We start from the raw sequence: 107,627 nt of genomic DNA on the forward strand, positions 1-107,627 counted from the left end.
CTAGGTTTGTCATAGCTTTTCTTCCAAGGAGCAAGCGTCTTTTAACTTCATGGCTGCAGTCACCATCTGCAATGATTTTTGGAGCCCAAGGAAATAAAGTCTCTCACTGATTCATTTTTTCCCCATCTATTTGCCATGAAGTGATGGGACTGGATGCCATGATCTTCGTTTTTTGAATGTTGAGTTTTAAGCCAGCTTTTTCACTCTCCTCTTTCACTTTCATCAAGAGGCTCTTTAGTTCTTCGCTTTCTTCCATAAGGGTGGTGTCACTTGCATATCTGATGTTATTGATATTTCTCCCGGCAATTTTCATTCCAGCTTGTGCTTCATCCAGCCTGGTATTTCCCATGATGTACTCTGCATATAAGATAAACAAGCAGGGTGATAATATAGGCAATATAGACGTACTCCTCTCCCAATTTTGATAGACTTCAAACAATATATTTAGTATGAAATAAAGGAGAAGGAATTCCTATTTCTTAAATTAGGATTCATTTTCTTTTTACAACTACAATTGTAATCTGATTTGATTGTAATGCTTTTCTAGCCTTTCTCACTATAAACCCAAAAGACTGAATTAAATTTCCAAAACTGAACAACAAATAATGATGAGAGGAAACAAAACTATGAGAGCAATGTCATTTGCTGTGAATGTGCACAAATGTTAACACGGAGAAGTCAAATGAAGGCTGAAAAATAGCATTCAGCTCCAAAAATTCAAACTGGGGGTTTCACAGCTGTCTTTTGTAATTAAAGACAATGCTATTCAAGTAATTTTTATCCATGCATGTAGGTGTGATTGCAAAGAGGAAGTGGGGAGTCTCTTCCAGGTGGCTCTGATTAAAAAAAAAAAAAAATGCATCCTGTGCTTTGTGGTTGGAGCTCTCACTGGGATTTTATAAAGTATCTCTTCCTGATTGTAACAGTTTAAAATCAGCCCATCCACTTCCTTTTGAACTAGCAGACCATATCAATGCCTCAGTGTTTTACATTCTGTTGGTTTTTCTAACCACTTCCCCAAGTGGGGGTGTACAAAAATAGATCCCTAAATCTCGCAGCCACCCCAGGCTGTTGCCACGAACGCAATTTGGCCAAGTTGTTCTGCTGTTGACTTGACCCATCAGTCTTCTGGACCATTTGCTTGCATTGGGTTTTCATTATGGACACACACTAAAGATCTCCAGTGCAAATTTCATTTTGGGAGGACTGACGAAATGCAACCTCACGGACAGGATGACAATGTATCACAGGAGCACTAAATCTCAAAATAATGAACAGACGCATTACTTTGAAAACAGAAACCAAGTGGACATTTCCTTTACACAACACTTAGAGACAAACTAAGGGGGCCTCTTCCTTCCCTTATCCACCATGAGCTCCGTGGGTGCAGGGACCTTAGCTGCTTTGCTTAAGACTGATTGAGTTAAGCCATATGAAGCGCTTTCGATTGGTGTTGGGATACAGGCGCTGAATAAACTGAATTCTCAGCACCTGGCATATATACATACACGCACACACACTATATATATAAATACATGCATTAATATATATTGGCTAGAGGAATGAAGAAGGAACCAACTTCAGCAGAATTCCTATTATCCCACCATTAGAAAACAATGATTATGACCCCAAAGTTGAGGATCGTAATTATCATGACACGTATCCACAAACCCACTATGGGGCGCAATAATTACCAGCGTGTTGCATGGGGAAGGGGTAGAGAGTCTGGAGAAAAGAGGCAACTCTTGGTGAGTTCCCCCAAAGCTTTAGGACAATACAGTCCTGTCCTCCAAGGAATCAAAAAAAAAAACCAACAACAACAACACAGCCCGGCTCTCTGATCGCCTTCCAGCCCTGCAGAGGGACCTCTTCCTAAACTTCCACCCCCAGGAATTTTCCCTTATCCCGGTTTCAAGGGGCAGGGAACAACCGGAATCTTTGTCAGGTCCTCCGCGCCCCGCCCCCTCCCCCAGAGCCCCACCCAGCCTGACGTCCCCCTCCCCCACAAGCGGCCCCTGCTGCACCCCGCCGCTCCCCTTCCTTCTCCCCCGACTGCCCAGGCCGTCGGCGCGCACCAGGCCGGGGGGGAAGGGAAACCAGAAGGGAAACCACCAACCCCGCGGCAGCGGCGGTCTCCGGGGGCTAGCGGGCCGGCGAGGGGGGGGCGGAGCCTGGCGGAAGGGGGCGGGGCAGGCAGCTGCTAGCGGCGCGCCGGGACTGTTGGGCTAGCGGGCCCCCGACCCCCAACCGCCAGCTGGCCCCCTCCAGCGCTGCCTGACGAGTTTCTCGCCCCCTGGCCTCGCACCGCCTGACGGAGGAGGAGTGGCCCGCCCCGGGCCGGCCGGCGGCGGGCGTGAGGCCACCGGGAAGGGGTTGGGGGCGCCCGAGGGGCCGAGCATCCTCCTCCTCGGCCCGCCGGCCCCCGCCTCCTGCTTTCCCTCCGCCCGCCTGGCCGCCCCGCCCCGCCGTGACCCCCGGCCGCCTCCGGAGCCCGACGCGGTAAGTGCGACTTCCTCCTCGGCGCCGGGGAGGGGGCCGCGGCGGGTCGGCCGCGCACCGAGGCCCGCTCCCCGCCCCCACGCGACCCTCCTGCCCGGCCCTCGGAGAGGCGGCCCCGGGCGTCTCGCTCCGGAGGGTGGGCCAGGCGGGGACCTCCCGGGGCTCGAACCGGGGTCCGGCCTCCCGCCGCTCAGTCGCCAGCCCGGAGCGGCGTTTGGGCCGCTCTCGAGTTATGCAAAGTTCTAGACGCGGCGTTTGTGGCCGGCGGGCTGCGGCGTGGGCTGCTGTCCAGAATCAGTGCTTCCTCCCCTTACTCTTCTACCAATAAAACTTAACTGGAAACCATTCTGGATTTTTTTTTCCCCTCGTTACCCTCAGGCTACCATAAGCTAAGTTTCTGAGTAATTGCCTCACCCTGGGAGTGTGGAAAATAAGAAAGAGACTTTTATTTCAAGAAAAACCAGCGTGTCTGGTTGAAACTTTCTCAGAGATTTAGGCATTTCAGTTCTGGTTGAAACTTTTTCATTTAGGCATTTCACAGTCGTACCCAGAGATCAAAACATGACGAAGAAAGTTTGGTGTATTAAAGAGTAAAGCATTTCTGCCGTCTTTATTATCGATTCATTAAAAAAATTTTTTTAATGATACATTTACAAAATTCACAGTACAGAAGAGATACGCTGTCTCGCCCCACCCAGCAGTATTACCAGTTTCTTGCGCATTTTTCCAGAGATAATGTATATGCCAATGTCTTTGCTTTTTAAAAAAAAAAAAATACGAAAGTGTTGTGTATTAAGTGCCTAGCAGTTACTGGTACCCAATAAATGGCAATTGTCCTTCCGTTTAAAAACAGTTTAATAAGTCTTTTTGGTTATTAGACCGCTGAAAAACCAATAATGACCTCCTTTGGTTTTAAGCATAGTGAATATGACTGTATTGTAAATGTGTATGTTCTGTTGGCTTCTCAAAGCTATATGAATACTTTTACACAAAGGTGACACTGATATTTCGGGGTACTGGGACAGGTAGGGAGAAATCAGTATGAAATTGTAAGAAAATAGAACTTGATGTGTATAATAGTTCCAAAAATGATTTAAAGCAACTTAATGTCCATATGGTACTGTGGGGTGAAACAAAATTAAATGAAAAGTTGAAGCAGAGCAGGGAAAAAAGTCAAGGGTAAGATAACACCAAGTGCATGAGATCCTGTACTAGAGGCGAGTCACAGTTTTGGCTCTGAACATCGCTAGCAGCCAGGGGGAGGAGAGAGAGAGAGGAATAAAGTAAGTTTCAGTGTATTTCAAATTCTGAGATAAAAACAGACCAATTCTTCTGCCTAAGCCCAGCATTTTCCAATAATTAGGCCCGAGAGGAATGGTTTCTCATGGGGCCTAATTAAAAGAGATTGTTGTGATGCAGTTGACAACATTTTTAAGGTATCTACAGAAACTGATGAATTTTGGATAACAATGTACTTCAGTATAGAGCAATAGTAAGACTCTAAAGGTAAGTTCTGTAAAGGTGTTAAGCCTTTCATAATGATCCATTCATAACGTGTAGAGTTACCTAGAATAGTATTTCCCAAACTGTATTCTGAGGCATGAGAAATCAGTAGTTTATTTCTTGAAATAAGATTTTAGCTTAAATAAGTTTGAGATAACTGGCTTAAACAAATTTCAGGGTTTTTTTTCCCCCTCAGTTTCTTGGCTAATGTTAGTTTACTTTCGTAAAGGGGGCTGTATTGTGTGACCTTCTCCAAATTTATTTGATATGGACCACGAATTGAAAACCACTGAACCTGTAGAAGTGGGTGGATTGCTTATCCTTCAAGCAGTCTTTGTGAATATTTCTTACAGCTGAGATTTGATAAGAAGGAGAGAGCAAAGGGCCTGAGGTTTACCAATTTATTAAGAGCCAAAGTAAAGATAAAAGTCAGGATTTTAAAATGTGTGTATGTGCTCAGTTGTGTCAGACGCTTTGCGACCCCTTGAACTGTGATCTGCCAGGCTTCTCTGTCCGTGGAATTTCCCAGGCAAGAATATTGGAGCGGGTTGCCATATCCTCCTCCAGGGGATCTTCCCGAGCCAGGGATTGAACCAATATTTCTTTGTGTCTTCTGCATTGGCAGGTGGGTTCTTTACCACTGCGGCACCTAGGTAGCCCAGAATTTTAAAATATTTTACATCAAGGAAAAGGCTAGTTTCCCCCAGAGTTCTTTTACAGTTGTTCTGCAAATTGCCTGTTGGACCAAATGATCTCTAGAACTTCTTCCTGTTGTTCTGTGCTTCAGGGAACTTGGGATCTTGAATTAAACTAGGTTTAGGCAAGTAGAACCCCTTAAAGGATGATTTTAATTATTCTTGGATATAGATACATTATTAATATTTGCTTTTTATTCCAAACACTACTGGCACTATTACTGTCAAACCTGGAATTCTGTAGCTATAAGACATCTTGGAAAGCATGATACATAATGGAAAGGGATTTGGAGCCAGAAAATCTGGGATTGTGCCATTAATGCGCAGGGTTGTTTTCCAGTAAGTTTATGAACCTCTCTGAATCTGTTTCCTTATTTGTAAGATTAGAATGATGACAGTATGCAGTTCATTAAATGAATGTTGAGAGTCTAATAGGTACTGAGTAGTGGAAAAACAGCTTTAAGAGTCCAAATGAAACAATGTATCAAGAATCCTTTATTATAAATTATTTCCATTCCTGAGTATAGATGGCAAGAGTTTGAACAGCAAGAAATATCCTATCCAAATATATTTGGCCTGTGAGTTTCAGATAGCAAGTAGTGAGAGTTGAGAGAATGAGGGATTAGTCCAAAATTTTGACTCCGCTCAGTTCTTGTGTTTGAATTTGGAGACTTAGGATAATAACTTAGGAGACTTAGATAATACTTTCTATAAGAAAGTATTCTATAAATCAGTTGTCCCCATCCTTTTTGGCACAGGGATGGGTTTCATGAAAGGCAGTTTTTCCACAGATGGGGCAGCGTGCGGGGGGGCGGGGTGGGGGGTGTTGTCTTAGGATAAGTCAGGCACATTACATTTATTGTGCACTTTATTTCTATTATCACTATATCAACCCTGCCTCAGATCGTCAGGCGTTAGATCCCAGAGGTTGGGGACACTCGGCTAGAAATGATTCAATACTATATAAAATGTTACCATCCTGAAGATAAATTGAGGGCCAAAGGTATTCATTGTCTTCATTTATTTGGTAAAAAAAAAAAAAAAGACCCTCATATCTTAGTGGTTTAAAACAACAAAAGATTGTTTCTCAGTCATGCTAAGTGTCCAGTTAGGGTCAGCAGGAGCGCTCTGTTCCAGTAGTCATTTAGCACCCCAGATCGTCAGAGGCTCATCTTAACACCTGCTTCCACATTTATTAGGCAGGGAGAAGGATGTGATAAATTGCACATTGGCTTTTAAAGACTTTTAATGACACACATAACTTCCACTGCCATTTCATTGGCCAAACAAGTCATATGACTGCAACCCAGCTTCAAGGAGGAGGGGAAATGTAATTCTATCTTGTACCCAAAAAGAGGAGAAGGAGAATAATCTTGGGATGGTCTTTTGGACTACAACTAAGCAGACTTTATAGTTCCATGAGTTAACATAGTCTGAATAAATCAAATCCAAACCATGTTTTTCAGTATTCTATTTAGGGAATAGAAAACAGTGTTTCTTTGTGTATATGTAATCATAGAATTATGCTAATGAGAATTATAAAGAACATTTTTTATTAATTGGAACTGAAATGCTTTTGGAAACTCCCAATTAGACAAAATGTTTGGCCAAGTGAATTTCATTATTTTTTAATTATATGTCCATTCAGTAAACATTTGTTAAATGTGGTATTGTATGAGGCCCTGTGTGAGATCCTATGAGGGTAAAAAGCTGAATGGGAAGTTTATACCAACAGAAAACAGCTACAATTGAATTCTCTCCTTTTTTTCTCTTTAAAATAACATAAATAGAATCTTCTAATATGATAAAACTTGGTTATGTATATCTACATCATTACACTTTGCTTCTAATCATTTTTTTTGGTCATAGGGATTATTTGGTGACGTTATAGAAAATTAATTAAAGCAGAAAGAGTGTTTTGTTAGAAAAGTGATACAGCTGTCTGTCAAAGAATCCAAGGGCAGGACGTGAGTTGCTCAGAGGCAACTGGCATCTATAGCAGAAAGTTAGGAGCTGGAGCTGCTTTTCCTCTCCATATCTATAATTTCTTGCCAGTGTCTCTTTCCACACATACACTTCATTCCTCTTTGTTGGCTGGCTTTCTCTGTTCTGCTCTTAAATGGGTGCGTTTAACCTAAGAGTTCACACACTTGAAACGAATTAGAGCCTTTGGCCATTTCAGAAGAACTACTTTTTTCCTAAGTGCCACATCTTGATTAGTTCTTAAGGTAATTTACTATCAGAGTCTGGAAATGATCGAGTTGGCCCTAAAGTATAACAAGTTAGGATAATTGACAATTTTGTAATAGAGAGAGAAGCAGTTCAAATAGCTTAGGATGAAAGAAACCTGTGATGTCCATGAAAGTGCTACTACATAATTAACATCAGCTGGCAAATCTGGTGGGACAGGAGAATAATCAGGATAAGAAGTTAGAACTGGAGCTGACTTGTAGCAACAATATCCCCTCCCAGAACACTGGCAGATGCCATCTCCATTGTAATACTGTCAGCCATCTCTCTTCCCTCTCCCAAGGTACAGATTACTGAATTGTCTAATGCTTATAAATCACCTACTTCTGATGCTAATACAGGGCTCCCTTGTTTCTTCCCATGACTAATAATGCAGGAAGACTGCTTTTCTATTCTTTTCTATCCTTCAAATTGGTCTAGACAGTCTCCTTGGACATTTTACCCTTTAACATGCTATTGCTGTATTTCTCCACCAACGTAACCTATTTTTATTGTCAATAAATTTCCATTCTTTTTCTTTAAACTGTGTACTTAGCTTTTCTAGCAGAGTTTCCTTGCCATTCTTTACCTATGCAATGTCTCTGTTCATTTGAGTTGAAAAACATCCATAGCTTCACCTCAGCAGATGGCTGAAGGGATGGACTGTGGAGAGGTATATGTTACCTGGAAGAGGGCATCCCCAGGAGAAAAGAGTAACAACAGAGGAAGGTGAGTAAAAGCTGTGTATGAGATTAGGTGGGATTTATCAGGGCTGTATGTTAGGCTAAAAAAGGCAAAAAGAGGAATGAGTTTAGGTTCAGATTGTAGAACATCTGCAACCTCATTTAAGACATTCTTAACAGTCTTGTTGCTGTGGAAATGATTGGGTTTTCTTGGGTTCAGACTTATAAAACTGCTGTAGGCTTGTTTACTCAGAAGATATCAGACAGGAACCACAGCTGGCTGGCAAGGCAGCATCACATGTTCCTCATCAGTGCTTGTGATCCTCACAGCAGGCCATGTAAGCAGTTTATGGAGCCACCTGGGAGACATCTCCCTACGTGAAAGCTTAGGTGCTAGGAAACAAAGCTCACATCAGGTAGGTCCCAGAGCCGGCTTGGCTTAAAACACCTCATGCCCCACAGGAGACATTGTCTCTTATATGACTCCATAGATTTAACTTCAGGGTCCCCTCAAGGGATGTGCCAATTTCAAGAGCTATCACACCTAGGAAAGTCAAAGCCATGGCTTCTTGTGAGGTATTTATAGTTCATTATAATTCCTCTGAGTCCAGATGCAAATTCACTAATCAGGGGGATCATTTTTACTTGAGGAATGTTGCCAGGTAACATAGTTAACATACCTACTTCATTAGATTGCCAAGGAAGTAGAACCAAGAGAGTTAACTGAAGGTTGGTAGTAGAAGAGAAAAAGATTTTACCCACACTTGTCATTATCCACAGTGTCTTCCATAATCCTTTTCATTTGGGAAGTATTCAGTAATACTCATTTTGTTAACTTTAATGTTGTATGTTTTAACTCTTTTCATGACAGGAAGTATGAGATAGAGGGAAATAGAGAAGAGAAAGGTAAGGCTGGAAGGTAGGCCGGGACCATTAGATTGTCAAAAACACTAAATTCCATACTAAAGAGCTTGCCTTTTATTTTTGGGGGGGGCAAGGGGTGAGGAAAGTTTTAACTAAGAGTGATGGGATCAAGAATTAAACACTTTGAAAGGTTAACTTTGGCTCTAGTATGGAGAGCAAATTAGAGATTTAGATTTGAGGACAGTTGGCTCATTTCTACTAAACCTGCCCTTTGGGCAGAGAGTTCTCTGATAAGCAGAAAGAAGGGATACTCAGTTCTGTGCTCTGCAGAGTTTAGAATTACTGGACAGATTCTGCATGGTACATTGGATGGAGGGGCCAAACCACTGATTTTTCTAAGTTTATTTGCCATCCCCTCTCCCAACTTGGAGACTGGGAGTTTGAGAGAAGGGCTCTGAACTGCCTGAGAACATTGGGTTAACACTAAGAAATAACCCTTGCTTCCACTGGTTTCCACTGATCACCATGTGACTCACTTAGATTGCCTTATTTTGCTTTTTACTGGAATTAAATTATAAAAGTCATTTGTTGGCTTTTTCTCTTCTTTCCTTTTTGTTTTGTTTTTTAGTTCTTGGTTATAGGTCAAGCCAGGGAGTTTCTTTAATGGCTAACTGGTTTGACATTTGTAGTGATTAACCATTTCTAATTATAAGCTGTTGAGAAACATAGTGCTTTACATTTTTCTCCTATTGTTTACACTGACCTTTTTACCCCTTCTTTGCAGAGCTTAACACTGTTCTATCTAATATAAAATGCAGTTTGTAAAATCTGATTGGGGCTACAACAGAGTCAAGTTAATCTGTGATTGACACATTGTGTTCCAAGAACTCAGGCAGTGTTGCTTGATTATATTAGTGTCTCAAGAGTACTGATTGCTCACTTTTTTCCATCACTGTAAAGCTACAAACAAGACAAACACTTACTGAATTTTGTTCAAGTCAGTAAAAAACAAAATTATAGCTATCCGGATAATTACTTTTTATGGCACATAAGATAGCTATGTGCATACCAAAAATACAGTATCTGGCAGGAAGTTAGCAGTGGTTTGTCATCATATTTATGGTATTAAGACGTTCATGCTTATGTCATAACATATTCACAAAATCAGGAGTGGGCAGCAAGGAAATCTTTTTTACCTGTCACAAGTCAAAGGGCTATTTAAAAGTAAATATTTTGTTACAATTGGGCTTCCCTTTTAGCTTGGTTGATAAGGAATCTGTCTGCAATGCAGGAGACCCTGGTTTGATTCCTGGGCCGGGAAGATCATCTGGAGAAGGAAATGGCAACCCACTCTGGTATTCTTGCCTGGAGAATCCCATGGACAGAGGAGCCTGGCAAGCTGCAGTCCCTGGGGTTGCAAGAGTTGAACACTACTTAGCGACTAAACCACCACCTCTGTTTTGTTATAATTATGCCATAATCTTCAGAATATCAGTTGTGATAACTTGTATAGATAAATTGGGGATACAAAGTCCATAAAATATTAATTTAGCTGATTTTTTAAATGTTACTTGCTCTTCTACTGTCTTTAAGTACTGATACAGTTGAGAGATGAAAAGGTATTTTTGATATTAATGTGGGTCAGCACTTCATCCTATGAGAATTAGTGACAGGTTGGCAGGGAGCTTAAGTGGGGCAGACTCTGTGAGGCATTTGTACTTGGTGAATAAATGCCCCATTGGCACTTAATAAAGTTGAACTTAATAGTATATTGTTAAATTAGGAGTGATATGTTAAGTCTGTTCTCTGGCTGTCTTTTAATAGCTAACCTTGATAACCTAGATATCAAATCAACTATACTCTGAATCTGCTTCCCAGTTTGGACAATGGTGGTAATTACCTACTCTACTTCTCACAAGGTAGTCATGAGCTGCAAATGAGAATACCTAAAAAACAAGAAGCAGTGGGGTATCCTTGACTGTACAGTCTTTACAATCAGTCCTGGATTCAAATTGAGCCCTGCTACTCACCATTTATTAATATATGTAATCTCACTTCATTTTGTGGCCTCATCAGTTCAGTTGCTTAGTTGTGTCCGACTCTGCAACCCCATGGACTACAGCACACCAGGCTTCCCTGTCCATCACCAACTCCCAGAGCTTACTCAAATTCATGTTCATTGAGTCAGTGTGCCATCCAGCCATCTCATCCTCTGTCGTCCCCTTCTCCTCTTGCCTTCAGTCTTTCCCAGCATCAGGTCTTTTCCAGTGAGTCAGTTCTTCACATGAGGTGGCCAAAGTATTGGAGTTTCAGCTTCAGCATCAGTCCTTCCAATGAATTTTCAGGACTGATTTCCTTTATGACGGACTGGTTGGATCTCCTTGCAGCCCAAGGGACTCTCAAGAGTCTTCTCCAACATGCAGTTCAAGAGCATAAATTCTTCGGCGCTCAGCTTTCTTCACAGTCCAACTCTCACATCCATACATGACCACTGAAAAAACCATACCTTTGACTAGATGGATCTTTGTTGGCAAAGTAATATCTCTGCTTTTTAATATGCTTTCTAGATTGATCATTGCTTTTCTTCCAAGGAGCAAGCAGATACGCAGATGACACCACCCTTATGGTAGAAAGCAAAGAAGAACTAAAGAGCCTCTTGATGAAAGTGAAAGAGGAGAGTGAAAAAGTTGACTTAAAACTCAACATTCAGAAAACTAAGATCCATGGCATCCGGTCCCATCACTTCATGGCAAATAGATGGGGAAACAGTGACAGACTTTATTTTTGAGGGCTCCAAAATGACTGCAGTCTCCTCATATATAAGGGTAAAAGGGATGAACCCTGTTTCCCAAGTGACTGTAACAACCAAATGCCACATTCAGTATAAAGTGTACACGTTACCTTGCACATTTACACATTCACAAAATGGTAGCTGCTGTTACAAATTAAAATTCTTTCTCGATACTTGTACATGCTACTTCCTGAATCCCATTTAACTGAAGAGAAAACCAAAGATGGAGGAGATGAAGTGATTTGTCCAAATTGTGTGCTAGCTGGTGAGAGGCTTGGTTATTGGCTCAAGTTTTTTCTGCTGTGTCACTTAGGGTACCATTAATAAGTGATTATGTGGGGCAGTGAGAGCAGAAAAATCCACACCAGCTACCTCTGCACTGGCTCATGGCTTTAACCTAATGCACTTTCTTCCCTCTGTAAAATGTACCTACTGATCCTGAAGACTGAGAGATCACTCATGGCTGAGTAGGTTGCTCCAGGGCAGACCTACACGATTTTGTGCTTACCCACTGAGTTGGGTACTTACCGAAAGTTGGTTGTGTTTATTCACAAACCTGTTTTTACTATAAAACATTAATAAACATGTAAATTAATGGGAGTGTAAGGAAAAGACTTTTTTTATTCTTGAAAATTAAGTTGACTGCTTTCGTATATCATCTCAATATAAAGGAAACAACAAATTTGCTATCAAATTTGATGAAGCCTGGAAAACTGTAAAAGAGTAGGGGGAAAATCCTCAAAGTCCAAAGCAAAGCCTGTCAAAGTGTTCAAATCCATGGTCCAGCTAACTGGTTCTTTAGGCTATTAGAGATTCTCAAGGAATCTCCAAACCAGACTTCAACAGTATGTGAACTGTGAACCTCCAGATGTTCAAGCTTGTTTTAGAAAAGGTAGAGGAACCATAGATCAAATTGCCAACATCCGTTGGATCTTAGAAAAAGCAAGAGAATTCCAGAAAAATAACTACTTTACTGATTATGGCAAAACGTTTGTGTAGATCACAACAAACTGTAGAAAATACTTAGAGAGTTGGGATTACCAGACCACCTTACGTGCCTCCTGAGAAATCTGTATGTAGGTCAAGAAGCAACAGTTTGAACCGGACATGGAAGAACAGTCTGGTTCCAAATTCAGAAAGGAGAACATCAAGGTTGTATATTGTCACCCTGCTTATTTAACTTATATGCAGAGTACATGAGAAATGCTGGGCTGGATGAATCACAAGCTGGAATGAAGATTGCTGGGAGAAATATCAATAACCTCAGATATGCAGATGATACCACCTTATGGCAGAAGGTGAAGAACTAAAGAGCCTCTTGATGAAGTGAAAGAGGTGAAAAAGCTGGCTTAAAACAACATTCAGAAAACTAAGATCATGACATCCAGTCCCATCACTCCGTGGCATCTAGAAGGAGAAACAATGGAAACAGTGACAGACTTTATTTTCTCGGGCTCCAAAATCACTGCAGGTGGTGACTGCAGCCATGAAGTTAAAAGACGCTTGCTCTTTGGAAGAAAAGCTATGGCTAACAGCATATTAAAAAGCAGAGTCATTACTTTGCCACAAAGGTCTGTCTAGTCAAGGCTATGGTTTTTCCAGTAGTCGTGTATGGATGTGAGAGTTGGACCATAAAGAAAGCATCAACTCTTTGGCGCTTTTGAGAGTCCTTTGGACTGCAAGGAGATGAACCAGTCCATCCTAAAGGAGATCAGTCCTGAATGTTCATTGGAAGGACTGATGCTGAAGCTGAAACTCTAATACTTTGACCACCTGATGTGAAGAACTGACTCATTGGAAAAAACCCTGATGCTGGAAATGATTGAAGGCAGGAGGAGAAGAGGACGACAGGATGAGATGGCTGGATGGCATCACCGACTAGATGAACATGAGTTTGAGTAAGCCCCGGGAGTTGGTGATGGACAGGGAAGCCTGGCGTGCAGTCCATGGGGTCACCAAGAGTTGGACGCGACTGAGCGACTGAACTGAAGGAAGTAAGGAGCCCACACTGGAATGTAAATTAACTACATCACTAAGCATAGTGTTTGGAGAAGGCAATGGCACCCCACTCCAGTACTCTTGCCGGGAAAATCCCATGGACGGAGGACCCTGGAAGGCTGCAGTCCATGAGGTCACTAAGAGTCAGACACGACTGAGCAACTTCACTTTGACTTTTCACTTTCATGCATTGGAGAAGGAAATGGCAACCCACTCCAGTATTCTTGCCTGGAGAATCCCAGGGATGGGGGAGCCTGGTGGGCTGCTGTGTATGGGGTCGCACAGAGTTGGACATGACTGAAGTGACTTAGCAGCAGCAGCAGCAAGCACAGGGTTTGGATCCACTGACATTTTTTTCATGGTAACACTTTCTCCTTGAAGGAAGCAGTGCATTAATTTATGTTCTGGCACATGTCTTGTGGTGTATCTTCTTGTGTATCTAGTGGTGGATACACCACTGGTCTAATGGATTCGATATTCATACTCTTTCAGAAATGCTTTTAAGTTCTCTCTCCATTTCTGGAAGCCATAAGTGGAAATCACAGATGGTGGGTCGTGGTGGGCATGGCTTATGCAAGAAAGAGGACCCAAATTCAGTAGGAGACCCATAGCAAATATGTGGCATTAACCCTATATGAAAAGATTTGTAAATGAATGTGCATTTATGTGTTTTAACTTGAAATAAAATCTTTAAGAATATGCAAATACAATTTTTATGCTTACTAACTTTTTCATTTAATGGAGCAGCTATTGATTTCATCCAACAATGGGGCTTTTATTATACTCAAGAGTTCCAGCTAACTAGAAATGTATCTTTGACCTCTGCAGCTGTCAGGATCCTGTGCTTGCCCCTGTATATTTTTACCATGCTGTATTGCAACTTTAAAATTGAAGGTGAATTCCTGTGTTGCAATTCATTACAAAACTGTAGTCCTTTTTGCAGCCTTCATAGAGTTTCCAGTCCAGGGAAGAAAGTAAACATTAAGTAAATAATTTCAATGAAATTATTAAGTTATCTGAGCAAGTAGTTGGGATGCTATGTCATCACATAGCAAGGAGGCATAATTTAGTTTAAAGGTTAAAATTTACCCCACTTAATCTTTTTTACCTTGCTGTTAAGTAAGTAAGATCACAATGCTTTTAGGGTACAGCAGGAAATAAAATCCTTGTGTTAAATGGCTATAACTATGAAACTAGTCTTCATTTTCTGTGTATATAAGAGTTTCCAACTTTGAGTTTTCAATCTACCATGTAACTTAAAAAGTTAAACTAAATCTCTTAGTTTGTTATAGCTGAATTTAAGTTAAATACGTATTTTTAATTTTACTGATTAATTGGAAATATTTCCCAAGTATTTTTAACAGAGTGAAAAACTTAACATTGTGCTAGAAATTTAATTTTGTATTTCAGACTGTATTTCTAAGCTTATTTTCGTTAAAAGAGAAATTTTGATGTCATGTGTTTTTGGTAACTATTGGAAAGAATGCAAAGATAATCAGTGTTAACAGCCCAGGATATATCTATCCAGGCTTTAAATTTCTGGTTTCTTAAATAGATTGCAGATTAATTTTAAACTATAAGCTAAACATGGGCTTACCAGGTGGCTCAGTGATTAAGAATACACCTGCTGATGGAGGAAATGCAGATTCAAACCCTGGGTTAGGAAGATCCCCTGGAGTAGGAAATGACAACCTGCTCCAGTATTCTTGCCTAGAAAATTCCATGGACAGAGGAGCCTGGCAGGCTACTGTCCATGGGGTCACAAAAAGTCTGACATGACTGAGAGACTGAGCATACATGCAGGAAAATAGGATTCTAGACTCCATATTCCTAGCTATTGGGTTGCTAAATACATAATTAAAGACAAATTTGTCTAAAGTCACTCAATCTTACTGAAACTGTATCCTTCTTATATATATCAGTTCAGTACAGTTCAGTTGCTCAGTCGTACTCTTTGCGACCCCATGGACTTGCAGCATGCCAGGCCTCCCTGTCCATCACCAACTCCCGGAGTTGACCCAAACTCATGTCCATTGCTCCAGTACTCCTGCCTGTAAAATCCCATGGATGGAGGAGCCTGGTAGGCTGCAGTCCATGGGGTCGCGAAGAGTCGGACATGACTGAACGACTTCACTTTCACTTTTCACTTTCATGCATTGGAGAAGGAAATGGCAACCCGCTCCAGTGTTCTTGCCTGGAGGATCCCAGGGACAAAGGAGCCAGGTAGGCTTCCGTCTGTGGGGTGGCACAGAGTCGGACACCACTGAAGCAACTTAGCAGCAGCAGCAGCATCTCCATTGAGTTGGTGTTGCCATCCAACCATCTCATCCTCTGTCGTCCTCTTCTCCTCTCGCCTTCAATCTTTCCCAGCATCAGGGTTTTTTCAAATAAGTCAGCTCTTCGTATCAGGTGGCCAAAGTATTGGAGTTTCAGCTTCCACATCAGTCCTTCCAATGAACACCCAGGACTGATCTCCTTTGGAACGGACTGGTTGGATCTCCTTGCCGTCCAAGGGACTCTCAAGAGTCTTCTCCAACACCACAGTTCAAAAGCATCGATTCTTCGGAGCTCAGCTTTCTTTATAGTCCAACTCTCACATCTATACATGACTACTGGAAAAACTATACCCTTGACTAGATGGGCCTTTGTTGGCAAAGTAATGTCTCTGCTTTTTAATATGCTGTTTAGATTGGTCATAAAATTTCTTCCAAGGAGTAAGCATCTTTTAACTTCATGACTGCAGTCACCATTTGCAATGATTTTGGAGCCCCCCCAAAAAATAAAATTCAGCCACTGTTTCCACTGTTTCTCCCATCTATTTGCCATGAAGTGATGGGACTGGATGCTATGATCTTAGCTTTCTGAATGTTGAGCTTTAAGCCAACTTTTTCACTCTCCTCTTTCACTTTCATCAAGAGGCTCTTTAGTAGTTCTTCACTTTCTGCCATAAGGGTGGTGTCATCTGCCCTTATATCTGAGGCTATAGATATTTCTTCTGGCAATCTTGATTCTAGCTTGTGCTTCATCCAGCCCAGCATTTCTCATGATGTACTTTGCATATAAGTTAAATAAGCAGGGTGACAATATACAGCCTTGACATACTCCTTTTCCTATTTGGAAACAGTCTGTTGTTCCATGTCCAGTTCTAAATGTTGCTTCCTGACATGCATACAGATTTCTCAGGAGGCAGGTCAGATGATCTGGTATTCCTGTTTCAGAATTTTCCACAGTTTGTTGTGTGGTCAAAGGCTTTGGCATAGTCAAGAAAGCAGAAATAGATGTTTTTCTGGAACTCTCTTGCTTTTTTGATGATCCAACAGATGTTAGCAATTTGATCTCTGGTTCCTCTGCCTTTTCTAAAACCAGCTTGAACATCTGGAAGTTCACAGTTCACATAGTGTTGAAGCCTGGCTTGGAATTTTGAGCATTACTTTGCTAGCATGTGAGATGAGTGCAATTGTGTGGTAGTTTGAGCATTCTTTGGCATTGCCTTTCTTTGGGATTGGAATGAAAACGGACCTTTTCCAGTCCTGTGGCCACTGCTGAGTTTTCCAAATTTGCTGGCATATTGAGTGCAGCACTTTCACAGCATCATCTTTCAGGATTTGAAATAGCTCAACTGGAATTCCATCACTTCCACTAGCTTTGTTCGTAGTGATGCTTCCTAAGGCCCAGTTGACTTCACATTCCAGGATGTCTGGCTCTAGGTGAGTGAGCACACCATCGTGATTATCTGGGTCACGAAGATCTTTTTTGTACAATTCTGTGTGTTCTTGCCACCTCTTCTTAATATCTTCTGCATCTGTTAGGTCCATACCATTTCTGTCCTTTATTGAGCCCATCTTTGGATGAAATATTCCCTTGGTATCTCTAATTTTCTTGACGAGATCTCTAGTCTTTCCCATTCTGTTGTTTTCCTCTATTTCTTTGCACTGATTATTGAGGAAGCCTCATCTCTCCTTGCTATTCTTTGGAACTCTGCATTCAAATGGGTATATCTTTCCTTTGCTTTTTGCTTCTCTTCTTTTAACAGCTATTTGTAAGACGTCCTCAGACAGCTCTTTTGCTTTTTTGCATTTCTTTCCCATGTGGATAGTCTTGATTCCTGTCTCCTGTACAATGTCATGAACCTCCATCCATTGTTCATCAGGCACTCTATCAGATCTAGTCCCTTAAGTCTATTTCTCACTTCCACTGTATAGTCATAAGGGATTTGATTTAGGTCATACCTGAATGGTCTAGTGGTTTTCCCTCCTTTCTTCAATTTCAGTCTGAATTTGGCAATAAGGAGTTAATGATCTGAGCCACAGTCAGCTCCTAGTCTTGTTTTTGCTGACTGTACTTCTGCATCTTTGGCTGCAAAGAATGTAATCAGTCTTACTTCTGTGTTGACCATCTGGTGATATCCATGTGTAGAGTCTTCCCTTGTGTTGTTGGAAGAGGGTGTTTGCTATGACCAGTGCATTTTCTTGGCAAAACTGTATTAGCCTTTGCCCTGCTTCATTCTATACTCCAAGGCCAAATTTGCCTGTTACTCCAGGTGTTCCTTGACTTCCTATTTTTGCATTCCAGTCCCCTATAATGAAAAAGACATCTTTTTTGAGTGTTAATTCTAGGTCTTGTAGGTTTTCATAGAACCAACTTAGCTTCTTTAGCAGTACTGGCCAGGGCATAGATTTGGATTACCGTGATATTGAATGGTTTGCCTTGGAAATGAGCAGAGATCATTCTGTCGTTTTTGAGACTGCATCCAAGTACTGCATTTTGGACTCTTCTGTTGACTATGATGGCTACTCTATTTCTTCTAAGGGATTCTTGCCTGCAGTAGTAGATATAATGGTCATCTGAATTAAATTCACCCATTCTAGTCCATCTTAGTTCGCTGATTCCTAAAATGTCAACATTCACTCTTGCCATCTCCTGTTTGACCACTTGCAATTTGCCTTGATTCATGAACCTAACATTCCAGGTTCCTATGCAATATTGCTCTTTATAGCATCGGGCCTTGCTTACATCACCAGTCACATCCACAACTGGGTGTTGTTTTTGCTTTGGCTCCATCTCTTCATTCTTTCTGGAGTTATTTCTCCAGTGATATCCAATAGCATGTTGGGCACCTACCGAGCTGGGGAGTTCATCTTTCAGTGTCCTATCTTTTTGCCTTTTCATACTGTTCATGGAGTTCTCAAGGCAAGAATACTGAAGTGGTTTGCCATTCCCTTCTCCAGTGGACCACATTTTGTGTGTATATATATATATATATATATATCATATATATATGTATATGTGTTAGTTGCTCAGTCATGTTGAACTCTTTGCAACTAACATACATATATAAGGATACAGTATCCTTCTTACTTAACCTATTTATGTTAATATTAGCATTCGTATAGTCACCTCCGCTTCCCGCATAGTTCAATCAGTAAAGAATCTGCCTGCATTGCAGGGGACTGGGGATCGTTTCCTCGGTCGGGAAGATTCGCTGGAGAAGGAAATGGCAATGTACTCCAGTATTCTTGCATGAAGAATCCCATGGACAGAGGAGCCTGGCAGGCTACAGTCTATGGAGATGCAAGAGTCCGACATGACTTAGCGACTCAACCCCCATAGCCATCCATGTTTGAAAATGTTGTCATCTTTGACCTCTTCCTATCCATTTGACATGGGCATTTTATAAGGCCCGACCCTATAGTAGGTTTTAACAGCCACTCCCCTTTCAGATCTCATTGCCTCTAGCCAAGGTTACTATCCTCTTACCTCAAAGAGTTTTCTAACTGATTTTCCCACCAATGGCATCTTCCCTTACAAATCCATTCTTCACTTGCCAAATTAATTTTTTTGAGGCATACTTCAAAATTCTCAACTCAAGAACCTCATCTTTTCCCAAATAAAAGACATATTTACTCCTTGATAATTAGTAAAGGTTTCATTGAAAACCCTCTTCTGCTGTATTTTAAGACCTTTCAGATGAAGGTGTGTGCCATTAATTTTGGAGAAGGAAATGGCAACCCACTCCAGTATTCTTGCCTGGAGAATCCCATGGACGGAGACCATTAATTTAGTCATTTATTCTTTGGTCTAAATTCAGGAAATGTTTGAATGTTGTGCACTATACAAGTTGTTAGGAGTATAGTGACCCCTGCCCTGATGAATTTTGCTATTTTCTCATCTTTGAGTTCTTTCTACATATAGCACAGTTTATTGAGTTTATATAATTACAGGATTCTTTTTTACCTTTATAATGTTTGCTTTTGAGTTTGGAAAAGAGGTACAGAGTATCTACTATATTTCTGAAATTAAAGTTAAAATGAAATCTCACATCTTTCCTGATCTAGGTACTTAATGAACATTTTCTGATATCATACATTTTAAATTTTTAGTGGAATTAAATGTCTTCAAATTGTTAAAATAAGCCAAATTCTGATAAAAGACTTAATTTAACAGTTTTAAAAGTATCCTAGAATTACCAAACTTTAAAAGTTTCTTTGAAATCATATGCTGTAACTTATTTTAGTTGAGAGGAAAACTGGGGAGGTGAAGTGCTGCTGAGTTAGTACAGTAAATTAGTTCTTGATGTGTTTTATGCTATATATATTACTGGTATATAAAACATATACCATATATATGTTTTATGACATATGTATATTTAGTATATATTAAAACTATAGGAATAGATTCATTAAAATTGGTTACTCATAAAACAAGCACTGTTGTTTGTGAAAACTCCATGTGCAGAGAGATTTGTGTAATAGTGATGACCCATATAAAGCAGTTACTGGATGACTATAATTTGAATTGCTGAGTGAAGCCTTAGCTTTGAAAGCCACACTGTTGAAGTGAGCTCATCAGCAGTCTTGTCTTAATGACATCTCAGTGTTGCTATTGTCATATTGAAGAACTTCATCTTATAAATTCACAAACTAACATTTGAGCAGTTTTGAAGCAGAAGTTGCATGTGGATTCCTTAATTACATTTTGAGAAATGTATTCATAATTGACACATCTGTTTTAAACAATGTGTGACCCTTTGTATCTCAACTTTAAGTAAAGCAAAGTTATTAAAACAAGAAAGAGTTACAGTATAATTTGATAATCAATTTGAAAAAAAGTGTTACCTCGATCTGAAAAGACATTTGTTGTTTAGCCAATAGATGTCAAAGTGATAAAAATTTTTATACCCAGAGAACAAAATAGAAAAAAAGAAATTCATAGAGTAATATGTTGTGAATTTTCCTAAGTTGAAAAAATACTAAAGAGGTTTTCTCACCAGCAGTAAATGTTTTCTAATGTTCTTTTTAACATTCAATTCTTAAGTTTATTTTATAATTCCAGAAGTGTACATTTCAAGTGTAAGTCTTTTATTATTGCTCTTATAGTTACTGGATTCATTCATTCATTAGAAAAATACTTATTCAGCACCTGTCTTTCAGATACTGTTCTAAGTGCTAGGTACAGCTGTGAGCCAAAGCTCTACTGCAGCTAATTTAGGGAATAAACATCTAATATGCTTGATGGTGACAAGTGCTATTAAAAAAAGGAAGAGGGTCAAGGAGATAGAGAGTGATGATCAATCTAATTTTTATGTGTAACCCTTGCAAACCATTTTAATAATTTAAGTGTAATGACTTTTAATGTGTATTGATCTTTCATCAGTAATTACTCTAAGAAGTACTTCTCATCAGAATTGGATAAATTTTTGAGTGAAACAATATGATATTGTATAGTAAAATTTACTGTGGCAGAAGAAAAAGTCTTATTTAAATTAACTCTGAATTCCATGCCTAAGTTTACTACATATTTTTCATAAGGAAAATATTTGGCCCAAGAATTCAGTGTTAACACTGGGAAGTAGTCCTATAGACCCTTTTCTATCATGGTAACTGTAGCAAGCTACTTTATCAATAGATAACCTTTAATAGATGTTGTTAAAGTGAAGATTCTTTTCCCAAAATATATACCCAGGCTTAAGCTTAGGCAGAAATTGTTAGAGACCTAGCTATGAAGGATTTTTCAGCAAATTCTGTCTTTCAGGAGGATTTTCCAACTTTGCTTACCTAAATTCTCTACATTTGTCATTATTCACTTCTGTTCAGTTGTTCAGTCATGTCTGACTCTTTGCGACCCCATGAATCGCAGCACGCCAGGCCTCCCTGTCCATCACCAACTCCCGGAGTTCACTCAAACTCATGTCCATTGAGTCGGTGATGCCATCCAGCCATCTCATCCTCTGTCGTCCCCTTCTCCTCCTGCCCCCAATCCCTCCCAGCATCAGAGTATTTTCCAATGAGTCAACTCTTCGCATGAGGTGGCCAAAGTACTGGAGTTTCAGCTTTAGCATCAGTCCTTCCAAAGAACACCCAGGACTGATCTCCTTCAGAATGGACTGGTTGGATTTCCTTGCAGTCCAAGGGACTCTCAAGAGTCTTCTCCAACACCACAGTTCAAAAGCATCAATTCTTTGGCACTCAGCTTTCTTCACAGGACAACTCTCACATCCATACATGAGTACTAGAAAAACCATGGCCTTGACTAGATGGACCTTTGTTGGCAAAGTAATGTCTCTACTTTTGAATATGCTGTCTAGGTTGATCATAACTTTCCTTCCAAGGAGTAAGCGTCTTTTAATTTCATGGCTGCAATCACCATCTGCAGTGATTTTGGAGCCCCCAAAAATAAAGTCTGACACTGTTTCCACTGTTGCCCCTTCTATTTGCCATGAAGTGATGGGACCAGATGCCGTGATTTTGTTTTCTGAATGTTGAGCTTTAAGCCCACTTTTTCACTCTCCTCTTTCACTGTCATTACCCTTATTCAATTTGACATATAAAATTTTTCTTGTATCAATTATTAGAGGAGAAACTAAAGAAATAAAATAACAGAATTAGATCTTTTAAATATTTTATTTTAATGCTCATGTTGTCCTCTTCCTAAGTTTTAATTTTTCTTTGATTAAACTTGCTAGAAGGGAAGAGATTTTTAGAGCTAGGTCTCTAATTCTCTCTTTTTATTTCTTAATTGTTTAGTTTCACCTCTATATTATTTCATGACTCCTCCTAGAGGGGTTTTCAACTTGAATAGATGGCTTAGTGCATGTCTTTTCTTTCCTTTTAAAATAATCGATGCATTTAGAAAGTCACAGTCTTAACAGTAGAGGAATTATCCCACCTACAGTGACTATCCAAACTGTCCACTATGCTTAGGTACCATCTGTTTTTCTTTTATCAAAGTCTTAACTTTTTTTGTTCCAGTGCTCCCACCTACAATAATCAGTCTCACCTTCCTGTTGGATCATTCTCATCATTCTAATATATTCTATATATTTTTAAATCAACAAATACGTAGACAAAATAGATCCATTACCTTGATTCCTCTCAATTCTTCCAGCCACTGGATCATCAAAAAAGCAAGAGAGTTTCAGAAAAACATCTTTCTACTTTCTTGACTATGCCAAAGCCTCTGACTGTGTGGATCACAACAAACTGTGGGAAATTCTGAAAGAGATGGGAATACCAGACCACCTGACCTGCCTCCTGAGAAGCCTATGTGCAGCTCAGGAAGCAACAGTTAGAACTGGACATGGAACAACAGACTGTTTCCAAATAGGAAAAGGAGTCCGTCAAGGCTATATGTTGTCACCCTGCTTATTTAACTTATATGTAGAGTACATCATGAGAAATGCTGGGCTGGAAGAAGCACAAGCTGGAATCATGATTGCCAGGAGAAATACCAATAACCTCAGATATGCAGATGACACCACCCTTATGGCAGAAAGTGAAGAACTAAAGAGCCTCTTGATGAAAGTGAAAGAGGAGAGTGAAAAAGTTGACTTAAAGCCCAACATTTAGAAAACTAAGATCATGGCATCCAGTCCCTGATGGGTAAATAGATGGGGAAACATGGTATGAAAGTTAACTATCACTTCATGGTAAATAGATGGGGAAACAGTGGCAGACTTTATTTTGGGGGGCTCCAAAATCACTGTAGATGGTTTGACTGCAACCATGAAGTTAAAAGATGCTTGCTCATTGGAAGAAAAGCTATGACCAACCTAGACAACATATTCAAAAGCAGAGACATTACTTTGCCAACAAAGGCCCATCTAGTCAAGGCTATGGTTTTTCCAGTAGTCATGTAAGGGTGTGAGAGCTGGACTATAAAGAAAGCTGAGCACTGAAGAATTGATGCTTTTGAACTGTGGTGTTGGAGAAGACTCTTGAGAGTCCCTTGGACTGTAAGGAGATCCAATCAGTCCACCCTAAAGGAGATCAGTCCTGAATGTTCATTGGAAGGACTGATGTTGAAGCTGAAACTCCAATACTTTGGCCACCTGATGCAAAGAGCTGACTCATTGGAAAAGACCCTGATGCTGGGAAAGATTGGAGGTGGGAGGAGAAGGGGACAACAGAGGATGATATGGTTGGATGGCATCACCGACTCAGTAGAGATGAGTTTGGGTAAACACCGGGAGTTGGTGATGGACACGGAGGCCTGGCGTGCTGCAGTCCATGGAGTTGCAAAGAGTCAGACATGACTGAGCAACTGAACTGACTGATAATACTTATTGTTGACTAGTGGGCCTGTAAAAATAAATAAGAAGGATATACTCACTTAAGTTTTGAAAATATGAATTTTATGAAAGTTAACTATCTTTTCAAATTTAAAATAGACATACTTTCAACCCAGCAATTCCACTTCTGTGAATAAATTCCATAGATAACAAAAGTTTCACAAGGATTTTTAATCTCAAAATTATTTTAATAGCATAAAACAAGTGTAAAATCAATCTGCATGCCCACTAGCAAGAAAATAGTTTAATAAATTGTTTTACAGTTATGAAATATTATGCAACTATTATAAAGATCATTATTTTATATTTCCATGTATATAATTTTAGTGAGAAAAGCAAAATGCCAAAAATATGTATAATGTAATCTTTTATAAAACAAAATAATAAAAACTCCTATATATGTGTATGTAAGTTTGGATATGAATTCTATAAACATGGAGAAAAATGTGAAAGGCTATACACCAAGCTATCAACATTGATTACCAAGAAGAATGAGTGGTGAAGATCAACAAAATAAGTGTCTCAGTGAAGAAAAGCATGCAGTGTGAGCCTGCCGATGTAGAAGGATGGGGCAGGGCGTTGTATATACATGCATATGTATGCATGTATGCAACTAAACCCATGATTACTACAGCAGTGGTTAAAAACTTCTGCTTGGCCTTTGTCACCAAAGATCCTAGTTTCTCTTTAATCAGAAAGCCTGTTTCAGGGGCTAGTCTCCCACCTGCATCTCTAGCCTACTCAGAAGAGCTTCTCTACTTAAGAGGTATTTATTTAATGCATTTCTCAATTCCTCTGTGAAAAGGGTCTTTGGCCCCTCTTGGGATTGGAAGCATGGTTCAACATTTTAACATTCACGTCTTTGGATTTCTTCTCTATCACATACTGAGAAATGTCTGGCACCTTAGTGGCCTTTGAAGTCCATTCTTGTGTTCAGGCTTCAACCAGTCAACCAAACAGCAAAACAATAAAAATTAGTTATTGGAGCTAGCACATTGTAAATGGACTCTCTGGTATGTGTTCTCATACTGACAGATTGAATCCAATTTAAAATTTTATTTATATGTTATATTTATTAAGATAAATTCTTTATTTGTAATGTTCATTTAATTATTTTCTCTGCCACAATAAATAGCCCTCTTAAAAGAAAGATCTTTGTTATTTATCTTTCTACCTCTTGTGGTGCCTTAAACATATAAATGCTTGGTAAATATTGTACTTATTTTCATGAAGACAGTGATGGTAAGATCATCATGAACTACTGCAATGGCCTTTCTTCATTGTGTGGGTCTGTACTTACAGATATTTACTATCTCTGGCCCCTGCCCACTCAGTGCCCTCTTTTGTCATTCCAACAACTAAAAATCCATGCCCCCTAATTTCGGAGTGTGGGAGCAGAGGGGTTGGTGCTACTCTTGTTGAGAACCATAAGGCTAGAGTAATTGGAGAAGCCTTTCTAAGGGGCAGCAGTGCCAGTGATAAACCGTGAAGGATGAGTGGATTTCCAAAACTAGAGAAATTGGGACACAAACAGCATGTGAAAGAGGAAGCACCATAATGTAGGCTCTGAAGTGGTGTGTCCATGTTGGAAAATAGTTAGAAACAAAGTTGGATAGGTAGAGTGGAGTTAGAAGGTTGTGGATAGAAGGAGTCTGGCAGAGGTGAAGAAGAGGGAAAAGTACTATTTCATACTGTAATGCATGCTGCATACTACTGCCAAATTAACTTTCTAAAAGCATTGCCCTCTTCAGCAGTCCACTTAACATTGCCTGCCTTTGGCTCTGTGCTCAGGACATTTTATGTCATCTTATGCATGCAACTTTGTCTCTTACTACTCCTTAAAATTAATTACGAATGTCTGATTGGCTGATCAAACTGATAGCCCCCCCTCTTTCTTTGTCAGTATGCTCACTTCATGCTTTTATTGATACATTTCTTCCTGGATAAAACCTTTCATCATTCTGCCTAGGCAACTTCTTCCCATTCTTAGAAGCCTTCTCCCTAATCAGACTGACCCATAGCACTCCACACCATGCTGATATCTCCTTTCTCTGTCTCACAGTATTTATGGCTTGTTGTATGCTGTTTGGCACAGAATTGTATATGGCTTTTCATGCCTCTCATTCTTATGTCTCTGAATAATTTTTATTCGCCTACTAAAGAGCTGTGTAAGGTTAAGGTACATGCCTCACAATATTTTGTAAGTCTCCAAAGCAGCTTTGCTTTTTTTTTTTTTTTGGTCATTTGAAAGATATTGGGCACCCTGAAAGCTCAAATTCTGTGTTTGTACATTTGTAGGTAACAAAATGTTAATACTGCAGCATTATAGTGTTTCTTATATTTAAGTTGTTATTTTTTGTTTCAGTACTCAGTTTAATTATTTTTGAGGGTAAGAACAAAGATGTATATTGGTGTCCCCCACAGTGCTTGGTAGAGTGTCTTGCTTACAGTTACCACTCAGTATTTTAAAATTTGATTGTATTTGATAAGATTTTCATTTGCTTTATCAATGTGCCTCAGGTATAACCATGTTCAGACCATTTGTTTTGTCAACAACAGAGGATACCGTTAGGGCATTTGTACACCCAAGAAAGAATCCTATCCCAGTCCTAGGTATCTTTCTTGAGCCATATTTTCCTTTTGCTAAGTAGTGTCATAGAAATTTGTCTACTGTACTAAATCAGAATGGCACAGTCATAATTACAGAGCCATACTGACTTCAGGTTATTTATTTGAAAAAGAGTAAGTATTGTCATATTTTGATCCTTTGTAGTTTCCAAACTTTTTCTTTCTCTTTAGTCTGCTCAATATTCTTTGCTCAAATGAAGTCCTACCCAGTATTGTACTATATTAATGAAACACCCTCCTTTCCTTAAGGGAGAAAATAGAAGTGGAGAGCAGTAAACGGGAGCCCCACCTTTGTATTTCTCCTCCTTTCTCACTCCCATCCAGAGTACAGCTTCAACATCACTATAACTCATCTAATTTAAAAATGCTTTCTAAAAAAGTGATTGTGAAATTTCATTCAGGAACTTAGTATAAAAATAGAAATATTTTAGTTTTACAGTGATTTTTAAGTACAAAGGAAAATGCTGTGGAATACATTTCTTGTTTCAGCAATAAAAGAGTTAACATACTAAGCAGCAGAGACAGACACTGCAACGGGATAGTGCTTTCTGTCTCTGTCATTTGTGGTTTAAGAAAAGGGGGTGGTGTTCTGCATTTAAAAGGACTTTAATGAATGCTGTCAGTGTTTGTGAGAGCTAATGGTCAGTAAGGGGAAGGAGAGCAGGGGAAAGTCTAGCTGCTTCAGGATAGGTGGATGAGAGTTTGCTCTGATTGAACGGAATGTTCCACCGTGTTTCCTCTTTTTTTCATTGTCCTTTGTTCTTTATAATCTGATATATTGGTATAAAAGTAAATGTAGATATATATGTGAATGTGATTTATTTTCCTTTCAATTTGTTTATTGTGTACAGCAGGGCATATACTTCTCTTGTCTTGGTTGGATGCACAAATCTGTGTGCAGTGCTTTTTGCCCGTTGCCTAGACGATCACTTGGTTTCTCTGAGGATGTCTGGTTCTCGTAAAGAGTTTGATGTGAAGCAGATTTTGAAAATCAGATGGAGGTGGTTTAGCCATCAAGCATCATCTCCTAATTCTACAGTTGACAGCCAGCAGGGAGAATTTTGGAATCGAGGACAGACCGGAGCAAACGGTGGGAGAAAGTTTTTAGATCCATGTAGCCTGCAATTGCCTTTGGCTTCAATTGGTTACCGAAGGTCCAGCCAACTGGATTTTCAGAATTCACCTTCTTGGCCAATGGCATCCACCTCTGAAGTCCCTGCATTTGAGTTTACAGCAGAAGATTGTGGCGGTGCACATTGGCTGGATAGACCAGAAGTGGATGATGACACTAGTGAAGAAGAAAATGAATCTGATTCCAGTTCATGCAGGTTGATTATTTTTTTTACTGTTAGAAATGGGGTGTGGGGGGATATTCTCTATACTGTTTAAAACAATTTAGTATTGTTGTTTAAAATCTATGATTATACATATACATGCCTCTCTCTCTGTGTGTATATATATATATATATATATATAATGGTATGTAATGTGGTTCTTTTACTGGGTTTTTTTAACGTTCTAATATTGATTTTAATTCTAGAAAATTATAAAGACAACAAACAGCTTTCATTTTGAAATATCTTGTGTTCCATATATAGATCTGGCTCTGCCTTGAAAATAATATATGGTAGCAGTTCTATGCATCATGCCTTGTAGTCTGCTTCATTCATGTACCTTCTATAGTCTTATAGCAAAACTATAGGAGACATTTCTGGAGTACAAAAAATTTTATGACATTTCAGTTTGCAACGGATTATAGTCATGTTTTAATTTTAGTTAAAGGTTTTACCAGGAGATGCACAGTGTAGTTGCCAGTAATTTTTATTTACTCCATTGTGGTTGTCAATAATATTTTTCTTATGGTTATTTCTCTTTGTCCTGTGTTGCAGCCCTCTTGACTAATACAGAGAATACAGTAGCACGTCTCTTTCTAAGATGACAGCTACTAATTCCTGTTACCTTCACTTCACTGAAAATTGTGCTATTTAGGGAAATGAAGGATATTCCTTCAGGAAAGTATAAGGGAACATAGAGGAGCTAGATGTGGTCAGCTGGTAAAAAGGGGGCAAAAAGAAGGGGAAATGAGTTTGAAAATTAAAAATTGGTTAAATTCATATGACTTTATCCATCTTCACCCATGGAGCCAGGCTTTACTTTTGAAATGAATTTTCTTCTTAATCAGTATAAACTACTATCACATCTTAAGAAATAAGTTAGAGCCTGAAAGTCACCCTTCTGATTCATCTTAACTCAAAAATATTTAAAGGCTTATTTTTCTAGATTAATTACTGGATCCTTTTTCTTTTAAAATTTCTCTGCAGGTTTTGATAACACTTGTAATTTGTATCTTGGTTATTAATAATATAGGCATCATAAGAGATGGAGACAAAATGAGTTCATATATTCAAGTATCTCTTACTTGGGGATATTTACCACCTTCTCTTCTAATCTTCAGAATATGGAATTCTGAACTGTGGTGTTGGAATAATAACAAATATAGACCAGTCATCTATGCTCATTTGTGTAATGGAGAGAGGGGAATATCTTTACATAGGTAACTAGTATATTTAACTTTTAAAAATTTAATTAGTTCATGATTTAGCATTATATTAAGAGAATAGAAGCCACTGATAATTTTCATATGGAGATCATTTGAATTAATATGGTTTCATTGTTTTGTGTTTTCTTTGGATACTTGTTGCCATAAAAGGCGTGATTTATTTAGTAAAAGGTTCAGGGTTTACCATTTTTGTAAGAAACCAAAGAGTAATCATCTTTGCATTTGAAAATCAATATAATGTATCAAGAATATTTTAACAAAATTAGAGGAAAAAAAGGTTCATTCATTTACCAGTGTAAGTTATAAAAATCTTAACATGTGTCTACTACCTGGAGAGATTATACATATGTGAGGGAGTATAAAATTTATATACATGTATATAATCTTACATTACACACACCTGGGTCACTGTAATTTACTTCCTTACAGCAAAGGTAGTTTGCAAAGCTAATGATTACTGAAATTAAGTTACTCTATTCTTTAGTATCCACATTAAAATGTCATCTTGATGGGATAGTCATTATGACAGAAAAAGATTGCTTTTTTTTTTTGGACTTAGATTGCTGTGTGCATAGTTCAAGAATATATAATTGATGTTTTTATTTGTAGGAGTTATAAAAATCAGAAAATTATATTTTCTAAAATTTAAAATGAATGTAGTTGTTTTTAAAATGCTAATAGAGAAGGTTGAGAAAGTAAATAGTAAGGGAATAAACAGTTCACATCTGCAGTGATCAAACTCTTTCTAAATTATTTCAAAAATAAAATGTACTTAAAATGTCTTCGATTTTTAGATATGAGAGGAAATGTGTCAAAGAAATTTACTATTCCTGGTGGCTTAACATTTCTATCCCAACATCTTTCTGCAAAAAAAGTGAAAATCATTTTAGACTTTAGAAATGTCATTTGTGTGTGTACTTTTACTTTTCCATTTTTCTCCAGATTAAATGTGTCTAATTTTCATATCCTTCTTCAATCCTCCAGCTCTAAGTCTTTGATCTTCATCATGAGGATACATTTATTTGCCACCAGCTTTTTGATTAAGTGAGCAATCTCTCTAGGTGGTTGGCCTTCTACTGTAAACAAATCAAAAACTATCACTGTTAATGTCAAAAGAAGTTACACTGACATTCATCAAATTTTGTATATAACTTGGGAATAGTTCTTTTCCTTACATAGTACTTGCAATAAAATATATAGCAAACATTTTATTTCAGTATACCATAGACGGACATGGCATGATGGGGAGACATATGATATACGTTTCATCAGTTCTATTCAAACCTGCCTGGCTCTTCAACTTATGGTAATTTCTGCTGTCTCACATCTAAGTGATTTAAAAGTTTCTTATCTTTTAACTGATCTTGTGTCTGTAGCTTAGCCACTTTCTCTCCAATGTCGTTACTTTGTTATTAAAATACAAACTTTGATTTTTACACCTTGAGGAATTTTAGGCCCTGAGTAACAGAATTGTGATCTTTTGTGTGAGCAGTAGGTTTCTATGACTGTAACTCAAGATGAATTTTCACCACGGCCAGTCAGGTTTACATGATAACTCGTCATGGGACCATAACATAAATACAGTTTACACTGTATTTGATTGGCCAACTTTGAAATTATGGTATTTTTACATAGTGAAGAAATTTTCATTATCTCAACCTTGTTTATAAAGTTAAACATTTTTTAAATCAGATTATTTTTTAATTTATTTAAAATAGTAGTATTTAAAATACTACTGTATTTTATAAATATCCCAATAAAATAATAGCTAATACTGACTGGGTGTTTAATATCTGTGAGACACTGTTCTAAGCATTTTAGTACTGTGTTACATCATTTAGTCTTCACAGATTTCTGAGTTAGATTGTCACTTGTCATTCTAACTGTAGAGATGAGGCCAGTGAGGCACGGAAAGGTTAAGTAACTTGCTCAAAAATAGTAAGTAAAATGAAACTGCATTTTTAAAAAACTAAAGTTTATATTAACACTTTCAGATTTACAGGAAAATTACAGAGATAATGTAGTGAGTTCCTATATATCCCACACCCAGTTTTCCGTATTATTTCCCTAACAGTTATTAACATGTTCGAATATGGTGCATCCATTACTGTGAACCAATATGATACATTATTATTAACTAAAGACCATACTTTATTCAGATTCCCTTAATGTCTAAATACCTAAAGTTCTTTTTCTGTTACAGGATCCCACCTAGGATACCGATTACATTTAATCATCGTATATCCTTAGGCTCCTCTAGACTGTGACAGTTTCTCAGACTTCCCTTGTTTTTGATGACCTTGGCAGTTTGGGGATTAGTGGTTAGGTATTTTGCAGAATGTCTTACTCAGTTGGGATTTGTCTGATACTTTTCTCATGATTAAACTGGCGTTATAAGTTTTAGGGAGGAAGACCACAAAGGTAAAGTGCCATTTTCATCACACCCAAATCAACGATAGATATCATCAATCTGACTTACAATTTTTGACCTTGGTCTCTTGGAAATAGCTGCATTTTGAACCCAAACCATTAACATGTAAATTTCATGCACAAATACCAGTAGGCAGTTCTCTGTGACTTTTCCTTTAATCACTGAGTTCACTTTGGATTAACATAATACTGATTCATTCTAACCAGTTTTACCTTCTCTCCTCAACTGATTTTCTCAGTGTTCAGTTCAGTTCAGTTCAGTCACTCAGTTGTGTCCGACTCTTTGCGACCCCATGAATCGCAGCCTGCCAGGCCTCCCTGTCCATCACCAACTCCCGGAGTTCACTCAGACCCACATCCATCAAGTCGGTGATGCCGTCCAGCCATGTCATCCTCTGTCGTCCCCTTCTCCTCCTGCCCCCAATCCCTCCCAGCATAGCCACCTCTGACTGATTTACAGGTATAATCTCTTGACAGCCATTTACCCACAGTCATCGGATCCATCGTATTCATCGCTTACTATTCTATTTCAGCAGATATCCTTGAACTCTTCTGTTCCTTGGTCTGTTGATTTGCCTTTCTTTGACTCATCTGGAAAACATTTAGGCCCTTCTCCTCTCCCAGCAAGGGGTTATCTTCATAATATAGCATTTCTCAAGTGCTATCCCTTTTTTCTTGACCCTTTTTTTTTCTCATTAGATGAAGCATTCTTTATTTAATAGAGGTCTAGATTAGGACAGATCTTAATAGGAGCATAAATTTTAAACCCAAGAATTTATGTAGAACTAACTGAAAGTAACTAGCAGTGTCTCTTTCTGTTGTTGACCCTTTTTAATGTTATGTTTTTATGTCAAACATCTTCTTGTTTGAACTAGTCTATTAATTCTGATTCATTTTAAAATTAAAATCTTATACATCTCCACATGAAAAAAACCTTTGCTTCCAGAGATGGCAAAGAAGTTCTGCTATATTGTACCTATATCAAGAAAGGATGTATTGTAATGTCCTCCTCACACATAAGCCCAAGTCATGGATTCCCTTGACATAAGCTATAGAACCTTTCCCCAGAAAACCCTCTGTATGTGTGTGTCTGTATGTGCATGTATGTACACACACATATGTTAAATATTTCATACAGGGTTTAGTTCAGTTCAGTTGCTCAGTCGTGTCCAACTCTTTGTGACCCCATGAACTGCAGCATGCCAGGCCTCCCTGTCCATCACCAACTCCCGGAGTTTACCCATACTCATCTCCATTGAGTCGGTGATGCCATCCAACCATCTCATTCTGTCGTCCCCTTCTCTTCCTGCCCCCAATCTTTCCCAGCATCAGGGTCTTTTCAAATGAGTCAGCTCTTTGCCTCAGGTGGCCAAAATATTAGAGTTTCAGCTTCAACATCAGTCCTTCCAATGAACACCCAGGACTGATTTCCTTTAGGATGGACAGGTTGGATCTCCTTGCAGTCCAAGGGACTCTCAAGAGTCAAGGGATCTCCAACACCACAGTTCAAAAGCATCAATTCTTCAGCACTCAGCCTTCTTTCTAGTCCAATTCTCACAACCATACATGACCACTGGAAAAACCGTGGCCTTGACTAGACAGACCTTTGTTGGCAAAGTAATGTCTCTGCTTCATAAATCCCCTAAAGCCTATCTTTACATTGTATCAATCAGGGTTCTTAGTTTTAAGCAACTGAAACTGACTGGCTGGTTTAAACAGAATAGAAATTTATTGGAATCATTAGTTCCCAAAAAGAATTAGCTTAGCAAAACGGCTAATGGGTTCTAGAGTTGCACAACTGACCTTTGTAAGTCCAAATTTTTAAGGCAGAGGAAACTTTTATGACACTTAACTGCTTATATGTTCATCCATTTGTAACTAGACAGTGAAGTTTTACATTTTTAGAATTGGATAAATTAGGCATGAAAAACAGTGATACAGACATACACACAATCACTCATATGCACAAAGATGTATAATTTGGCCATTTAACTTTAGGGAGTATGTTAGTAGAGAATAGGCTAAGATGATGTAACAAAGATATTCAGAAATGTAGTGTCTCAAATAAAATAGAAGTTTATTTCTCTGTCATCTCACAAATGGGCAAATGGCTCAGGGCAGACAGGTAGTTCTGCTACCCAAGTTCCTTCAGAGACCTAGGTTCCTTCCATACTCTTTCTCCATCCCATAGGGCATTATTCTTTCTTTATGGTCAAAGCTTCCTAAGCTCTCTGTCCACATTCTAGCCTGTGGGATTGAGCAAGGAAAGAACAGGGAGGACATTAAGCTATTAACACAAATTACAGATATCAGTTCTGCGCATGTGCCATTGTTGAAAACCTAGTCACATGGCTGCAGTGAGTAGCTAAGGAGGTTCAGATGTGGTCTCTGCCTGGGTAGCTGTGTGTCCAGGTAAAACTCACTACTGTGGTGCATGTGAAGAATGGTTTGGGGATTATGATCAACAGGGTGCAAGAGGTGAAGACAGCTGGATAGAACTCTTCAGAATCCTTTTGATCTAATTTTTGATGAGTTTTTTTCGATATTGTGTACTTTTTTTTTTTTTTTTTACCATTGAGACATTAGCAAATAGAGATAAGCAGAAATGAAAAAATAAAAATCACTAATTACCCTACCACCTTGAAATACTATTAACAATTTGAGAAAGTGTTCTTCCAGTATATTTTATATGAGTATAGAATAAAAATATGTTTTTAGAAGTGATTTCACTTTCACTTTTCACTTTCATGTATTGGAGAAGGAAATGGCAACCCACTCCAGTGTTCTTGCCTGGAGAATCCCAGGGAAGGGGGAGCCTGGTGGGCTGCCGTCTATGGGGTTGCACAGAGTCGGAAACGACTGAAGTGACTTAGCAGCTGCAGCAGAATAAAAACTGAATTTCATTGTGCATACTGTTTTGCAACATTTTTGCCTTGACTTACTCCTTTCCCTATTTGGAACCAGTCTGTTGTTCCATGTCCAGTTCTAACTGTTGCTTCGTGACATGCACACAGATTTCTCAGGAGGCAGGTCAGGTGGTCTGGTATTCCCATCTCTTTAACAATTTTCCACAGCTGCTTGTGATCCACACAGTCAAAGGCTTTGAAATAGTCAATAAAGCAGAAGTAACATGTTTTTCTGGAACTCTCTTGCTTTTTTGATGATCCAACAGATGTTGGCAATTTGATCTCTGGTTCCTCTACCTTTTCTAAAACCAGCTTGAACATCTGGAAGTTGACGGTTTACATACTGTTGAAGCCTGGGTTGGAGAATTTTGAGCATTACTTTGCTAGCGTGTGAGATGAGTTCAATTGTGTGGTAGTTTGAGCATTCTTTGGCATTGCCTTTCTTTGGGATTGGAATGAAAACTGACCGTTTCCAGTTCTGTGGCCACTGCTGAGTTTTCCAAATTTGCTGGAATATTGAGTGCTGCACTTTCACAGCATCATCTTTTAAGATTTGAAATAGCTCAACTGGAATCCCATCACTTCCACTAGCTTTGTTCATAGTGATGCTTCCTAAGGCCCGCTTGACTTCACATTCCAGGTGTCTGGCTCTAGGTGAGTGATCACACCATCGCGATTATCTGGGTCATGAAGATTATTTTTGTACAATTCTTCTGTGTATTCTTGCCACCTCTTCTTAATATCTTCTGCTTCTGTTAGGTCCATACCATTTCTGTCCTTTATTGTGCTCATCTTTGCATGAAATGTTCCCTTGGTATCTCTGATTTTCTTGAAGAGATCTCTAGTCTTTCCCATTTTATTGTTTTCCTCTATTTCTTTGCCCTGATCATTAAGGAAGGCTTTCTTATCTCTCCTTGCTATTCTTTGGAACTCTGCATTCAAATGGGTATATCTTTCCTTTTTTCTTTTGCTTTTTGGTTTTCTTCTTTTCACAGTTATTTGTAAGGCGTCCTCAGACAACCATTTTGCTTTTTTGCATTTCTTTGTCTTGAGGATGGTCTTGATCCCTGTTTCCTGTACAATGTCACGAAACTCCATCCATAGTTCTTCAGGCACTCTGTTTTATCAGATCTAGTCCCTTTACTCTATTTCTCACTTCCACTGTATAATCTTAAGGGATTTGATTTAGATCATACCTTAATGGTCTAGTGGTTTTCCCTACTTTCTTCTATTTAAGTCTGAATTTGGCAATGAGGAGTTGATGATCCGAGCCATGTCAGCTCCTGGTCTTGTTTTTGCTGACTATATAGAGCTTCTCCTTGTTCGTCTGCAAAGAATGTATAATCAGTCTGATTTTGGTATTGACCATCTGGTGATGTCCATGTGTAGAGTATTCTCTTGTGTTGTTAGAAGAGTAGAGTGTATTTGCTATGACCAGTGCGTTCTCTTGGCAAAACTATTAGCCTTTGCCCTGCTTCATTCTGTACTCCAAGGCCAAATTTGCTTGTCATTCCAGGTGTTTCTTGACTTACTACTTTTGCATTCCAGTCCCCTATAATGAAAAGGACATCTTTTTTGGGTGTTAGTTCTAGAAGGTCTCGTAGGTCTTCATAGAACTGTTCAACATCAGCTTCTTCAGCATTACTGGTTGGGGCATAGACTTGGATTACCATGATATTGAATGGTTTGCCTTAGAAATGAACAGAGATCATTCTGTCGTTTTTGAGATTGCATCCAAGTACTGCATTTTGGACTCTTGTTGACTATGATGGCTACTCATGGCATCTGGTCCCATCACTTGATGGCAAATAGATGGGGAAACAGTGACATTTTATTCTTGGGGGCTCCAAAATCACTGCAGATGGTGACTGCAGCCATGAAATTAAAAGACACTTGCCCTTTGGAAGAAAAGTTATGACCAACCTAGCATATTAAAAAGCATAGATATTATTTTGCCAACAAAGGTCCGTCTAGACAAAGCTATGGTTTTTTTAAGTAGTCATGTATGGATGTGAGAGTTGGACTAGAAAGAAAGCTGAGCACAAAGAACTGATGCTTTTCAACTGTGGTGTTGGAAAAGACTCTTGAGAGTCCCTTGGACTGCAAGGAGATCCAACCAGTCAATCCTAAAAGAAATCAGTCCTGAATATTCATTGGAAGGACTGATGTTGAAGCTTAAACTCCAATACTTTGACCACCTGATGTGAAAAACTGACTCATTGGAAAAGACCCTGATGCTGGGAAAGATTGAAAGCAGGAGGAGAAGGGGACAATAGAGAATGAGTTGGTTCGATGGCATCACCAACTCAATGGACATGAGTTTGAGTAGGCTCTGGGAGTTGGTGATGGACAGGGAGGCCTGGCGTGCTGCAATCCATGGGGTCGCAAAGAGTCAGACGTGACTGAGCTACTGAACTGAACTGAGCTGAAACATAAAATTAGGGGCTTTCCAGATGGCTCAGTGGTAAAGAATACTCCTGCCAAGCTGGAAATGTGGGTTTGATCCATGGGTTGGAAAAATCCCTTGGAGAAGGAAATGGCAACCAACTCCAGTATTCTTGCCTGGGAAATCCCATGGGGCCGCAAAAAAGTCAGACACAACTTAACGACTAAACAACAACAAAATTAGGTCACAAAAGGCAGAAACCCTACTCAAACTGACACGCAAAAACTAAAGTTTTTGATTCACAGAAGTAAATAAAAGCTCAACTTGTGATGAATCCAAATACTCAAATAATGCCAGAAATCCTTTTTTTCCTCCCTTTCTAGATTCTCTTTTCCTCTGTAATGGCATTTCCTCATGCAGGCTATCTGTGTGGTAACAAAAAGCCGCTAGCAGCTCCAAGCTTACTTTTTATCAGCTTAGCCTCCTCAGTGGAAAGAGAGTGACTCTTTTCCAAGAACATCAACAAACAACTTGAAACTGATTCTCTCTGGCCTTGTTTGGCTCTCATATCCACCCAACATGACACTCCTATTGGCCAGGCCTTGGTCCCTTGCTCACCTCTGCCCAGTGGGAGGAGTCACCTCTGCCCAATCCCTGAGAGCTGAGGTAGGGAATGTGTGGTTTCCCAAAAGGGAGAGATGGATCTGTCACTGTAAGAAAGAATCCTGGATAGGCAAAGGCAATACCCAGTGAAACAACCTGCTATGGCATTAAATGTTCTTCTGTATCTTTTTAAATGGCCGAATCATTCTATGCACAGACAAAACTTGTGGTTATTTAACCAATATTTCCCTGTTGGAAACAACCTGTGATAAGCCCCTCTCCTCTACACCCCCTAGCTAGATCTCTGCATACAGATGACTATTTCCTCTAGATAAAGCTCCAAGGGAGTGCACATTTTTTAGGGTTTTTGATCTGTATTCTCAGTCATTTCAGGAACATGGAGTGTGTCCATACTCCTTCAGTCACGTCCCACTCTTTGTGACCCCATGAACTGTAGCCCCACCAGGCTTCTCCATCCATGGGATTTTCAAGGCAAGAACACTGGAGTGGGTTGCCGTGCTCTCCTCCCCGGGATCTTCCCAACACAGGGATCGAACCTGCATTTCCTATGGTTCCTGAATTGCAGGTGGATTCTTTACCCACTGAACCACCTGGGAAGCCCTTCAGGGGTGTTAACTATTTTAATTCTCAGCAGCATTGCGTGAGAGTGCCCCCTGGCTCTTCTCCTTCACACTGATTATTGTTTTAGAAGTTTTGATTCTTATATAAACAACATTTAACTCTCTTCCCTACAGATATTCTGGCCACAGGACCAGCAGAGAATGCCTTAAATTAAGAAACATTTCTCTTGAGAAGGGAAGAGGTGAAGGTCGTCTTTTTCTTTGCCTCTTGTCATTCCTCTGTATGCACCTCGCCTTGTCCTCACCTTAAAAGAGATGACTCCAGTTCCTCTTCCTCGTTACTCATCTCAGCTCCCAAGTTACTCATCTAAACCCTTAGAGTTTCAGTAATCAGATCTCACCTGTTACTTGCTGCCTTTCCAGACACTAGCCCATACTGATCTTTCCTTTCTTTGTATTCTGATACCAGTTACATTCCAATTGGGAATGTACAAGATGATTTGTTGGAGGCATGGTAAAATATGGATAATTGGAATGTGTTTATTTACATTTTATCGTTTAAATCTCTATTTTTTGTTTTATAATATAAATAATTGTATGATGATATATGTATATCTTTTATAAACTCAAATGTCTATTGGGGCACATGCTTAAAAGTATACTGTAAAGGATATGCATAAAAATTCTTTTAGAGACTGCTACCCTATACTAAGCAATTTACATTCTTATTTTACATTTGTGACTTTGAATATGTGCAAAAGATGCCAAAAGATTCATGATATAATCATTTGCACTTCGGCAAAGCCATGAAATCTGAATGCCAAAAGCTGAGGCAGGTGGCTAGGAGTAAATCACTTAGCTAGGGAGTGAGCCAGACAGACCATGAATAGAGTTTCAGTGCAGCTTTGTTTTCTACTCAAAATCATGTAGTGTATAATCCTTGGGAAGTGATTCTTAAAACTTCTTTTGAAAAAATTACTCCATTAAGAAAGCCTAATGCAAGTACTTCCCTTGTGGTCCACTGACAAAGACTCAGCTCTCAGTGCAAGGGGCCCGGGTTCCATCCCTGGTCAGGGAACTAGATCCCACATGCCACGACTAAAATTCCCGCGTGCTACAGCTAAGACGCAGCATAATAAATAAATACAAAAAAAAAAAAGAAAGCCTAATGTAAGTTCTGGTGATGAAAGTGAAGAAATCGAAATAATTTGTAATAAGAGGTAGTTTTGGCTGAGGTGCATACTGTGTGTGTGCACACATGTGGAATCTGAAGAATTGCGAGTGATTATTGTTGCTATTTACTTTTTTTCTACTTCATAAAACTCAGCTCCTCAAATTCCAAGTCCTTTCACTGAAAAAGAAAATCGTATCTTCTTTGCATCCCCACAGTTTTAACAACTGGCACAGTGCTTCATCTTAAATAGTTGGTGACTTGATTTGTTTGATACTTGCCTCTTTTCTATGTTTAGGCATTTTTCTGACTTACAAATTCATTGCCTACTGCAGAGGAACAGTAAGCTAGAAATTAAATGTTTCCCTGTGACCTGGAAATATCCAGCAATATAGAGTTCATTATTCTATATTGAATGTCTGTTATAAAAGATTTGAATGCTCTCATGATGCAGTTCTTTGAAATATGACTTACCATCTTAGTAACATCAAAGAAATAAAACTAAGGGGAAATGTTAGATATTTTCCTCTGTTACCATGCAGAGATCAAGTAGAACTCACAGACACATGTGTTTTAAATGCTCCATAAATAGCCTATTCCCAGATGTTTATATTATGGGTTAGGATGTCCACTGGGTGTGTTAAGTCAGTTCAGTCACTCAGTCATGTCTGACTGCGACCCCATGTACTGCAGCACACCAGCCTTCCCTGTTCATCACCAACTCCCGGAGCCTACTCAAACTCCTGTTCATCGCATCAGTGATGCCATCCAATCATCTCATCCTCTGTCCTCCCTTTTTCCTCCCGCCTTCAGTCTTTCCCAGCATTAGGGTCTTCTCGAAGTGAGTCGGTTCTTCACATCAGGTGGCCAAAGTATTGGAGTTTCAGCTTCAGCATCAGCTTCAGCATTCCTTCCAATGAATATTCAGGACTGATTTCCTTTAGGATTGACTGGTTGGATCTCCTTGCAGTCCAAGGGACTCTCAAGAGTCTTCTCCAACATCACAGTTCAAAAGCATCAATTCTTCAGCACTCAGCTTTCTTTAAACGTCATTTTAATCAAGAATTAGGAAATTTAGTTATAAAAATAATGCTAGGGATCATTTTTTAGGAAGGCAACCAAAGGAACAACAGTGTGTAAGACAAAAGACTGAGATTACAGGTCTTTCCATTGGCCTTTGAAAAGCGAGGCTCTGCTATGAGTTGATTTACCTTGAGTGTATATTTATTCTATGCTAGGGCTATGCATTCATTACTTCATTTAATAATCTTCCCATGAAGGATCCTCTAAAAGAAAGTATTATGTATTACTTATCTGTATTGCTGTTGGAAGTAAAACTTAGAGAACTTAAATACTTGTCCAGATACATGGTGACAGAGTCAAATCAGCACTATGCAATAGAAAGCAATTTCTGCAATGACAGAAATGTTCTATATCTGCACTGTCCAATCTGGCAGCCACTAGCCCCATGGGGCTACTTGAGCATTTGAAATATGATTGGGTCAACTAAATAAGTGAATTTTATCTTAATTAAAATAGCCACATGGGGCTAGTAGCTACTGTATTGGACAGCACAGCTCTAGAACCTCCCTAAAATACTCTTAATCATACACCATACCTCTCCAGTTCACGTCTCCAAACCAAAGCACATAATAGGAATAATACTGACACTATAAACTACACAGACCCACAGTATTAAAAACATTTGATTAGCCAAAGATAGAGATGTTATCTCTACACATAGAAACCTAAGAGACTCCTTTTCTCTTATACCTAGCTGCTGCTGCTGCTGCTAAGTCGCTTCAGTCGTGTCTGACTCTGTGCGACCCCATAGACGGCAGCCCACTAGGCTCCTCTGTCTCTGGGATTCTCCAGGCAAGAATGCTGGAGTGGGTTGCCATTTCCTCCTCCAATGCATGAAAGTGAAAAGTGAAAGTGAAGTCGCTCAGTCGTGCCCGACTCTTAGCAACCCCATGGACTGGAGCCTACCAAGCTACTCCGTCCATGGGATTTTCCAGGCAAGAGTACTGGAGTGGGGTGCCATTGTAAGGGGCAGTAACACAGTAGTAGACTTCTGTCTATGATCTTTAATTCTAGTGTCTTCTTCTTGTTAAATTATCCTCCTTTATTTTGTACTATCATTCTCCCTTCAAACCTTTAGCCTTTGCACTTACTGATACTTAGGGCAGAGGTTAGCAAAAATTTCCATTCCTTTGTGAGTGGTTTGACCAACATTCTGAATGCCTTCAGGTCCTGGCTTTGTATCCAGCTGCCTATATGTCCTTTGTTGATCACTTTGTGCTGTTCTGAGCCTCAAAATTTTCTCATCTGCAGAGTAAAGGGGTTGAATTAAATGACCACATAGGTTCTTTCTAGATACAAAGATTCTGTATATAATGGTTCTAATGGCTAGGGTTCTATAGTTGTATGGATATGCAGTAAATTCTTTTTTAAGTAAATTCTTAGATTATTAAAATTGTATGTACAAAACCCCAAATTTCCTCGAACAAAAAATGTTGGAAAGGTGTGCAGCTTTTCATGTGTGATTAGCCCTGTTCCTTCCTCTTTTATGTTCCTTTTGTGAATGGATGGCTTCAGTCTTCCACAGACACAAATCAGAAGCCTGTACTTCTTTTGATCCTTCATCTGAAGCAGTGGGAATGATTGCTATACCCAGAAATCTCTGAATTAATTGTCACATTGAAATAATATGTTCAACACATCATTGAAATGGCATTTTAAACACATGATAGCAAATGAAGGCTTGAAAGCAAATTAAGTTAAAAATGTTATTTTAGAAGCACCAATAGTTGTTTGTTAATGTGTATGTATTTAAACAATTTTAATGTTTTACCATTATGCTCATTTTGAAAATAACAAGTATTAAGTTCTACTAGTTCATTTAAAATATTCAAAGAAATTCAGTTTACACATTTGAAGTATCTATTACATATATCAGTGTTTTGAATCTGTACATTCATCACATGCTGACTTGTATAATGTATGCATCTCTTCTCTGAAGTATATCGGTGGCCTTTAATCCATGATGTGTTAGGATCACCTATAGGGCTTTGAAAAATACAATGTTCAGGTCTCTTGTTCAGACCTGCTGAATCAATTGTAAGGAATGAGACCTTGAACACAAAAGCTGAAATGCTTTCCAGATTATCCTGATTCATGTCTCAGATTGAAGAACTAAAAACCTTGAAAGTTCTTAACAAGAAAAGAGATGGCCCCTTTATTAATTGGACTTACACCAACATCAAAGGTAGCCTGTAATAACTTAGTGATGTTAGTATTATAAAGTTCTGTTGTTCTTTCAGAATTAAATATTAAAGTGTGTTTTGATGATGGCAATTAATCACTCAAAAAACACTCAGCTAATTCATTGTCCAGTCATTACTGATAATTTATTATAAAGTATAAGAAATGTGATGCAAAATATAGGAGCACCCCCCCCCCCCAACTTTACTTCATATGTTCTTATTCTTGAAAGAATTTGGGCTTATAAAAGCAGATATTCAGAGACTTCCCTGGCAGTCCAGTGGTTAAGATTCCACACTTCCATTGCAGGGGATCAGAACCAAGACCCCGTGTGCCATGCTGTGCTGTCACACACACACACACACACAGAATTAGGTATTCTGATCTTCCATCATCCTTAGATCTCTAGTCTTCATAATCATTTGTCAGTATTTTGACAATAGAAAACAACATTTTATTGAGAAATGTTTTAAATCTTCAAATTGGTATTCATTAAAGTCAACTATTTGTTTTTGCTTATATTACATTTTACCCTAGATTTTAAAAGTTTCTAATTCTCATTTATTTATGTAGGCAACGTACAGTTATACAATACTCTATATGTTTTTATACTAATGATCTTAAATGTAAAGTTGAGTATTGTATATACTAGGTTTCCCAAGTCATTACACCAGTAATATTCATAGTGTGTAATATATACTTTGTAGATAATCTATATTTTGCTTCTATTATCATTATTCACAGTTATCCTCTAAGAACATTCTTTAGGACCCATGTTTGTATGGCATTGAAACTGCGATGGGCTGGGAGGGGCTTTAGGTAGAGATATTTATTATTCATGGCCCTCCTAACTTTCAAAACTGATACATCTGAATCAACAGAGAATTCTTACGAGTAGAATCTGTATATATAATCCTAGTTATAAACACTTGTGTATATTTTGCCTCTTCCTCCATGTAAGTCCTCCGTCCTCATGGTTAGAGAAAGAAAGAATGGGAGATACACACCTGCTCTTGGCCACTTTAGCTGGGAGGTGACACAGTTCATTTCCGTTATAAGACCACACCCATTTGCAAGAAAAGCTGGAAATGCAGTCTAGCTATATTCTAGGAGAAAAAGGGTTTTGGTGAACACACAGATTTCTCTGCAACAGCCCTATTTCTGCCATGATCAAACTCTCCGACTTTTGGCAAAGCAGTTAACCTCCTTGGCTTCAGTTCCCTTTATTATAAAAGAGTCAAAGAGTTTGATAAGGTTATTAGATATTTATATTAAGAAAGTTCTCTTAAGATATAGCGAGGCTTGATTCAACAGTGCATTTATCAGAATCATAATATCCTTAAAAGTAGATCTGATGAGAAATGAGAACTAAGTTATGGCCCAGTTGGTGGTTTTGTGGTTAACTGCATAACCATGGGATGTTGATTACTTGATTCAGGTAATCTTGGAGAAGGGATCTTAGGGGGAGGGAGGAAAGGGGTGGATTTAGGATTTCATTCTTAGTCTCAACCTTTTTACTTTTTCCATCAGTAAATCATAATGAAAATATTGAACTCATACTCTTCACATTATAATTTGGAAATTTCAAATAATTTTTAGATACTATCTAAAATTCTTTGGATTAGACCATCAAATTTTTTAAATTTGTAATCTAAGTTATAGGTTACCCAGGCTTTTGAAGACTGACCAGAAAATCAAATGAATTATTTACAATACTGTGTTTATGACCATATACTTTGTATTGTAAACAGTTGTCTTACAAATGAACTGGGAAACATAACCCATTTTTAAATAAAGGATGGCTTGAATTTATATCTGCAAAATAGTTTAATTGCTTTCCTGCCTTCAAAAAGTGATCTCTTATACCCTTAAATATAATGTCGGAGCTATGGCTGTCTGTATGAATATAGTTTGGCGCTTCTTCAGCAGAGATGTCATATTGACCAGAGAAGAGATCTCAAGGACAGGCAAAGAATATGTGTTATATAGCTGTTGGCTAGAAGGTACCACATTTACTCACAGTGTTTGTAAGACACACAGATGATTTGATCTATCACTGATTTTAAAAGGCAAAAATGATAGATGATTACACATTAATTTTGACTGGTATTATTACTTCTGTTACATTTGAAGGTTTTAAAAGGACTTAATAGGAAAGATATTTTTAATGTGTTCATAACGTTTCAAAACGTGTTCTGTTTCTTTTCAGGACTTCCAATAGTAGTCAGACGTTATCATCCTGCCATACTATGGAGCCATGTTCATCAGATGAATTCTTCCAAGCCCTTAATCATGCTGAACAAACATTCAAAAAGATGGAAAACTATTTGAGACACAAACAGTTATGTGATGTAATTTTAGTTGCTGGTGATCGCAGAATTCCAGCTCACAGGTAATTGTTTTCTAAATTTCTATATGTGTGAAATACTTCCTTGATCATTTAGTAATGTATGTTGAGGTAACTTGTTCTAATTGATTATTCAGTGGAGTGTTTTGGCAAAGGGGTATATTTCATGGACTTTCTGCAAAGAAAGCAGTGCATATGAAATTATTACACACTATGTGCTCAGTCGCTTTAGTTGTGTCTGACTCTTTGTGACCCTATGGACTGTGGTCCACCAAGTGCCTCTGTCCATGAGATTCTACAGGCAAAAATACTGGAGTGAATTGCCATGCCCTCCTCCAGGGGATCTTCCCGACCCAGGGATTGAACCTGCGTCTCTTAAGTCTGCTGCACTGTAGGCAGGTGTTTGTTTGTTTTACTTCTAGCGCCACCTGGGAAGCCCTAAGTCACTTCAGTCGTGTCCGACTCTGTGCGACCCCATAGACAGCAGCCCACCAGGCTCCCCTGTCCCTGGGATTCTCCAGGCAAGAATACTGGAGTGGGTTGCCATTTCCTTCTCCAATGCATGAAAGTGAAAAGTGAAAGTGAAGTCTCTCAGTCGTGTCCAACTCTTAGCGACCTCATGGACTGCAGCCTACCAGGGTCCTCCGTCCATGAGATTTTCCAGGCAAGAGTACTGGAGTGGGGTGCCATTGCCTTCTCCTTATTACACATTAAATGACCCCAAAAGTGTTACTTTCCCTTTGTAGAAGCATAAAAACAAAACATACCAGCCTGAAGTTTGTCAGTATCATTTGATATAGTTTTCAGCTACTATTTAAGCCACACCCCACCTAATTTTATCTGTTGTATAACTTTCAGTAAACTCAGTGGAAATTAAAGTGGTGATCATTTAGAAACAAATTGGTAGAATGGAGTGGCAAAACTGTTGAGTTTTAAAATAGCCAACTCTATCCTACCTTCTTGGAGTAGGAAATGGCAACCCACTCCAGTATTCTTGCCTGGAAATTCCATAGACAGAGGATCCTGTCAGGCTACAGTCTATGGGGCTGCAAAGAGTTGAATATGACTGAGCGACTGAGCACTGCACATCCCAACTTCTGTTTGCTGACCTCTAGAAAATATGAAAGGCAGTAGTACTAGGGAATAAAAGCATTTAACAGTAATGAAGTATTACTTTTTGTTGTAAGAAAAGGAAATGGAAGCTGTTTAATAAAGTACAATTTTTCTCCTAATAATTCCATATTTAATTGTTCAGTGTTAATCACCATTATTACCCCAGAGGTGTTTTTTTTTTTTTTTATTACCTTTCAAAACTAATTAACACTGTGTCCCAAAAGTTTTGTTAAACCTTCCAAAGTGAAAGTAAAATTAGGAAGCATGGGCTTGGTCTTATAGTCTTTAATGCCTGAATCAGCATACATTTATTGAGATGCCACTATATGTTGTGACCAAAAGTCCATGTTGTGAGTGTGGGTTTATTAGAGATATCTCAACCAGAATTTCTAGAGGCATTTCAAATTTCCTGTTTCCAAAACAGAACTCAGTACCTTACCTGCAACACCTGTGTAAGACACCATCCTCTCACTTAGATTACTCGTGCAAGAAACTCCTGACCCATCTCCCTGTTTTCACTCTTTTCCCTACATTCTGTTTTCTACACAGCTGCCTAAGTGACCCAGTAAAGTGGTACTCAGATGTGGTTGCTCCTCTGATCAAACTTTCTAATGCTTCCTCATGTTGCATCGTGAAACCCCACATTTTCCCCGTGGCTTCTGTGACCCAGCTTGCCGTTACTTCTTTATCATGCTGCCCACCATCTTACTCACTCTGCTTCAGCCGCTCTGACCCCCTTGTTGTTCCCTGCATGTGGTAGGCATGCCACTTCTGCCTTTTGATGTTTGCCCTGGCTGCTCTTCCTGAATGCTGTTCCCAAATACCTGTATAACTAATTCCTGCACCTCCTTCAAATTTTATCTCAAGTGTCACCTTCTAGTGAGACCACCTATTTAAACCATTTGCCCTTATCCTACATTTTTCCCCATGGCACTTATCACTTCTTGCCATAATTTAGAATTTACTTCTGCTGTGTATTGTTGTCATCTTGTAGACTATGACTCCATAAAAGAAGGGATCTTTTGTCTAGTTTTCACACCAGTATATCTCAGAATATCTAGATCTCTTTGCAACCCCATGGACTATATCCCACCAGGCTCCTCTGTTCATGGATTCTCATAACAAGAATACTGGGGCGGGTAGCCATTTTCTCCTCCAGGAGATCTTTCCGGCCCAGGAGTCAAACCTGAATCTCCAACATCTCCAGCATTGGCAGGCGGGTTCTTTACCACTAGTGCCACCACTTAAAATCTATTTTTGCATATATGTGACTATCAATAATTTGGGCAGAGACATACCTATTATATAATAATGTATTATTGTAAAAAGATACAAAATATACTTTTGTATTGTGGCAACAAAGGTACTATAATTTTACAACAAAATATAAACATTATAGTATACCCTAATAATTTAAAAATCATAAAAGTTAAAAATAACCTGCTAAAACCAGTGTCAGATATCTCCCATGTATTTACTACTTATATAATTAAAAAAAAAAAACAAACCTTAGGTTGTTTTAAAAAATGATAAGCTGGAGAACCTTTACATTTTTTCCTGTATTTTATATATCATTAGTTTAAATAATATTACAGCTTTTTTTCAGGATGATAAAAAGGGATATTTGAGTAGTGAATGAGTAAATCCTTTACATCAGCAGAAAACTTTCAGTAATGGAAATTTATTATTCAAAGGAAGAGACTAGAAGTTAGGGAGCTTGGGATCACCATGTACACACTGCTGTATTTAAAATGGATAACCAACAAGGACATACCGTATAGCACATGGAACTCTGTTCGATGTTATGTGGCAGCCTGGATGGGAGGGGAGTTTAGGGGAGAATGGATACATGTATATGTATGGCTGAGTCCCTTTGCTATCTACCTAAAAACTCTTACAGCATTGTTAATCAGCTATACTCCAATACAAAATTAAAAGTTAAAAAAGACACAAAAGGAAAAAACGAAGAGACTAGAGCATAAAGCAGTTTATCAAACTTAAAATGCATTTCTTAGTACCAAACACTTTCTATAGGTAACAAAGTTTTTTAAAAAATAGAAGAAAAAGAAGGAAAGAAAGCAAAGTGTTTACTACTGAACATCAGCTTTGATGTTGTCACTGATTTTTTTCTTCTGATGTGCTCTTAGATTGGTGCTCTCCTCTGTCTCAGATTACTTTGCTGCCATGTTTACTAGTGATGTCAGGGAAGCAAGACAAGAAGAAATAAAAATGGAAGGTGTAGAACCAAATTCCCTATGGTCCTTGATTCAATATGCATATACAGGTAATAAATCTGAAAATAAAATGAATGTAAAACCTCTTAGATTTAAGTTGTATTATTAGATTTCAGATTTCTGCCTTTAATAAGCCTACTGCAGTTAATAGTTCTGCTGTTATAACTACCCTTGGTGAAATCTCTATATTAGAACCTTTAAAGTGGTTATTATAATTAAGCTTTTGAATGATATTTTTACATGTTAACGTAATAATTTGATGAATTATACAATGTTTTTCAACTTTTGCGTTATTACTAATCCTTTGAAAATTCTGGAAACCAGCTATTCATTTTTTATTTTAGTAGAAGTCACAAAGCACTAGTAGCTTATTTTTCACATTTAGTACTTTTTTTCTTTTTGGAATGTCTTAAATCATCTATATCTGGAATGCATGTAGTGAGCTCTTAGAATTATTATTGTTTGCATCAATTACCTTATAAACCAAAGTTAATATAGTTCCATAGTTAATGGAATTTCTTTTTATCATTAAGGCCGCCTGGAATTAAAAGAAGATAATATTGAGTGCCTGTTATCTACAGCTTGCCTTCTTCAGCTTTCACAAGTTGTAGAAGCATGCTGTAAGTTTTTAATGAAACAGCTTCACCCATCCAACTGTCTTGGAATCCGTTCTTTTGCTGATGCTCAAGGTTGTACAGATTTGCATAAAGTGGCTCACAATTATACCATGGTATGTATTTTTAAAAAAGCAGGAAGGCATAGGTGCTTGCCTTATTCCTTATTGTTGCAGGCTTGTCTGCATGTTGCTGTTTTCCCGTGGCTCTGCTGTATGTCTTGAGGTTCAGGTTCACTGTCTAGTGTGTCATATTTTCACTGAGGTCTGAGGGAAAAACCCCAAGTAATATTTCTCCTGGATTTATAAGTCAGGCCTTAAATTATCACAGCCACTAAGAAGCAGAGCAGTATTTTAGAGCCCTTTCATTCAATCTGCTACTTTTAAAAGCAGATTTCCCCTAGACAGTTTACCTTGTGGCATATGAATGAATTTCAGAAATTATCCCCTTACTCACTGATGGAAGTTGGTGATAGTGATAGTGTATTGGTGCAGTACTAGTACAGAAGATACGAGGTTGGAAGGGAGAGGCTAGCTATTAAGGATAAATCTGACTATATGTAAATCTGACTAGAAAGATGTTCCTATTGATAGTAGCAAATTCTGTGCTGAAAATAAATCCCAGGGAGTTCTGATTCAGAAGACTAAGGATAATGGATACAAGTTGATCTAGGACAGTAAGAAAATCAGGGCATGTTGAGAGCATGCTGTTAGGACCAGCCTCCACCATCAAATAGTAGAAGGATTTGGGCAGCAGAGGTGTGTGGATTTTTAAGGAGTGACCATTTTGCCATGCGTGGGTTTTCATACCTGGGTAGTGATTGAAGATTTTTGCTTTAAATGCTTCATTTAGGGCAATACATCTTCTGAGAGAGGAAAGACCATGGATATTCACATACACATATGTTATTATCCATGTTACTGATTTTGTCAACATTTAAGAGATACATTTTTGTCTACCCTGTCTTCCATTCCCCATCCTTCCATTGAGTTGGTTCATATGTGAAGGAATTGACCAGTACTTTAGGAATCTTGCACTATAGAAATAGAAATTGGGAAAAAATTACAAGAACAGATGTTTATAACTATTGGGAAGAGTAATTCTACCTATTTCGTAAGCTTAAGCAAGGATTAAGTGAGTTAATAGAAGTTCAGCACTTAAAATGGTGATTGGTACATAGTACCAATAAAACAGTAATTGATACATAGTTTCAACCTGGTCATTAAATGACACCATCATCATCATCATCATCATCATTTGGATTTATTCTCTTCCACACAGTAGGGACCTATGTGAGTGAGCAAAAGCCCTCAGGCAAAGGCACAGCTTTTATGGATGTTATTCTCCCTGTGGTATAACTGTTCCTGGGAAATGTTTCTAGTTTATGATGTCAAACTTCTTCAAGTGAAAAAGACTGTGTGACAGGGCAGTACTGTACAGACCTAGCATGGTATTAGGTTAATGTCTGATGAATTAAGTCCTTTGAAATATTCCCCCCTCCCACTCCAGCCTTTATCCTTCTTGTAGATTTCTGATTTTAACTTTTGCACCTCAAGTTCAAATGCTTTTTGGAATAAGATGCGCATAAGTAAAATAAAGCTGGATTTTTTTTTCTTTGTAGTCAGTTCATAATTTAAGTAATATCTCTTACCTACGAAGGAGTTTTATTCACATGCAAACATTTGTATGCATTTAGGTCATTCTTATTGTTTACAGTAGAGGCATAATTGCTGCTTTAAGGCTTAGATATAAGTTAAATCTAAATTAGCTTGTGTTTATAAAGCTATATTTATAGCCAGTTAGTTGTGGTAGTTTTTTTCCTCAAGGCCATTATTTGATTTTATTCAGTTTCAACAGATACATAAAATTGAATTCTAATAAAAAGTAATTTAGAGACAGATTGTGTGATTTGAATTGTTGCTATGGGAACTGAATGAAAATGTATAGCAAAATTCAATCTTCAATTTAAATAAATCCCTCAGTAACTTCATTTGCTTAAAAACTATTCCAAAGGGGGAAAGAGCATAATGCTAGCAAGTGTTTGGTAGCATGATAGCTGTTTATATCACAAAATGGATTTAAAATATGAAGTAAGCACAGTGCAACAGAATGAAATCAGTTGTCACAATTAGCAAATAGTGCGTATACTTGGGATGTTCATTCATCCTGCATGAATACAAGTAGGAAGGGATGAGAAGTTCCTTCTTGTAACCCTGAAATATGGAAACTTTTGTTCTTGTTCTGACTGCCACTGAACATGACCTGAAACACATCGCTTAACCTCTACGAAAAAGTCCGAGACTGGTTATATCATTACAGATATTTAATGCCATTATGGAATAAATACAAACATTTGATTTTTTTGCAGTTTTAAGTTTGGTTTCTTGACCTAGAAAAGCTATTTAAAACATTGAATTTTGCTAAAATACCTGCTTCAAAACCAAATTAATAATTTTGAAAAGCACTTTGTGTTTAACCTTGAGTTCAGTAGTATTTCCATAAGGTGTTGAAAAACTCCATTTTCACTTAATACAGATTATACCAGAATGGAATGGCATTGTTCTGAAATAGATATATCAACAAGTAAGCTATTAAATGAATATTTGTATAATCTCTTTCTCACTGATGAAATGCAGTTAATACCATTTGAAAGTATGGCAATAGTTACTTCAGTGTTGTATAACTGTTGACTGTTCAGTTCAGTCGCTCAGTCGTGTCCGACTCTTTGCGACCCCATGAATCGCAGCACGCCAGGCCTCCTTGTCCATCACCAACTCCCGGAGTTAACCCAGACTCAGTCCATCGAGTCAGTGATGCCATACACTATACTTGTGAACAATTAGAAATGTATATTATTTTGATTTCTTCAGAATCTCATCTAAAATTAAATAATAAATATCTATTTATCTGTGTGATCTTTGTCCCTAAAGTTTTTGATGCCTGAATAATAGCCAATTGAGTTACAACTTCCTAGAGCTGGAGATTTAGGCTGTTTCTAATTTTTTTTTTTAAATATTATAGATAACAGTACAGAGAAGCATCAGCTTTTTTCCCCCCTCTTGTGAATTATTTACTAAGGATTAAGCTTCTCATGGGATAGCTAGGAGTTGAGAGCTTCAACATTTTTATAGCTCTTGCTATGTGTTATGAAATCATTTTATAATGTCAGTATACAATTGAGTAGAACAATTTGCTTGAAGCCATTTCAGCCCTGAGGTTTTATTAAAATATATTTCTGAAAAATGATAATCAGTCATTTTAAAATAGATTCATTTGGGCATCTTTAACAAATCATGATGAATTGAAACTATTGAATATCGTTAATTATTCATGTATGGTTTTCCTCTTAAGAATTTCTACGAAAGGAATGAAATGTCAACCCAAGATATATCTTTGATCAGTACCTAACTTGGATTACTAGAGGCTATATGGAAAATATAATTCTCATCTTAATATAGCAGATAGTTTTTGATAGTCCTTATCTCTAGCTCTAATTTAAATAGCTTAAGCTATTTTTAAACAGCTCTAATTTAAACAGCCTTAGCTTTTTTACTAAAACTCTGTGCTGAGACAGCCATAGTGCATTAAGAAGCATAAGAAACATTAAGGGACAATACTTCACAGCATTTGCATTTATATTGTAACTATATAAATAGCCCATGCATTAAGACTTGTACACCAGAAGACTATTTTCCTTCTCTTTAGATTGTTTAGCATAATAGCTTAGTAAAAATTATTATTACTGTTTCACACCTTAGGACATTTTTATCTTCCATTTCAAATTACAAAGAGCGTGATTCAAGAATGTGGCCAGAACTGAGTCATCTTCAGTCTAAGATCCTGGAGTTCCAATACATTCTAGGTCAACATTTTTGTTTTGGCTCTGAAATCTCTAGGAGGCTCCAGGGAGCTCCAGTTCTTTATGTCTCAGCACAGAAAGAATTCAGTGAGAGGCCAATTCTGGAGTAGATATCACGCTTCCATCATAATTCCTCCTCAATATTGAGCAGGAAAGTTTTCTTGTCCCTACATGGAGGAGGTGGGACTGTCGTGGCACTATGGAAATATTATTTCAGGTCCCAGTACAGTGAGGGTCTTTCACTTTGAAATGTCACCTTTCCATAAAATACTGTTGTTGTTGTTGTTGATGTGTGCAGAGAGCATGTCCTAGGGGTTCATTAACTTACTGAGCTCACTGGGCAGGATATGGGTCTCATGCCACCATTGTTCTATTGTTTGAGAGCATGTCTCATGCTTCTGTCTTATTGTTTGGTTGCTAAGCAAGGCTGCTTGGTTTTGTGGGTAAGAAAACCTGCTTTCTTGAGTGATCATTAACTTCCAGGAGTCTCCCATACTTTTTTTTTTCCCCTACTTACAGTCCCCTAGGGCAATTTACTATTTAATCGCCTGTGTTGTCCCTTTCAGTTCAGTTCAATTGCTCAGTCGTGTCCAACTCTTTGCAACCCCATGAATCTCAGCACGCCAGGCCTCCCTATCCATCACTAACTCCCGGAGTTCACTCAAACTCATGTTCATCGAGTCGGTGATGCCATCCAGCCATCTCATCCTCTGTTGTCCCCTTCTTCTCCTGCCCTCAATCCCTCTCAGCATCAGAGTCTTTTCCAATGAGTCAACTCTTCACATGAGGTGGCCAAAGTATTGGAGTTTCAGCTTCAGCATCATTCCTTCCAAAGAACACCCAAGACTGATCTTCTTTAGAATGGACTGGTTGGATCTCCGTGCAGTCCAAGGGACTCTCAAGAGTCTTCTCCAACACCACAGTTCAAAAGCATCAATTCTTCGGCACTCAGCTTTCTTTCTAGTCCAACTCTCACATCCATACGTGACCACTGGAAAAACCATAGCCTTGACTAGACGGACCTTTGTTGGCAAAGTAATGTCTCTGCTTTTTACTGTGCTGTCTAGGTTGGTCATAACTTTCCTTCCAAGGAGTAAGCGTCTTTTAATTTCATGGCTGCAGTCACCATCTGCAGTGATTTTGGAGCCCCAAAAATAAAGTCTGACACTGTTTCCACTCTTTCCCCATCTATTTCCCATGAAGTGATGGGACCAGATGCCATGATCTTAGTTTTCTGAATGTTGAGCTTTAAGCCAACTTTTTCACTCTCCTCTTTCACTTTCATCAAGAGGCTTTTTAGTTCCTCTTCACTTTCTGCCATAAGGGTGGTGTCATCTGCATATCTGAGGTTGTTGATATTTCTCCCAGCAATCTTGATGCCAGCTTGTGCTTCTTCAGCCCAGCATTTCTCATGATGTACTCTGCATATAAGTTAAATAAGCAGGGTGACAATATATAGCCTTGATGTACTCCTTTTCCTATTTGGAACCAGTCTGTTGTTCTATGTCCAGTTCTAACTGTTGCTTCCTGACCTGTAAACGTGTTTCTCAAGAGGCAGGTCAGGTGTTCCCATCTCTTTCAGAATTTTCCTTTACTCTACCCCTGTCAGCTCTTTTTCCTGAAAGCAAAAGAACTTTGTACATAGATCAGGTTAGATGAGATTAAAGTTTTCACATCAGACCTAAAATCCTTTGTGGTCTTATAAATAATATTAAAGCACTTTAAAAGGCCAGTTTGGGTTTAGGATAGCTCTAAGGACACAGGCTTTTGCCAGGCAGAGTCTGAGAAGACTTCCGTGGTCCAGAATGGTCTTGGGAAATGTAGCCACCCTAGAAGCCATTTCTGGGTAAGAGAAATACTTCACTCTTAACCAGGTATTTGGCTCCCCTGTTGGCCAAATTCTTCAGCAACCACAAATCTGAACTAACTTTTGATGTTGGAGTATTATATAAAGTGTCTTCTTTCATTTTTTTCTATCTTCCTGTGAAAGACTTGCCAAAACTATTCCCTAACTTGAGCAAAGCAATACCTAAAAGTCCTAAATTTATTTTTTAAATTGTAATACTTGATATATCACTTTAATCCTGTGTATACAGAGATATGAGAATTTTAATAACAATTACAGTTTAAATGTTATTTTTTACTGTTTTTTTCCCCCTTTTAAGCAATAATACATTGTTAGAAAGGGCTAAAGTATAAACTGTGTTTTGGCATCTAATTAAGAAATGTTTAGTTTCTTTTAAACTGTGATGGAAAGAAGAAACAGTATTTTTTATATGCTCTTTTTTTCCTCCAGGAAAATTTCATGGAAGTAATTCGAAACCAGGAATTTGTATTATTACCAGCCAGTGAAATTGCAAAGCTCTTAGCCAGTGATGACATGAACATTCCTAATGAGGAGACAATATTGAACGCACTTCTTACTTGGGTTCGTCATGATTTGGAACAGAGACGGAAAGATCTCAGTAAACTTTTGGCTTATATTAGGCTACCTCTTCTTGCACCACAGGTAAACTATTTTTAATTATTTAAAATAATTAAAGTTTCAACAACTTTGAGTAGACACCATTCCACACATCCCGAGTTCAACAAAACATGGATTGAAAATTTTTTTTAATTCCAAAAAATTCAAAAATGCAAAACTTGAATTTGTTCTGTGCCAGCAACTATTATATAATATTTACATTGCATTTACAACTGTTTAGGAATTGCATGGTATTAGCTAGGTATTATAGGTAATCCAGAGATTATTTAAGGTATATAGGAAGCTGTGCAGAGTTTAATTGCAAATACTACATATTTAAATTGAGATACTGGTATCCACAGAGGTCCTGGTACCAACCCTCTGTCCCCAGAATACTGAGGGACTACTAATTACATTAATATGAGCTAATTACAGTATGCTAATTACATTAATTAGTGCACATTAATGCTAATTGGGCTTCCCTGGTGGCTCAGATGGTAAAGCGTCTGCCTGCAATGCGGGAGACCTGGGTTTTGATCCCTGAGTCAGGAAGATCCCTGGGAAAAGGAAATGGCAACCCACTCCAGTACACTTGGTTGGAAAATTCCATGGATGGAGGAGCCTGGTAGGCTACAGTCCATGGGGTTGCAGAGAGTCGGACATGACTGAGCGACTTCATTTTCACTTAATGCTAATTGTGTTAGTCGCTCAGTTGTGTCCAACTCTTTGTTACCCCATGGACTGTAGCCCACCAGGCTCTTCTGTCCATAGGATTCTCCAGGCAAGAATACTGGAGTGGTTGCCATTCCCTTTTCCAGTGGATCTTCCTGACCCAGGATTGAACCTGGGTCTCCTGCATTACAGGCAGAATCTTTACTATCTGAGCCACCAGAGAAGCCCATTAATATTAGCTTGTCTATAGGTTTTTTCCTTAATCTGTTCAACGTGGTTGTTTTATGTATGTTCCTATGAAATGTTAAGGTGAAAAGATAGTGAGCTAAAAAAATTTGTTTTTTTTCAACCCAGAAAGTCTGACCACCTAAATTGCATTCATTAAGTAACATCTTTGCTTTGGGGTTAGTAATTTTATTTGACTCAGCTACAAACCTGTCCTAGCAATTGAAGAATTAATAAAGCTGCTAATGAAAGAAACACTGAACTCTAGGAACCAGAAAATTTAGATTAATTCATGTGCCACACATTTATTAAGTATCCACTAAATGCTGGACTCTGATGATAAACAAATTAATGAGACATAGTTCTGACTCTGACATTTTAAAACTCTGTGACTTGGCATGTTCACATACCTTGGTTTCTTCATCTATCAAGTGGAGATCACATCCTTTCTATCTCACAGGATTTTTATGAGGATCAGAAAAGTGCTCTGAAATAAAATGTGCTATAAATAATGATAGTGTATTATCACTGTTTTAGAATTGAGAGATACCTAGTTGGTGTATTCAAGGCAATTAGTCATAACATATATACATGCATGGTTTCGCCTTTTTACAGTTTCATTTGGAATATACAAAAATTTCCTCTGCCTGCTTGGCTGCTTTGGAGAAGGAAATGGCAGCCCACTCCAGTATTGCCTGGAAAAGCCCATGGACAGAGGAGCCTGGTGGGCTTGCAGTCCATGGGCTCATAAAGACTCAGACACGACTAAGCGACTAACACATACTTGGCTGCTTATTTTGAGGCCTTAAGTAGAGTCCTGAAAGAAAAGGAAAAAATGAGCTATTACTGCTCAAGATCAGATTTTTTGGTTGTTGTTTTAAGTGTTGTGTGTTTTGTTTGGTTTGTATTTATCTTGAGAATTATATATTATTTCCAGCTGTTGTGAGCAAAAGTTACTGTTTGCTCTCTACTTTACAGAAACAAAAATCAGTGTGATACTTTACAAGAATGACTTCCCTCTTCAGAGGTAGAATATTGTATGAATTCATAGGAGTGAAACTGCATGACTTGATAATTCAGGAAAAATAACATCATAAAACATTTCTTAAAATCAGATTTAAAGAGGACTATTTTTACTGGTATCCAGCCTAATTTTTTTCCTTATCGTTCTCTAGAGGAAAGAAAATAAAGTCTGAAAAATCCTAGTATACTTTGAAAAGAACCTGTGCAATTAAGTAACCTGACAATTTACTTTAGCCCTGTAGTTTCAAATATTTATGATACTGTATTTGCATGACTCTCAGAGACCTTTAGAATTTCTTTTATCCAGGATACTGCTGATAATCATAGTCATAAGATCTTATGAGTTGAAAGGCATGTTGGAGATCATTTAGTCTAACACCTGTTGTACAAATGAAATAACAGATTAAATAAGTAAAGCCATATGTTCAAAATCACAAAGTGATTGCATAAATCATGTTCTTTGGCACTGTGGTTTTATTTGACTTTAGACTAGAGCTAATAAGAGACAGGGGCTTCCCTGGTGGCTCAGTGGTAAAGAATCTGCCTGCTAATGCAGGATATGCAAAGAGACTTGGGTTCGATCCCTGGATTGGGAAGATCCCCTGGAGAAGGAAATGGCAACCTACTCCAATATTCTTGCCTGGGAAATCCCATAGACAGAGGAGCCTGGTGAGCTACAGTCCATGGGGTTGCATAAGAGTTGGACATGACTTAGCAACTGAACAAGAGACAGAGGTAGACCTTGAACCCAAATAAAGTTACATGTCTTTTCTCCTGAACTGTTCTGCCTCTTGAATGTACTCCATGTAAAATTGCTGGGTAGGGAGGATATCAGGTGGAGGAAGAAAACGATTAAAAAGCAAATCAGTAATTACAATATAATGAGATAAAGTCTGTGATAGACATGGCATTATGAAAGCAATTGGAGTGGTCCACCTAGACTGATAGTGGAGAAGCTAGGAAAATCTCTCAAGTGTCACTCAATTTGCAAGCCAAGTTAGTCACCCAAAAGAATGGGCATGATAGCCCAGAAAAGATAAGAGTCCTGGTTATGGAGCCGTGAGCAAATATATCATGTTCTGAAATCTGAAGATAGCATGCATAGCTAAAGTTACAGAAACAAAAAGGACAGTATTGAGAGATGAGACTGGGGAAGGAAACAGACCAGATTGTGGAGGAATTCTAGTCATGCCAAAGAACTGGGATTTTTTTATCTAAACGCAATAAGGAAGCACTAAAGGATTTTAAGTAGGGAATGGCATAATTATCCTCTTATTTTAGAAAGATCCTATGATTGCATTGCAGAGAATAGATTGGAGGGATCAAAGTAGAAACCTGCTAAGGAAGACTGTTGGATTCCAACAAGTGAATTAAGCACTTTTAAAAAAAAGTGGAGGTAGAGAAATTAATTATGACAGTCAAGAGCTATTTAGGAGGTAGGATTGATACACTGGAATGATTGAATGTACAAGGTGAAAAAAAGAAAGAGTCCAGAATAATTCTCATTTGTGCAATGCAATTGATGAAGGTGCTGTCAGTTAATACAGAATACAGGATGAAGCATTGATTTTGAAGGTGGGGAAGGAAGTAGAAGAAGCACATTCCCAGAGCTTATTGACACCTTTAATCCTCTTAGAGTCTAAGAGGAAGTTTTAGAAACTACTTATTTAGGTTGTTGAAGCCAAGGGGAAGAGAGTGACACCAATCAAAGAGAACATAAAAGCACTAGAGGTGGAACCCTAGGAGATACTAATATTTAGTGGTAGTCCCAAATCTGCCTAAATAACTGTAGTACTATTAAAAAGAGATTGCAGGTTCCAGAAAGGGAATTTTATCATCATTAGATGCTGCAGAGAAGACAGATAAGGACAGTAAATGCATTGGATTAGCCCAGTGTTTCTCGAAGTGTGTTCCCTAACTGTAAGATCAGTACCACGTGGGTAATTGTTTAAAATGAAAATGATTAGGCTTCCACCTACTAAATCTGAAACTCTGGTGGTGGGGCCAAGCCAGTTGTGTATTAATAAGCCCTCAGTGCATCTGATGCACACTCAAATTTGAGAACCACTGTCTTAGCCCAGGGAGTAGCAACAATGGAAGCCACGTTGCTCTGTGTAATTTAAACAACTTAATAACACCTCTTTGAACAATATTTTTTTTTTTCTACAGTGATAATACTATATGGCACCATTATGGCATTCAGAGATACTAGCAAGGTTCTTTTTTTCTCCTTACTAAAAGTAAAGGGCAGATTTGGAGACTTAGAGTTGTCAAGTGATAAAGTATTGAAGTAGACTCTAAAATCATCAAGAAAATCTTGGATTATATTCTGAATGTTTTATTTTAAAAGATAGGAAAAGGATGAAATTGCTAAGAGAGTAGATCTGAAAAGTTCTCATCACAGACATGAAAGAAGATAACTATGTGGGGATGAATGTTAACTCGACTTAATCATTTTCCAATATATAGATATGTCAGATCATTATGTTATACATCTAAAGCTAATGTTATATGTCATTTATATCTTAATAAAAAATAAAAGTGACAAAGCAAAAAAATGTCTAGTGCCTATCAAATAAATGACTGATTTTTTTTAAATTACCATTACATCGTTACCTAAAGAATTTACTTTCATAAAATAATTCCTTTCTCATACAGTTTTAACCCTATTCTGTTGGTAAGAAACATTCTCTTTTAGCCTAACTATAATGAGTTCAACCTACATATAGTCATTTTATTGTAGTGTCTTTTTAAAATAATATAGGAAATAATATATATTATTACAATCCTGAACCAAATAATCATTTTAGTGTGGCTCTATTTTTAAACTCTGAATAATCCAGAAGATAGGTGTGTGTGGTTTTATTTTACCTTTGAAAGCATTCCAGACTTTTCTGTTCATTCCTATTTTAAACAATGTGGATGAAAATGCAGTTGGCCCTCAAACAGCGTGGGGATTATTCTGTGTATAACCTATCACCTGCCCTCCATGTGAGATTCCTCCATATCTATGCATTCAACTAACCATGGATTGTGTCATACTGTAGTATTTATTGTTGAAAAATATCTATGTATAAGTGGACCTTCATGGTTCATATCCATGTTGTTCTAGGGTCAACTGCATTAGGGCATTATTTTAAATATTTTGATATCTAAATTCTTAATATTCCCAATGATTAGTCTGCATTACAAGTATATTGGTCTCCACTATTCTGTTCTCAATTCTCATTGTTGTTTTTTTACTAAAATTCAGAAATATAAAACAAATCAGTATTTATCTTTAGCATTCTTTTAATTTACAAGTTTGGGGTACCAAAACACTTTTTAAAGCCTATGGAGTTCATAAATCATTCACATTCTGTTATTTACTCTAAGTAGTATTTGGGGGAAATATTAGTATTGGGGGGAGATAGTTTTAGTGCAAATCACATCAGTTTAGTTCAGTCGCTCAGTTGTGTCTGACTCTTTGCGACCCCATGGACTCCAGCACACCAGGTCTCCCTGTCCATCACCAACTCCCAGAGCCTACTCAAACTCATGTCCATTGTGTTGGTGATGCCATCCAACCTTCTCATCCTCTGTCGTCACCTTCTCCTCCTGCCTTCCAATTTTTCCCAGCATCAGGATCTTTTCCAGTGAGTCAGTTCTTTGCCTCAGGTGGCCAAAGTATTGAAGTTCAACTTCAGCATCAGTCCTTCCAATGAATATTCAGGGCTGATTTCTTTAGAATTGACTGGTTGGATCTTGTTGCAGTCCAAGGGACTCAAGAGTCTTCTCCAACACCACAGTTCAACAGCATCAATTCTTCGGCGCTCAGCTTTATAGTCCAACTCTCACATCCATACATGACTACTGGAAAAACCATAGCTTTGACTTGATGGACCTTTGTTGACAAAGTAATGTCTCTGCTTTTTAATATGCTGTCTAAGTTGGTCATAACTTTCATTCCAAGGACCAAGCATCTTTTAATTTCATGGCTTCATGGCTGCAGTCACCATCTGCAATGATTTTGGAGCCTGAAAAAATAAAGTCTGCCACTGTTTCCATTGTTTCCCCATCTATTTTCCATGAAGTGATAGGACCAGATACCATGATCTTAGTTTTTGAATGTTGAGTTTTAAGCTAACTTTTTCACTCTCATTTTTTACTTTCATCAAGAGACTCTTTAGTTCTTTGCTTTCTGTCATGAGGGTCATGTCATCTGCATATCTGAGGTTATTGATATTTCTCCCGGCAGTCTTGATTCCAGCTTGTGCTTCATCCAGCCCAGCATTTCGCATGATGTACTCTGCATATAAATTAAATAAGCAGGGTGACAATATACAGCCTTGACATACTCCTTTCCCAATTTGGAACCAGTGTGTTGTTCCATGTCTCGTTCTAACTGCTGCTTCTTGACCTGCATACAGATTTCTCAAGAGGCAGGTCAAGTGGTCTGACAATCCCGTCTCTTTTAAGAATTTTCCACAGTTTGTTGTGATCCACACAGTCAAAGGCTTTGGCGTAGTCAATAAAGCAAAAGTAGATGTTTTTCTGGAACTCTCTTGCTGTTTCTATGATCCAGCGGATGTTGGCAATTTGATCTCTGGTTCCTCTGCCTTTTCTAAATCTATCTGGAAGTTCATGGTTCACATACTGTTGAAGCCTGGCTTGGAGAATTTTGAGCATTACTTTACTAGTGTGTGAGATGAGTGCAGTTGTGCGGTAGTTTGAACATTCTTTGGCATTGTCTTTCTTTGGGATTGGAATGAAAACTGACCATTTCCAGTCCTGTGGCCACTGCTGTGTTTTCCAAATTTGCTGGCATATTGAGTGCAGCACTTTCACAACATCATCTTTTAGGATTTGAAATAGCTCAGCTGGAATTCCATCACCTCCACTGGCTTTGTTTGTAGTGATGCTTTCTAAGGCCCACTTGACTTTGCATTCCAGGATGTCTGGCTCTAGGTGAGTGTTCACACCATCATGGTTATATGGGTCTTGAAGATATTTTTTGAATAGTTCTGTGTATTTTTGCCACCTCTTAATATCTTCTGCTTCTGTTAGGTCCATACCATTTCTGTCCTTTATTGTGCTCATCTTTGCATGAAACGGTTCCTTGGTATCTCTAATTTTCTTGAAGAGATCGCTAGTCTTTCCCAGTCTATTGTTTTCCTCTATTTCTTTGCACAGATTGCTGAGGAAGGCTTTCTTTTCTCTCCTTGCTATTCTTTGGAATTCTGCATTCAATTGGTTATATGTTTCCTTTTCTCCTTTGCCCTTAGCTTCTCTTCTTTTCTCAGCTATTTGCAAGGCCTTGTCAAGTATGTGAGTAAAGATAAAAATTTACAAATTGAACATGTTTCTCATCTTTTCTAAATGTTTCCACTTAGGTAATTTGCCATTCTTTTTTGGCATAGAAAGTACATGGTGTTACCCTAAAATGCAGAGTATATGAGAGTCTGTATTTTGTAGTCCTTTCTCAGTGCCTTCTGAATCATTTTCCGAGTGATATCTGGTCTTCCATTCATCTGATGCTTATATTACTGGATTCATATTTTCTTCCATTACTGTCATCTCTCTACTTAAATATAATTAACCCCATTTATTCATAAATTATAGATACTGTCAGCATGCTAAGAAATATATTTCACTGTAGTAACTGTTGAGTCCTCTAAGACTTTACTTTCTACAGTTTTTTCACATTTATTTTTATTTAGAAAGGACTAAAGCATTTATGTATAACAAGTAGTAGAAATACTGAGATTAATCTAAATGAGCCATTTGATGCATATTCATTAATGACTTGTAAAAAGTATAACTATATTTTGTGTGCATAGGATAACATGGAATGATTAATATCAGAATTTACACTCTGCCTTAGATCCTGAGACTTACATCTTTTTTTTCACTTTTAATATGTTTTTATTAAAGTATAGTTGATTTACAATATTGTTAATTTCTATTGTACATCAAAGTCATTCAGTTATACAGATGTATAAATTCTTTTTAATATTCATTTCTATTATGATTTATCATGATATTGAATGTAGTTTTCTGTGCTGTCAGTTATATATAATAATTTTTATCTGCTACCCAACCTCCCACTCCATTTTTGCCTCAGCCCCCTCCGCCTTAAAAATCACCAATCTGTTCTCTATGTTGAGACTTCTGTCTCAGTTTGGCTTTTTTTGCCTTTCGCATGCCGTTCTCAGTTGCCAGATGCCACAAACTATTTTACAGTTACTTTTGTTGGAGATTTCCTTCTCTTCCATTATCAAAATATGAACATATTCTCAACATTATTAGCCATTAAGTAAGTACAAAGTAAACTCATATTTTTCACCCACTCAAGTGGCTGAAAAGAGAAGACAGTAATAATTGTTGGTGAGAACGTGGAGAAACAGGAACCCTTGTAGATAGCTGGTGGGAATATAAATCGTGCAGACACCTTCTAAAACAGTTTGGCAGTTTCTTAAACAGTTAACATAAATGTGTACCATATGACCTAACAATTCTACTCCTGAAAACATATCTACATAAAGACTTGCACACAAATGTTCTTAGCAGCCTTATTCATAATAGCCAAAAACTTGAATGTAAGTGCCTATCAGTTGGCGAATGGTTAGATAAAATATGATGCATCCATACAGTGAAGTAGTATTCAACAAAAAAAAGAAATGGACACTGATACATGTTACATATCAATGAACCTCAAAAACATGGTAAGTGAAAAAGCAAGACGCAGGAGACCGTGCATTGTGTGATCCAATTTATACAAAGCATCTAAAGGCAAATCTGTAGAGACAGATTAGAGCTTGGAACAGGAGATCGGAACCGAGATTAACAGTAAACAGACATTCAGGGTGATGAGAATGTTCCAAAACTGTTTTTATAGTAATGGTTGCACAAGTTGGTAAATTTACTAAAAATCATTGAACTGTATACTTGAAATGGTGAATTATACAGTATATAAAATATATCTTTGGAGAAGGCAATGGCACCCCACTCCAGTACTCTTGCCTGGAAAATCCCATGGGTGGAGGAGCCTGGTAGGCTGCAGTCCATGGGTTCCCTAGGAGTTGGACACGACTGATCGACTTCACTTTCACTTTTCACTTTCCTGAATTGGAGAAGGAAATGGCAACCCAATCCAGTGTTCTTGCCTGGAGAATCCCAGGGACGGGGGAACCTGGTGGGCTGCCGTCTATGGGGTCACACACAGTCGGACACGACTGAAATGACTTAGCAGCAGCAAAATATACCTTATGTTGTCAAATACAATCCTGCAGTATATCAAAAGGGTAATACACTATGATCAGGAAGATCTTTTTCCAAGAATATAAGAATGGTTGAGTATTAGGAAATCTGTCAAGGTAATTATATCAATAATTTAAAGGAGAAAAAGCCATATAATCATATCACTAGCTGTATAAAAGATATTTGGAAAAAATTAACCATTCTTAATTTTAAAACTCTGAAATAGGGAGAGAAGAAAACAACATATCTATAATAAAGATAAATTATTTAAACATAGTAAAAAATTAAATGCTATAGTAATTGCTGCTGCTGCTGCTGCTAAGTCACTTCAGTCGTGTCCGGCTCTGTGCGACCCCAGAGACCGGCAGCACAGCAGGCTCCCCCGTCCCTGGGATTCTCCAGGCAAGAACACTGGACTGGGTTGCCATTTCCTTCTCCAATGCATGAAAGTGAAAAGTGAAAGTGAAGTCACTCAGTCGTGTCCGACTCCTAGCCACCCCATGGACTGCAGCCTACCAGGCTCCTCCACCCATGGGATTTTCCAGGCAAGAGTACTGGAGTGGGGTGCCATCGCCTTCTGTGCTACAGTAACTATTATCCTAAATAGTGAAACACTGAAACCATATCAATTTAAACTATAAGATGGATACTCTTTATCACTCTAATTATTTAACACTGCTTGGAAGGTTTTAGCAATTGCATCAATGAAGTGAAAATGATATAATTGGTGTATACCTTACAAAAAGGTTTAATGCAGTTCCTATTAGAATTCAAACAGGATCAAGATGGTGAAGGGGAATTGGACAAATCTGTCTTAAGTTTATATAGAAAATAAAGACTCAAAAATAGCCCAGAAAATTTAAATGAATAGTGAAGGGAGATTTATGTCAGATAAGCAAAAAATGTCGTAAGACACTGTAATAGGGATTTCTTTGACAGTCCAGCAGTTAAGACTTCACCTTCCAATGCAGGGGGTGCTGTTTCCATCCTTGGTCTGGGAAGTAAGATCCTACATGCCCCATAGCCAAAAAAACCAAATCATAAAACAAGCAATATTGTAACATATTCAATAAAGACTTTTTTTAAAAGATACAGTAGTATTAGGAAAGGAATAGACAAATATATCAGTGGAACAGAATAGAGAATCAAAAAATAGATCTCATATATCTTGAGACTGCTGTAACCAAGGGTCAATTCGGTTGGGAAATGGAATTATATTAGTCTAGAGCTAGCTATTCATTTGGAAGAAAAAGTATTTCTCAACTCATATGCTGTTTAAAAATTAACTTCATATGAATTAGTATCCTAAATGAAAGAAATAAGGCAATAAAGAGGTAAGTAGGGGGACGAAGAACCACGCACAAAAGAAGAGAAAGTCATCTTTTTTTTTTTTTAATTCATCTTTTAAAGGTAGGTTGTAACCATACTTATACATTTATGTAAAATTACATAGGTAAAACACGTAGAATTCAGTGAAGTACAAGGAATTTTAGTTCTTTTAAAATAATCACCATTCGGAGTTCTTTGCCCCTTGGAAAAATTGAAAACTTTGTTTTTGCTGTTCTTGCTGGTTGAACATTCTTTAGAGAGGTCAGATAAATGCAGTCTAATTAGTCAGCTCCCACTTATAACTATTCTTCAGTTAAAACTATTTCTAACTTAGTAAAATGATTTATTTTAGAAAATCTTGAAAATATAGAAACATACCAGAAAAGTTATTTTAAAAAGCACCAGTTTCCCACTACCCGGAGATAAGCACTATTAAGATTTTAAAGCATACCACTTTTCCTTAGTTCTGTTTTTCAGTAAAATGTAAATTTTGTAACTGTTGAATATTTTAGTTAAAAATAGATGTCCAGACTTGGATTTTTTTTAATGAGATAATTTCCATTTGTGAACATTTGTGTTTATTCTTTTAGCCTCATCATTTTCTTGATCAGTCAATGTATCTACTCACTATTTTTTTTCTAGTTCCTAGCAGACATGGAAAATAATGCACTTTTTCGAGATGATATAGAATGTCAGAAACTAATTATGGAAGCAATGAAGTATCACTTACTACCAGAGAGACGGCCCATGTTACAGAGTCCTCGGACAAAACCTAGGAAGTCAACTGTTGGTACATTATTTGCAGTTGGAGGAATGGATTCAACAAAAGGTATTAAATAATCTTTTATTTGAAGAAACATACAAAATGAATTTTTGTTTTTCTTTGAAGTATAGTTGATTCACAGTGTTGTTAGTGTGAGGTGTACAGCAAAGTGATTCAGCTGTACATAGCCATATATCCACTCTTTTTAAGATTCTTTTCCATGTGGGTCATTACAGAATATTGAATTCCCTTCGCTATACAGTAGGTCCTTATTAGTTATCTGTTTTATATATAGTAATGTGTATATGTCAATCCCAGTTTCCCAATTTATCCCTCCCCTCTTTTCCTTGTTAACCATAAGATTGTTTTCTACATCTGTAACTCTCTCTCTCTTTTGAAAGAAGTTCATTTGTACCTTTTTTTTTAGATTCCACATATAAGCTATATCATATGATATTTGTCCTTCTCTGACTTACTTCACTCAGTGTGACAATCTCTAGGTCTATCCATGTTGGTGCAAATGGCATTATTTTGTTCTTTTTAGTGGCTGAGTAGTATTCCATTATGTATGTATATCTTATATATATATGTATACCACATCTTTTTTATCCATTCATCTGTCGGTGGACATTTAGGTTGCTTTCTTGCCTTAGCTATTGTAAATAGTGCTGCAGTGAACATTGGGGTACATGTATCTTTTTGAAAGAAACAGAAAAATGAATTAGTAATAACTAAGGCTTATGAGCTCCTTGGAGAAATAGCTGATTCTAGCACTGAGGTAGGAAAAGTACAAGATAAGCCTAGAACAACTTGTAGTGCCAGAAAGTAAGGAAGTGCCCAATGATGGAAACAGGTCAAGAGATACAGCAGACAGTTTGTAAGGGCTCAGTTCAATACAGTCGCTCAGTCGTGTCCTACTCTTTGCGACCCATGAATTGCAGCACGCCAGGCCTCCCTGTCCATCACCAACTCCCAGAGTTCACTCAAACTCACGTCCATCGAGTCGGTGATGCCATCCAGCCATCTCATCCTCTGTAGTCCCCTTCTCCTCCTGCCCCCAATCCCTCCCAACATCAGAGTCTTTTCCAATGAATCAACTCTTCCCATGAGGTGGCCAAAGTACTGGAGTTTCAGCTTTAGCATCATTCCTTCCAAAGAACACCCAGGGCTGATCTCTTTTAGAATGGACTGGTTGGATCTCCTTGCAGTCCAAGGGACTCTCAAGAGTCTTCTCCAACACCACAGTTCAAAAGCATCAATTCTTCGGCGCTCAGCTTTCTTCACAGTCCAACTCTAACATCCATACATGACCACAGGAAAAACCATAGCCTTGACTAGACGGACCTTTGTTGGCAAAGTAATGTCTCTGCTTTTGAATATGCTATCTAGGTTGGTCATAACTTTCCTTCCAAGGAGTAAGCATCTTTTAATTTCATGGCTGTAAAGGCTACCACTGTCCAAACCTGGGATAATTTCAACATCAAAATAAATAATGGTAGCAAAAGATTGTAAATAAGTATTCATGAATTCATACTGATACAAACCAAAGTAGAAGGGAATGCTCTTCCTTACAGTAGAATACCAACTAATTAAAATATAGAAGCAAAGATGGGATTAGAAAAATCACCATTTGGCAATCATCATATTAATAAGTAATTCAGTCAATCATCAGTTCTCTAAGACTCATAGGTGAAAGTTTTTGAGAGCAGGATCTTTAGTCTCAAAGTATCTCCCAATCACTTGCTTATTAGTCAATCAGTTATAGCTTATGGTAGAGAAACTTGACACAGTACCTAAACCAAATAATCAAAAGTCATATTGCCAGTAAAGAGACTAACCAGCAGCCTGTGCTTATGTGATATACTGAGAACTCACCTGGACATCTGTGGTATTCTTGCCAAAAGTATATAATCTGGACTTAATCATAAGAAAAAGACAAACAAATTCGAATTGAGAGACATGCTACAAAATAACTTACCTGAAGTATTCCAAAATGTCAACATCATGAAATACAAAAAAAAAAAAGGTTTAAGAATTTGTCTCTGTCATATGTCTTACAGAGATATGACAGCTTTTACAATACATCATCTTGGATTTTCTTTTACTATGAAGGACATTAAAATGAAAGTTGCTCAGTCGTGTCTGACTCTTTGCAACCCCATGGATCATCTGTGGAATTCTCCAGACCAGAATACTGGAGTGCGTAGCTGTTCCCTTCAGGGGATCTTTCCAACCCACGGATCAGACTCAGGTCTCCCACATTGCAGGCGGATTCTTTACCAGCTGAGCCACAAGGGAAGCCCAAGAATACTGGATGGATAGCCTATCCCTTCTCCAGTGAATCTTCCCAACCCAGGAATCAGACCAGAGTCTCCTGCATTGCAGACAGATTCTTTACCAGCTGAGCTGCCAGGGAAGCCATAATTGGGACAAATGATGAAATCCAAATAAGGTCTGTAGATTAGACAGCAACATTGTATAAATGTTAATTTCCAGATTTTGATGATGGTATTGTGGTTTTGTAAGAGGATTTCTGGTTTAAAAGAAGCAACACTGAGATATTTAGGGATACAGGGGCATCGTGATTCCCAATGGCTCAGTGGTAAAGAATCCACTTGCAATACAGGAGATGTGGGTTCGATCGCTGGGTCAGGAAGATTTCCTGGAGGAGGATATGACAACCCAGTCCAGTATTCTTGCTTAGGAAATGCCATGGACAGAGAGGCCTGGCAGGCCACAGTCAGGGGTCACAAAGAGTCAGACACGACTGAACGACTAAGCATGCATGGTCATCATTTTTGCAACTTACTCTGATGAAACAGTTCAGCAAAACATTCATGCCTACACATGTACATACATAGAAAACAAATGTAAAATATAAATATGCAGGAAATCTCGGTCAAGAGTATCTGGAAATCTTTGTACCCTTCTTGCAGCATTTGTTATTCATAGTAACATTAATAACAACAAACACCATGCCCAGTGCCTACTCAATGCCGGATATTGTGCTAGAAGCTTTCTGTTTATGTGTATTTTTTCTCAGCATACATTGATCTCCTCTTCCTCTGAATTCCTAGTACTAATAATTTGCAGGCTCCTGACAATACCTCTGACTTCTAGCTACCGCTGTGGTCTCAGTTCTCTTGTATTACTTGTATGACTAAAACACTTGATGCAGTGATCATATCTAAAGGTTTCTCCTCTATATGATGTTTCTAAGAAATATCAAAACGTGAGCTCTAATTGAAAATCTTGCATTGTGATTTAACTTTTAGATTATAAAATATAAATAAATATAAATATAGCTATTATTGCACATAGCATATAGTGCTATGTATATATAGATGCTTAAGTTTTAAATATAGACTTGATGACTCAGTGTTCTAGAAATACATAAAGATAACTGATTGGAGTTATAACGTAAGTATTTGAGCATTTTTGGAGACATCCACTGTCCAGATAACTGATCTGCAAATATTTACTAAATAACCTGCTATATGTCTGGAACTGGTGCTTAGCTTTGTAGTCATTACCAGCACTTAAACTCTTCTCCTCAGTCTTTCCTTCTCTTTTTCAAGGCTTTAACTGTTATCTCTGTATTAATTATACTCTCACATTTTGATTTTTTATAATTTATTGAAGTATAGTTGATTTACAGTATTGTGTTAATTTCTGCTCTATAGCAAAGTGATTGAGTTCTGTATACATCCTTTTTTATTTTCTTTTCCATGATGGTTTATCATAGGATATTGAATATAGTTCCCTGTGTAGGTCCTATACAGTAGGACCTTGTTGTTTAACATTTTCTATAAAATGGTTTGCATTTGCTAATCCCAAACTCCCAGTTCATCCCTCCCCCACCTCCGCTCCTCTTTGGCAACCACATCTATTCTCTATGCCTGTGAGTCTGTTTCTGTTTGGTAGATAAGTTCATTTGTATCATATTTCAGATTCCACAAAATAAGTCTTGCACTTTGATTTTATTCTCATATTTCCAACTTGTATAAAATACATATTTGACGTTTGGTTTTCACCTTAAACGTCATGTATTCAAATCTTCTCTGACCATGTCTCTCAGACTTGAGAACTTGTGATCATAGTTCAGTGCTTTTCAGAGGACATCTACTCTGGCTCATGTAAGCAAATAAGGAATTTATTGGAAGGCTATTGAGAAATGGATAGGACTACATCCACTGTCCCTGCTTCTTTATAAATCCTGCTTTAGGTCTTAAATTCCAAGTTCAGACATCCATTTGACTAGCTTTAGGTCAGTCATAGGCCCCAAAATTCCAAAGACAATGACTGTCTTAAGTCCAGAAAAGAGGGGTTGTATGTATACATATGACTGATTCACTTTGCTGTACAGTAGAAACTAACACAACATTGTAAAGTAACTATACTCCAGTAAAAATTTTTTTTAAAAAGAAAGACCTGCCTTTTCAGTTTTCTGGGAGATGGGTTCCTGGCTCCCATCAAGGCTCATACATACATAGGAAGAGTCCTCAAACTTGGGGAAGGAACTTGAATTCTAAGTAGCCAAGTAAACAATACTTATCTCCTCTCTCCTTCTCTCTCTCAAACTTACATTCTGATAGTCACCAAGTGACTTCTTTCAAATGACTCCTAATTCTTCGAAATCTCCACTGCTGTCCTGATAATTCCAGCTAGCCTTCTCTCAACTCACAAATTTTGATTATGTTATTTTTGTGGGAGTAGCATTCATTATATTCTTAGTAAATGTCAGGCATTATGCTAAGGACTTGACCTACATTGTTTCATTTCATCTTCCTAGCAACTTTCAGAGCTGTATGTTACTCAATTCAGTTCAGTTCAGTCACTCAGTCATGTCCAGCTCTTTGCAACCCTATGAATCGCAGCACGCCAGCCCTCCCTGTCCATCACCATCTCCTGGAGTTCACTCAAACTCACGTCCATCGAGTCGGTGATGCTATCCAGCCATCTCATCCTGTCGTCCCCTTCTCCTCCTGCCCCCAATCCCTCCCAGCATCAGAGTCTTTTCCAATGAGTCAACTCTTTGCATGAGGTGGCCAAAGTACTGGAGTTTCAGCTTTAGCATCATTCCTTCCAAAGAACACCCAGGGCTGATCTCCTTCAGAATGGACTGGTTGGATCTCCTTGCTCCAACACCACAGTTCAAAAGCATCAATTCTTCGGTGGTCAGCTTTCTTCATAGTCCAACTCTCACATCCATACATGATCACTGGAAAAACCATAGCCTTGACTAAACGGACCTTTGTTGGCAAAGTAATGTCTCTGCTTGTCAATATGCTATCTAGGTTGGTCGTAACTTTTCTTCCAAGGAGTAAGCGTCTTAATTTCATGGCTGCAGTCACCATCTACAATGATTTTGGAGCCCAAAAAGATAAAGTCTGACACTGTTTCCACTGTTTCCCTATCTATTTCCCATGAAGTGATGGGACCAGATGCCATGATCTTTGTTTTCTGAATGTTGAGCTTTAAGCCAACTTTTTCACTCTCCTCTTTCACTTTCATCAAGAGGCTTTTTAGTTCCTCTTCACTTTCTGCCATACTGCCCTCTTTTAGAGAAGAGGATACTGAGACAGAGAAGTTAAATAACTTTGCTAGGCTCACACAGCTAATTAGTGATGGAATCAAGATACAGATAGGCATTTTGACTTTGGACACTATACTCTGCTTAATTCCCATGTTAACTTCTGTTAACATGCCGCTGCTCTGCTCAAAAGCTTCAGCAATCTTAATTTCTTTACTGCACAAAGTATAAATCCTCTCTCTAGGTTTCAAGACTTTCTGTAATCTGGCCTTTGCAGTTTGACCAAATTTATTTCTAAGTCTCTCTTAATAATCGAATACTCTGAGGTTCTGTCCTACTCAAGCTATCTTCCAAGGCTTTATCTTATTCCCAGTGTCTTCATGCTGCTGCTAAGTTGCTTCAGTCATGTCCAACTCTGTGTGACCCCATAGACGGCAGCCCACCAGGCTCCCCTGTCCCTGGGATTCCCCAGGCAAGAACACTGGAGTGGGTTGCCATTTCCTTCTCCAGTGCATGAAAGTGAAAAGTGAAAGTGAAGTCGCTCAGTCGTGTCCGACTCTTAGTGACCCCATGGACTGCAGCCTACCAGGCTCCTCCACCCATGACTTAATGAAGAGCAATTTGCATTAGTTAGATAGGAGTCTTGATTATTGAGTTCTTGGTCCCTTCATATATCTGTTTAGTATAGAACCCCCAAATGAGCTAGTAATGGTTCTAAATAGCCACTAAAATGGTATCAGGATATATTTGTACTTACTTTTTTTTTTAAAGGTCAGTCCTTCAGTATAAATTAGGGAAATTCCAAGCTTTTACATAGGATTTTTATAATTACTAAGATTTTTGTTATTTGGAGATAACATTTTTTAAGATACATGTTTCAGATTTTAAAATCTTAACGTCTTTAAGAATTGCATTTGATATTAACAAAAGAATTTTTAGTTACTAATTCATATGCCTCTGATACTGCTTAGTGAACTGGATCTAAAAGGAATGTAAAATATCATGTATGAAATGAGATGCCAGTCCAGGTTCGATGCACGATACTGGATGCTTGGGGCTAGTGCACTGGGACGACCCAGAGGGATGGTATGGGGAGGAAGGAGGGAGGAGGGTTCAGGATGGGGAACACATGTATACCTGTGGTGGATTCATTTTGGTATTTGGCAAAACTAATACAGTTATGTAAAGTTTAAAAATAAAATAAAATTTAAAAAAATAAATAAAATTAAATTTAAAAAAATAAATAAAATTAAATTAAAAATAAATAAATAAAAGGAATAACTCAAAATTCAAATTAGGACAGATAAGTAGCAGGGGCTTTTTATTTGAGGAAGAAAGAAGTTTTTAAGGTCAAGTTTAGAGTGATGATTCAAGTATACTATTACATAAAAATATTTGTATCAGTAAAGCCTCATTTTGGCTAAAAATCACAAAGATTATTCAAATTCAAAAATATTTTTCAACAGCTGCTATATACAACAGAGTCTATTACATGACATTTGAGAATGCTACAATGGAAAAAGACTCAGTATTTATCTCAAATAACTTAAAACTTTTATAAGGTAAATAAAAATAGTAACACTAATTTAAGAAAAATATATGCATACACACAGCCCTGGTGTCTCAGCAGTAAAGAGTCTGCCTGCCTGCAGTGTAGGAGACTCGGTAGAAGCTATGGGTTCAGTTTCTGGGTCTGGAAGATTCCCTAGAGAAGGAAATGACAACCCACTGCAGTATTCTTGCCTGGAAAATCCCATGGACAGAGGAGCTTGGCGGGCTGCAGTCCATAGGGTTGCAAAAGAACCAGACACAATGTATCAACTAAACAACAACAAAAATATGGATACACACATGTATTAAAGACTTTCAAGGTTTCTTGCCATATGTATAATGGCAAAACTATTCCTAATTTTAGGAGACATCAATAGCCATCAGTGCTCTGATGACCTAGTTGTAACAAATATTTCAGAATAAATGCTTGTCTTGATTGTAGTGCTATAAGAATAGCACTGATTGCATGTTGTATTAGAGGCTTAGAAGAGAGAAGTAAAGTAGATACTAATTGAACTCTTCATAACTGAGGGTTTTCCTCTGTTTCTTTGCATTGATCACTGAGGAAGGCTTACTTATATCTCCTTGCTATTCTTTGGAACTCTGCATTCAAATGGGTATATCTTTCCCTTTATCTGCCCTTTTTTTTTTTTCAGTTTGCAAATTTTTTATTTATTTATTTATTTTTACTTTACAATATTGTATTGGTTTTGCCATACATCAACATGCATCTGCCATGGGTGTACATGTGTTCCCCATCCTGAACCCCCCTCCCACCTCCCTCCCCATACCATCCCTCTGGGTCATCCCAGTGCACCAGCCCCAAGCTTCCTGTATCCTGCATAGAACCTGGACTGGTGATTCGTTTCTTATATGATATTATACATGTTTTAATGCCATTGTCCCAAATCATCCCCCCACTCCCTCTCCCACAGAATCCAAAAGACTCTTCTATACATCTGTGTCTCTTTTGCTGTCTTGCATACAGGGTTGTCGTTAACCATCTTTCTAAATTCCATATATATGCATTAGTATACTATATTGGTGTTTTTCTTTCTGGCTTACTTCACTCTGTATAATAGGCTCCAGTTTCATCGACCTCATTAGAACTGATTCAAACGTATTCTTTTTAATGGCTGAGTAATACTCCATTGTGTGTATGTACCACAGCTTTCTTATCCATTCATCTGCTGATGGACATCTAGGTTGCTTCCATGTCCTGGCTATTATAAACAGTGCTGCGATGAACATTGGGGTACAGCCACTATGGAGAACAGTGTGGAGATTCCTTAAAAAACTGGAAATAGAACTGCCATCAGATCAGATCAGATCAGATCAGTCGCTCAGTCGTGTCCAACTCTTTGCGACTCCATGAATCGCAGCACGCCAGGCCTCCCTGTCCATCACCAACTCCCGGAGTTCACTCAGACTCACGTCCATCGAGTCAGTGATGCCATCCAGCCATCTCATCCTCTGTCATCCCCTTCTCCTCTTGCCCCCAATCCCTCCCAGCATCAGAGTCTTTTCCAGTGAGTCAACTCTTCCCATGAGGTGGCCAAAGTACTGGAGTTTCCGCTTTAGCATCATTCCTTCCAAAGAACACCCAGGGCTGATCTCCTTCAGAATAGACTGGTTGGATCTCCTTGCAGTCCAAGGGACTCTCAAGAGTCTTCTCCAACACCACAGTTCAAAAGCATCAATTCTCTGGCACTCAGCCTTCTTCACAGTCCAACTCTCACATCCATACATGACCACAGGAAAAACCATAGCCTTGACTAGACGGACCTTTGTTGGCAAAGTAATGTCTCTGCTTTTGAATATGCTATCTAGGTTGGTCATAACTTTCCTTCCAAGGAGTAAGCGTCTTTTAATTTCATGGCTGCAGTCACCATCTGTAGTGATTTTGGAGCCCAGAAAAATAAAGTCTGACACTGTTTCCACTGTTTCCCCATCTATTTCCCATGAAGTGATGGGACCAGATGCCATGATCTTCGTTTTCTGAATGTTGAGCTTTAAGCCCACTTTTTCACTCTCCTCTTTCACTTTCATCAAGAGGCTTTTTAGTTCCTCTTCACTTTCTGCCGTAAGGGTGGTGTCATCTGTATATCTGAGGTTATTGATATTTCTCCCAGCAATCTTGATTCCAGCTTGTGTTTCTTCCAGTCCAGCATTTCTCATGATGTACTCTGCATGTAAGTTAAATAAACAGGGTGACAATATACAGCCTTGACGTACTCCTTTTCCTATTTGGAACCAGTCTGTTGTTCCATGTCCAGTTCTAACTGTTGCTTCCTGACCTGCATACAAATTTCTCAAGAGGCAGATCAGGTGGTCTGGGATTCCCATCTCTTTCAGAATTTTCCACAGTTTATTGTGATCCACACAGTCAAAGGCTTTGGCATAGTCAATAAAGCAGAAATAGATGCTTTTCTGGAACTCTCTTGCTTTTTCTATGATCCAGCGGATGTTGGCAATTTGATCTCTGGTTCCTCTGCCTTTTCTAAGGGCATACACACTCAGGAAACCAGAATTGAAAGAGACACATGTACCCCAATGTTCGTTTATCTGCTTTTTGATTCACTTCTTTTCACAGCTATTTGTAAGGCTTCCTCAGACAGCCATTTTGCTTTTTTGCATTTCTTTTTCTTGGGGATGGTCTTGATTCCTATCTCCTGTACAATGTCACGAATCTCTATCCATAGCTCATCAAGCACTCTGTCTATCAGATCTAGTCCCTTAAATCTATTTCTCACTTCCACTGTATAGTCATAAGGGATTTGATTTAGGTCATACCTGAATGGTCTAGTGGTTTTCTCCACTTTCTTCAATTTCAGTCTGAATTTGGCAATAAGGAGTTCATGATCTGAGCCACAGTCAGCTCCCGGTCTTGTTTTTGCTGACTGTATAGAGTTTCTCCATCTTTGGCTGCAAAGAATATAATCAGTCTTATTTTGGTGTCAACCATCTGGTGATATCCATGTGTAGAGTCTTCCCTTGTGTTGTTGGAAGAGGGTGTTTGCTATGACCAGTGCATTCTCTTGGCAGAAGTCTCATTCTGTACTCCAAGGCCAAATTTGATGGTTACTCCAGGTGTTTCTTGACCTCCTACTTTTGCATTCCAGTTCCCTATAATGAAAAGGACATCTTTTTTGGGTGTCAGTTCTAGAAGGTCTTGTAGGTCTTCATAGAACTGTTCAGCTTCTTCAGTGTTACTTGTTAGGGCATAGACTTGGATTACCGTGATATTGAATGGTTTGCCTTGGAAACAAACAGAGATCATTCTGTCGTTTTTGAGATTGCATCCAAGTACTGCATTTCGGACTCTTGTTGACTATGATGGCTACTCCCATTTCTTCTAAGGGATTCCTGCCCACAGTAGTAGATATAATGGTCATCTGAGTTAAATTCACCCATTCCAGTCCATCTTAGTTCGCTGATTCCTAGAGTGTTGATGTTCACTCTTGCCGTCTCCTGTTTGACCACTTCCAGTTTGCCTTGATTCATGGCCCTAACATTCCAGGTTCCTATGCAATATTGCTCTTTATAGCATCGGGCCTTGCTTACATTACCAGTCACATCCACAACTGGGTGTTGTTTTTGCTTTGGCTCCATCCCTTCATTCTTTCTGGAGTTATTTCTCCACTGATCTCCAATAGCATATTGGGCACCTACCGAGCTGGGGAGTTCATCTTTCAGTGTCCTATCTTTTTGCCTTTTCATACTGTTCATGGGGTTCTCAAAGCAAGAATACTGAAGTGGTTTGCCATTCCCTTCTCCAGTGGACCACATTCTGTCAGACCTCTCCACCATGAGCCGCCCGTCTTTGGTGGCCCCACGGGCATGGCTTAGTTTCATTGAGTTAGACAAGGCTTTGGTCCGTCTGATCAGATTGGCCTGTTGTCTGTGATTGTGGTTTCAGTCTGCTCTCTGATGCCCTCTCTCAGTGCCTACCATCTTACTTGGGTTTCTCCTACCTTGGACATGGGGTATCTCTCTCTTCACTGCTGCTTCAGCAAAGGCCAGCCGTACTCCTTACCTTGGACGTGGGGTAGGTCCTCTCGGCCGCCGCCAAGAATGGGAAAGACTAGAAATCTCTTCAAGAAAATTAGAAATACCAAGGGAACATTTCATGTAAAGATGGGCACAATAAAGGACAGAAATGGTAGGGACCTAACAGAAGCAGAAGATATTAAGAAGAGGTGGCAAGAATACACAGAAGAACTATACAAAAAAGATCTTCACAACCCAGATAATCATGATGGTATGATCACTCACCTAGAGCCAGACATCCTGGAATGTGAAGTCAACTGGGCCTTAGGAAGCATCACTGTGAACAAAGCTAGTGGAGGTGATGGAATTCCAGTTGAGCCATTTCAAATCCTGAAAGATGATGCTGTGAAAGTGCTGCACTCAATATGCCAGCAAATTTGGAAAACTCAGCAGGGGCAATAGGACTGGAAAAGGTCAGTTTTCATTCCAGTCCCAAAGAAAGGCAATGCCAAAGAATGCTCAAACTACCGCACAATTGCACTCATCTCACACGCTAGTAAAGTGATGCTTAAAATTCTCCAAGCCAGGCTTCAGCAATACGTGAACTGTGAATTTCCAGATGTTCAAACTGGTTTTAGAAAAGGCAGAGGAACCAGTGATCAAATTGCCAACATCCGCTGGATCATAGAAAAAGCAAGAGAGTTCCAGAAAAACATCTATTTCTGCTTTATTGACTCTGCCAAAGCCTTTGACTGTGTGGATCACAATAAACTGTGGAAAATTCTGAAAGAGATGGGAATACCAGACCACCTAACCTGTGTCTTGAGAAACCTGTATGCAGATCAGGAAGCAACAGTTAGAACTGGACATGGAACAACAGACTGGTTCCAAATAGGAAAAGGAGTACTCAAGGCTGTATATTGTCACCCTGCTTATTTAACTTATATGCAAAGTACATTGTGAGAAACGCTGGGCTGGAAGAAGCACAAGCTGGAATCAAGATTGCTGGAGAAATATCAATAACCTCAGATATACAGATGACACCACCCTTATGGCAGAAAGTGAAGAGGAACTAAAAAGCCTCTTGATGAAAGTGAAAGAGGAGAGTGAAAAAGTGGGCTTAAAGCTCAACATTCAGAAAACTTAAGATCATGGCATCTGGTCCCATCACTTCATGGGAAATAGATGGGGAAACAGTGGAAACAGTATCTGACTTTCTTTTTCTGGGCTCCAAAATCACTACAGATGGTGACTGCAGCCATGAAATTAAAAGACGCTTGCTCCTTGGAATAAAAGTTATGACCAACCTAGACAGCATATTAAAAAGCAGAGACATTACTTTGTCAACAAAGGTCTGTCTAGTCAAAGCTAGGGTTTTTTCATTGATCATGTATGGATGTGAGAGTTGGACTATAAAGAAAGCTGCGCGCTGAAGAATTGATGCTTTTGAACCGTGGTGTTGGAAAAGACTCTTAAGAGTCACTTGGACTGCAAAGAGATCCAACCTGTCCATCCTAAAGGAGATCAGTCTTGGTGTTCATTGGAAGGAGTGACGTTGAAGCTGAAACTCCAGTAGTTGGCCACCTGATGCACAGAGCTGACTCATTGGAAAAGACCCTGATGCTGGCAAAGATTGAGGGCAGGAGGAGAAGGGGATGACAGAGGATGAGATGGTTGGATGGCATCACCAACTCAGTGGACATGGGTTTGGGTGGACTCCAGGAGTTCGTGATAGACAGGGAGGCCTGGTGTGCTGCGGTTCATGGGGTCGCAAAGAGTCAGACACGACTAAGCGACTGAACTGAACTGAGCTAAACTACTGAGAATTGGCTCTTTGTTTAGAGGAGTAGGTCTTTTTTTTTTTTTAACCTTAACTCCACTCTTCTTACCTCATAAAGAAAATAGAAGAGTTCTTTGGATCTTGTAATTCTTGATAACATGTAGACACCATCATTCCCCAAACTTTCCACGCTTAGGATTTTCAAAGCATTGCATCCACTCTTCAGCTCTTGTCCTTCCCTGGTTTCGGTGAAGTGTGTATCCCCCCTCCTTCTATGAAAGACAGCCTCTCACCTGGGCCCTGATACTGCCCTTTCATGTTTTCTCAGGAACTCTCACTGTTCAGTAGGAGCCCTTCATCTCGTGTATTTTCAACTTCCTTCCCCATGGCTAGATCCTTCCCATTATTAACTCAGGTTTATCCACTTTTAACAACAAAACAAAACTTCCCTCAGCCCACCAAATAATTCTTATCTCTCTCCACCTTTTTGTAGCCAGACTTCTTAGAGGAATGATTGATGCTCATTTTCTCCATTTCCTCACCTCGTGGTCTTGTCTCAACTGCTCAAACAAAGGACTCTCCCTAAAGTCATGAATGACCTCCATGTAGCTAAATTCAGTCATACTTTTCAGTCTTCATCTTACTTGATCCTCTTTTTTACTTTGGCTTCCATTGTGCTAAACTACCCTGCTTTCTTCCCTTCTGGCTGTTGCTTCTCAGCCCTCTTTGACAGACAGTCCTTTCCCACTTGACCTTCTAGTACCAGAGTCTGGTGTAAGCACTAGAGAGTAGAAGGAGATGAGGGCAGGGATACAGGCAAGGTTGAGATCATGCAGGTGCTTATTGGAACATATTAGAAATAGTATTGTCAGTGCTAATCCTATACTTTTATATGTCTAAGTTCATAAAATACTCAATGATAGCGAGCTTTTTATTTGCATAACTTCTTTCTGTTACTATTAAGGAGCAACAAGCATCGAAAAGTATGATCTTCGTACAAATATGTGGACTCCTGTAGCAACTATGAACGGGCGGAGGCTGCAGTTCGGTGTTGCAGTGTTAGATGACAAACTGTACGTGGTTGGAGGAAGAGATGGACTGAAGACTTTGAATACTGTAGAATGCTACAACCCTAAAACAAAAACTTGGAGTGTGATGCCTCCTATGTCTACACATAGGCATGGCCTTGGTGAGATAACTGCAGATTTGTTCATACTTTCACGTATAGGCCTGTATGGCATTTTCACAGTCTTTACCTGGCAAAAGATCAGTGTCGCAGCTGCTGAGCCAACAGCAGTCACCAGCATTCCCTCATGCTCCCTGTTATCTGAGAAGCAGAAGCAGAGAAAACAAGCATGTATATGTGCAGCCAGCACAAGTGAAAACATGAATATTTAAGAATTATGGTGTAGCACGACGGACTGACAAGCTACCATTTGACATGTGTGTTCTATGTTGACATTTAATGTTATCTAATTGAAATGCTTATTTAAAGATCTTTAGCATTATTTTTTTTTCATGTATATTCCTTTGTTTTTAAGCAGAAATGAATAAGATGCAGAAAAATTTTGAGGTAGCACAGAGAATGTCATGATAGAGACTCTTCATTCTTTAATTCAGTAATTCACTGAGCAAATATTGATTAGCATGTGCTGTGTGCCATGCTCTCTGTTCTGTAGATATATAAAGATGAGGAAGACAATGTCTTTATCTTCAAGAAACTGATGACTCATTCTGAAATGGACAGAAGAGAATTTAGGGATCTTGTATCAGATGACTTCTCTTTTCTCATAGAAAAAAATGGAAAGAATTGTTTGCTGAGAGTGAAGAGGTGGATATATTATAAAATTAGATGGGGCTTGAAATGTATGTATATCACCCAGATTTTGCTATATAACAAACCACTCCAAAGCGTAGAAGCTTAAACCAAGGATTGTTTATTTAGCTCATGAATCTGTGCATCAGCCTGGCAGTTCTTCTGGTCTGGGCTGACTTAGAAGATTTCCGCTGGGTTTTCTCATGAATCTGGAGTAGGCAGGCAGGCTAGTTGGTCGTTGATCTAGAATGGCCTCACTCACATGTACAGTGGTACACCGGCTCTCAGCCTAGGCAGCAGAGGCAATTGGGCCACATGCCTCTAATCATTCAGGCTAGCCCAGTATTATTCTCATGGTGGGAGTCACAGGGTTTCAAAAGCAGCAAGAGAAGGTAAGTCCCAGTGCACAAACATTTTTCAAGCTGCTTCTTGCCTCATGTTTGGTAGTATCCCATTGGCTAAATTAAGTCATGTGGGCAAGCCCTGATTCAAAAGGTAGAAAAATAGACTCCACTTCTTGATGGGAGGACCTACAGAATCCCATTGCAAATAGACATGTCTTCTGGGAGAGGGAGAATTTGTTACCATATTGTCAATTTATCAGAGTTTTGGAAAAGGCTTAAAATAGTTGCAATAAAGAATTTGATAGGTTATTATAAAAGATGAATGAGTTATAGTGAAGAGATAGTTGAGTTTAGATAAGATGGCTTTATACTATACCCAGTTTATTAATACTGAGCACCAGAGTAGAGATTGCCCAAAATGCCAATGAAAATTATCTAGGCATGAAGCTTGGTATGGTAATGGGAACAGCAAAAGATCAGAGAGACAAGGGATTCTTCTAGTTGCAATTAGCTTTCAATGAAAGATGATCTTAAGTTTCAAGTTAGATAAGGAAGTAAAACCAGGGAGTTGGGGCTAAGGTACTGAGAGAGGAGCTTAAAATTAACTACATGAAATTCAGCAAACAAAACAAATAGTAATCTTGAATCCATAAAATAACTATTGAGTTCAGTTCAGTTCAGTTGCTCAGTCATGTCCGACTCTTTGCGACCCCATAAATTGCAGCACGCCAGGCCTCCCTGTCCATCACCAACTCCCGGAGTTCACCCAAACTCATGTCCATCGAGTTGATGATGCCATCCAGCCATCTCATCCTCTGTCATCCCCTTCTCCTCCTGCCCCCAATCCCTCCCAGCATCAGTCTTTTCCAATGAGTCAACTCTTCACATGAGGTGGCCAAAGTATTGGAGTTTCAGCTTTAGCATCATTCCTTCCAAAGAACACCCAGGACTGATCTCCTTTAGAATGGACTGGTTGGATCTCCTTGCAGTCCAAGGGACTCTCAAGAGTCTTCTCCAACACCACAGTTCAAAAGCAGCAATTCTTCGGTGCTCAGCTTTCTTCACAGTCCAACTTTCACATCCATACATGACCACTGGAAAAACCATAGCCTTGACTAGATGGACCTTGTTGGTAACTATTACATAGGCACAAAGTGGGAAGATATATCTTAAAAGCAGCTTCAACGAGGCTTTTAAATTTGTGTTGAGCATAAAATCCAGGGTCAAAAGTATGATTCAGCTGCAAACGTTCCTCTATTATGGGGAAAAGAAAGTCAATTCTAACTTAATGTAATTTCTTACAGTATATAGAATGGGAATGGCCATTATCTACCTATGTCTTATACAGATGAGATTGTGCATGGGATACTATCATTAGTTCTAGGTACCATACAAAAGAGTTTATTGAACTGTAGCAAGTTCAAAGGAGAATGACCATATCATTCAAAGTGTCTTCTTTAAGCCTTTATTTCCATTTTATGTTCAGAACAGCTTTGTTCTTACTAATTTACCTTATAATAAACGTTATAAACATTATTTAAAATAATGTTTGAACTTACAGAAGAAATCTTAAGTAAATTTTAAATTTAAATTACTTAATTACACTCACACACATGTAAAAATATAAAATTGTCTATGTTTTATGTATATTTGGAGATAGATAGGTAATCTCCTATAGCTAGTACTGGTAGGACACAAATGAGTAGGATGGTATGTTGATTTGGTTCCTGCATGGACGGTGACTATTTATGTCATCTGGCTATCATTTCACAAAAATAGATGTCTTTGTATCACAATATTTGTATTTTGGCCTTCAGGTGATATGTATTTATATCTTACCGGACTATGGTCATGTCATACTCCTGCTGCTGTTGCTAAGTCACTTCCCAAAACCCTCCACTGGCTTTCCATCTCATTTAGAGTAGAATCCAAAGTCCTTACAATTGTCCCGACCACTACATGATCTGAGTCCACCCTTCCCCTCATCCACTACTCTCTCCCCCTTACTCACCAACTGGCCTCCTAGCTGTATATACCACAGACACACTGTGCCTCAGGGCCTTTGTATATACTAGTCCTTTTGTCTCACCTTCGCTTCTCCTAGATAACCTTCAAGCCTGGTTTCCTAACTTCATTCACATTTCTGTTCAAACATCAGTCTATCCGAGAGGTCTCCCTGATCCTCTCTACCTTTTTCCTTTATTCCCAAGTAAAATATTAGATCCGTCAGGGCAGAGCCCTTATCTGTTATGCTCCATTAAGTACCTGGCCCGTGGTAGAAGCTCAGTAGCTGTTGAATAAATGAACATATGAAGCTGACTTGGTTCTCTTGTGATGAATCAGACCAATATATTGTGGTATCAAATCTAACGAGCAAAATCTCATAATTTGAATTAAAGGAAGAAAGGAATGAAATTGCTGTTTTCAAATATATTGTAAATCCAAATTGTTGAAAAATGTTCTAAATATGGCAAAATTGTGCATATTGTATGCTTTTTAAATAACTTTCCCCTGTTGGGCCTCAAAATGCTGCCTCTAAAACTTTTAAGACCAGAATTACAGTGCTATTTCTCCCCCTTACCCACCCACCTATCTATCAAGAAGAGCTGTGTCCCTCATAAGCAATGTCTTTGTCATAAATATTTATCATCAATTTTTGCTCAGTTAAATTTGCTTCTTAAAGGTTCATTTTACTTAGATTTCAATGAAAGGTTTTTCAGTTTGCTTCTTTCCTGTCTCCTTGTAGGCGTGGCTGTACTGGAAGGTCCTATGTATGCAGTAGGAGGACATGATGGCTGGAGCTATCTGAATACAGTGGAGAGATGGGACCCTCAGGCTCGCCAGTGGAACTTTGTTGCTACCATGTCCACTCCCAGGAGCACAGTTGGTGTGGCTGTACTAAGTGGAAAGTAAGGATATATTTAAAGTTCCACTTAAATGTATCAAGCTATAGCATGTCCAACTTAAAAGATACATAGAAATCATGAGAGAAATACTTTGAATGATGTAAACAAACTTTTTAGTCTCTTTTTTATAATAGTTCTAAAAATAAATAGCTCAACATTAAGTTAGGGTTTTATTTTAATGTACAGATATTATAAATTTCTAGTTATTTTAAGTAAATTGTATATAAATATTCAATATAGTCAAAATCTGGTGGTTTATGTAACTGAAAAGTTTTTTTTTTTTTAATTATATAGTCTCACTCGTATTTCTCTAATTCCTTCCATCTCTTCTACTGATTTTTCCTTACTTAAATATGTGTGTGTTTTAGTCGCACAGTTGTGTCTGACTCTTTGCAACCCCATGGACTGTAGACTGTCAGGCTCCTCTGTCCATGGGATTTTCCAGGCAGGGATATTGGAATGGGTTGCCATTTCCTTCTCTGGGGGATCTTCCCAACCCAGGGACTGAACCCAGATCTCCTGCATTAGCAGGTGGAGTCTTTACCAGTGAGCTGTGGGGGAAGCCTTTCCTTCCTTAACACTTCTTTCTTATCTTGGTAAACTGCTGAATACTAGAATGCATTTAGAAAGACATGTTTCCTTGTTTCTTGTCTGCTCTAAATAAACATATTTGGATAGAGCCACCACTAATAGCTCTTGTTTACTCAAAGACTAAAACATATAGTATCTTTTCCAGGCCTTTCTTCCATAAAATGAAGACCTATATGGTTATTAAATAAAAGTTGTTTGTTACATAACTTTACTCATTTAAAATGCTTTATCATCATCTCCAGAAAGAGAAAAGAATAAAGGTTAAAATACAGAAACTTAAAATTATTTGTAGGATTGTTACTGATTATTAAAAGATTTAGATTTTATAGATGATAAAGTACAGGCAGATAGAGATTAAATAACTCGTCCAAAGTCACAGCTAGTAAGTGATAAGTGGTAGAACCAGGATTCAAACTCAGAGAGTCTGGCTCCAGAGTCCATTTTCTTAATTAGTGTCCTATACCACTTTTCACAAGGAAGACCCAGGAATTCACTGTGAAGAGTGTACAGTACCTGAAATCCTATTAAACTGTGCATGTGTATATGTGTTTTTAGTTATTGACATTTCTAGTTGTTGATTCCTTTTAACATTCTGTGATCTGTATTTATATAATTACTCTAACAAGTATTAGTTTAAGATGAGGACAGTTTACTATTAAGGCGGTAACATCAAAAAAAAGTTTTTAACATAAAATTTTAACAGGTTGAAGTTTCAAATAAATTTCAAATTCCATGCTATTAATATATTTTAAGTTTAAAACAATATACTGCTGCAACTATATTTTACTGTTTAAGATATGTTATGTTATTATTTAAGAACCAGTTTGAAACCTGGGTTTGATCCCTGGTCAGAAAGATCCCCTGGAGAAGGGAATGGCTACCTACTCCAGTATTCTTGCCTGGAGAATTCCATGGGCAGAGGAGCCTGGCAGGCTGTAGTCTGTGGAGTCACAAAGAGTCAGACATTACTGAGCGACTAACACTTCACTTGAGTGGCACAGGTATTACAAATAATGAATTAAAATTATGAAATATTTCTTTTAAATATGTATATCTACCCAAATATAAATACTTAAGAGTTTTAATGGGTAGAAATTTGATATAGTTCAAATGCTATTCTTTAAGAATTAAAAGATAGCTGAATATTAACTAAGGCATCCATAAATTCAAAATGTGTAAGCTTTTGTACATGCAGTAAGCTGAATTTATTATTTTACAAAAAACTGATAGAAAAATATCTACAAAGAGTTTCCCAGGTGAATAGTAAGTCTAAGAAGATTTTGTGCTGAATAAAAAACATTTATATGTCCAAATACTTAAAATATTTTACATATTTTAAGATCAGAGTAAAAATATTTTTAATTAGGGCTTCCCTGGTGGCTCAGTGGTAAAGAATTCACCTACCTGCCAATGCTGGAGACTTGGGTTCTATCCCTGGGCTGGGAAAATCCTACATGCCATAAGGCAACTAAGCCCGTGTGCCACAACTAGTGAGGCTATGCTCTAGGGCCTGTGAGCGATAACTCCTGAGCCCACACCCTAGAGCTGTGCTCTGCAACAAGAGCAGCCACCACAGTTAGCAGTACTCATACCACAACTAGAGAGTAACCCCTGCTCACTGCAATTAGAGAAAAGCTCACACACCAATGAAGACCTAGCACAACCAAAACTGAATAAATAAAATTATTTTTTAAAATAATATTTTTATTAGTGCAGTAGTAATAATATAATTAATAATAATCTTAGTGCAGTGTATTGATTGATAATGAATTTCTATTGGTTTATTAGGCAACGTTTAGAACATTAACATACCAATGAATATAAATATGATATTTTAATGTCCTAAACATTGTCTAGTAGATGAGTATATTTGAATCGATAGTTCTGTTCTCGTATTTCACTATTACAAATACATCCCAGATGACTGTTGACTGTACAACTGCTCATTAATGTAACTGTTGTCCGCTTCTCCTTCTTACTGAGTGACCACATGCAAGTTTCTTAATCTCCATGAATCCCAGTTTCTTTACCTGTGAAACAAGGATACAAATAGTTTGTCATAGGATCACTGTAATGATTAAATTAATACATGTAGAGTGCCTCACCTGTGGTAGTGCTCAGAGGTTAGTTTCTTTTATCACCAAGTCCTATCTTAGCTATTTAAGAAATGTCATGGTATATTTATATATCATCTTTTATCTGTTTTAAGACACACTTTAACATCTCTAAAATTGTGATGTACTCTACAATCAGTGGTAACTTGTCAGTTAGATGGCAGCTGTGAAAAAGTTATCTTTGCTCACGTGAGTTTATGTTTTCTTTTTTATGTATGTACAGAATGATATGTAATATATACAAATATATGATATATACATGTGCCATTTAATAGGTAGCACATCTTCGTTCTTAATGGCACATAGATTGACAGTATTTCTTATAACTGATGACACCCTGAATTCAATGAAATACCATAAGAATAACCTCTTTCTTTGTCCTATGCATAATAATAGGACTGTCTCTTATTTCCCATTCAATTTGTTCTTTTTATAGACTTTATGCAGTTGGTGGTCGTGATGGAAGTTCCTGTCTCAAGTCAGTAGAATGTTTTGATCCTCATACTAATAAGTGGACACTCTGTGCACAAATGTCAAAAAGGAGAGGGGGAGTAGGAGTCACTACCTGGAACGGATTGCTGTATGCCATCGGGGGACACGACGCACCTGCATCCAACTTGACTTCCAGGCTGTCGGACTGTGTGGAGAGGTATCTCCTGTGAAAGAAAGCTAGGAATGAATCAACAAACCTAAGCCTCTGACACTCCCACACAAATTAATAACTCTTGTTTTTGGTTTGTTTTTATTTTTTTAAATTTTAATTGGAGGCTAATTACTTTACAATATTGTGGTGGTTCTCTTGCCTGGAAAATCCCATGGACGGAGGAGCCTGGTAGGCTACAGTCCATGGGGTCGCTAAGAGTCGGACACAACTGAGTGACTTCACTTTCACTTTTCACTTTCATGCATTGGAGAAGGAAATGGCAACCCACTCCAGTGTTCTTTCCTGGAGAATCCCAGGGACGGGGGAGCCTGGTGGGCTGCCGTCTATGAGGTCGAACAGAGTCGGACACGACTGAAGCGACTTAGCAGCAGCAGTAGCATTGTGGTGGTTTTTGCCATACATTCACATGAATCAGCCATGGGTGTACATGTGTTCCTGATCCTGACCCTCCCTCCCACCTCCCTCCCCGTCCCATCCCCCCGGCTCATCCCAGTGCACCCTGAGCACCCTGCCTCATGCATCGAACCTGGACTGGCGATCTATTTCACATATGATAATATACATGTTTCAGTGCTGTTCTCTCAAATCATCCCACCCTCGCCTTCTCCAACTTGAGCACCCACAAACAAGGCAGTTCATTATGAGCTCTGTATATACTGGGTGGTTTGCTCAGGCCATCTCTTGATCTGTCTCCAGCAACCCCCTCAGAGTCTTCCCTCAGTGTTACCTTAGAATTGATTACATAATTCATTAATTGAATCCTTTGACAAACATTTACTGTGTACCTATTTTGTACTGGATATTGTACCTAGTAAGAAAAGGAGTCTGATGAATTTTACAGAGAATGAATTAGGAGCTGGAAGCAAATAAGCAAAAAGGAAAGGGACATTTCTGACATGTTTTGATATAAAATGAAGTAGTATGAAATAGTAAAAGAAAATAAAGGGCTAGTAAGACTTAAAACTTGAACAAGTTATCCATGTTCAAAACTCATATATGGGTCTAGGTAAAGAGCCTGACATCAACACAAGCTCTGGACAGTGGTTCAGCTGCACCCCCCACCCCCCCGCCCCCGCCCCCGCCCATCTTCTGTGTGATCCAGAGAATTGAAGGGATTTAGGAAGTAGATTTTGGAGAAGGCAATGGCAAGCCACTCTAGTACTCTTGCCTAGAAAAGCTCATGGACGGAGGAACTTGGTAGGCTGCAGTCCATGGGGTCACTACTAGTCGGACACAACTGAGCGACTTCACTTTCACTCTTCAGTTTCATGCATTGGAGACGGAAATGGCAACCCAGTCCAGTGTTCTTGCCTGGAGAATCCCAGGGACGGCAGAGCCTTTTGGGCTGCCGTCTATGGGGTTGCACAGAGTCGGACACGACTGACACGACTTAGCAGCAGCAGCAGGAAGTAAATTGAGTAGGAGTGTGTATGAACACATCAGAAAGGTATATGTTTCAAAACTGGAAGGCAGCCACTGTCACTGGAGAACACAGAATGACAGAAGTGGCAGGAAAGTAGTAGGGGGAGGTCGGGGCAGATCTTGTAGAGTCTTGAAGCCCTGTTAAGGATCTTGGATTTTAAAGAGCAATGAAAAGTTAACAAATATGTGTATGTGTGTGAATTATTTAATAAATTATAAATGACTAAAAGAAGGATAAAAAATGAAGGTTTGTAGATGACAGTGAGTGCTTTCTATAAAATAATAAGCAGAGTTGGTGTTTTTTGAGAAAGCAAGATAGTTAACACCTATGTTTCACCTGTGTCAGGAAGAAAATAATTCAGACTTTGCCTGCTGCATGTTAAAATCCAGGAAAGATATATGGAAGTGTTTAAACACTTTGTCCCATAAATTACAGGCCCACTATAGGACCGTACCCAGTGAAAAGCTGTTCATTAATACAAGAAGCATAGATAAGTCATTTGGAAGCAATATAAGTCATCTTAGCATGGTGTATCTGCTCTTAGACAATTTGGGAGCAGTTCTAGTTAACGTACTTCATGAAAAGGACAAGAAACTCTAAAAATGAGCAGTTAACAGTGATTGAGGGGAATTCCCTGGTTGTCCAGTGGTTAGGACTCCAAGCTTCCATTGTGAGGGGTATAGGTTTCGATCCCAGCACCACCACCACCACCCCCCAAAAAAAACATAAAAAGCAACAAAAACCTGCAGTTGAGGCTGTTAGTCATCTTACATAGAGCACCCATCTTATGCAGAGCTTCATGAATTGATTTCTTCAGATTTGCAGTAGGCAATCTAAAACCCTAAAGCAGTTTTAAACATTCACATGAGCTCTTTTGGACTAGTTTAAATGTTACACATCTGTAAAATAATTCTGTTGTAATTTATAAGTTTTCAGGAAAATACTGATTTTTTTCTCTAAAATGTGTTCATTATGTAATAGATAATAAGACATAAAATAGGATTAAAGGACAGAAGGATTTTATGTAAAGTGTTGTGAGAATAATGTCAGCTCCATTTCTAAAATTTCCTTTCAGATATGATCCTAAAACAGATATGTGGACTGCAGTGGCTTCTATGAGCATCAGCAGAGATGCTGTGGGGGTCTGTTTACTTGGTGATAAATTATACGCTGTTGGAGGGTATGATGGACAGACTTATCTTAATACAGTGGAGGCTTATGATCCCCAGACAAATGAGTGGACCCAGGTATGGCATTTCATGTTTCATTATTACACTTACTGTATTTTTGTTAAAAACAATTCTTTTGGTAAAACAGACCCTAATTATGTCCAGTATCAAAATACATAGCATAAGCAAGATAAAGTCATCTCTTAATTAAATATAAGAAAACAGAGGGAGTGTTTAATTTTATAGTATAGTTAAAATTCAAAATTACCTTTAAAGTGTGAGTTAATACTCAGAGAAATTATTAATTGTAAGAAAACATTATTAATGTAAGAAAACATTAAATAAATGTCACTAAAGTGGAAATACGCAGGCTATCTTGAGGAAGTGGGGCTGGTTATAAGACTCCATGATTGAGAAGAGTAGGAATTCTTGGAGAGGAAGGTTGGAATCAGGATGGAGGTCTGTAATGGTTAGCCTAAAGAGTTTGATAGTGAGAATCCAGTGGAGACTTTTAACTGAGAGAGCAATGCAGTAATAGAAAATCCACATGTCAGAAGCTGGGGCCAAGGTAAATTGGGTTGGGGCAGGGTAAGTGAAGGCTGGGTGAAAGGACATTTAGAAGGTTGCTTCATTTATACGGAGAAGGCAATGGCACCCAACTCCAGTACTCTTGCCTGGAAAATCCCATGGACGGAGGAGCCTGGTAGGCTGCAGTCCATGAGGTCGCTAAGAGTCAGATACGACTGAGCGACTTCACTTTCACTTTTCACTTTCATGCATTGGAGAAGGAAATGGCAACCCACTCCAGTGTTCTTGCCTGGAGAATCCCAGGGACGGGGGAGCCTGGCGGGCTGCCGTCTATGGGGTCGCACAGAGTCAGGCACGACTGAAGCGACTTAGCAGCAGCAGCAGGTTGTCTAGAGAGGTGCAGCTTCTGGAGAAAACAGCAAAAGAATGATCAGAGAGTATCTTAGTAGATAGTGAAATAGAGCATTAAAATAAAGGAGAGAAGATTTCAATAACATAAAAGAATGAAGAAGATTTGTCATTCATGAAGTTGTCAGGACCTTTGAGAGTGTGATAGAAGCAGAAGCCACCAGAAGATTAAAAGGAAATGTGGAAGCTAGAGCGGCATACAATTTTAAAATAATGATAATGATAGAAAGTTAACACTTAATACATTTTATGTACCTGGCTCTGTTCTAAGCACTTCACATTAAAGAATCTTCCCAACAACTCTATGAGGTAAGTACTATTATCTCCTCACTGTATTGGATGAGGTGTCTAAATAGCTGACTCAGTGTCACACAGCAGGTAAATGGTGGGAGTTAAATTTTGAGCCTAGAATCTTTTTCACAATTAAAGATGAAGACAGGAGAGTTGACAGAAAGCAAAGTTGAAGGCATTTTTCTGAAAAGAAGGACAGAAAACAGAATTGAGGGCAAAGGCAGGAGGAAAGTTTTTATCCTCAGACTGGAGGAAAGGTTTTATCCTCCAAAACTGGAGGGGAAGATGAGAATATGAGGATTGAAAGATAGAAAGTATTTTCAGGTGAAGAGAATGGTAGGTAAAGAGACTTAGATTGTATAACCTTGATCTTATTTCTTAAATAAGTGAGATCACTTGGTGAAGGGGAGAAGGCATAATTTGAGGACTTGAGTTAGAGCTACAGAATTTCATTAGAAACTACCATCAGCCTCCTACCATGGCAGAAGAAGTTGTGAAAGATAATTGAGGAACCCAAGAAGAGAAAGAAGACTCTCTTTTCCTGAAATGTATTTCATTTAAGCCCTTAGGCCAGTTATAAGGAAATCTATTTCAAACTTGCTATTACAGATAATTAATACTTTATGCTGAATCACTCTGTATCAGAATTCATAATCTGTGACCATACAGCCCTTTGCTTTACATGCCATCTCCATTACTTTTTAAAATTTTTTTATTGAAGAACAATTAGTATACAATATTATATAAGTTACAAGTGTACAATATAGTGATTAACAATTTAAAGATGACTGTATTCCTTGTGTTGTACAGTGTGTCTTTGTGGCTTATTTTATACATGTGTTTGCTCAGTCGTGTCTGACTCTGTTATCCCATGGATTGTAGACTGCCAGATTCCTCTGTCCATGGAATTTTCCAGGCAAAAGTACTGGAGTGGGTTGCCATTTCCTCCTCCAGGGGATCCCACCCAGGGATCAGTCAAACCCACTTCTCTTGGGTCTTCTGCATTGGCAGCCAGAATCTTTACCACTGTGCCACCTGGGAAGCCCCGTTTTATACGCAGTTGTTTGTAACTCTTAATTCTCTACCTCTGTTTTGCTCCTCCACTCTCTCCAGTGGTAACCACTAGTTCTCTAGATCCATGAGTCTGTTTTATTGTTGTTGTTGTTGTTATATTCACTAGTTTGTTGCATTATTTAGATTCCACATATAAGTGATTTTAAAGCTCCCAAATGTGAACTTATAACCATAGTATCTGAAAAATAAATGTTTTCCATTCGATGGTCCTACAAATGGACAGGAGGACATTTATTTGCATAGGAAATGAAATATGATTATGAAGTCTTAAGCTACCACTCACCCCACTACCAGCATTGACCCAAAACAGGTGACCACATTGCGTTTAGTAAATTTTCAAAGCTAAACTTTCTAGCTGGTTATCATGACAACATCGACTGTTCACAGGGTAGAGACAGTGTCTTGAGTGTTTTGAGAAAAACTACTAATTACAGACATTGTGATTTAAATGACTTGGAGGTTACTTCTAGAATACTGTAAGTAAATATGGTTTTAAAATAGGTTATTTAATCAAAAAGATGTAACAGTGATGAAAACAACTGATTCAGGTGGAAAACAACCATGAATTCACTCACGTTGAAGTCAGGTGTATCCTTAATTGGTCAGGAGAGGAGAGTCAAAATGACTAGAAGGTCATTTTGATATCATGTACAGGTGGCACAGTGGTAAAGAATCTGCCTGCCAAGCAGGAGACCTGGGTTACCATCCCCAGATTGGGAAGATCTCCTGGAGAAGGGAATTGCAACCCATTTAACTGTTCCTCCCAGGATAATCCTAAAGACAGAGGAACCTGGCAGGCTATGATGTTACAAAGAGACATGACTGAGAAACTAACCCCCACCACCATTTGACAAAAACACTTTACGACATATCCGTACATGCATAGGTACAAAACAAAACCCTTTCCAAATGCTTAATGTTTTAATTCTGTTAGCTCAAATGCATAGATTCTTACTGGGCTCAAAGTAGTCTTTATTTTAAAACTCTTCTTGTCTACACTTATCTCCACTATGAATTACTCCAGTGTCTAGAGTACTTTTGGGGGAAAAAAAAAAAAGACAATAAGTGAAATATTTAAGAATTATTGCTTATTCAGAAGATTATACTTTCTCCCAAGTGGCTCATATTTCTGTCTCACTGTTCTCACGGGTGTAGAGTTTATTCACCAGGTTTGTTTTCACTCCCAAGAAGCTGGGTGGATGATATGTGTTATTTATTCACTCTGCTAACAAGTAGTAGAATGAGTTTAGACTTTTCAGCCATGCTGAGAAGGTCATCAATAACTGTGAAGTCAGTGGTTCCTCCAGAGTAAGCAGATCCCAGGCAGCAGTGTATTTTGTGTACTCTCTGAGACAGCAAAGTAACGGCAGCTCTGGATAATACTTGGTATTTTCTCCATGTTGGTCACAAAGTTACTCTAAGTGTTCAACCTTGTCTCACATCCATATTGTACATAATTTTGGCCAAAATAGTGTTTCACATAGACCAGTTCCTGATCTGTCTTTAAAAGTCATCTTTAAAGAGAAGTGAATGCTACATTGTGTTATATACCCAAAACGATTTAGTCCGTGAAGCTTTGGCATCAGGAAAGAGGATCTCGTTTAAGAAAAGAGCCAGCAGAAGAGCTCGGACAGTAGGGTTTGGGCAGCAGCTCTTTGGCAACCACTGTGAGCAAACTGTTTCAATATTTCATTGACTGTTGTAGTATTATCAACATTTTTACCCACAATCCCAACACAAGTCTTTTTGGTTTTTTGTTTGTTTTTTTAGGTTGCTCCACTGTGCCTTGGAAGAGCTGGAGCTTGCGTTGTGACTGTGAAACTATAACTTAGTGCTTGTTTTTCTAAATGAAAATATCTTCTTCCTTTATGAATTTAGTATAATTATTCTGCTATCAATGGATATGTTTTTAGTAAATTTGCAACGCCACATTCCTGGGCACAAAGTGCCTGATCTCTAAATGAAGATGTTAAAACACGGAAGGAAAGAACAGAAGAACCAGGATTAAAAACTTTCACTTCTTAGGAGATTAAAACTGTGTCTGGTGGATTGTGAATGTATGTTCCTGATATATAGAATATGATGACAAATGCACTGCTCCTAACACAACCCAGGGTTAATTGGGAATTTCATTTCTTTTAATAATCAAAAACATTTTACTGAATACTATTATCCAGATTTCTTTTATTATAGTGCAAATACATCTGATAAAACTTCTAATGTATTGCTTTGTAACTTTACCATACATGAGTTGTAGTAATTTTTATTCATTTGTTTGCTTAACCACAACCACTATTTTAATGATATACTAAAGACTATGCATTTAGTTTTTTTTAGGAATAGCTGAATTTTCTGTGCTTTGGTTGTAGAGTTTTATTTCTAAAATTTCTAAGTGAATCAATTTAATGAACATTAAAGAGTTAGAACAATGACCAAATAAAAGCTTGTTTTGATCTTTGGGATCTATTTAAATATTCATTCCATCTAGATTCATCAAGAACTCTATATTATGATATTCTTCCTTTGGAACTGAAACAAGGTGTTTTACATTAAATTCAAGATATGCACATTTTGTGGAGAAAATAAATGCTATATACCCTCTAAGGTTCTTTCACCTAAGTAGCATTTAATTATATGGATTTGTTTTCTTTTATATTATTAAAAATGTTCTGATTTTGTCTTTTTGTATCAAAGAACTGTTTGGATATTCCTATGTTCTCAAGTCTGTGTTTGCCTCTCCTGCCTTGTGTCTTATCTTTTGCCAGAATTAGTAATCCTTTGTGCGTCTTTGTAATCAAACAGTTTGGAGGGGATGGGCTTACTGAATGTTTGGCGAATGAGTTTAAAGTATTTATTACCCCAAATTTTGTACATTTGTAAACTCTTAATTACACATGTGAATGTTAATACTGTCAGTGAATTATTTATTGTTTGCACAAGTGCACTGGGCAGTATTTTATGATAAATTCTTTAGGGTATAAGTCATTAACATATCTTAATATAAAAAGAGTATAAACTAAATTCTCACCTTTTAAAAGTTCATATTGTGGTTAATGTGTTTTTACATTCTGTATCAGTGTAGCCTTTATTTTGGTTGCTTCCTTTAAAAATTGAGCTTTTTTTTTTTTTTTGAGCTGATTTTGAATACTCATGAAATTTTTCTACCTTTGAAGTCAACAAACTTAGGACTTTTATTCTCAAAGAAAATTCCATGGGCATTTTACTGGTGTGGGTACTAAGAAAATAGCAGTGATCATGACAAATATATTATTATTTCATATATTCATTGTAGTGTGTATATGAATTCAGATATTTTCCTCACAAGATGGGGTCAGCTGTAGAGTATATTTATTTAGGGTAAGAGAGAGAAGAGGAAAAAGGTATAAGAAACAAAGCAAAAATTTCAGAAGTAGAAATGTGTTAGTACATCATCCCTTCATGTGGAGGCTTAGGCCTGGATTTGAAAGGAAAGTGCTTATCCTTTTGTTTACTTCTCATCTCCATTCATCATTCACTGTCTCCTTCCCTGTGTCTGCAGTGGAGTCAGACTCACCTTAAAGGTAAGGAACCGATTCTTGTCCCTGAGGATCTTCCTTTCTTTTATGGGATTCATTAGAACAGTTACTTTGATTTTCTGTCCCCCTGGAGGGTCTTTCTAATGGAGTTTTGTAGTCAATAGGACCTGCTGTCCTGGATACAAATGAAGAAAACTGATTTCTTTTCTAGTGACAGAGCATTTGCCAAAACATTTATTCTTCTCTTAGACTGGGATCTTGTAAATCTAGAGGAAAATATGGCCCTTCCTTGTGTGCATCATCCAAGACTGCTGTCTTAACTTTTACTATTAGCTTCTCCATTATCCCAATGAACATCTCATCCAGCTGCTCTTAATTTTAGCCCCAGTTAATGACCACCTTATGAAAATTAAGAATATCTGTGAACTATTGAATCCTTATGAATTAGGATCCAAGCTTTTTGCATGCATTAATGTACTTAATTGTTCTCCTTTTATTATTCTCCTTACTCAGATGAGGAAACTGGAGCGTGGAGAGTTTAACCCCAAGATTATATATAGCAAGTTAGTGGCAGAGTAGGGATTCAGGTGTAGAAGTCTGGCTCAGGAGTCCATGCTGTTACCACTCCTGCTTCTAGGTAGAAAAGAAGTTTCATTTCATGTGAGAAATCATTAATTTAAAAAAACTTTATTTTAAGTAAATCATTTATTTTGATTTAAAAGAATGTTAATGCTTTAGAAGTAAAATTTATCAGTTATACTCTTACCAGAAATTTTTGGTTCCTTAATATTGGGGGGATATTTTATTTAAATAAAATTCGTATGGAATTTTATATACATTTTGCTTTAGAAAAGTAAATGTAAGTAAACATACTTCCAGGTTTTATGAACATTAGATAAATTTCATGGTATTTTGGATGGCTCAATCATAAACAAATCAAAAATACGCTTTATGGGACTTCTCTGTTGGTCCAGTGGCTAGGACTCCACACTCCCAATACAGGGGGCCCAGCTTCAGTCCCTGGTTGGGGTACTGGATCCCACCTACCACAACTAAAGATCCTGAATGCTGCAATGAAGATCAAAGATCTCGCATTTCACAACTAAGACTCGGCACAGCCAAATAAATAAGTAATGATTTTTTTAAAAATGTTTTATGGCCAACAAATAGATAATCTGTATGAAATAGACAAATTTCTGGAAATACACAAATCACTAAAACTGATTTAAGAAGAAATAAATCTAAACAAATCTAACAAGAATTGACTCAATCATCAAAACCTCTCAACAAAAAAAGTTCAGAACCAGAATTTGGTAGACTTCACAAGTTTATAAGACCAGCATTACCTTGATACCTAAGCCAGGCAAAAGCACATTTTATACCATGACAAACTAAGAATTTATTGCAAAAATATAGGGGTGGTTCAAATACAAAAATCAAACTAGAATTTGGTAGACTTCACAAGTTTATAAGACCAGCATTACCTTGATACTTAAGCCAGGCAAAAGCAGATTTTATACCATGATGAACTAAGAATGTATTGCAAAAATATAGGGGTGGTTCAAATACAAAAATCAATCCATCAATGTAATTTACCACTTAATAGAATGAAGAGAACTCAGCTAGTCAGTGACATGAAAATAAAGCTCTTCATTATTTAAAGAAAAGATAACATTAGCATCTCAGTTGATAAAGCATTTGACAGGAATCAATACCCTTTAATGATAAAAGCACTCAGCAAACTTGGAAGAGAATGAAATTTCCTCACCCTGTTAAAAAACATTCATGAAAAACCCACAGTTAACCACACAATAAATGATAAAAGATTAAAAGATTTTCCTCCAACATCGGGAAAATGTCCACTCCCACCATTCCTAGTCAACATTGTACAAGAAGTTCTAGCCAAAGCAGTTAGGCAAGAAAGAAAAGGAATTAGCAATTAGGAAGAAGTAAAACTCCATTTGCAACTGTTTTGATCCTATATATTAAAAATCCTAAAGAAAACACACGCATAACTATTAGAGCTATCATTAATGTTACAAGGTCAACACACAAATGTTAGCTGATTTCTATATACTGCCCAAAAGTGAGAAAACCTTTTCATTTATAAAACTTGGGAATAAATCTAACAAAGGAGGTATAAGGCTTGTACACTGAAAAGTACAAAATATTGCTGAAATGAAGACCTGCTGCTAAGTCGCTTCAGTCGTGTCCGACTCTGTGCGACCACATAGACGGCAGCCCACCTGTGCGACCACATAGACGGCAGCCCACCAGGCTCCCCTGTCCCTGGGATTCTCCAGGCAAGAACACTGGAGTGGGTTGCCATGTGCTTCTCCAATGCATGAAAGTGAAAAGTGAAAGAGAAGTCGCTCAGTCGTGTCCAACTCCTAGGGAACCCATGGACTGCAGCCTACTCCTCCGTCCATGGGATTTTCCAGGCAAGAGTACTGGAGTGGGGTGCCATTGCCTTCTCCAATGAAGACCTAAGTAAGTGGAAAGACATGTTCATAAATTGGAAGACTTAAGATGGCAATACTCCACAAATTAATCTATAGATCCAATGCAATCCCTGTCAAAAATCTAACAGCCTTTTTTGCAGAAATGGAAAAGCCAATTTTAAAATTCCTGTAAAATTTCAAGGGACCCAAAAGAGCCAAAACAAGTGTGAAAAAGAATAGCAAAGTTGAAGGACTTTCTTATATCAAAATTCATGGAAACAGTGTGGTACTGTTATAAGGATAAACATACAGACCAAAAGCATAAAATAGAAAGTCCAGAAATAAACTATAGTCAATATCTTATGGTCAGTTGATTTTCAGTAGGAGTGCTAAGACCATTCAATGCAGGAAACAGTCTCTTCAACAAATGGTGCCAGATGCATGCATGCATGCTGTCATACCCAATTCTTTGTGACCCTATGGACTGTAGCTCACCAGGCTCCTCTGTCCCTGGGATCTCCCAGGCAAGAATACTGGAGTGGGTTGCCATATCTTTCTCCAGGGGATCTTCCCAACGCAGAGACTGAATCTTGAGTTTCCTGCATTGCAGGAGAAATTATATAGCAAAGAAAATGGTAAACCAAGGTGGGGCTTCCAACATCAAGAAAGTTATTGAAAGAAGACAGAGGATGAATAACTGAGTCTCTGGGCCTGAAGACAAGCAGAGCATCTCTTAGGTTTTGAAGTATTTAAATGTAATTAGGCTGAATCTCATGTTTTATTAAATTTCTTCAGACTTGTTTACTGAAATGTAGGAAGGTTGAGTCATCTTGATTGTGTGGCAGATATGTGCTAAGCATGTCATATATATGTTGATACATTTAATCTTCACAATAGCACTATGAAGTAGATATGATTATTCCCACTTAATGATGACTTCCCTGTGGAAGAGATTAGAGAAAGTGAATGGGGCATGGAAAGAAATGCTGAAAACTTTGGAATGAATAGCATATTCTTTTACACATTAACTAGGAGGATAAAAAGGTATCTTATACTCAGGGCCAGCCTTAGGATTTGGAAGACCTGAGGTAAGCAGAGTGTGTAAGGGTCTTAGCTGTGTTATACTAGTGGTCCTCCTGTGAATATGAGTATCATCTAGAAGAAATCTAATGGCAGGTCTTGAGCCTCTGACCACTCCTGCCCTGTAAGTCTGATCCTGTGTGTTTATCACAGACTGTTGTAGCATAACAGTTACATTCAGATCAGATCAGATCAGTCGCTCAGTCGTGTCCAACTCTTTGCAACCCCAAGAATTGCAGCACGCCACGCCTCCCTGTCCATCACCAACTCCTGGAGTTCACTCAGACTCACATCCATCGAGTCAGTGATACCATCCAGCCATCTCATCCTCTGTCGTCCCCTTCTCTTGCCCCCAATCCCTCCCACCATCAGAGTCTTTTCCAATGAGTCAACTCTTCGTATGAGGTGGCCAAAGTCATCTCTTCTTAGTATCTTCTGCTTCTGTTAGGTCCATCCCATTTCTGTCCTTTATCGAGCCCATCTTTGCATGAAATGTTCCTTTGGTATCTCTGATTTTCTTGAAGAGATCTCTAGTCTTTCCCATTCTGTTGTTTTCTGTCTGTTTCAGAGGGCAAACACACTGAAACCAGACCCACAGAAAACTAGTCAATCTAATCACACTAGGACCACAGCCTTGTCTAACTCAATGAAACTAAGCCATGCCCGTGGGGCAACCCAAGATGGGCAGGTAATGGAGAGATCTGACAGAATGTGGTCCACTGGAGAAGGGAATGGCAAACCACTTCAGTATTCTTGCCTTGAGAACCCCATGAACAGTATGAAAAGACAAAATGATAGGATACTGAAAGAGAAATTCCCCAGGTCAGTAGGTGCCCAATATGCTACTGGAGATCAGTGGAGAAATAACTCCAGAAAGAATGAAGGGATGGAGCCAAAGCAAAAAGAATACCCAGCTGTGGATGTGACTGATGATAGAAGCAAAGTCCAATGCTGTAAAGAGCAATATTGCATAGGAACCTGGAATATCAGGTCCATGAATCAAGGCAAATTGGAAGTGGTCAAACAAGAGATGGCAAGAGTGAATGTCGACATTCTAGGAATCAGTGAACTGAAATGGACTGGAATGGGTGAATTTAACTCAGATGACCATTATATCTACTACTGTGGCCAGGAATCCCTCAGAAGAAATGGAGTAGCCATCATAGTCAACAAAAGAGTCCAAAATGCAGTACTTGGATGCAATCTCAAAAACGACAGAATGATCTCTGTTCGTTTCCAAGGCAAACCATTCAATATCACAGTAATCCAAGTCTATGCCCCAACCAGTAACGATGAAGAAGCTGAAGTTGAACGGTTCTATGAAGACCTACAAGACCTTTTAGAACTAACACCCAAAAAAGATGTCCTTTTCATTATAGGGGACTGGAATGCAGAAGTAGGAAGTCAAGAAACACCTGGAGTAACAGGCAAATTTGGCCTTGGAATATGGAACGAAGCAGGGCAAAGACTAGTAGGGTTTTGCCAAGAAAATGCACTGGTCATAACAAACACCCTCTTCCAACAACACAAGAGAAGACTCTATACATGGACATCACCAGATGGTCAACCCTGAAATCATATTGATTATATTCTTTGCAGCCAAAGATGGAGAAGCTCTATACAGTCAGCAAAAACAAGACCAGGAGCTGACTGTGGCCCAGACCATGAACTCCTTATTGCCAAATTCAGACTTAAATAGAAGAAAGTAGGGAAAACCACCAGACCATTCAGGTATGACCTAAATCAAATTCCTTATGATTATACAGTGGACGTGAGAAATAGATTTAAAGGCCTAGATCTGATAGATAGAGTGTCTGATGAACTATGGAATGAGGTTCGTGACATTGTACAGGAGACAGGGATCAAGACCATTCCCATAGAAAAGAAATGCAAAAAAGCAAAATGGCTGTCTGGGGAGGCCTTACAAATAGCTGTGAAAAGAAGCGAAGCGAAAAGCAAAGGAGAAAAGGAAAGATATAAATATCTGAATGCAGAGTTCCAAAGAATAGCAAGAAGACATAAGAAAGCCTTCTTCAGGGATCAATGCAAAGAAATAGAGGAAAATAACAGTTACATTACTTATCTATAATTTCCATTCTTTCAGAAGATTGTTTCTGAAACAGTAACTTTTCCCCAGGTCCCAAATGTAACCCATTGCTTGGCATTTTTAAATACTATCAGAATGTATTGATATCTTTTTTGAAGAAAAATTCACATGTCTGGCATGTTTTCAAGAAAAATCTCAGAGTCTGCAGCTACTTAAGACAATATTCACATCTCTTAACCCTACTAGTCTTGTTTTTCCTATTCTCTTTTTATTTTCTTTAATTTCTTTCCCTCCCTCTGGCGTGCTTCTCTTCTGCCCTTTTAGAGAAAGCATTATGTTCAATCATTTACCCTTGGTGGACAAGTCCATCCAGAAGTTTTTAAATCATTAATAGTAATTATTGAAACAAGGGATACACGTTTTAGTCACTGCATGCTCCCTAAACACCCAGTTTTTTTAAGGAACCGTCAAGCTGGTTTCCAGAGGAACAGAGTGAGCATAAGTTTTTTAGCAGAAGTAGCTATCCATCTTCAGAAACAAAACAGGCTTTCCATCTGCTGCTTTACATTTGGCATACTCTAGACCAATGGTTCTCAACTCTGTGCACCACAGAATTTAAAAAGAGAGAAGGAAAGAAAGAAAAGGTAGGCTTCATCTCCAGAAATCTGTTTCAATAAATCTGGGTTGAGCCTAAGCTACTGCAAGTGAGCCCCAGCTAATTCTAATAGCAGTAAGGATTAAGAACTACAGTATGAACTCAGGGGAAGTAGTGCAAAAACTTTCTCCAGAGAATAGGAATCATTAACTTGTCATGGACCCAGAACTAATTTTATTAATTTCCTTGGCTATTTTATTTACAGTCAAGTATCTGCACCTAGAATCATGCTTCGCACAGAACTGGACAAAAATAATTGTCTTAATGTTGAATATTCAATTATAATATAAGCTTAAAATTAATCATATATAATAGCTATTAATTTTTAAATGACGTTAATATTTTTAGCTACTAATAGTCCTTAGGAAACCAAAGGGAACTGTGCTCAATTTAGGATCCCCTGACCAGATATTATTTTTGAATATACTGTCTTCCCTAGTTATTAATTGTCATGCTTATTAGACTTTCTACATAATGTAGAAAATTATTTATTTGTTCTAATGGGCATCATTTTAAAGTTTGGAAGTATAAAAAATAAATTGAAAGCAAAATATAAGATGATCAAACAATACTGGCATTTACTGGAAATGTTGTATACAATAAAAATTTTGTGTATTATATCTATTTATTTTAAAAATCTGAATTCCACCTAAATTTCCTAGTTTATCTATACTTAGTATTAAATGTCATTCTTTTCCATCCCCAATCCCATACCATGCCTCTTTCTCTTCACCATGGAAACTCTCCTCTCTCATTTTCTCTCTCTCTGGAAAAACATTTTTCTGATATTATAACAAGTTAGGTTATTTTTCTCAATATCCTTTTGACAAACTTCATGCTATTTTTTGCCAGTTTTTATAGCAAATTCTGACAAATATTTTTCATAATGTCATATTTTAACAAATAAATTAGAGGATCTGGTGTCCACATGCTGGAAAAGAGCTACTGAAGAGTTAGCCTATCCTGAAGATAGCATATTTAAGAGATATTTATTTATACTTAAATAAGCAATCAATTTTAAGTTATATAGTTTATTTTTTAAAATAGCTCTGTGCACTCTAGAATTACCCCCTCCCATAGGTTGTATATAGGTTCCAAATAGGAAAAGGTTCCAAATAGGAAAAGGAGTACATCAAGGCTGTATATTGTCACCCTGCTTATTTAACTTATATGCAGAGTACATCATGAGAAACGCTGGACTGGAAGAAACACAAGCTGGAATCAAGATTGCCAGGAGAAATATCAATAACCTCAGATATGCAGATGACACCACCCTTATGGCAGAAAGTGAAGAGGAACTAAAAAGCCTCTTGATGAAGGTGAAAGTGGAGAGTGAAAAAGTGGGCTTAAAGCTCAACATTCAGAAAACGAAGATCACGGCATCTGGTCCCATCACTTCATGGGAAATAGATGGGGAAACAGTGGAACAGTGTCAGACTTTATTTTTCTGGGCTCCAAAATCACTACAGATGGTGACTGCAGCCATGAAATTAAAAGACGCTTACTCCTTGGAAGGAAAGTTATGACCAACCTAGATAGCATATTCAAAAGCAGAGACATTACTTTGCCAACAAAGGTGCGTCTAGTCAAGGCTATGATTTTTCCTGTGGTCATGTATGGATGTGAGAGTTGGACTGTGAAGAAGGCTGAGCGCCGAAGAATTGATGCTTTTGAACTGTGGTGTTGGAGAAGACTCTTGAGAGTCCCTTGGACTGCAAGGAGATCCAACCAGTCCATTCTGAAGGAGATCATCCCTGGGATTTCTTTGGAAGGAATGATGCTAAAGCTGAAACTCCAGTACTTTGGCCACCTCATGCGAAGAGTTGACTCATTGGAAAAGACTCTGATGCTGAGAGGGATTGGGAGCAGGAGGAGAAGGGGACGACAGAGGATGAGATGGCTGGATGGCATCACTGACTCGATGGACGTGAGTCTGAGTGAACTCTGGGAGTTGGTGATGGACAGGGAGGCCTGGCGTGCTACGATTCATGGGGTTGCAAAGAGTCAGACATGACTGAGCGACTGATCTGATCTGATCTGATCTGATAGGTTGTATAATGGATTGGCTAACTCTTCAGTAGCTCTTTCCCAGCATGTGGACACCAGATCCTTTCCCAGATGAACAGGCTTAATCATGTCCCTAGTTCTTAAATTTTAGAATGAGACACTGTATTTCCCTCCTTTCCCAAATATTCAGTTCAATTCAGTCGCTCAGTCATGTCTGACTTCTTTGCAACCCCATGCACTGCAGCATGCCAGGCTTCCCTAGTTTTGTTTTTTTTTAATCCACATTTATAAGAAACAGTTTTATTACACCAATGGGACTCAATGGTATGGAGCGCCACACCACTTGAGAGGACATCCTCCCATAAGTGAGCACCAGTGTACAACTATACAGCTTCACCACTAACCCTTATTAACAACACCTACTTAGTCTGCTCCTGAGACTGTTGAGAGTCTTCTAGAACAGGGGTCCCCAACCCCTGGGCCAGTACTGGTCTATGGCCTGTTAGGAACCAGGCCACACAGCAGGAGATGAAAAGATGGTGAACAAGGGAAGATTCATCTATATTTATATCCACTCCCCACTGCTTGCATTACAACCTGAGTTTCACCTCCCACCTTCTCTGGAAAAACTGTTTTCCATGAAATCTGTCCCGGGTGTCAAAAAAGTTGGGGGCAGCTGTTTTACGACACACTGTGAACACTCACTTCAGTCTACTGTAGGACCATCTAAAGGAATCTCTTCTGGCAGGAGGGACATCTCAGCTGAAAACTACAAATGGGGTCCTGGGCTTGTCAGCACCAAACATGCAGGTTTCCCATCTGCCCCACAGCATTCCTGGAAAAATGCTGCACTCCAGAGAAACCCTGCACCACTGCAGAGGTGGCCACTCTAGAATAGGGAAGAGGCTAAAAGAAATTAAACCTAAACTCTTCATCTCGAGTATCCGAGGTGCCCTTGGACCTTCTCTCTGGATGAGGTCTGCAGACCCTTCGGCTCTTCTTTCTGGCAGCCTCACCTACAGGCTACACCTGGGCTGAGTGGGCAGCAATCCTGAGAGCCCGCAGGGCCTCATGCCACTCAGCTTCTCTGAGCCCTGTAGTCCCCAAAGAGCGCATCAGCTGCCTCTTCCCTGGTCATGGAACTAAGATCCTGCAAGCTGAACAGCATGGCCAAAAAAGAAAAAGAAAAGTGAAGTTGACCATTGTCACTACAGTGGCAATATATTACAATATAAAAATGTATCAAATTAACATATTGTACACCTTAAATCTACACCACACTCTATGTAAAATATATAACTCCATTTTTTAAAAGTAGAGCTGAGAAAGTTAAGTACATAATCTAAGTTACTAAGAGGTTGTTATTGGGTTCACATTGTCTATATCTTCCCCTGTACCTCATTACCTCTAAATATCCTTTCTCTTTCATCCACATATTGAAATTCTGCCTATTCTGTTACCCTAAGGAGAAAAACAGAATAATAAAAAACAAGAAACTAGGCATTAATTAGGCTCCCTGCTTTATGTAAAATAATAATACCAAATGTTCCTTGCAGCTTAAAAATAAATTGACAATTGATTTTTCAGAAGGCATGTACTTGGAAAAAACTGTTGCTTTGTAAACCGTGAAAAAGAATACAGAGGATTTAGGAAACAAATTTAGAGAACAGTGGTCTCAGTGTAATCCAGAGGGGCATTATCAGCATCACCTGGGAATGTGTTAGACCTGGAAATCCTCCAAATCCACCCAAGGGCAACTAATCAAAGACTGGTGGTGGGGCCAAGCAATCTATGTTTCAGCAGGCTCCCAAGGTGGTTCAAACACCCGATGCTGCTGCTGCTGCCGCTAAGTCACTTCAGTCGTGTCCGACTCTGCAACCCCATAGACGGCAGCCCATTAGGCTCCCCCATCCCTGGGATTCTCCAGGCAAGAACACTGGAGTGGGTTGCCATTTCCGTCTCCAATGCATGAAAGTGAAAAGTGAAAGTGAAGTCGCTCAGTTGTGTCCGACTCCTAGCGACCCCATGGACTGTGGCCCACCAGGCTCCTCTGTCCATGGGATTTTCCAGGCAAGAGTGCTGGAGTGGGGTGCCATTGCCTTCTCCAAACACCCGCTAAACCTCTCAAATACACAGTAAAGTTATAGAACCAATGATCTAAATGATTCAGCCTCAAAAGTTGTAGAAAGGAGCTGAAAAAATTTATTTACTTAGTAGGGGGAAATTAAAACCTATTTTATTAGGATTGTATGCTCTATTACTCAGTACTATCAGGTCAGTTTGTTTCTCTTCCTTGTTTAAAACAACATACAAGTTACAGTACAAGCAGGCAGATCTTTTTATTCGACAGACACTCCCAAGACATGGGAGTAGACCATGGTCATGATCCCTCTTGGCCTCCCCCTTTTTATACTTCCTGTCTCTTCCTTTTGGTTGTGCCCTATACAAAGTAGGGCTTGTACCCACCACCAATCAAGAAAAGGAATGCAAATAGGCATACACTCTAGGCCAACTGGTATCTGCAAGTTATGTAACAGCAGGCTCTGTTGCGCATGTCTTCCCATAATTCAGTCTGTTATAATCAGATATGTATGTGTGTGTGTGTAGAATATTTATGAACCCTTAATTGGCTCCTAGTTGCCTAAGGTTACTTGAGGAAGCCCCTGTGGTTAGGTTGTACCCACTGTGTGCCTAGGGCACATGTGCAGGAGTTAGAAAAGTCTCTGTGGTTACTTCCTGTAGCATCTGTGAATTTTCCTGAGTGTGTCTGGAAAGGCGTTTTAGAGATCAGCTTGCATCTTTTTTTTGGAGAAGGAAATGGCAACCCACTTCAATATTCTTGCCTGGAGAATCCCATGGACAGAGGAGCCTGGTGGACTAGTCCATGGGGTCCCAAAGAGTCAGACACGACTGAGCGGTCTTTTTTGGCTAGGCCACTCCTTGTTGCACATGCCTAACTTGCTACCTAATAGTACTAACCACCCTAAAAAATGTGCTTTATTATTTGACCTAAATAACTGTGTCAAATACACATATATTATAATTATAAACACAAAGTAAAACTGGTATACACAGGGACAAAAACTAGAGAGAAATATAGCACCCTAATTAACGCACTGATGTGAGATTTCATGTTTCGTTTCTCTTTTTAACTAATTCTCCCATATCGGCTAAACATAATACATATACATTCGTAAGCTTTTCTCCTGTTAACTGGTCTTCTGTCAGTTTAATTCTCAGCCCCTAAAATTAAAAGTTTCTCCCTCTTAACATTCCCTAAATCTAAGAAGTCCCATTCACTGTTTTAATTATTATCAATACAAAAACAATTTCCGAATTTCTACTTCTCTAACCTTTTTCTCCATCACCCAATCACCTATTAAAGACATCTCCGTTTAAATGTGTGGGTCTTGCAGCCAAATTTAAATATCTGAAGACACAAACATATTCCCAGCCAAAA

The 107,627-nt window shown here is 38.5% G+C and overlaps 1 protein-coding gene across 3 annotated transcripts; it reads left to right on the top strand.

The window, feature by feature from the left end:
• Window positions 1–2,174: 2,174 nt before the first annotated feature.
• KLHL5 (kelch like family member 5) lies at window positions 2,175–95,443 on the top strand. 3 transcript variants are annotated; one of them, XM_027544282.1, is made up of 13 exons: window positions 2,175–2,499; window positions 27,309–27,785; window positions 28,913–29,011; window positions 44,568–44,750; window positions 47,966–48,102; window positions 48,586–48,782; window positions 54,822–55,034; window positions 66,120–66,306; window positions 80,059–80,283; window positions 84,001–84,163; window positions 87,302–87,514; window positions 90,028–90,199; window positions 94,193–95,443. In XM_027544282.1, the coding sequence occupies exons 2-13, from the start codon at window positions 27,403–27,405 to the stop codon at window positions 94,247–94,249; spliced, it is 2,229 nt and encodes a 742-aa protein (XP_027400083.1). In that variant the 5' UTR covers window positions 2,175–2,499; window positions 27,309–27,402; the 3' UTR covers window positions 94,250–95,443. The 3 variants fall into 3 exon arrangements, with proteins under 3 accessions (XP_027400083.1, XP_027400084.1, XP_027400085.1); XM_027544283.1 differs by lacking the exons at window positions 27,309–27,785; window positions 28,913–29,011 and having other exon boundaries at window positions 2,185–2,499; XM_027544284.1 differs by lacking the exons at window positions 2,175–2,499; window positions 28,913–29,011 and having other exon boundaries at window positions 27,253–27,785.
• The last annotated feature ends 12,184 nt before the right edge of the window (window positions 95,444–107,627 follow it).

The sequence above is a fragment of the Bos indicus x Bos taurus genome, chromosome 6 (genome assembly GCF_003369695.1).
Source record: "Bos indicus x Bos taurus breed Angus x Brahman F1 hybrid chromosome 6, Bos_hybrid_MaternalHap_v2.0, whole genome shotgun sequence".
Lineage (NCBI taxonomy): Eukaryota > Metazoa > Chordata > Mammalia > Artiodactyla > Bovidae > Bos > Bos indicus x Bos taurus.

What these genes read in the sequence shown, in the direction of transcription:
- KLHL5 (XM_027544282.1), top strand. Translation starts at nt 27,403, where the DNA reads ATGTCTGGTTCTCGTAAAGAGTTTGATGTGAAGCAGATTTTGAAAATC. An exon ending in CTGTCGGACTGTGTGGAGAG is followed by an intron (nt 87,515 to 90,027) that starts GTATCTCCTGTG and finishes ATTTCCTTTCAG; the next exon opens with ATATGATCCTAAAACAGATA. An exon ending in AGACAAATGAGTGGACCCAG is followed by an intron (nt 90,200 to 94,192) that starts GTATGGCATTTC and finishes TTGTTTTTTTAG; the next exon opens with GTTGCTCCACTGTGCCTTGG.